The following is a 141,004-nucleotide window of genomic DNA, read 5'->3' as shown; positions in this document are numbered from 1 at the left end:
ACTAGCCTTTTATGTTAGAGTCAAAGTTATAAGTAGGCAACTATTATAAGAACAATATGGACGTTCAGGCTCCATCATGTGGCTCAAAGGTGCAGTGCAGATATAAACGCTCAATAAATGACGAGAGGAATTCTACTAATTTATTTACTAAATTAAATCTCCTTCGACCCACCTGTGGGTCCTGAACCACACTTTGGGAATGGGTAACCTATAGTATTAAAGCTTTTCCAGCAAACCAGTATTTCCCCTTGTATCTTAATTTCTCATGAATCCAGCAGTTATCGAGAATGTGATGATTACATCTTTGTGTTGGCTGTAATCACATTAAATGCAATGTTTTACTCATCAACAGGGTAGTTTCATACTGGCTTTATAGAGCTAAAAACCAAACTGGAGCACATTTTGTGACAGAATAAATATGAAACTACTTTGCTTCAAGCATTGGATCACAAACACACGGTATATCTCCAGGCCTTCCATTGGCCCTGCAGCAGGTGTGTTGAAGGGAGCTGGAGCTTTGTGTGTGAACCAGAATTCACACTCGTACTGTGGAGATGCCTGTGGACCTGTGACACATTCTGATGAGTGTCAGTGGGATGGCTGCAGCAAGCTCATCATCACCAAGGTCATCTAGACAACACGGCTGCTGTTGGTCTGAACCTGCACCCTCTGCATACGAAGCTGATACTGACTGACTGTCTCACTTCTACCACGAGAGGTCACTGTAGGATCACTTTTACTTCTACAAAATGGGTTTCAGTCATGCAGAAATGTTTAGATGCAGGCGTTTTATAAGCGTTTTGATTTTATAACATCTGTTTCTCCACCAATCATTGAGGCATAAAAAACAAAATAAAATGGACAATTATAAAATACATGTGTGCAAATGTTTTCAACACAACAACAATTGTGATTGACTTGCACAGTCGTAAGATGAATGACTCTTTTCATGTTTCCAATAATAAATTGTGATGACTTATATTATTCAGCTGCCATATTGTGTTAGGTGGAAGTATGTGTGGATGAAGACCAAGTAAGTACAATGCACTAATAAAGCATGCACTTAATGCATGCAGTGGTGGAATATGTATTCAGATCATCCACTTGAATAATAGAGTAAAAGGGACTTTTGTGCAAAATGGCCCTGGTCAGTGTTCTATAGTCATCATCATTGTCATTGAAGTATTTACTGCAGTACTGTATTGTAATATAATAATAGTCATCATCATTGTCATTGAAGTATTTACTGCAGTACTGTATTGTAATATTTGGTTTAGGCAGAGCTAACTTAGTTTAATCTATAACAATGCGCTATCATTTAAGAACTGATTTTATGCTTTGTGTGTAAAATCTTAATCTGCAAAGTGTTGATAGCTGTGCTATAAATGTAGAAGGAGTACAATGTGTAATCTGTCCCAATGAAAAGTGAAGGAGAGGGCAAGTACTTTAAGATGGTTCTCAATTACAGTACTTGAATGAATGTACTTTTTTTCTTTGGGCCGGCAGTCAAAATGTGTTTGTGTTTTTCATGCAGTAAATTGCAGATTTTAAAATATGTAGCAGATAAAATGACTGACACGTAATCACATTGCGCCTCTGCAAATACATATTTTGTATCACATGGTTTCAAGTTGTTTCCCACTTTTTCCAGTGTGAAACCTGATGAAAAATTAAAAAAACTGTCCCGGAACTACTCGGCAGCCTAAACCCTTGCAGAAAGGCCCTCAGTGGAACAGCCTCCTGGTAGCAGACCTCCTATGATCCAGCAGAGAGGATTGACGTGATCCCCCTATATACCACTCTGTTTATATAGTTTCCTTTGGCCCACATTCTGGGTTTTATGAGGGAAGCAGCATAGTATGAGCGGGAATGTCTCCAGACACAGCTGGTATTGTATAGGCAGAAGCCAGCAGACAACCATGAAAAACAGGAAGTAGATAGTGGGGGGAGGGCCAGCGACGGCAGCCCCTCCGATCCCTTGCATATGGCCTGCAATGGAAGTGATTCAGAGGGCCTCTTCTGCCACCCGAGCCACTGTGTCAGAGATCATCAGTCATATCTCATCATGCCTCCTCGTCTTTGTCTCGGGGCCTTTGACTTCTCGGCCATCCCATTGTTTCATTTCATTGTTTGCAAACACAGATTAGTTCCATTCAATTGCCACCTTACATGAGAGAAGAAGATATGACCCCACAATGCAGTCCTTTCTATACATAAAATGGACCTCCTTCAGAGCGAGCATCACTTGTCTTTGTGGGACTTGTTTTTGTTGTGTCAGTCGTTGGCTAATCAATGGTTAAAGCCGATGGAGGTTTATTGTTACTGAGCTTATTAGGCAGCGTTGCAACTGGGCAAGCCTCCGCCCTCTCTCATATGTAAATGCCTGTGTTCACAGCAGGTCATGGGCACTCCCCTCTTTACACTGCAACACTTTGTTGGCTGCTGGGTGGACAACTATATGACTCACATTATTTATTTATATTATTATCTATATATAGAGAGAGGGAGAGAGAAAGAGAGACACATCTCTGATCACATTTCCATTGCCACATAGTACTGAACATACAAGATTCAGAGCATTAATATGGCATCAAACAATTCATGCTTACGTAAATAATAATAATAATAATAATAATAATAATAATAATGTATCCTGTATTGATCCCTTTATTGGGGAAATTATTCTCTGCATTTGACCCATGCTTGGTTATTAAGGAGCAGTGGGCTTCAGTGTCTTGCTCAAGGACACTTCAACATGCAACCATAAACATATAGTGATGTCTACCTGAGCAGAGAATTAAGTCATGTCCCTCTTTATGTGTTGTAATCCGAATTTCTCTGAGCTTTGTTGACATAGCCTGGCCGCACGTGTCTTGAAGTGCATGTTTGTGCACGTGACCGTGCCCCACTGACTAGCCGCTGCTCTGCACTGCTCTCATACGGCGGTTACAGCTGATAATGGCGTGGTGGTAAACATTGTTAGCGCTTTTAGCTTTTTTGCAGTAGTTTGCACTGTTAGCGCGAGTCGCAAGCTCGTTGCCATGTTGAGAGCCGTTGAGAGGCAATCGAAATGCACCCGATCCTGTATATAGCCTGTTTACAAAAAGATCAATGCTGCACGTTTAGTAACTTCATATTATGAATGGTTACATTTCTAATTAATAACGACAAAATGATGGAGATCACTAATGTGCTACACTAAAGCGCCGAACTATAACGTGTGTCCGTCATGCTTGTGTTGGTTCCTGCTGTGAACTCTGGTGGTTCTGGAGCCCCTCTCACACATACGAGTGTAATCTGGCTTTACCCGCTGCTCCATATGGGAAGGCTGCATTTGCTGCATAGAAATCCACTTAGAGAGAGAGAGAGAGAGAGAGAGAGAGAGAGAGAGAGAGAGAGAGAGAGAGAGAGAGAGAGAGAGAGAGAGAGAGAGAGAGCGATAGAGAGAGAGAGAGAGAGAGTCAGATTCTCCTTACAACCAGCTGATCCACTCACGGTCATATCTGTGCTTACCTGCCTGCAGCACATGCTCCACTGTGACCAATGGCTGCCGAGTCCCACCTGTTCTTTGACCAGCAGCCACTGACCATTTGCAAATATGTGCGTGCGTGCATGTATGTATGCGTGCCTGCGTGCGTGAATGCATGCATGCGTGTATGTGTGCGGGCGTGTGTGTGTGTGTGTGTGTGTGTGTGTGTGTGTGTAAGAGAGAGAGTGAAGAAGATAAATGAAAAAGTTGCCCTCCTCGGTCAAAGAGGCTTTGGATGAGGTCACCCTCCCCTGAGGATTATGGCAACGTCTCGGTTCCAGTAAACCCTAAGACAACTCCATTTATTCTTTTATTAAACCAAACATGTGCATTATGAGTCAAAGGAAGCATTTTACAGTTGTCGCAGTCGTCTCCACAGGGTTCTTACGCTGTAAAGGAGGGAAAGGACAGCAACAGGCAGCAGCTGTGATGGAAGGGCTGCCCCGCACTCAACACTACACCAGTATTGTTATCTGAGACCTACCTAACTCCTCCCCCCGCCCCGCCCCTCCACCATGCATAGTGTCTTGACAGACTCCCGCAGAGTGCTGCAGGACATTCTTTTGCAACGTGTGATTTCCACGTTCTGCAAAGCCAGTTGTACGAGACAGAAAACTAGAGTCAAAGTACAGCGTTAGAGTTCAGTGGTGGAACGTTCACGATCAAATTATATGGACAGGTTTTAGCAAGTTTAAAGCAATAGATAACACACTTATCTTAGCAACCTTATTGTGCCCTGATACTCCATTTTGAATGTTGCCTGCCATAAAGAAAATCTGATTAGCTGTAAAGCCGACTCCATGTTGTTCTGTTGATAAATAGCATGCACTTCTACTTATGATGCAGATATTTTCTTCCCTAGTTTTTTTTTTACCAACGCGATGGGCTAACTCAGCTCCTTTTGTCTATTTACTTCTTTATTTTACCAAATTGAGAACATCTGTGTAAAGTACAAAATAAAGAAAATCTATTACTATAGTACAAGTCCTGCATTCAACATTGAAGTTGTGTAAAAACACAGAGGTGAGGTCCTGGGACAGGGATGTCGTATGTGTACAGATTGTAAAGCCCTCTGAGGCAAATTTGTAATTTGTGATATTGGGCTATACAAAATAAACTGAATTGATTTGAATTAGAGGTGATATCAGCAGAATGCACAGCATCACAAGTGACACAGTGTTATTATATTATCATATATATTATATTATTGTATCAGAATTACTGCTGCCTTCATGTGTATCAAGCATTGTTAATGCCGTAGTTGATGAAGGTAGAGATTATTTCAACAACTTTTACCATTTTTTAATCCATAGCATTGTAGCGTATCACAGGATTTATACATGCAATATTGCTGTATGAAGTAACTAATAAGTATAGCTGTTAAATTAATATAGTATAGTATAAAGCACAATATCGCCATCTCTAAAATTAAGTGGTGAAAATATAAGATAGAATCCCAAACTACGGTACTTAAAGGTGTTAAGTAAAACATATATATAATTAATATAGCAGCAAACAACTGTTCACACTGTAAAGGTGTAGAGGAGGAATGTTTACCTGAGCAGAGAATTAAGTCACTCCCTTTCTGTGTCGGATGTAATGCGAGCTTTTCCCGACTTTGTTTACGTACCCGGTTCCAGCTGATAATGCTATCCTGACAGACGGAGTCCTCGCAGAAGCGTAGTGGTTCCAACTAAGGTAAATATTTTTGCCGTTGATGTTGTTTGCACTCTAAGCGCTGTTCGCACTCTAAGCGCTGTTAGCACTCTAAGCGCTGTTAGCACTCTAAGCGCTGTTAGCACTCTAAGCGCTGTTAGCACCGTTGCTGTTGTTTTTACTGTTTGTTCTATTGATGTTGTTTGCACTGTTAGCGTGGTTGGTAATGTTGTTGTTTGGACAGTTAGCTATGTTAGCACCATTAGATTATAGCCGCTGGCTCAGCTGTCACCATGTTGACACCTGTGTAGAGGCAAAAGAAAGTCTCTGAAGTCTGTATTGAGCACCTTTAAGTTATAGTACTTAGTTACATTCCACAGCTGTACATCACATGTTCATTTCCTGCTCATGAGATGAAGGGAAAAAGCAAATCCAAAACAGAGATATTGAGGTTGGTTTTCCCCAGCGAGACTGCCATTTACTAGGCAGGATGTGTAACTATCATACAGAGTTTAGGGTGTTTAAGTTGGCTGTCTTGCATGTTGGAACTGCACACAGCTTACTTTAAACCATTGCGGTACTTGCACAAGGACGTATGATAACCTGTCTTTTCAATACATCGACTGTAAGATAATATTTATAACAGTGATGTATCATAAACCGGCCCTAAAAGACCCTTCATATTTACTTGTATGATTTACTTAAGTACTCAAAGACTATAAACAGCGAGCTGAACTGGTTGCTGTTATCAAGGGTTACATATCTACTACAGAGGATGCTTCTGCTGATGCTTCGCTAATGCTGGTTGCTTTGAATGCTAACAAGATATCCAGGTACGTAATTGATGCGTTACCCACTCTGGCCTTTTGTTTTGTCAAGTGGACCAGTGGGGTGAAGTAAACTCCCGGTGTCATTACCATGATAATACTGGCAGGCATCAGCATGTGATTGGCCTAATTGTTTACACCTCTCTGCCCATGGAGATCAGACTGAAACCTTTTATCTGGATAAAATGGGTGAATCTACACGGTGTTAAATGGGGGATGGGCTGCTTGTCTAAATAGGGTTGCCAATTTGCAACCCTATTTAAAAAGCTGAATGCATTTCTACATTACACCAAATGTACTCTGAAGTCTGTGACTATTGCATCTTAGGCTACATCCTGACAGTTTCCATTCCAAGACGCATATGTTTTTCCTAGTTTATACTGAGCGTCTACAGTAATCCGGAGGTTTAGGAGAAGTTTGAAAAAGCTCCAGAGGCCGGATAACTTTGAAAACTCCAGGGTGCCACTGGGATGAACATATTTTCATGTGGATCTCTGTTCTTCAGTCAGTGATTTGGCCCTCGTTGACATCAACAATGTCATTTTTGACTGCGTTCCATCCCTGAATTGCTTTTGACAGGTGGCTATCTCCAGTCTGCCCTCTAGCCCTTCCTATGGATGAAAGTATAGCTCCCTGTCCCTCCATTACGTAACCTCAAGCGTAACCTCATGAATTTGGAAACGATTACGTAGACATTTGCTATTTGATTGGGTTTTCGCCGTCCCGTTGTGTCCTTCCCTGATTCTTCAAACTACTATCACGTGAACCTTTTATAGAAGATAACAAACAGCCAGGTCTATCAGTGATTCATTCCAACGTGGATAACGGATTACAAGGGTCACTGGCCTTGTTGTCTCGTCTAGTGGCTGTTGTGCAGTTAAATTCTGTATTTTGTATTTCTACCGACTTGCAGAAGCAGCAGCTGTTATTGGAGCGATTAGCAAGCAGCGTGTCCAGCGGTGTCATCAGCCCTACAGAGCGGACCGCTAAAGTCCCAGGTTTGCAGCTTTGAGGAAGATTATGGGCACAAAAGGGAGAACTTCTCTTTTCTTTTTAATGCTCATTTTGTTCTGCACAACTATTGTGACGTCCACACAGAAACTGTAAATGAAGAAAAGCATAAATGCTCTCCAGGGACTTCAGCCACACCGCAGAGCTACGAGTGTGAACAAACAACAACGAAAATGTGAAACGTGTGTTGACCAAATGTATTGACCCATAATCTCTCTGCATTCTTGTAACTGGAAAGAAAACTGAAAACACTCTGTGTGAGTGTAAAGAGGAAGATTATAGAGGAAGATCTTACGTATCAAGCACTGCCTTTTATTATTAAAGAGTACTACAATACTATCGTATTTTCTGTAACTAAGCAAGTAAATCTACTTCCTGTTTACACCGGCACCCACATGCCCAGTGTACATGAATAGTCATGGGCTAATATGGCCAAAATCATTTTGTAAACGATGCTGAAACGCCCTTGTGGACGGAGATTGTTTTCATTTTAAAACCCGTTATTAAACATAAACGTATTAGTGTGGATGTAGCCTTACTCTTTTCCTCCTCACCCATATGAGAGTATTAGTTTACTTGCAATAACCCACCTTGTAGCGTTATCATTTTCATATCTCATTAAATGAAAAAGTAGGCTCCGGGTAGTTGAACTGTGTTTCTCTGGAAGTAAAGTAAATCTTGGCGATGTTATCAAAATTGCTATAAAATTTTATAAATCATCAGAACTTTTCCAAGCTCCCATTAAAAAAAGGCACTGAAAACTTTCAAACACGTCACTATTTCTTGTCAATAGATGCCTCCACGGTGGCCAGCAACGAAAGCCCAATAACAGCAGTTTTATTTTGACATTTGACTTAATGTATTTGAGTATTTGTTAGCAGTCAAATGTCTCAGGCAGGTGCAGCGTGGGTTGGATGGATACTCCAAACCAAAAAAAATATGAATTGGTGCGCTCACAAACTGCTGTTGAATGCCGCCCGGCAGGAAGCGTCAGTTTACTGTAAAAAAGTTTGTTTGATTGTGTTCATACCTGATTCAAAAGCAGCTCTAAGGTACCTCAAAGGGTACTTTATTAACCGCTCTTGAAGCAAATCAATTTTAAAAAATTGTGATATATAACTGAATGGAATTGATTTAAATAAATAGTATATAAACAATTATATGGCCCTGCTATATGAAAAGCAAATTGGAGTGTTTTTTCAGTTAAAAACCAAATCGTTGTGCACAATCACTGCCTTACTAAAAGACAGAAAAATAAATATGGCCTTGTGAAAATGAAAATGGAATAAGCATGTTCTGGCACAAAACAATAATAGTGGGCCGAATGCTTCATCAACCTGTAGTTGTTTTAACCTCATCCAGTCAGCAGGATACTGGGCCGAGTTTGCATTTAGAAAGAGTATGTGTCCTGGGTGGTTTAAGAGCACATCTTCCTTTCTTCTCGCCTGATTTGCAATGCAAGATGAATGTTAAACTTAAAGAAGCTGATTGTTGAGAGCATGTCACCTCATTAATGTGATGTATGCTAAAACAGGATGTCGGGCTGTCCAAGAGGCAGTATAGAAATACAAGATGTAAAAAAAAACAAGATGTAATAATTGTCCTTATGTCCAGCTAAATATAAAATTAGTATATATATGTATGTATATATATATATATATATATATATATATATATATACATATATATGTATATATATATATATAGAGAGAGAGAGAGAGAGAGAGAGAGAGAGAGAGAGAGAGTTATACCTCACCAACATGATAACGGACATTTGTAGAAGGGGAGTACATTTGTGTACAGTTTTTTTATGAGTAGCTTATAAAAGCAAAAAAATATTCATACAACATTGTCATACCAACTCGTCGGATGAAGTGTCTTTTTTTGAGCAGTGCGTTAACTGCAACCGTAACGAGCAGAGTGCCCGCTGTTGTTTTCTCGGGGGCTACAGGAGAAATAAGAGGGAGCACTAACAGGGTAATGTCGGTCTCATCCACTCGAGGGGGAAATGAATGCGCGTCTTCGTGCCGCCGAAATGTCTCAAATGACTTCTTCCAACACACTAACGCTGCAGCGCCGCCGCTGTTGTTTCCACTGGAGTCATTTTTGGACCCGCACACCCAGAATGCGGCGAGTGGACAGTTGACAACACTGCGAGAGGGTTGCACGAGAGCGTACATATGCTCGGTAGCTGTACCCTGTCGCCCCCCCCCCCAAGCTAAAATACAAAAGACTTGGTTGGGGGAGCTCACATCCCTCTCTCAATCTTCTGCTAATAGGCCCACAACTATCCAGTGTCGATGTCATCACTCGTGTTCAAATGGCACATGATGGGTTTGCTTTCAGCATCTATTAAAGACAGAACTCAGGCGGGTAAAAATGTCGAATTTTGGTGGGAAATACAAGCGATTTCTGAGCGAGGTGGGAGTCAAGATTTAATGACAATTTTTTTGCCTTGTTACAGCAGATGGCTGCACAGAAAGACAAATGGCTCGCCGCGTTTATTGATTGACGTGTGACCGACCCACACAGGTCGGAGCATATATTTGAAATCGCGTGGCTGACCACTGAGTCGTCCAATCGCCGGGGAGCAAAGGCGGGATGTAGCCCCGTCAATCACGCAGGAAGTATAACAGTATGAATAGGGAGGGAGGGAGGGGGAGAATCCAATCCGGTTTGAGCTAGTTCTTCTTCCAATGGAACATTACCGTCGCGCTGCGCTGTATTAGACTGTACTGGTACAGCTTTATCCAGAATATACCACTGTATTTTTCTCCTGTATTGAGCAACATTTAGCGCTCTTTTCTTAAAAAAAATAATATATTCACCCCACACAAACCAGCCATGCCTAAAAGGAGCAAAGTGAGTAGACCGACATCTTTCATGCATTCAGTAATACGGCGTTTATAACCCCCAACTGCAATTTGTAAAACGGGCTCGCTACAGCTAGCGAGTAGCGAGTTGTTAAAAAATGTTGCTACAAATGTTGCTTTTTCGTTTCCCGGTCAATGTGTACAATGTGGCGGCTTGCAGACAGGAGTTTAGTTAGCGTGGAGGGTCTGTTTTGATGGTCTAAAGTGGCCGATTCTCGGCGCTGTCGCTCTCGTGCAGTGATTATCTTTGTGCCAAGTGGTTTTTCCGTGTGCCGTGTGCTCTGTACTGCAGAATGTTGAGATGCACAGTCACAATTGTGTATAAAATACATTCGCTTGCAGTGTAGGACAAAGCGGGTCCGTTTTCTCTGTCGACGGGTTGCTTTTTCTGCAGAGAAAGTTGGCGGCATATTGATTGTTTCCTATGTGGGTAGTCACGCTGGCTATTAAAGTTTCGAAAACGTTTACTTGAATTAAGCGGCTGTTACTTGGCTCCATCGCTATTTGTTTTCTTGTGGGGGCCGAGGCTTTTTAAATGGTTTTTTTTCTGGACCAAATTATATATCTATACATTTTGTTACGATAATATGCTAATGTCTCTTCCCCAAACCTAACACGCATGTGTTTGTTTTTGTTAATGAATGGCCGTCCTTTTTTTCAACGGTGAAAAAAAATTGCATTTCTCGGAAGGCGTTCGTCGTGTCAGCTGAGTGTCTTTATGTGTGTTGTCGGATCAGGCCAGTCGTAGGGTTATGCAATGGCGAGCCTCCGTCAGCAAAGCGCCCGCTCTTGTTGCTGGGGGTTCTAGTAGATTCTGCTACCAGATCGACAGAGTCGCCGCTGAGCGTCTCGGAGTGACTCTTTTTTCAAATTCGTGGCGGGAACCGCTCGCTCCACCGCTCGGTTTCGCTCGCTACACTCCGGTTTATTACCAATGAATGGATGCGTTCACGGGGAGGCGGAGTCCTCCCTCCCTCCTCCACCAGAGTTTTACAGTACAGACAAATCTCTTCCAGGAGCCCAGGAGAGCACGGCCACAGGCCGCCGTTTAAATTGCATCTCTGTATATAAAAGCAGGTCAAAACGGCACTTCTTCTTCTCCTATTGTTGTGTGGATAGATGTACTTGAAAAGTTTTATTTTTAATCGATATAATGAATATCAACATGCTGAATAAGAAGTGAGTCTTGAGCTCTTCAGGGTTATGAGCTCTATTGTTCCAAGAATTAGAACATATCTCAGCCAATCACAGCGGTTGGTCTAACCTAAATCATGTATGAAGCTAGCTGCTCAGCCATAGGCTAATGCTCTGTCTGGAAACGCCCACTTTTGAGTTACATAACTAATACTTAAAGCCCATGACCCACTCCCCCCTCACCAACTCAACTCACCATAGGCACATTCAACTGCAGAACAATTCTATAACCTGATTTATCTTTTGTGTCTCTCACAGGCAGGAGGAGAACCAGCGGTGAGTACTAATTAAACTTTTTTTTTTACATATCTGATTTTTTCCCTTTGAAAAATAAAACAGTTTGTCTGTTCACCCACTAGGGGTCAGTACCACCCCATCAGTGAGCGCAATTGGTTGATGTGCACAAAGTAATCACCATGTCTTGTTTACTCTCCACAGGCCAAGAGGAGATCACTCAGGTTGAGTGAAGTAAGTACAAAGAAGCCCACACTGTCACTGACGATATGCACAACATTAACTATATACTTAATGCTGACAATTCTTTTCTTTTTTTGTCCACACAGAAACCTACACCTGCAAAGGCAGAGGCCAAACCAAAGCCAAAGGTGGGTCTTTGTTTGGATTCCCTCCGATTAGACTCAACTCAACTCATGACGGAGTGACTAATACGGTGAATATTTTTGTTTTGCAGAAGGTACTTGCTAAGCCTAAGAAAGCCAAGGAGGTGGAGAAGGCCAAGCCCGAAGAGAAAGCACCAGAGGCCCCCGCTGAGAACGGCGAAGCCAAAGCTGAGGAAGAGGTAAGGCTCGCAGCATCATATATAAACATGCAAAATCCAACTAATCTCAGTGGTTATTAAACTTAAACACTTCTAAAAAATGTGTTTTCCAGGCACCAGCTACAGAAGAAACTGATGAAAAAGACGATGCGGCAGAATAACATCCCTCAAACTACATCTTTCACCAGTGCTCCCTGTACCTCTTTTCTTGTACAATTCAGGGGAATATTTTTATCAACTATTTTCTAAATACAGGTTTTTTAGTAGTTTGATTGTAGAGAACACTTTTTTTTAATGAAAGAAGAAAAAAAGTCAATTTGGAGACGGGAATTTCGTCACATCCCACAATTTTGCATCGCCACAAAAAATCGCGGTCGTTGTTGTTACTGTCAGTGGATTTCATTTCAGTTTAAAATGTGAAGGAGGGGAGGGTGCAGGACAGGTTACCGCGTCGACGCGCAGGCATGCCGTTCACAGGAGCTGGGGCAACAACCGGAGGAGCTTGTCCGTGTGGATTACATTCCATATGCTTTATAAGGGACAGTGTATGTAATCTGTGCCAGGGTGGGATGGACAGTCACAGGGCAACTCATTGTTTTATTGTTTATAATGAAGAACAGTGTTTTAGAATGTTTGTAAGCTTTGTTCCTCCATGTTAACTCTTGTACTCATGCAGTTTTCTTAATGAATCTGATCAATAAAGCTAGAATCCCTAGTACTGGAGCTCTCCTTATCAGACTGCATCGCGTGTGTTGGTTGTGTCTGTTCTGTGATAGCATCGCAATAAATTTGTATAGCCGCTGTGAAAAAAAAAAGGTTTTCAATCTTTCTATATGCAGTGTATAATGGTACATAGTAAGGATGGTAAAAATGGAATTTGTTTTCTTAGCCATGATAATGAGGTGTGTAACCATAAAAAACATGTTGAGATTGGTGTCCTAAAGGCCAACAGACAAACTGTACAGTTATTTGAGATGTCAAATCTAAACCAGCAGTAGCAATATTCATGTGGGTTTTAGATATCTGTATCAAGTACAAGTGTGCAGTTTCTTTTTATTTGTTTATAGATGTACCTGTGTAATGATTGTTATCAAACCAATAAAACTTGGTTGGTAGTTGTTGCACTGTTTCATTCTGAGGGCTTGGTTGATGATAGAAGATGTAAAACATTGCAGTAACTGATCTAAAAGCCGAAGCTTAAGAAATTAATAAACAGAAATCTTGCTAATTTGGCTTTGTACAACATACTATGCTGACAAAAAGCATGCTTGACTTGCTGAACACTGGTAGTCATTTTATCAGTGGTATGTCACTAGTTTAGTGTGCACGTCATTTGGTAAAGGCACCTAAAGCACAACAAACTGGAGATTGTTATATCATTTTCTACATATACATAAAGCTGTATTCAATATTTGCCATTTGGTCATGGTACCAGCAAATGTGTCTTCAAGGTGAAGAGGAGGAGTCCAAGTTCACTGAGGACTGAAATAGCAATACAGCAGCATCATTAGCAGCAGAAACACGTGTGCAGTGTAACTCCTCCCTGTAAAACCTTTTTTTAATGTCGCCTATCAAGCCTCTCAGAGCACTGATTTTTACAAACGATCACAATAAAAACCGACGAAGAAGAGTTTCAGCACCACGGACAGCTCTTCCGGCTCCTTCAGGTTCATCAGTTCTTATTATTTCCCCCTCGGCATTTCTACTTTGACCAGTTTCGTGAGGCATTCACGTCCCCGTCACAAACATTATATTTACCCTCACAAGCCGATAACGTGCGCCATTACGTTTCTCTGATGCAGTAGCGGTAGGACGTCCACTTCCGGCTCTGCTGCGATTGGTCGGCGGAGAAGGTTACGAGGGATTCACCGTAGAGCCGTCAGATGGGTTGATGTTGTTTCTCCCCCGTCGTCACACAGGACACAAACTTCGTTTCGCTCCAGATTGTAAACCACGTGAAAAAAAACCGCCACCACGAAGAGATCCCTCCCTGATGCTTCCATTGATGGGGTGATCCAAATGCAGTCCTAGAAACATGCATTCTGAGGTTCAACTGAAGCGAATGTGAGGGTTCAGCAGTCTTCTGTAAATACAAATCTAACTTTGTTTCCCCTGCAGAGTGGAGAGAAACACCAAGACAAAACCTTCATAGGAAAAAAAAAAATGGAACTTTGGAAGATGCTCACATCTTTAGTGCCACTTCAATGGGATGTATTTATGCACATGACTAGGACTTGATTTGATCTCACATTGGAACTTTCACGAGGGATCCTTTCACAGCCGGAGGAACATGTTTAAAATGTCCACATGGGCATGCATATAATATCCTTGGGCTAGGGGGGCCAGACAGAGAGCAGCACTCAAAACACTACTGTGTTCAAGGAATAACCCCTCTCAATATCCAAAAGATACTACTTGCTCAAAAAGGCAAACCAACCTCCTTCATGGTTTTGTTTTATTGGTAAAATAGTCTAAAGCAATCTATACCAAAATATGCTTATTCTACATAAACCATAAAAAGCTTTAAATAAAACAAATTAAAACAAATTCTTCGGTATTTCTGTCATATACAGATTATGATGATAACGATGATCGCAGAGCATGCTGATATTGGCCAATGTCAAGGCTCTATTTGATCATGTGACAAACACACACGCCTTAGAAATGAAAGAGGAACGAAGGTGAGCGCTTGTGTGCTTCAAAACAAGTTTTCTTTCCAGAAAGCAGAGACAGACTCACAGGAAGGTGTGTGATACGTTCAACTACCACTAGTAAAATCAAACAAAGTAAACTTCCCATTTATTAGATGTCCAGGGTAAAATCACCAATAATTGGAGTTGTCAAAAGTCACAGATTATTTTTGGAGTTGAGAAAGTTAACGGTATACAATCTAGTGTTATAAGTGGCAGTAATAACACACCTGCCCATCTTTCACGACAGTGTTATTATGGATCTTGTGTATAAAAATAATCCTCTCCTATTACTTAATTTGGGTGAAATAATGAGCCTTTTACAGTTTTGACCATGAGGCGTGCTACGACCTTGGGCACAGTTAGACAAAGAAATGTCTAGAATAGACAGTAAAGATATGAGCAGCATTACACGTTCACTTTATCGCATTGGAATCAGCTCAAACATTCGCTCACTTTCACGTCCATGTTTTTTTTAGTATACAGCCGTCTTAAATGCTAAATGTCTCCACATGAAAGCTACCTCTCGTATTAAGTAAAAGCAATAAAAGGACCGATGTGCAGGATGTATTGGCAGAAATGTGACATAATAATTGTGTTATTAGTATGCAACCAACTGAAAACAATTGTTTGTTAGCTGAGAATGAGCCCTTTAAATCTTGTTGCGTTTCTACAGTAGCCCAGAACGGGTTTTTTCTCATTACCTAAAGGCCATCGTAATTCTCCGACACGCTCGGAAAGGGAGGAAGGAGTAAGCAGGGGAGTGTTCAGTTGGTTGCAATCTGCAACTTCACCACTAGGTGCCACTAAAAACCACACACTGCTCCTCTAAAAGGTTAGCTTGTGATGTGTCGTTACCGTCTAGCATCTTTGTGTTGTTAAATTAGGGATGCACCAATCAGTCCCGATACCAATACTGATACCTGGGCTTTGGGGGTCGGCCCATAGAGAACTGATCCCTTAGCCGTGTTTAATTAGGGAGCTGTGTGGAAGAGACTGGGATCTTATGTGCAAGGTAACACCAGGCTTGACTTGACTTGCAAGACAAAATGTTACAATTAAATATATAAATGTACTGAATTATTATTTTATATCATTATGAATTCTAATAATCATATCAGTTATCAGATGGTCCAATAGTGATAGATATCCAGCTATTTGAGTTAGTATCAGACCAATATCTGACATCGGTGCATCTAGGATTTACGTAAGGAACCGTCTGTCTGTCTGTGTGTGACAAAAGCAGCCGATTGTGAACCTAAAGTGATTTTTCCGAGATTCCGTGGTTTTGTTTGGTCTAATTGGCGTTGTTATATTAATGTGCAGTATTCTGTGTATAAAGAGCCATCAACGGTGCGGGACCGCTGCCCGTCAAGTCACATGACAGGATGTCGTCGGTCGGCTCATTTCAGGACGATACATTAGTCCGTTTTCTCTGCGATCCGTCCCATCTTGGTGCGCATGTTGCGTGCCAGGAAGAAGCCAACGGTGGCGACGGCCATTATCACCTCGGCAACCCAGAAGGCCATGTCCCAGCTGTGTTTCTTGGCGATGGTGCTGAAGGGAAGGCCTGCCATGAAAGCCCCAACTGTAACAAAAAGGAAAAGCTTGTTTGCTCACGCCAACGCGGGTGATACGGGTGTGTCAGCTGGTTAACGTGAATTTACCATTCGCCATCAGAGCGACGACGGCATGAGAGGTTCCACAAAAATTCGAAGGAGCACTTTCACTGGCTATCACCCCGAACAAGGCGATTGGGCCGTAGGAAGAAAATCCAAACATCGCACCGAGGAACAGGATCCAGATCTGTGTAAAGGAGTAAAAACAGTGTGCTTTCCAAAGCTTTCCTTAGATTCAGCAAAGCACATTTTGTTGAGAACATTTTTGAGTGTACCTCTTTCTCTGACACACCAACGAGAACGGAGACAGGATGAAGGGCTTGGACCCAAAGAGGAGCCTCCTGTGCCAACACAATAAGCTCCTATGATACATTTCAATCTGTTTAACACAATAAAAAAAGAAGAAATGAAGTCCCAATTACCTTCGGCATCTCAGATGTGATGGTGACCCTGAAGAGGTACATGGACACACACATACCGGCCATCATGACAAGGAGCAGGCTGTGGCGAGGGTTGCCGTGGGTGCCCAAGCCTCGCTGGAGGAAGTTCAAAGAGAGGATGGTATTGAACCTCGCTCAATAATCCCAGCCATGTTTTGCCTGATCAATCCCAACCCGTTACTCACCCGAGCTACGGCTCGATCAGAGAGGAACCCTGCCGCAAGGCTGCCCACGAAACCGCCCAGCTCTAAGGCACTCATGTAGGTACTCCCTGTGGGAAACAAAGCAGCCGATGTCAGCAACCTTCACCAGTCAGATGGAGTGAAAAACCAGTCAGACGGGATGGATCATTAAAGAAAAAGAAAATAAAAGAAATAAAAGAAGCATACCCATGAGAACAGTCTGGCCTTTTTCCTGCATGAGGAACAGCTGTCCCCAGTCAGTGGCAGCCGTCTTCACCCCGAACACCACCAAGTAGCCCAGAGACAGCACCCACAGGAAAGGGGAGAGGAGGAACTCACTCAGGGTGCTCTCACCGTTGCCTGGGGGGGGTATTTAAAATAACAATGACAATTCCAAAGCATACAGTATACCTTAAATGACACAAATGAATGAGAGACAATAGTTTGATTAAAAGAATAAACATTTATTTAAATGTTTATTCTTTTAATCAATTAATCAATCCCTAACGTGCAAATCCATCTGTTTGGACTGTAAATAGTGGTTCAGGCTTTGGTCAAATAGAAAGACATCGGCCCTTCAACACGTTGGACAACGTGAGCCTCTTGAAGTGAAGGAGCGAGCCCCAACGAGCAGAGATGTGGCATCTTCGGATGATTTAAAAGAATAATGTGAATTGGCAACCTTCGGTGCCCACATTACCTCCGCAGTTAAGACTTCACTTTTCGTTACAGCATCGGTTATCGACGCCTGCTTAGCGAGGCGTGCTGCTCGGCCCTCGCTGTGGTGAGATAGCCGGTGATGGAGGTTGCTGTAGCTTCGCTAACAGCAGCGCTCTGATGTCTGCTTCCTTTAGCATGGCTCGGTAATGCCGCCTCTCCCATGTTTGAAATGTCGAATGGTTTGCCATCTATTCAGGGATTCAGGCATACTCAGGGGTCCTCAAACAAAAGTCTAATATTCCCCTCCCTAATTCCCATTAAGACACAGGTCACGGAGGGATGGATTAGGTGACTTATATTTCACCGTGAACACAAAATTAGAGCGTGGTTGTTATTAATGAGGTACTAAGTGCTCTGCCTGCATGTGGGAGGACATTATTGATGCCAAAAGCACGACTGCCATTAATGACCTCCTGCCTGATCTGCATAGAGACAGGGGTTGAGGGGTTACAGCTGTGTATGACGTTGTAATCCATCACACTCAGGTGGTTAAGTAGCGATCACGGTCGTCATTTGGGAAACACACCCAAAGCCTAGTCTACTCCTGTGTAAATTAAGTTGCTGATTAATTCAACTGAACAATAGACAAACATTGTCAGCCATAATTAACGCTACGGCCTTTCATTATGTAGATTCTGGTGGTCCCTGTGGACATAAAAGGTTGCGTCCGTTAAGAAAACCTCTCATTTTAATATTAACGTCAGTTTTACTTGTGCCACGGCATTCACGCTTTAAAATATTTTTTTTAAGTGTTCATTTGTGAAGGTTTAAAAAAGAAGCTGTATTTAACACCCAGAGCATTAATATAGCAGCAAACCACTATTATTATCTGTGAAGATAGTGGGGTAATGTCTACCTGAGCAGAGTAGAAAGTCATTATTATTATACTCATTGCCGCCAATCTGCAGTGCGCTCATATGGTGATTACAGCTGATAACTCAGCCCCGCCCCCCTCTGGGTCCCCCTTAGGTAAACACCATAGTTTGCACCATTAGACAGATTTTCACAGCCAACTACTTTATGTTCAGTCGGCCAATCTGCGTTTCAAGATTACTTAAATTCATTGCTCCTTCTTATTTTTGTCACTTTGTCACTCTCTCTCTCTCTCTCTCTCTCTCTCTCTCTCTCTCTCTCTCTCTCTCTCTCTCTCTCTCTCTCTCTCTCTCTCTCTCTCTCTCTCTCTCTCTCTCTCTCTCTCTCTCTCTCTCTCTCTCTCTCTCTCTCTCTCTCTCTCTCTCTCTCTCTCTCTCTCTCTCTCTCTCTCTCTCTCTCTCTCTCTCTCTCTCTCTCTCTCTCTCTCTCTCTCTCTCTCTCTCTCTCTCTCTCCTCCCTTAGACCCCTTCTTGGCCGCTGCCTCAATGCTGGGCAGGCCCACGTCCTTCGGCTCGTTCTTTATGAACACCACACAAACAATCGAGAAGGAGGCGCAGAAGAGCCCCGACATGGTCAGGATGGTCCTCCAGTCGTAGTACTGCAGGAGCACCGTGGCCAGGATCGGACCCAGACTACCGGCCAGGTTCATACTGCAGGACAGCACAGACCACCATGTTCCAAACTGGGAGGGCTCAAACCACTGGTGGGAAAAGAGACGCAAGGAGAAAACAAAGCAGAGGATGGTCAACTTTCCCAAAATCCGTCTTATTAGAGCCTGAGCACTGACCATGTCCGGCCAGCGAAGGCCCTTATTATTCTTTCGTCTTCTGCCAATTCAACTGCCTTTTTGGGGGCTTTATCATATCCCGAAACTTAAATGTGTCATGCATATCAGGACTGGTGAACTTTTTTTTTTATTTTAGGAGTCTCGCATTTGGATATAAAGAAATGGCTCTATAGAGCCCCCTAGATTTGTTTTTCCGTTTGAAAGCCCACACTAATCAACCCCTATGACCGATTGACACATGTCCAGTTCCGTCTGCTCTACAAAAAAGTACATACAGGTCATGGTAAAACGCTGATCATTAATATCTCCGCCAGGAGAATCATGCAATCACTCTGGTGTATGAGTTTGAGAGTGAGTGTGTGTACGTCTGCGTCCGTCCACGGCAAATCTCCCGTTCTGCTGCAGCAAACTGAAACATATTTGGGGTGCCCTGTTATGGCTGCATGCTAAAAGACCTCTTGCGGTTGCGGGCGACTCAAGCTTTCTCAAAAGACCTTTTATTGCCTGTTCCATCACTCCTCGCTCACTACTCTTAACCGGCCAATTTTGGGCTGTAATCATTCAATCCAACACTACAGCAGAGGTCATTGCAGACACACTTGGCAGAGATCACCTTTGTATTTTAATTGTCTTTCACAGGCTGAAATAGCACACACAAAATAATTTGTTCGACCTAATAATCAACAAACGTTTGCATTTTCAGCACTTTCTTTTGCCAAGATTTTTTAATTATTTTATAAATTAACTGCTGGTGTACCAATGGCATCAAATGCACATGCCCACAAGATGTACCACAGCTGAAGGCAGCCATGAGCATTCCTCACGCAGCATACCCGACGGAGTAACCAGTAACTTGAGAATCCACTTGGCACATACTTAAGAACAGCCCTCGCTGAATCTACACCATGCCGATCCTCAGTGTGCCGATGTTAACTCGGCTCCGAGGAACCGGAGCTACAGAAGCCATGGCAAAACCAGGGAAGACTTGGAGCCATTATCAGCCGGTGAACTCTCTCGAGACAAGGGAAACACCTTTTGGTCAAAGTTGCTTTTCTTTCGGAAAGATCTGCTGAGGATCTTCTATAAATACTTTTCTCCTGTAATCTGATCCCCTTCGGCACGCTGACCACATGCCAAATCCTATTTATTCCCTCACCTTTCGAGCACTGCTAATTTTTAAAAAGGCAGCTTCTCAGGAGCCTCGGGTCGACCCTGAGCCCAGAACGAGTCGGGGTCTGCGTTTTCAGAATCCAGCTCCCCCTCTGCAATGCAAGCCATTCCCAGAACTTTATGATCCAAAAAGCGGTTTGTGCATGAGGTCTGCCATTATTTTTATTACACTCTCACTCTCTCTCTCTCTCTCACAGCGCAGGGAGAGAATACGGACAACATGTCAGTAGCAGGTGGTTTCCACACTCCGGGTTTGCACCCCTTTCACCAGCTGCTTGTCAGGCGGCGCGAGCGGGACCTGCTTTTGCTCGGAACCTTTTCGCTAAGTAATACCGTCCCTGTGTCGCACGTGGACACAGGGACGGTATTACCTTGCGGCGCGGTATTACCTTGCGCAGCACTTTCCCACACGGGGGCCAGCCGCAGCCTTGTCCCAGGCCGTTGACGAACCAGAGCAGGGAGAACATGGGGACGGTGGAGGACCAGGAGAAGGCCACGTTGATGCCGCCCACCAGAAAGAGGCCGATCGAGAAGAGCCAGCGGGCGCTGATCTGGTCTGACAGCACGCCGCTGATGAACTTACTGATGGCGTAGGCCATGGTCTGGCTGCTGGTGATCAGCCCTGCAGAAACACAATGAAGGTTGCTGGTAAAAAGCAATGTACAAAGAGAGAGACTGTTGCTTTGAACCCACGAAAAGCAACCAAAGATGGATGAGACTTCACTGCCAATGATATAAAACCAGTAGGCCTTAACAGACACTAAACATAGGTAGGGGTGACAATTCCAAAATATCAAAGAGCTAACGCCGTTGCACTGCGCATGGATAGTAAGCTAAATAAACCAGAAACAACGCAGACCCAACGATTGCTTGGGCAAAAACTATTTCACCGAACAAACAAAATCAAAATGCTGCCGTCTCACCCAAGTCGTCCTTGTCCAGTTCGATCTCCTCCATCACTGAGGGCATGACGAAGGAGAAGGTCTTCCTGTTAAAGAAATACAGCGAGTAGCCGAAGAACATGCAGAAGAAGATGGTTGCGCGATAATAGCCGTAGCCTGTGGCCCCCATGGTTGCACTTGGTTCCCGAAAGCACAGACGCACAACTTCTGGGTGAAAATAAAGACGAGAAGTATTTCCTTTGGGTCTTGTATTTGGGTCCAATCGAGCGGAGAGTGTTGCGTCGTGGGGACTGTTGCTGGTAGTAAGAAAAGAAAGTACACGCTATAGACTACTTGTTTGCACTGGGACGGTGCAGACAAAACGCAGCATTGGCGCGCTGATTAAATCTTCTCCATAAGGACACACGCTCTTTGACAAGCTCTCTTCTTGCAGGCTGGAAGCTCCGTCTGTCTCATCTGAGAGGCTGCTGCTTGTCGAGCTCGAGGACAGAGGTGGGAGGGCGGGGGTGGGGAACCTTACACCGGCCTGAAAATGAAAACACCAGAATAAATAACAGCAAATTATTACGACAGATATTTGTGTAAAAGGGCAGATATTTAGCACATGGACCCTTTACTTTGAAAACGTGGATAAAAGATAGTTGAATGATTGTATATTTGGACACAACATATGATGTATAATAAGAAGACACAAGTCTTCATGAATAAACTTCTTCTCATAGCAATGTGCCCCCCCCCCACCCCACACACACACACACACACACACACAGGTGTTGTGCTGCTGTGTGTAAGTCAGTTGACCCCCAGCAACTTCACAAAGTTGAACGCTCCTCGGGTGTCTGTATGTGGGGGCGGGCTCTCCAGTCAGCTACCCCGAAAATACCCGGTGCCCAACAGGGAACTCACGTGATCAGAGGTCGTTTGTAGCCTCTTATTTTTAAATATAAAACAGAAGTACGAGGACCTCAAATGGTCTGTAAGGTTATCCTTTCCAATCATAAATCAGCCACATTCAGCTCCGTGTTCAATTTGAGACGATACACCGTAGCGTTACGTGCACGACTTGACCTCTCTGACGGAGGCCCGACACAGACGACAACATGGCACACTTGCCAATGCACTGATAAACTCATTGAACAGGACCATTGTTGTGCTCCTGCCGCTGTTACACCCCCCCCCCCTCTCAGTTAGTCAACTAACGACCCTCGTGGCGGCGAACTAAACTGCGGAGCTGCGGTCCTGTTATTCGCGTGTCGTTCGGGGCTTTAACGTGACCAAATGCCGACATGAAGCGAGACGTATCGACATGCCGGTTACCGTCTCCCCTGACACGGTGAATGAGGGGCGGGGGGGGGGGGGGCGTGAGGCTGGTTACCTTTCATTCGCGACCCTCTCGCCGATCCCATCCATGCGACAAAAAAAAAAAAAAAAAAGGACGACGCGCGTTCATGAATCTGCAGCTCGTGAGCGCGTCACCGTGACCACGAACCAGCGCGCACTGCTGTCGTTTCAAACGTTGCACCGCGGAACGCCGCCAGGAGTACTCCGTGTAAAATGTGCGACTTTGACCGTGTAATTCCTCACGGCGCGGAGTGCTGCGGGATCTGCAGAATAAACTCCGGCATCGTCTACGTTCTTGTCTATGTAAAGATAGATCTATTATGAAAGCTCCGCATTTAGCTCACCACTGCCATCCTCTGGCGGTTTTGCTGGAGAAAGCAAAGATGATGTCTGACTGCTTGAACATTTTTTTTTGTGAAAGTCAAAGCAGGGGAGTCCGAGCCACTTTTGCCAGCTGGAACGATGCTGCATCAGGTCACCTTCAAAGCCCAAAGCGTGTAGCACTGCTGGAAGAAAAGGCCAACTTTAGTCTCGCGTGTGTTTGTAAGACCTCACAAGTGGGATGTCCTCGAACGCAACTTCTGGGGCCTGTCTGGCAAAGGAGGATTAATGAGGTTTTGAGAGGTAAATAGTGCTGAGAGGACAAACTTAAAGCTCTACCAGATATGCCACAAAATAAATTAAACATTTAACAATGACATTTTTTTAAACGGTTCCCAGGAGATCTGATCTGTGTGCAGCCCACGGTGGCAGCGAAAGAAGAATGCAGAGGAACTGTGAGAGTGTCTGTTGTTAATGTGTAACAGTCCTTTGAGAGGCCTATACACTAAAACAATGTTAATTATAAAGTGTGAGTCATGTGACGGGTAGCTTAGCTTAGCACAATGACAGCATGTGACCGACACTTTACATTCTGAGAGAACTGTACAGTGTATACATTTCACGCTCACACGGTGTCCTATATACAGACGACACACTTAATTCTCAGCTGGTTATATGCACAGGAAAAGTGACAAAAGTCCGTTTGAGTTTTAACCTTTGAAATTGAATTGGCAGTGAAGAGCATTAGAGTGTCTTGATGTCCTGGACACAAAATACAAAAACGCAGTAGCTACGTAGGTTAGTAGTATATAGTACAACGACTTCAGAGATTCACACAGAATGGGGAGGTAAAGTGCACCAACAGGGAGTTGTTTCAGACACAGGCCAGGACCCTGAAACAGCTGAATGGAATTCCACTTTCTTTTTTATTACTTTACACCTGTGCTTTTCCTACAGTGACCAGTGTCAAAATGTCTGTTCGGAATTTCGTTTGCTTCACGTTTTATTTGCCGCATTACTCTCTTAAGTGATAGCTGTTATACAGTATGTGGCTTTTAGAGTATCCTTTTTATGTTGATGTTGATGTAATTAGTGCTCTGGTGCTGTTAGTAAGCTGTTTTGTGAATCATGACTCACTGTCTAAAATATGTTTTTATCCATGATGGCATCCCACAAACTGGTCATCAAATACAATTCCTTAAGAAGTTCTTTCAGCCCAAAACATGTAAATTAGCTCCCGTAACTAATAAACTATATATAATGACCAATTCCTCATTGGCAGTCAGAAGGGCCCAACCACTGTCCACCTACACCCTCAGACCTATATCATAGTAGATGGAGATTAGTGGCCTAAGAAACAATAACTAAAACACCTGGTGCCGGTGCATTACCAATGTAGAGAGTAGGATTCAGATCTCGTCTTTGCATAAACTCTTCTCCAGCAGATGGAGCTAAAGGAACATGTGTTATTTGTGGTGGATGTATTAGGCCTTTACAGAAGGACATATTGATGTTTGAATATGTATTATGACAGAACAGGTGAATAATCTGGAAGAAAGTAGATGTACATTGCAGTCGGCTTTATGCAGATAAAATGACTGAATCATGCTTTTTTTGGTCTGTTGTCGTCCAGTGTCAAAGTTGTGCTTGTTAGTTTGAGTGTTCTGTGTTATTCACTGTGAATGTGATCAAGCTGACCAGACATCTCTTTCTCTCAAGGAGACAGCACCATTTTGAAGACACAAGGTGTTCCCCTTCCACTCGTCTCCGCTCTGTAACCCACAGAGGGGATGCATTGATCGTCTGTGAGTGACAGCCAGCCCTATCCACAGAGGGTTCACTTCCCGGCGTCAAATAACACATTGGTTGTTCTTTATAATACAAAATGTACACAATTTATGTGCTGGTGAACCTGGACGCAACAGTTTTTTTGGACACTATTGCAATGACACAACCTACATACATACCTCATCCTGGTTTTAAATTATTCAAGACACTGCCCCATGGCAGTGTTGTGTAATGAATTAAAGATTTACTCCCAAATGACAGAAAACTGCTTGGATTTAAAGGAAGAAGCATGAGAACATCAAAGCGAGCTCGGACAACATCCAAGACAGGATCTTAGGACTGATGAGGAGACCTCATGTAGTTACCTCAACTGCCTCGGCCATGGGGCTTTGAACATGCAAGTAGTTTTTGCCACGCTTCCATCTTGGGAAACCAGAAGACATCACAAGCGTCACACTTTTCTTAAAAAATGTGGCCTTCAGCTGTTGTGGCCGTGACTGGAGGAAAGGGAAGAAGATGGAAGCTCCAAAAGTCTTTGATATTTTTTTTTCCAGAGAGAGAGAGTGAGAGTGATCTGTGATTACTTTCCTGACTAATTTGGGTTTGGTAGTCACCTTTGTGTTAGATTAGATAGTGGAGTAACAACATGTAACAAGCCCCCGCCTAAATGAATTCATTTTGGGGAAAAAATGTAATTTGTAATTGTTTTAGTGTTCCGAAAAAGTCTACGAGCAATATGCATTTAATAATGGCTGGATCTGCGTTGTATTACTGTCGGGCTAAAGATGTAATGACGTATCTTTTGTTTCTTCTCCTCCTGCATTAACAGTCTGCTTCCTGCCATCCGTAAAAGAGAAATTGATCTCAGTGAGGCTACCCGGTTACAGGTGCTCAGTACAGAGCATATCTATGGCCTCCACGCAGCTCTCAACATAGCGCCGGCTACATCTAACAGTGCAAACATCGGCAGCGGTGCTTGCAGAGCTAACGGTGTTTGCGGAAGGGGGAACCAGAGGGTGCACTGTTGGTCGGGACAATGTTCGTTAATATATTGATGATCTCTGTTTACGTATGTCTGTCTAAATGCTCACTTGAATAACCAGTATAAGAGAAGTAATGAGTCTCGCATCATGGCACCTGTCCAGATGAACCACATAGGGAGGTGGGGGAGTTACTCCGCTCATTCAGTGGACTCCTACCAACAGCCATCAGGGTTTCCTAGTGAGAGGGACAGGCCACAGTGCAGGAATAAGCTCCGCATCCCAATTAATGTATCAAACTCAGCCCCTGCTGCTTGGGACTTGGCAGGGCCATTACAACTCCCCGTCCTTCCCTTTCTCTCTATCTCCTTGCTCTGGACGAGGATGCCCCCCCTGGGGTTACTCTTATTTCCCAAAGATCCAATTTCACCCGTGTGCAGCACTGCGTCAGCGACGCTGTCGAGAAAATGTCACGCGTTCTCACCTCTTTTCTCTTGCAATCAATTCATTTTCATCTCCATCGTGTTTTGGAGGAAATTGGTGCAGACTTCACAAGGTAGAATTCAAATATATATCGGCCAAGCGTGAGGGGGGAAATACACAATGCTCTCCTCTATGGAAATTGGAATACGAGGATGTATGTGTCCAGGGGTGGGTTATGCAAATGTTTTGTTGAGAGCACTTTTTAATGTATCAAATACAAAAAAAAAAAAAAAAAAAAATCTGTGTTCATGCAATATTTATGAAAAGTGAAGCGTCTTTCTCCTGCATCAAAGGCAGATGGACTCACTATGCAATCGATACCTCCCAAAGGCAGCGCCCACACCTCCACTTTGCCACCCAAAGCTGCGGGGCAGAGACCAATGGGAAGTGAGGGAGCATGATCACAGGTGCCGAGGCAAAAATAAATAAATAAAAATACACAAGTAGAGATGGAAATTTAATAAAAATGGAAATTTCTCTCAAGAGTTCGAAGAAGCAATTTGAGGATCTGCAGAGCAATGTTTAATTGGATGGTATAAGCGAGCTGATGGTCTGTGTTGATTGTTTATTGAATGGAGGCAGCAGGACTTGCTATAAGGTTCCTGAGCTATTAAACCCCGGTGTGCTCGTCCTGGACATTGGATTGCATACCAACCGATGACACGTCTAGAGAGGATTGTCGCGTTTCTCTCTACAGATATTGTAATCCACGATAAACAGGAAGCACAATCATGATTAGGCCGCCATTACTGCATAGTTGCACCATCATAAATTAGTTAACCATTGTTAAACTATGCAGAAGAAATCCAAAGGTTTGGCACAAGTATTATGTAGATTTGAACAGAATAAATTAACGCGTGGACCGGCGTGGGAGCGAAATGATAGTGCGGAATAATAATAGACACATCCGGACCCACTTTGTCACACACTCACGAAGCATAAGTCATAACCGTCTCTCATATCAACTCAGGCTTCGCGCTTTAGTTCCCCATTCATGAAGCAGTGAAATGTATACAGGAGGAACATTTCCTCGACACCAGTTCAGAAATCGTACATTTCCATTGTGGTATAATTACCATGTGAAGTCACAGCGTGTTCCCGTTACAATGATTGAACAAGGGGGGGTACTTTAAATGTCGGTGCAGAGTAGGGCCTCATCCTGTTGTACATGCAAGGGAGTATGTTAGCAGTGCTGCTGAGGATGAATGTCACACAAACTCCTTTTGTCACGTCCGGGCAGACACAGGACACAAATGCAGGGTCTTCCAGGAAACGTTGTCCTTATTTGTAAGACTGACTCTCCACAAGGTCAAAAAGGAAGATGCAGGACTATGAAAGATCATCAAAAGAAAACAAAGATCACTCCAATTTGAGGAAAACAAAAACGCTCCTTAAAAACTGGAGGCACTATGAAAGATTATCTAAACCAAAAATCACTCAGTACGGAGGAAACAAAGGACTATGAAAACTTTAACAATACACCTAAATCTAAGACACAAAAACTTACAAACTCAAAATCACTCTCTGGGAGGAATCCAATGAAAAACGGAAAAGATGGCTTGGTATTTCAAAACTCGGTGACGTGGCAAAGCTAGAGGGACCGCACGGACAGAAACAAACACACTGGCACAGAACAAGGGGAAACGCCGACTATAAGTACACATGAGGGAAGTGGAGACAGGTGGACACAATCAGAAATCAGGGAAGACAATCAGACAGGTGACACATGAGGAAGGGCAAGGAACCTGAAACGAGAGGAGAGTTACTACTTCAAAATAAAACAGGAAATGACAAGACAAGAAAACCCAACAAAATAAAACAAACCCAACAACTTCACCGCGGTGCGACACCTTTCTTGAACTAACACATTAAACCTGCTCTCCGTCCGTCAGTAGAGAGCTGACATTTGTGGAAGTGCTTCCTCTAAAAGGAACTAATTTCCCCCACCTACATTGTCACACTTTGAAAAAAATACATCTGAAAAGTAGAAAACATTTGAAAATGTGTATTTGAACCTAGCATGACGTCTCTCTGCTCTCTGAAGTCTACAACAGCCAGGCTAGGGGCTCAAGCTAGTCGTGTCCATTTAATTAAATAGCAACAGAAGACATGTTTTATGTAGAGCCGGTCTAGACCATACTGAAAGAGACACAACATTTACCCCCTGAGCAAGCTTTTGGGTGACTGCGGCAAGGAAAAGCTCTACTTAAAACATTAATAAAGAGCATCTTCCCTGATGGAGCTTTTTCATTTTATTCCATCACCCTCAGTCTTTCAAGTAAAATGTGTTTCCACTTATTTGAATACTATAACAAATAATGTAATGACAAACGTTAAATTAATCTCATTTAATAAAATAATCTCACAAAGTAAATTCTAATACTTAACCCATTGATTGCATTACATCCCAGCACATTAGTAAAAGCTCAAGGTCAAAAAACAGTGTGGAATTTAATATACTTAATAAAAAAAAAGAAAAATATTTACTCATTATTCACTTTACATTTTATCCTGATTGCGTCTTCTGATCAATTTAAAAGACTAACAAGGAAAGAGGCACAACGGGCACATTGTAAATGAAGGCAATCATTCCCCTGTCCTCATCACTATTTGTTAAAGGTCTTGTGCGGAGGGAGCGCTGGGACAACTGTTCACATGCCGTCTGGAAGTAAGAAACTCATGTCATCATGAAACATGAGTGATTGTAACAGTGAATAAAGACCCGTCTGGCTTCACAGGAACAGTGTTGTTCCTTAATTTCCTTTTCCTCCATCTCTGTGTTCTGTTGGCTTTAGCTACCATCTCTATCTTTTTAATCTGTTTTCACTGCTGAATCACTTTGACATCCTAGATAGACCCTCAGACTCTTCCGTCTGCTTCACTCTGAAATAGCTTAGTTAGTGACAGTGTGGGCTCCGATCGTAGCTTTGACAGCTTGACAGGGGCACAGCAGGGGCAGGGCTTAGTGAAGGGTCAGTTATGATATCAACTCTGCATCACAGAAAGAAGAAGGACACTTATGCAGCTAAATTAACACAACATGAGTCTCCATAAGAAAGAGCACCCTCGAGCCAAAAGGCAAAGAAATTCAAAGTTAATCACTCTGGTTTGAACTGATAGGATAGGATGTGCTCATCGAGGTTGGAGAGATCAGGCAGCGGACAAAAACAAGGAAGAAACAATGCCATGATTGAAAAAATAAACAACAACTAACAATCAGGAGGATAAATGCAAACTGGTACAAAACTGCCAACATAACTGACGATAACCCGACGAAGAACTAGAGACCTGGACTGGTAGAAATAGGGACTGAGTGATGGGGAAGTGGGAACAGGTGGGCAGGAGTCCGGGCAACTACTGGGCTAACGAGAGACTGGTGAAACTAATGAGGGCGGAGCTGTCAAATAAAGAGGATCGACACAAATACATTAAATTAATACAATAATAAGTACATTTATCAGTTCTTTCAGGGATACTTATGTCCCAATACATTGAGTTACAACTGATAAAGGTTACCGCAAAAGCGTAGCACCCAGCCTCCTCAGGTAAACAATGTTAGCTCTGTCAGCACCTGGCGGCTACCAGCGCTGTAAACAGTGTCTCTACGTCACTCCTCCACATATGGTAACACCGTAATCCAAGATGGCGACAGGGGGAAATTGTCAAACTCAAGGCTTCACAATGGCAGTGGGTGGGTGAAGTCAAGATGACTACATCCACTTCCTATATACAGTCTATGGTCAGCATCTTTGCCGTAGTGTGCACTGTTAGCGCTGTTAGCACTGTTAGCACCGTAAACTGCGAGCCGCCGGCTTAGCCGTCGACGTTGAGAAGCATTCGAATGCTCCCAAACTCGTAAAAAGCTTCTTTACTGTTGTCATTTTGGGGCTTGAAGAACTTGTAAATCAGACTGCAACTAATATAGGATAATGGCAGTGCAATGTGTTGTGCAGTAACTCATCGCTACTCCTGCAGGCCAGAGCCACACCTGCAGCTTCCACTTTGGCATCTTTCTGCTACTTCTTTCAGTTAAAAAAAAAGTGACTTTTGTTCTTCATGTAATTTATGAGACTTCAATTTAGGGAAGAACAATCCCAGACAAAAAAAAGCCAAAAGACTAAGAGTAAAAGTAGTGATAACATAAAAAAATACAAATATTAAAAAAGAACACAAACAAGACAAGAGGATATGCATTTGTTTGCAAACAGTGTGAAAAAGCACAGATTGTGCATGAATGACAGCACAGAAAGTGAAATAATATTAATCTTTAATCCTAAATTAATTCCTGCTCACCTGTCAGTGGCGAAAGCCTTTTGGTTAAAGCTTTCAAGAAGGTGCCTATTTTGTTGTCAAGAGCATTATTGAAGTAAAATGCCGCTTCCTGTATATTGGGTCTCCCTACTGTGTACCGTGATGGCGTCTTTGCATTAGCAGGAACAATTTCAGAAGCATCTAGTCCTGTTCGTATACAGTCATTGCCCTCTGGATCAATTCCGCTCCCATAAACAAACAGGAACTCATTAATTTCCCAATGCTGCGCTCTTTAAGGGAGTTGGAACCGTACCAACCATACTGTGTTACCTTTAGAAATGCAAAATGGCATTCAAACAAGAGGAGGTTTTGTGCACTATTCTTTATCTGAATAATGTATTGACATGTTGTGCAACCTATGTCGTTTTTGCCAGATCAGCTCCACAATAATACAGGCTCTTTTATAAAGTGTGTACGCACAGAGGGCTCATAATAGTCATAGCTTTTAAAATATTTTTTTAGAAGACACAAAAAAAAAACACCTCAGCGGGGAAACCAGAGAGGAACATTATTTCATAACATTACACAACTAACGTAGTCTCCTTTTCCTATTTCTACAAATAATATATGTCAGAACTATGTCCTCTTAGCAGGGAAAGACAGCAGAGATCCAAGGCATTTGTAGGTTTATAAGGTCTAGTGTGTAAGATTTGGTGATTGCAACCAACTCAAACCTCTCCTGTGTCCAAAGCATGGAGAACTATGGCCGACGCGAAAATGCAACAGGCCCCATCTAGACGTCTGACGATATAAACGGCTCTGTCTAAGGTAACAAAAAACAAGGCTTATTATTTTCTGGTGATTATATTTAAAGAAAACGTATTATATTCCATTGCTGCCAATAGATCCACCTAAATGTTCCATGCTGGCCCTTTAAATCCTCCTATTATGAGCAATAAAATAATTTTATTTTCGTCAGCATCACGATGGTGACTGACTCTGCTCCTTAAAATAATCACTACAAGTAAAAGTGCCTGGATGGCATGTGTGGGCACATAACGTGCACTTGCAAAGCGCACACATCATATTACAAGTCGTAACAGCATAACATGGTGCTATATTAGAGAGCTTCCACCTCGTCCAACATCTTCTTAATGGCCATTAAGAAGCTTTCTGTACACTATTTGAACGCCCAAGGCATGATTTCTACCACAGTCAGCACTCTGAGGAATCATTGTGACAGTGAGGCGGTATCGCTGCCATGTAGGAACGAGTGCCACACACCTGTCGCCGAACTACTTTGCGTTAAAAGATCTGTTTTCATGTTTCCTCAGAGCCCGTCGCTCTCCCAGTGTTATCCAAACGACAGTGTTATACATGAAGTGGGCATGGCCGACACTCAGGTGCAGAAGAACGGATCACACAGATACATGGAGATTCACGTTTTGTCTGACAGCAGTTCAGAAGGCTAACTTTGGCTTTCCTTGACCTCAACTGTATTCTAAAGAAGCTATTAGTATTTGTATTTATTAGTATTTGTAAGTTGATGCAGATACATGATACCTGCGGTCCAGGACTAGACAGTAGCATATTTTAGTTAACATTTTTTACTTTATTTATTTGCCTTTCTCTAATTGTTTGTATTCTATTTTCCAATAGCGTCAGTACTATTTATTTTAAACCCAAACGTTTTTATTCTATTGTTCATATATCTTTATATTTTGTATTCTTTTGTTTTTTGCTATTCTTCTTTTGTAATCTTTGAAGAAACTCTGGCACAAGAATTTCCTTCGTAATTAATACATTTCTATCTTTTCTTATCTTATTTTATATATTTAAAATTATCTGTTTTTGTTATTATTGTTATGGTTGTAATGTACCGTTCTTACATTATTATTTAAAGCAAAACCTAACCACAGAGCATTGTGCAAGAGTGATTCAAGGCTGATATGAAAGGTATCTATAAAACGTATTTTTGGTTCACAAATGAACAAATTCAATGTATCCTGTGACAATTTGGACGACTGTGTTGTTATATTTTGCCATTTTTAGTGCAAAGTGATAATTCTGTGGTTTTCATATTAAAAGAGGCCCATTGCATCATATGAGAGCTGAATGAAATGCCCGAACACGAGGGCTCATACAGAAAAATACTACGGGTTGAATCATGCTAATCGATGAGTCTGGGGATGTTATTGAAATGACAATTACAGTGCAACCTGTGAGGCTCAGCGGCATCAGCCGTTTCCAGGAAGCTCAATGAGAGGAAGCCGTGGCGATGATAATGCAAATTAGCGGATGCTGAACATGTTCCAGCAGAAAGCTGCATGCAGTAGGAGGGAAATGTCAAGTCGATTTCGGAACCCACTCTTACCATTGATGGTGGAGCCATTTGCAAAACAGCAGGGGCTGTTGGTCCTGTCAAAAGTAACCTGCGTCTCGACAGATGATTTCAAACCAACCTCAAGCTGCTCTTTCGTGAATTACTTCCACCAGAAGGCAAACATTAAGGGTGTGTATGTTTGGAGTCAAGAACTCAAGAGGGAGAAAATACATCCTCATAGTGCACTTGACAATAATGCATCCTCATACACGCCATGTCCACGGCCACATGAAGGCCAAAAGAGAAACAACTGCTTTTCCTCAGTGAAGGGCCGTGCAGCTGCCCAGAAGGACCCAGATGGAGGCGTCAACCTGGCCGAGCTGATATATGTGCTGTGGATAGTGGATGGGTGAGCTGTCAAACCACAATAAATACTTTTTTATGTTGGTATTTATAAATGATCGCAGCACACACGTGCGCTCCACGCTCCAGCAATAAAAGGAACGGTTATGTGCGAGGGACGATTTGTCTCCTTCCACGACTGCGTGATGATTGAAGCGACCGCAACGTGAAAATAATAATCCTTAAGAGCAGCGCCGTACTAGAGAGTGGCAGGGAAGTAAATTAAAACAGCGTCAAAGAAAATATTGACATTCAGTTCCAGCAGCGGTCCAGGGCTGCGTTGAGAGCATATAATACAGGCGCTGTTGTTGGTGAGCGGGCATGTCAGACTTGACAGCACTGTCAATTCAGGCAGAGGAGGAGATGGCTGGAATGGCTGTGGGGGTCCTCAGGAGGTCTCGCTGAGGAGTAACGCTCAGATAATTACTGCCATTATTTCCCCAGCCTCCACCCGAGATAAAGGTCCTCTCGCCCGGGCTCCCATTATTAAACACAAGGTTGTTTGTCTCCCTGCGTTGTGGGAGGACGTGGAAATAAAAGCAGAGGGTGCCATTTAATGTGGCTCTTCTTCATTCTGGGCATGTGCATAACTCAGGCAAGTTAAGGAGCACGAGGGTCGCGGCGTGTTTTTGTTGTTGTCTGGTAATAAAGGGGGACGGCAAGCAGGTGCACCGGCTTTTAAAAAAAGTTGCCGTGCAAGCAGTTTTGAACCGCTGCTGTCAGTTGAATTGGGATTCTTTGAGCCGAGTACTGTAACCAGAGGAGATGAAGACATCCGACGCTACTTCCTCCTACTGTCCCGGCCACCGCCTGCCCTTCTGGCAGATATAAAATGTGTATAGGCAGCGGTGGACAGTTTACATCTGTTATATTTATTGTAGATAAAATGTTTATGATGTATTGATGTTAGAAAGCAATAAACTACAGTGTCATCTTCAAACTTGCCTGTTCATGAATACAGTTTTATTATTTATCGACCTAGATCCTATGTTGTTTTTGTGTCGAAGTGACGAATGGGGACAACACTTTTTGGAAATTACTGCAACCAGCAGCCGTGAAACAAACTGGTGCCACGTTACGTCCACGAGGAGAGCTTGTTTTTGCCACTGATCAGATTAGCATTCTCCATAGTGTCTGAAAAACATGATGGAAGTGTCCCGACAGGGTATAAAACCTTTTTATTTACCTTTTGCTTTATCTGGTCCGTTTGTTATTGTGTCCGGGTCTTGCTTCAGGAGCTCAAGTCTCTTTGTGAGATCAACAGGTCGCCACAGGAACCCCACCAGTTTCCAGTCTCCTTTGCGGCCTTGCAGCAGCAGCATCTTCAATTTGCTCTTCATCCAATTACTCTGGCTCAAATAAAAATCCATCAAATTCAAAGACCTCACTCACGTTGTTGAAATCATCTTAATATTCAGCGTTAAATCAGGGTTAAAAACCAGCACATCTAGTTGACGTTATTGACGCTGCCCGATAGGATTACGTTGCAGCCTTGAGCGGCTGCTGTCTGCAGCTCTCTCGCTCAATACTGGACTAATTTCAGAAATTGTTGTCCTTATTAGTCGGTTAGACACATGAGAGGTGCAGGTTGAATACTCTAAGAGGGTGGCAATACACAAGCACGTTAAACACTACACTTTCCTTCAAGTACACACTTGAGTGAGTCATGCAACCTCCTAATGCTGTTGTCTCTTCTATGTGCTCCATTTGTTTTGTTTTGTTGCTCCCAATTTTTAGAACTTGGGTCTACAGATTCTTCTCATTGGTGCTTGCTGCATTTTCCCTGCAGTCTTTGTTCCTCTCCTAGTTTCTCCGGAGCTGCTTTCATTTCCACCTGCTGAAGACTGAATTATGAGGGAAAATGTTTCCTTAAGACACAGTAATAAATGTATCCATTCGCTATTTAAGGTGCTTAATCTTTATTTAAATGCTCTGCCCTGCCTCGTGTGATTACTATAATTCAATGCAGGGCCTTAGCTATGCAATTTCTTCACCTTTTATGTGGATGCCCAATCAGTATTGATGGGAAACGTAGTCGATTGAAGCAGATAAATTCCTCTGCTTGCTACAGAAAGATGAGTTCGCTGCTGCTAAATCTGTGGTTCTTCCTGCATCCGAGCGCCGTCATTTTCCCTGCAGTGACGTAGTCGGATGTGAGGAAGAACTACGAGCGGTTGTCTGAAGCTTTGCTCACAGTGCATCCTGGAACATGTGTTCACTGTTGCACGACTCGGTCAACATCGCACACGCTGAGGAATTTCTTTCTTCAATTGACTACATTCACAAACCACACTGATTAGACGTCCACATAACAGTGACACATTGTCTCTTGACCACTCTTTGCATATGAATATGCGTGGAATTTGGTTAACTTTGCACAAAACATGCTGTTTTACAGAAAGCTTAATCAAACTGCATGCTGACTGTTTTTAATGTTTAGTTTACTTAAACAATTTTATTTTCTGAGCCATGAAGTTGTGTGTAATTGTATCTCTCGTTGCTATATCCGTGATTTAATAGGCATCCACAGTAATCCCGCTATGGACACAGCATTACAGTCTGTTTGCTTGGAGGCTTTGTTTGCTCATGTATGAGATTATATTTCCTGATTCCAGCACAAAGAAAAGAACCATTACGATATGTTTTATTAATGAGTGTGTAAAAGTTAAATCCACACAAAGTTCCAGTGTCCACAGAAAAGGACAGGAAATGTGTGTTAACAGTGAATTTATATTACATTTGCAACCGCACACTAACTGACATAGTATCAGTGTGTGAACACTGCAGCATTTCGCTTTATGCAGATTAATTATTAAAAGGCAGATCCAGTATGTAGTTTGCTGGGTCAGTTCTCTTTCAGGACAGTATAATCCAATTCAGAGTTACACCGCAATAACAGTAGCAGCTTTAGAACTCAAACATCCATCATCCATCATCATTTCCCAGGCATACAGAAATGCTGCTTATGTTGATTTTACCTCTGCATTTGGCTGAAACGGCAAATAATCACAGTTGATAGGTTGATATAATTGTTCTGTTAAAGTGTGACCAACAGCTGGGATGTTAAGGAGAAGATACCGAAGCGACACTGAAGAAGGCTGCGGAACATCAACTATTTATGACAGCCGCGCAAAGCAGTGACAACATTTCTATTGAATATTATTTATATTTAGACCCTGTCCACTTTGCATCAATTATTGAACATGTGTTTGTGTATAATTTACATGAGGTATGTTTGAATTCTACAAAAATGTAAGTTATGTGAGAACAGAAAAAAAATGAATAAGTTTAATAAACATTGTTTATTATATAAAAGGTCAAATGATAAATGCACCTATTGATTGGAAACATTTACTCAGTATGGTAATCTTCAGTCTTCAGTTAATGAGAGAATATTTGTGAATAACAAGATCTCTTAAAAAATAGCTTATATTGTAGAAAAGTGAAAAGGAGATAACTTCAAAGAACACAGAAATGACAGATGAAAACCATGAAAACATCTTGCTGATCCAACAAGATGTTTTCATGGAAGAGTCTATCAATTAACCATAATGATTATAAATATAAATACAAATTTGACTAAATCTCAACTCCTATCTTCCACTGAAAAATGTTACTTCATCAAACATACACAAAGCGCATGATGAGTGAATGGTTTTAATTTGGAAACAAATCTCAAACCAGGATAATAAACAGAACCCAACAAGTGAAGAAATGCCAAGCGCTCCACTGTGGTCCAGCGTGACTTATCCCAACAGTCACTGGAGGATTACCGTACCATTTTGTACAGAGACGGTACCCGTAGGATGAATCTTACTGTCATTGGTGATCCCCTGACCTTTTGTGTCTCAACAACTATTGGATGGATTGTCCAGACATTCATGTTGCTTTCAGGATGAACTGTAACAACTTTGGTGACCATTTACTCAAATTCTTCCTGTTGTGTCATCAACAACCTAATGTAACAACATCATGAAACAACCGTAACTAGCGTAAATAAAGAAACAACCCCCCGAAGCTGACTTTGTTATGTAACATTATGTAAGATGCGTGACAATTTTGTCAGCATAAAGTCAGCATTTATTTTACTATGCAAGTAAAAATGACAAATACAAGAAGTAGGAAAAATGCAAAACAGCAAAACCATGAAATCAGAAAAATGTTTACTTCAATAAAATATGAATTGTCCCTGGTGAGGGCTCTACTGGATTCGTACAGGACCCTAAAACCATGACACATCAACATGAACAAGACAGTTGTCTTACACCATTTGTTATTGAATAATGAAGCAAATCTATTTAGTTTATTCATAATTCATACTATGATGTAAAATAACTTTGCTCAAAGGATAAAAGTTCATTGTTTATAGCTCTACTTTAAAGGAAGAACATAAAGAACACAGAGGTCTAGTCTTACTTCCAACAAACCTTAACGTATGAGTTGACTTCAGGTAGCCTAATAACCAAAAAGGCTAACTTAAGGCTCCTGAGTGTGTCTGCCAATGCAAATATAGTCTTTTTGCTCATTCAGATGCAATCATTACTGATGCATCAGCGCTCACTATTAGCTTGCAGGTGCAAAAGCTGCAAACAAAGTGGTCCAGGACAGGAGTTGACTTTTTAAATATGGTGGAAACTGCAACTATTGAATAAAACACGGTCATAGTCTAACCCAGTTGAATAATAGTGCTTAAATATTTGATGCAATATAGTTTCAAAACCAGACTAAACTAAAATTAGGCTTTAGTTCTGTGCTAATTGCATTGTAATCAATGTGTTTAATCAAGTTACCATACAGTACACCTGGGGTCAGACAGCATCAAGCAAAGCTCCACCATGGTTGCTGCACCACAACAGAAGATTAAACTATTAGAGTGATGGAGAGAGATGTTGTTCATAGGCTAAACTATTAGAGAGATGGTTTACTGTTATAATTATTTCCTGTAACCAGTGAAGCATCAAAGCAAGGTGGAATTAGCAATCTAACTAGCGGACGGCTGGCTCCTTAGCTAGCTTGCTAATTCAGCCAAAGCTTTTATGCAACACTGGTTACAGAAAATAGTCAAAATAAAGTTATCGCTTATCTGGTAATACCAATGTACCTACACTATGTCAAGAATGTGTGGATAAAACATTACGTTGTCAAACTTGACTTGTTTAGCTGCTGGCTATCAAGCTAACGTTGCACTGGTTCCAGAAAATGCAGCGAGCTGCTGTGTCTACGATCTCTGCACCTCATGCGCTGCTAGGAGACTACTTCGCTGGCAGGGAGGTGGCGGGAGCTCCGGAGACCAGCTAACTAGTCACCTTTGGAGATAGACAAGCTCGCTAGTTAACTAGCCAGCCATCTTCTCCGTAGCTCCCGTCTGCTCTCTTCCCTGCAAAGTAAGTTAGTCTGCAAGTGGCGTGGGGCTAATCTGGTCCCGTTGGTTAATTAAGTTTCTCAAGTAACACTCGCGGAGTGAGTTACTGTACATGTGAGAACCATTCTAATAAAACAAGCCAACAATGTGTTCAGAGAATTATTCTTCCTCCACCTACAAGCTGCACACAAGGAAGAAAACACACTCCTGTGTGTGTGCATGAAGAGTAGCTTCAGTCAAAGTCACCTCTGAGTAAGTGAACCTCACCTACAACTTGAATGTGTTTGTTATTCAACGCTGTTCATTTCACAACACAAAGCCTCCACAGAATCGGCCACAGAATACCAAGTGAGCTGGGGAAGTGATTTGTTTGCTGGTTTGGGAAAGTCTCGCTTCAAGGCTCTTTGTGAAGGATGAATTAACATACATTGTAGGCTGCCCATTGAGACACCCAGAGACAAAATACCCAGTCCATTCAGCTTGGTTTTTTTTCGCAACTTCCTTTGCCTTGTTCTCTATCTCAGCCCCTTTTACCACCATTGCTACAGTTTGTGCAAGCTGCTGTCTTGAAACAGTGGCAGTGACGAGGGTGATGATGCAATAACTCCACTGTACTTTAAATAACCTATGAGCCAAACTAGGCATTTTGGAAGCAATCATCTCACCTACAATATTACACCTGACTACCTGAATCATGGATCCCCTACCTTTATTATATTTACAAACATCTCTTTAATATTTTTCATATTCCTGTTGCACCAGCTGCAGGAAGGAGAATACTGTGCAGGGCTCTGCCCTAAATATTGCCGTCGCCCCTCCGGAGACCAACTTCCAGGAGATCTGGAAGTCTGTCAAAATGCTGAAAGGGTCCCGGGGCGCTTTGGCCTACTTGTTCCTCAAACTGTGGAGATGTACAGAAACACAAAATTGTTCACAACCATAGAGCATCCCGTCATTACCGCCGGCATTCACTACCAAAATCGGTGAAAAACTGAGTTCACTAAAATCAAGGCCACGCATTAGTGTACAACAAGCTTCCCATTCTGCCTCGTTCATTTTTAAGAGTGAGATAAACATAAATGTTAATTTAGATTTATACTAACACCAAGATAAAGGATCTGCAAATTCTGATCAGATAAGGCTTTGCTGCTGTTGTTTATTTTCGCCAATTTCTGACATTTGGGGAAATCGACACTCATCATAACGCATAAAATACTTGACACATCAAAAATAGATGAGACGCTTGTTGATGTTTGAGCTGGGACACGATGCATTCGAGGCACTCCGCTATACAGCTCCATAACGAGGAAAAACACAATAATGACTGCAGTATCAAGTTTTTTCCTTGCAACACTTTGAGGAAAATAAGCAAAGCGCCGAGCATCCAGCCTAAATCGGTGTGATTGGGGAAAAAATTGTAAAGGTCAAATTTTAAAACTTTGAAAGGTCACAGCTGCTGCACCCTGAGGACTCATTGTGATGGAGCTTGGAGGGATGATGTGTTACAGACTGCCTCGAGAAACATAATCACACATTTATTTACATAAAAACTCTGCCTGTATATAAAGTAGAGGAATATAAGGACCCTTAGCTATTGATCTTTCCAGTGCATTAGCAAGATTGTGGAAATAAAGCAATTGTAGTTTGCTGCAGTACATATAATTATACAGAACAATCACTAAGGCACTTAAAGGTAGGGAAGGCCGTTTTCTTTAAAAAAGCAATAAAAAACGGCAATTTAAAAATACAGCCCTCATCCTGTGTCTCTCTCCTCTTTCGCCTACCTGTCTTAAGCCCCTCCCACCAGATGAGCACAAGTACATGCACACACTGCATATGTATAAGATAAAATAAAATTTACAGGATTATATCAGCATAGGGTGAAGTGCAAACAAGTAACATAGTAAAAAAACTAAAAAACAAGATCAAAACAAGTATTATAAATAAACAATAAAAACAGTAAATACTCCACAATAACTGACATATTATAAACACAGACAGAATAACTATTATTGCACAATGAATTTATATTGCACAGGTTTTAAGTGTTTTTGTGGTTTACTGTATTCTTCAGTAGACAAGATAAAATAAAATAATCCTAGTCCCGCAAAGGGGGAATTTACAGGATTAAATCAGCAAAGGGTATAGTGAAAACAAGAGACATAGTAAAAAAAGAAAAGAAACAAGCTCAAAACAAGTATTATAAATAACCAGATAAGCAATAACTGAACTATTATATATACAGACAGAAAAACTATTATTGTGTATTTATATTTCACAGATTTTAAGTGTGTTTGTGGTCTACTGTCAGCACATGAGTACTAGTCATTCATTTCATACATCATATAGTAACATTTATTAGTAGTGATTCTTATCATACATCATCCTTCATACAGTAACATGTATTAGTAGTCATGCATTTCATACATCCTTCATACAGTAACATGTATTAGTACTCGTCATTAATTTCATACTTAATTTATACAGTAACATGTATTAGTACTAGTCATTCATTTCATACATCCTTCATACAGTAACATGTATTAGTACTAGTCATTCATTTCATACATCCTTTATACAGTAACATGTATTAGTAAGTCATTCATTTCAAACGTCTTTCATACAGTAACATGTATTAGTACTAGGCTCGAGCTAGCTGAATTAGCCGCAGTCTTTAGCTATGGTAAGCAGAAGGTATTAGCAACATTTTCTCTCCATCTCTAAAACCCTTTGACGATATTGACACTTTTATTGTCTGAATCTCTTTTTATTCAGTACGTCTTCCTTTATGTTGGGTTGCTTTGCAGTGAAGGCAGTGGTTGTCAATGTCGGAAGAGACACTTTTCCTACAGGATTTTCCCACAGTTGAATCAGACTTTCACCATCTAAAGGGAGCTGCATTGGTATTTGTAGAACAGCCAATAGGAACGCCCCCTTTCTCTCTGAAATGAGCTGTGATTGGCCAAAATCTCCCTTAACGGGCTAGATTTTCTAAAGCCTGAAGACAGAGCCAAGAGAGGGTGCAGAAGTCTAGATTTCTCTCAGACCTTGTGAATGGCAATACACTGAAAGGTTATTATGGAATTTTCTCCATGTGACGTTGAATAAAAAACTGCCTCCAGCTGCTTTAAAGAGAAGGTATAAATAGGCTTCCAGCCAGTGGTGGATAACTCAGCTCTGTCACGGTGCTGGCGAGGAAAGATATGATTGATGGCTTCAGAGGGCGTTATTTCACTTCATCACTTTCTTGGCTGAGGCGCACGTCTTACTTGACACAACACTGTGTTCATGACATGAATCACAGTGCATTACAGAGTCTATACTAATGCGCACGCCACCGAGGCTTCACAACTCTCTGAGGATTTTTGAGATTGTTGTTTTTCAATTACAGAGGTGTCACATGGTGCGGAGCCACAAACCATTATTTAGTAAAGGTTAGGCTCAAATTTGGTGGATTACCCCCCTCAGTAGCTTAGCATTTTCTTGGAAATGTCACACCTTTCAAAAGAGGAAAAGTAGCACTTAATGGCTCCTCTGGGCTGGGGAGGGGTGATCTTTCAATGTCAAAAATGTTTTATTGCGTCCCACGCGTTTTGAAGGTGCTCGTTTTAATCAGTGGCTATGAGAATCTCTATCTCTGTTCACTATCTCCTCTTATCCCCCCACTACACACACACACACACACATACACACACACACACACACACACACACACACACACACACACACACACACACACACACACACACAAAGAGCACACATCTGATTAAATGACGCCGCCTCTCCTTCTCATCCTCTTGTGCTCGTTCAGGCTGTCGACCCCTCTCTGGTACATGCCTATATAGCTGCTTGTTTCAGAGAGGATGGGCACTCTCTCAATCCCATAAAAATACACTCACTCACACGTCACAGATGTATTTCACACCTTCAGGAATCAGACAGTTACTAGCATTAATACCAACAAAAAAAGAAGAAAAAAACCAGGAAGCATCATTTGATGCAAATGGTGTGGGAGGAGGGGGGGGGGGGGGGGGGGGGGGGGGGGGGGGGGACTGGGAGCTAAACGGGGGCATCAAAAAAGGTAAAGTGGAATAAAGGAGAGGAAGAGCGACGGGGAGGAGGACAGAACAGAGGGAGGGAGGGTTGAGTGCCAAATAAGACGCCCTCTCTTCTCCCATCATCTCAGTCTGTGCAGCACCGGAGCGCATTCCCGACATGTGCACCTGCACGCGCCGTTCATTCATCCAGGGACGCTTCACGGCAGCGAAGGAGCGTGTTGATTTGTATCCGTCCCGATGAAATCGAATGAGCTTGGAGGCAGAGGAGGCGGCGGCGGAGGAGGAGAAGGCGACGCGCAGGGAAGTGGATGCTGAGTCTACCGTTAAGGTCTGGACCTCCCCCCTTCTTCTGATCTGTCAGCCCTTTTGAAATGTGCGTGGCACGGAGACTATACACGCTGTTTCCGGAGGCTTTTCTCCTGCTTTGCCGGGTCTACTATGTTGAGCAAGTGTATGTTGGACAAGAGATGAGGTCGTCAACCCCACCGGCCATCTATCTCGCTGAATTACAGAGAACTTTCACGTGGGTAAAAAGTCATTTGAAGAACATGTGTGGATGCATGTGTTTAGGATCTGAGCTTATTTCTTGGTTCTTTTGCAGTTTTCACAGCAGCAAATATCATCTAACTGGTGAAACACTCACAACAATAACATCATTTGTGTTTTGTACAGCCAACTTGAGTTTTCTGAGAGTGTGTGTTATTGCTGGCTCGGCCCAGCGTCACTGAGATGTACATTTATTTGATTAGCCTTTGGATGATCTTCAAGAGGTCCTTTTGGCACGTTGCTTCCAAATTGTCTGGAGTGAAGTGCACAAACAATTCTTTCTCAAAATGATAACACAACAACACACATAAAACATGTTCATCCATTACGTCACGTATCGCCAATAAGTTGTTTCTTTGATACAAAAGCACTAGCAGGATATTTGTCTTTGTCTCACTATTTTAAAACTATTTGTTTATTAATCATCAGCAACACCAATACCTACGCAAAAGCTGAGACAATTTAATGAGATCTTCCAGCATTGGGATATTCTAGTGATGTTGCTTAACAGCACACACTGTCAATCAGAGTGTTATTGATTAACACTCACAAGTGAGTTGCAAATAAAATTGCTAGCAGGGATACTACTGACATAGCAGCTTTACAAAACGGGCCCAGAGAGACACACTTTGCAGACACTGACTTTTGCATCCTTGATTCAGACATTAACAGCAGCATGAAATGTGTTGTTTTAAGGTAACTGCTTCTTTGCCTTGCAAAGCTGACTGCCGTGTAAAGCTTTGTCGTTCTAAATGATCAGCACAAAAGATGAACTTTTTACTCCTCTTTAAATACCCCTCGAACACGAGAGTTCTTTTTTTCATCTCAAAATGTGTTAATTGCAAGTGTTTTTCACACTTCACAAAACTACAAAGACTTCAGAAAGTGAGAGAATTCCCGCAAATCTTTTTTTTTGTAAAACAAACTCTCCCCTGTTCCCGGCGTAAAACGTGAACCTGTGCTGCATGTGGCTGCATATTCCACAACTGCACCAGCCTTGGATCATTGCCATATTATCTTTATGGACATTTGGTATAGGAAGTCTATGGATTTAACAGGTTTTTAGACTGGCTCCCCACTTATTGGTCCGCTCATTAACAAATTGATAACAAATGGTGCTTGTTGAAATGGTTTGATCTGAAATTAAAAGCTGCTGCTTGGCAATTCATCAGAGGGCATTGGAGCATTTGAAATCCTTCTCAACAATTTTGATTCACCATCGTTCCTGTGTAATCTAGATCGAATGTGTCTCAGCAGAATTGAGAGTGCCTCAGAAGGCTATTCAAGAGAAAATCATTACGCTTTGAGCTCTGCAGGCGTGCTGTTTTGTCCCTCTTTTTTTATCATCTACATACTCCGCTGTGTTCTTGATGTACATAAACAATTTTTTAAAAACGCCTTTGAGTCAGATTGTTTGAGGTTGTTTTTGCCCACTTGAAAGCTGGTTCAGATCAGCGGCAAATTCTGGCTTCAAGAGGAGGCAATGCTGCATGAGCAGATCAATATCAGAGCGGCTCCTGGCAAAACCAACATCCTACGGAGCAGGATGCTGACTCCTCTGAAGTTACACACTGTAGTCAAACAGGAACAGTATCATTCATGCTCATCATGGGAGTTTGTGATTAATGACGGATAGTTAGATTGACCAATTATTTTAAGTATCGAGTCCACTGGCACGCACGATCACCTGGCTGCCAATGCAGTGTAATTAAGTGTTTTCACTTTCCCATCCTTGCAACATGTCAGCTAAATTTATGAAACAAAAAAATTGTAAATCAGGGATCATGAATGCACTTTGTATATCAGTATCATATTTCTAATTAGTCTAATTATACTGTAATGTGTGCTGCATCATCCACCTGCATGGAAACAAATGTGTCCAGAAACGCTGTGATTCAAGCTACACCAAATGACAAGGGCAAGGAGATACAGCATGTCCCACTGCAGATTCTTGATGCGCTAATGAGCTTCACACTTCATCGGACCTCTGCGCAAATGTGAGTGGCTGTTGTGTCGACGGCAAGTAGCTATGTTTTTTTTAACACACTTTGAGGCAGGAGCTTGCAAACAGTAGGTTGGTGCAGACAAAGACATTGTCTACTAGGCTAGGCTGTGGTCCACTATGGTATAACAATTTAAATATTTAAACACTGCGCCGACCAAATGTGGTACGTGGCATTTCCACCTGCAAAACACGCTATCTGTTATTCAGTCTCTTGTTCTCACATCCAGCGGTGGACATCTTGGGCCACCACTGGATGTCCACCTGGTGCACTCCTGACATTCATGTAGAATTATACATGAAACTTAAATTGAGCCTTGCACGACTCAATTTATCGTTATTATCAGGCTGCTCTAATAAGTCTCTTAAGTCCCTCCAGTTGATCCAGAATGCTGCAGCTCGTGTACTCACAAAAACTAAGAAAAGAGATCACATGACTCCTGTATTAGCTGCTCTGCACTGGCTCCCTGTAAAATCAAGAATCACATTTAAAATTCTTCTCCTCACCTACAAAGCCTTGATTGGTGATGCACCATTATATCTTAAGGAGCTTGTAGTACCATATTGCCCCACTAGAGAGCTGCGCTCACTAAATGCGGGGCTACTTGTGGTTCCTAGAGTCCTAAAAAGTAGGATGGGAACAAGAGCCTTCAGTTATCAAGCTCCTCTTTTATGGAACCAGCTTCCACTTTCAGTCTGGGAGGCAGACACAGTCACCTCATTTAAGAATAGACTTAAAACGTTCCTATTTGATAGTGCTTATAGTTAGGGCTGAATCAGGTTTGCCCTGGTCGAGCCCCTTGATATGCTGATATAGGCTTATAGGCTGCTGGGGGATGTTTTAGGATACACTGAGCACCGATCTCCTCTTCTCTCTCTCCTTATGGATGAATTTACATCTCTCCATTGCACCTTATTAACTCTGCTTCCTCTCCGGAGTCGTTGTTACTTCACGTCTCATAGGGTCCATTGGACCTGGAGGTGTCTGATGCCTGGTGAACTGGCCTCCCGCGTTGGCCCTGCTGATGCGCCCCACCCCCCCTCCTCTCTACCTCCTTCTGTTTCATGGATTGGAGTTTCATTCATACATTGTCATATTCATGTAATGTGTTTATGTAACTTTGTAAATGCTGTTCATTCTGTACACATGACATCTATTGCTTCTGTCCATCCGGGGAGAGGGATCCTCCTCTGTTGCTCTCCTGAAGGTTTCTTCCCTTTTTTCCCTGTGAAAGGTTATTTTTGGGGAGTTTATCCTGATCCGATGTGAGGTCCTGGGACAGGGATGTCCTATGTGTACAGATTGTAAAGCCCTCTGAGGCAAATTTGTAATTTGTGATATTGGGCTATACAAAATAAACTGAATTGAAAAATTAAATCAATTTAACTTTCAGTTGGTCTATCAGTGGACTGGAGCCTCAGATTGTTGAAGGAAAGAAAGAAAGAGCAGCAGTGTATGATTCTTCAACTAAATGAGCCACATTTTCAACAACTGAAAAACTAGTAAGCAAGTTAATGTGTGTGTGTGTTTTGGATGAGTGTGTGTTTGTAATCAGGGTGGGGGGATTGCAGTATAATATGGTTGTATATAATGGGAGCTGCTCTGCGTGTGTGTATTGTATTTTAATTGAGGCCATGCATTCATTCACATGATATACTGATTGTGCTTGCTGATTCTATATGGGGCTGTGATTGTCTTTATGTATTTTTACTTGTACAATACTTTCAATCAGTGAAATGTGATTGAATGCAGATTTACTCAAATTTACCAAGGAGAGTGTACGTCGACCCAGGGGAAAGGTGTGGGCCTTGTTTCATAAATTAACCACATTGAGAAACAATTGGTTAGGTTTAGGTACCTAAACTACTTGGATAGGCAACATAACAACATAACATAACAGTAACAGCGTAACGCAACAGCGTAACTCAACAGCGTAACAACGTAGCGTAACAACGTAGCGTAACAACGTAGCGTAACAACGTAGCGTAACAACGTAGCGTAACAACGTAGCGTAACAACGTAGCGTAACAACGTAGCGTAACAACGTAGCGTAACAACGTAGCGTAACGAACGCAACATACCAACCTTAAAGTAACAAATGTAACAACCATAACACAGCAACAGTAAGGTAACATTGACAACGTAACAACACAACAACAATAACGTAACAACTAGTGTACATAAATAACAATCACCCTAAGCTGACTTTCCTATGTAATGTTACGTAACAAGCATGAAAACATTACGCAACAACCGTAAACTCAACATCTACTTTTGCTTTCACATGACATAAGAACAGCAATCGCATACAAACACAGTAAAATCCTGTGTTTGTATATGCCTACAATGCCAACATTTTCCTGGGGACCGGGTGTACGCACATGAATATACATTTTGCCTAATGTTTCACTTCAAATTCTGCATTTAAATCTGAGCTTTATGTTGCTCACACCACTATGTTTTGTAGGTTAATACAAGGTCTCTCAAACATAAACCACATGCCTTGAGCAATATAAAGACACTTTTGTTAATTACCCAGAAACGTATTTGGTATTATTACCACATTTCTTTCAAATGTAGAGACGGGAACATTCTGGTCACTTTAAGTCAAAATGAGATGCTGCTCCATTAACTGTGACAACTTGCACAGAATTGTTGTTTCTCGCTTTGATCATGAGAATAATTGGATTAAGCTAATTACATGCCCAGCAGAATAGTACACTTGTCCTCAGTAACGTGTACACACTGTGATTTTTGATGGAGCTTATTGTCATTTGCCTGTAGCTGCATATTTGAATTATATTGCAAGAATACAGCAATTACGACATGTTAATGTAGGCATCTTAGAATAATAATTACTTTGATTATGGTCATATTTAGTAAATTGATATTGTGATAAGGCTTGTATTTTGATGAATGCTGATTGCCTCAAGGGAAACAAGCACATAATGATTCACTCCATCAACAAATGCTGTATGCAAAATAGCAAAAACAACTCAAACTCTAAAGTACATGCAGTAATTAAATTATTGTGTGCCCATAACTAAGATATAGTGAATTATTGGGTACATATCAACAGTAATAACAAGTTGTCAATATATTATGTAATATGTATTTGACACAAAGTTCAAAACTTTTAAATTGAATTAGTCTCCAGTGGAGCAGCGTTTAAGAGAGTGATACAATATGATTCTCACCTGAGAGCACAATATGGAAATTTGCGAAACGACCAACAACTGTGATATCACTTTGACAATGAAAGTGGATTTTATTTTTGAAAGATGGGACTCCGGATGCATGACGAGAGTCGGGGCAGTTCATCTGCTTATTATCAATGTCAACGAGCTGAATTTGATTTGGTCCCGTGATTTTACTGGCCAGCACAACAGCTTCCTCCAAGCGGACCACAATCTAAAAACACATTTTATTCAAATTACTGCAATAAATCACAAGAGGATATTATATTTTATTAAGACTGTATTTCAAGGCCGCCGCATTGTGCGAAGACTGGAGAATATGATATGTAAAGGTGTTGCACTGTCGCCAATATTTTTGCTGTGTCTCTCTCCTCTTCAAGTCGAAGTTGTAATATGCAAAACTGCCTTGCTTGTGTTGGAATATATCCGCACATTACTGGTTCAATGAATTGTACTATCTGTATTCAATCCTTTGAATGTCAGCTAAATTAATACAATGATTTTGTGGCATATTCGTGGACAAACCTTTGAGTACTTGAGCTGATGTAAGTGAAATAAGACCTTGAGTGTATTTGGCTTTATTGTTCCAAATGTTTGCCAAATGGATTTAGACTTTTTATTAATTAAAATGCTTGAAAGGCTTGCAAAGAAATAGACACTGCTGCTATTTCTCATCTTCATTGAGCTCGTTTTTGTGTGTGTTCTGTTATGTTTACAGTGGCCACTACAACAATTAAAGGACCATTGTGTAGGATTTAGTGCTGAATGGCTAAACTGCCATTTATCATTTAGGTAGAAATGCAAAGCTATTGTAACAGTAGTGCAAGTAGAGAAGAGTCATTAAGTCGGCAAACTGGCCCAGTAATGTCTGTTATAGAGCATTATTTCCCTAAATATTACTTTAGCTAATGGTCATACAAGACCAAGTAAGGCGGTAGCAGTAACACTTCTACATTTATCGGTTTTAACAGTGGTGTGTTTTATTGCTTAGGAATTTAAAGTTTCATAACACTAGATTAGGAGCATTTTAAGCCGGCGGCTTGTAGCTAACGGTGCTAACAGTGCTAACGGTACAAACTAAGAACACGTGCCGACAGAGCTAAAAGTGTTTATCTGGGGGCATACACGCTCTGCTCAGGTAGACATTACTCCACTATATCTTTACAGAGACAATACTTTGCTGCTATATTCATGCTTTGGATGTCGTTTATTGCACATTTATAACCTTTTAATTTGTAAAATGCATAATGTGTTGTTTGAAAAGTGTCGTAGTCTTGCTTTAGGTTATTGTTTTTTCACTATTCCCAAAGAAATAATAATGTGGCCAACTTTCAGATTTTTGTTGAGTGATGTTCCTCAGGTGCATTATATAATATATGGTACGAGAGTTGTTGCGGGTGTTGTTGCTGTTTTTTTTATTCGAGCCCATGTATACACAAGACGATTCTCATTGCAAACTGTACTGTAAGTGGGAAGATTTCCCCGACTGAGCTGTGAAATGCATTGCTGGCACAGGGCTATGCGGTACGCATTAACACTTTCACTGAAATGTCAGACTTCGCACCGATCATACTTGCAACCACTCACAGTAAAAAGCTGTAATTGCCTACACACACATATCAAATTACATACACATCTCTCCCTCACTAAACTTTTTTTTAATAACTCCATTTCTAAAGAAGGCATTAATCAATTTTAGGGCAATTGCTGTGAGGGGATGAGATCGAGACTCAGGATCACAAAACAAATCCCATTAAATATATATCATTTCATTTCATTTAGCTGACGCTTTTATCCAAAGCGACTTACACGCGAATCATACACCGTAAAAACAGCTACGGGGAGAAATTCAGGGTTAAGTGTCTTGCTCAAGGACACATCGACTAGGGCCGTGAGCCGGGATCCAACCACCGATTGAAAGACGGACCTGCAAACCATTGACCCACACTTTGTAGTAGTTAGTAGTAGTTGTAGCAGTTACTTTTTTAAACAGAGTTTGACTTTGCTCTACCCATGTTTTATCTATAAGTGTAAGTGAGCGACTGTGGCTCAGAAGGTAGAGCAGGGCAAGACACAACCCCAAATTGCTCCCGAAGGCTGTGCGACGCTGCATCAGATCAGGTAAAGGCAGCTTGTGTATGATTTCTAAACATCATGATGCTTGACATCACTTTCATCAGTGTTACATTGGCAGCCCTGTCATCAATGCTTCCTTGTTGTCCCCTCACCATAACGTCATCTTTCCTTATAGAAAACAGTGTTACAATGTGTTACTACATGGGGAGGTTTTCAAGTATGAACTCCTCCCCCTCTTTGAGCATTTCATATTCGACAAGTTTATTTAATATATATATATATATAATATTTATCTAGACATGAAATGACGACTTGCCGACAGTGAGAGGAATATTCTGTTTTGGAAGCCAGATGAGAATATCAAACATCACAGGAAGCAGTATTTACCGTCAACACTGAGTATCCATCTACCACTTAAAATCTACCACTTAGTATCCATCTACCACTCAGTGTGGACCACAGATAATATGTTGTACATACATTCATGGTCCCCAGAGGATGAACCCTGCTGAATCTGGTGATTGTCTAACTTGTTGACCACTGACAAAGGTGATTTACCATGAAATGTTGTATACACATGTTCATGTTCCCCTCAGAATGAATTGTATTCACTTTGGTGATCATCTGACTTCTTGTGTAACGCCACCATATGGTCATAATTTGAATTTGTCCAATCTTTGTTTTATGGCCAAATACCTGCACAACTAATGTCATTCCTATCAGCCGTTGCTGTTGGTGACTTTGGCTAACATTAGCCACCGTAAGCTAGCGAGGCTGTAGCAGCAAAAAAAAAAAAAACAGTGTATTGAATTGAGCAAGGGTGTGATTGTATGCATTTAAATTATACTTCTCAATTATTAGAGGACGAATGTGTTGATTCTTCACATATTCTCTTTTTACAGTGTTAAACTGAAGAATGTTTTTTGGGTATGCGTAGTTGATTGACATTGTGACAGGAATGTGCCCCCTCTTTAGAAGGGTCATCTTATGGGCGTGTTGTGGTTGCCTGATTCTGTTAGAAAAAAAGATTGAAGCTTCTGAATGCGACCTAGAAAGCTAAAACTAATGAGGCACGCACGATCTGAGTTGCCCCCTTGTTGCCCTTCCAACCTCCAGAATAACATTGAAGCCAGGTTCTAAAAAGCAGCACTCATTGTGCCATGTCGTGTCATATTCTGCAGGATGTGAGAAATGACACAAGCAGAGATAGAGCTGTCGCAGTAAAAAGCCACTAATTATCACCCAGATGATTTTCAAAGGACCCACCGCACTGGAAAATACAGGAGTTACGCTTCACAGTGTTTCCATCACATACACATCAATATTACCAGTTTAAGCAGCTATTAATTAAGTTTGAATTTGAATGATTTGCATTTTAATAGCACACCTACACCTCTTTCTGTATGTGACACCGTTGGAAGTGCACCGCCGTCTCATTAATTGCCCATCTGTCAAAAACATTGCATGGCATTCCTCTGAGCCTCAGCACATAAACAGATGCAGACAGAATATTGATTGATGAAAGTGATTAAATAAGAGAAGAGTGAGAGCGCAAAGGGGAACCATCAGTGGATCCTTTTGAGTCCAAACTTCTGGTTAATCTCACTTATCAAGCAAATGTTTTGCCGTATTTATCGGTATAGTGTCATTTCTAAACAAAGTTGTTTAGAAATGTCCGAAAGGCATTAGGTTTCTGCTGGATACAAAGACACCAGTCAGGGAAGAGGTGTCGAGCTGAGACTAGTTATTCTTTTACAATTAATCTGTTTAAGTGCATGCGTTACTATAATATCGCCGCAGACCACAATGCAGCTCACATGCTTGGTCATGAAAGGCTGCTTTTGAGCTTGCCGTCTTATTTGGCTCCTTAATAACATATGCATGAATAAACAGCATATTTCCTTGACTCAAGCTATTAAAAAAACACACAGAGGTGATCAGATGCATACATATTTAAATAGCCTTTTTAATATGTAAGAAATATGATGACTGATTTGAATCACTGGCATAATGAAAACACATCATGGTGTTTGTGCTCAACGAAATGGAATGGGGAAATTGAGGGTTCATACGTCGGAGGAAGTGGGAATGGATAAGTAAATTGAGAAGGAAGAGGTTGAAATTTAAGTACAAATACTGATTCCATGTCTGTCAGTCTATTGCCTCACACCTTTAGAAAGATGCAGAATTTCAGTCCATTTGCGATACGAGGTCAGATATTTATAGAATATGTGATAATCCATTGTGTTGATGATACTGGTGTTTTTTATAAGACTGCAGACATACTGTGTACTGACCAGTCATGGACATTTGTGGTGAAACAGAAAGCAACAGAACCTACCAAGGTTCTATCAGCGACCTTTTAAAAGGTTCTCGATACGATATTCAGAGCATTAATATGGCATCAAACAACTAGTTGCTATGTTACTGGAGTGATATCTACCCGAGCAGAGAATCAAGTCACAATCAAGCTTTCTCTGCTTTGTTTACATAGTGGGCCGACCACATGCGCCTTCAAGTGCATGTGAGCATTCCCTACTAGCTAGCTAATCCCCGACGATCTGCACTGCGCTCATACGGCACTTACAGCTGGAAGAAAATCCCGATCATTGTTGTGTTAGCGTAGTCACCCACCTTCCGGTTCCCACTCAGATAAACGCTGTTAGCTCTATCAGCACTGTTAGGGCCATGTACACTGTTAATGCTGTTAGCGCTGTTGGCTCCTAGCCTCTGGCTCAGCCTTCGAAATAAGCACCTTTAATTACCCTATTGTTCACACCAAATTTTAGCGGTTGCGTTACTTGCGTGAGTTTACTCGCTGGACTATTTGTGGTTATTCATATCTTTATGGAATAAGTTATCATTTCCACCATTCACAATGGAATAAATTACCACTATTTCTGCTTTGTACATGTTGTGGAAGTTCCACAAACGTCGGAACATCAGACGCCCTCGTGTGCGGTTCATAACATTATCCGTAGCTGCACACAGCTTGGTGAATTTCACCGAATAGTCCAGGAACTGTGTCTGGATGACTGCCGCTTCCAGCGCTACTTGAGGAGGCTGACCAGTAGCCAGTTAGATTTAACAACGGTAGGATGTCACTGATGACAGGCGGAGCATCTCAACGCTGATAGGCTTTCACATCTGTCACCCGAGTTGAAACATTTTAACTCGCACGAATGAGGTGAATTTTCCACTTTGCGCCAATCGCGTCACTCGCGTCTTTGCATTGACTTTCTCCGGAAAAATCGCTTTGCGTTTGGTGTGAGCGCATCATTATTATTAGGCACATATTTTCACCAGGTTTGCTTTTTCCCTTGTTTCCAGTCTTTGTGCTATGGTCCTTTTAAATGAACTTAAATTATTTTATGAGTGTTAATATTGGATTTTATTTCGATATAACTGTCAGCAATGATGCTTTTGCAGCTGTTCTTTTCACCAAGCTGAAGATATCATCGCTGTCAGAATTCCAATATATTTCTGAATCGGAATTACTAGTCGGACTCTGACATGAATGGTTTCCCCTCTTCGGCAGCTCGTATATGAATAACATGATGTGAGCGTGTAATTTTTCTGCAATGATAAGTCATCTCCTGACATTTATTTGCTACCCTCATAACTCCTTCATGCTGGTGAACAAATGAGCATTTCTCTGACTTTGATGCACTAGGTGTGATTCATAGTCACTTATCTAAACCACCCGGCTATAAGAAGCATCATTTACAGCGACTGCACTTTGTCACATGCCAGTATATAACCATCCTCTTTAATTACTGATATAAGCTGTACTGCCTTTCACACAGCTGCCTCCTCTCCATCTGTAGAGTTATTTTACAGCCATATTTATAAATATTTTACTCTAAGCCATTATTAACATTTTAAGCATAGGAGCCCATTCAGAATGCACTCTTTTCATATGCCTTGTCAGGAAATGAAAGCAAAATGAATAGACAGGCCCATACTGTCTGTCTAGTGAACCATGTGACTATAGCTGTTTATGCCTTGGATAAACAACACCCACGTTATGCATGGCTCCCTCAATTTCTCCAATCCCGCTTCATCCCCAAATAAGAGTTCCATTTGTGCGGCTGTGACATTTTTCATGTGATTTATTCTATTGTCCCAAGTCCTCCGGCCATGGCTGCCCCTCCGCCCCGTCCCCTTGCCATCAGCTTTCACAATCCCAGCCTTTGTTTTTCGCAATGAGAAGCAGCATTCTTCCAGAGGGATGACCTCCTCTGTCTCTACAGGGGCTGGCACTGAGGACGCGACCCTACTCGGGGATTGGATAGGACCCCACCGGATGCTGCCAACCAAATCCGCAAGTTGTCACCCCGACTCTGGTGCTCATATGTGCACCAAACACACTCTCCTTCCCCTGGAAGACAACTTGATGGATCCCTCTGTTCACCACAGCTGACACATCAAGGCCCGGCACCATTATCAGTACCTTAAGCATTAGCACAGCACAACAGGATTAGACTCTGTGACTAAAAGTGGATCACCGCTCATTTCTGTAAGTATACATTTCTTTCACTTATATTTCTTATTTTTATGATTGGAATTACTTTGCATTGTAGTTCATTCAATTGAAGAGTCAGTTATATCGTTACTGTTAAACAACAGTGAAATTCAACACCTTTTCTCACAAATGTTGAGCAGCACCGGGAAGAGAGAAGCTGAGACGAAAGGTACTGAAGTGAAAAACTATTTCAGAGAGACTCAGCCCTAAAATCCCACCGCACCTGAACATTAGAATTTCAAACCAGCCGCGCACCGAGGCACCGGGCTCAACTTTTACAACTCCAACCAGTTGAAAGGGATAGCGCAAGCATCAGGACATCAAACACCAGGAACAGGAATACATCAGATTACCTGCAGCTCTCTATCGAATACAGACACATGATGCCGTCACCGTTAGGGTTGAAGGGTTTAATAACAGTTGGCTGGATTCAAATGGCAGCAATCAGGACTAAATGAAAGGAAATCACATTCCCATGACAATTGGATCTTTTTTTCTTTTACTGTTTGTGACTCAGTCTGGCACCTGCTTGGAGGAACAGCAATGCTGTAATGAGGGTTCACCCTGGATACAGATGGCGGTGTCAAAGCCAGGGCTGATAAATTGGAGGATGAACACAGTGCGTGGTCCTTAGTGTTGTTGCTCAGCATCTTTGAAGCCATCTAACTGGATCCCGTAGTCTCCAGTTCCATGCAGCACTCTCCAGGCTTGTCACCCTTTAAATCGAGAATGTCTCAGCCTTTAATTCGTATCTGCCTCATAGGCCGCGGCCATTTGACTGTCATTAGCATAGACAACAATAATATAGATTTCCCCCGCTGGGACAGGAACTATAAGACGCATCTCTGAGATGTTTGATATCTTGAGAGACCTATTTATAGCTTTTGTGCGGCTGAGCCATACATTTTAAACACACAGTGAAGCTTTCGATATTTTGAAGTGAGGCTGGCACCATCTTCCACTCATCCTCCTTCAACTTTGATCCAGTCGAGATTCATTATTAGCGAGCATTAGGCTTGAAGCATTAGGTCTGTGATGTAGGCCAGAGTCGGGCAGGTCCATATGTGTACCAGCGCTGGTTATTTAGGGCTGTTTGGGCATTTCTTATTAAGCCATTAAAAAAGCCACGAGGACAGAATGACACCCTTTGTAATAAAGAGAGCAGCGTTGAAGAGCACAATCAAAGGATTGTGCACAAACGGACACAAGTTGACTGTGCAAAGTAAATGTGTACAGGTCTGTTTTGTGTCATATAAAGGGGTAGTGTGTCAGATGTGGGCACATGCTCCAAACAAATAGGGGCCAGCATTTTATCTCTACTGGATCTCTACAATCTAAATATACAGTCATCATAAAATAAGATAGCTAATAACAAAGCTAATGACGTACTAACAGCAGGGAAAGAATACGCAAAACTCGACCAAACTGCTCAAATTCTGAGAGCCCGTCAAAATCACACGGTTTGATAGTTTGTTTATTGGATTACATCTAAAGTGACAGAATTGAGATAAGGACTCGAGATAAGGAGATCGGGGGCAGCTCCAGGAGTTTCAGCTTTAGTTCAGTGCGAGTCGTTATTCCACCCTCTAGACTCAGAGGTTGTCGGTCTGTGTTTTGACAGGCAGCACTTGAATTGGCTTCATGGCTCAGTGCTCGCACAAAGTAAAATTGCCATGTTCACCGACGAGTTTCCACAGCGTACAAAACTGCTTTATTTTGCAGCTGCATTAAAAGGATTCAATGATGATCAAATATAAGATGTATGGAATCGGGAAAAATAATTAACAGTTGGTTTTTGGTGTTCTGACTCATCTACTTTCAATATGTGCATTCAGCTATGTGGATACAAACCAAACTTTACAAGAAGTGCTAGTGCTGAACTGCTTCAAGTGCTCCATTTGGAAACAATAAGAGAAAGAGTTGTTGTTATGGGCCATGGTGCAGTCTGAACTGATGAGTTTTCAGGCTGCAATGGAAGAGACAGTTTTTTGTTGTTGTACTGTGGAGAGGAAATCAGTTTTTTGTTGTACTGTGGAGAGGAAATCAGTTTTTTGTTGTACTGTGGAGAGGAAATCTGTTTTTTGTTGTTGTACTGTGGAGAGGAAATCTGTTTTTGTTGTACTGTGCAGAGGAAATCTGTTTTTTTATAAATGTATTAATGAATGAACTTTGAGCAGGTTGTGTGGGTTGAAATCCTCAAAAGTTTGGATGTGGACACTGGGTGGCTGATTGCGAGGCTGACTTTAAGTAAAGACGAAGGTGAATCAAAGATATACAATATTGTAATCTAATCTAAACTTTTGTCTTGGTTATAAGGTTGTGTCACACTAGTGTCTGGGTGGCATTGCTGTGCCACCAGATATCCAGACAGCTGCTGCTGTCTTTTCTATTTGTTTGTCTGTTGGCTGAGGAAAATCTCAAAAACTACTTAGCACATTGATACCGCTTCTTAGGTGACATCTTTTGGAAAGAAAGCACTGATTAGTTTCTGATGCGGAAAGAATTTTAAATTTTTGCTCATAACTCGTTTGGTTTTCCCTGGATTCCTTGATTCAACTCTAAATATCTTCATAGGCCACGCACATACAGGTGAGATAGCTGAGCATGAATCCACACATTACTTGTGGCGTGTATGCAGAGAAGAAGAAATTCTGAAATTTGTTTTATTAGCGGACAGCACTAATATTGTTTTTGTTCTGGGGAGAATTGACAGCAGTGTTTGATCACATTCATGGATGGATTACTGAATGGGCCTATTGTGCACAGGTCAAGGGGCCCAACATGTCAGGCCGATCCTCCAGCTACAAAATATCATTCAAAGAGACTCAAGATGACCACAAACAAACATACAACGACTACAAAAAGACACATAAAGACGGCAAAGTAACCAAAACAATAATCCACCATGGATATGAGTAGATTAAAACAGTGGCTTGACATATCAAAATGATCATTACATTTGAACAAAACCAAGCTTTTACTTTTTGAAAAAGAAAATTGTTAGATAAACACTGACGTACAAGTTAAGAAAGACAATGTTAATATAGAAAGAGTATTATGGAAATAAACTTCTTGGTGTGATTTTAGAACACAAAATCTGCTAGAAATTGTATTAAAGATATGTGCGAGTGCGAATGGTTCAAATGAAGAAAATAAAGAAAATGTATAAAAGAGAGGTACAGGGACGAGGAGGGGGCCTTGTCTCTCTCAGGACTGTAATGCTCCCTGTTGTCGTTTTTTTAAATTGTTTTCTTACATTAAGATGATTATTAATGTGTATAAACATTCAGTCAATTATTAAAGTTATTTCAGTTCCTCATACTCCTTTTCCAACATTCCATTATCCGTACCGCTTTTCAGGGTCGCTGGAGCCGATCCCAGCTGACATTGGGCGAAGGCGGGGTTCACCCTGGACAGGTCGCCAGTCCATCTCAGGGCACATATAGACAGACAACCACTCACACTCACAGGCATTTTAGAGTCTAATTAACCTGCATGTCTTTGGACTGTGGGAGGAAGCCGGAGAACCCGGAGTGAAGCCGCATTGACACAGGGAGAACATGCAAACTCCACACAGAAATGCCCAGACCGCGAACCGAACCCGGGCCCCTCTTGCTGTGAGGCGACAGTGCTAGCCACAACACCACCGCGCAGCCCCCTTTTCCAATATATAATATTTATTTAGTTCATAGAATTTGTTCTAGGTGTTCACTTTTCATTTCATTGCTTATTCTTATTTTGTAATCTTATTGTTTGTTAATTGTTCAAAATATATATCAACTAAATCTAAACATTTCAACATAGTTAGATTTTTTCAACAATTAATTAACATTTCCATCCAATTTTCACCAAATTGGCTCCACTACATATTTGGATGAGCCCAAAAGAAGTTGTTTAATTTATTTTATTCACTGGTTGTTAAATTATTGCTAGCACGGCTTATTTACATATGTCATACATTTCCATGACTCATTGTACATACCGAACCAAATTTAGGTAACCGCTGCACATATCGACAAAAATGAATGTAATTTTGCTTGTAGCTCATCCATGTACTGTACTTTTACGGACATTCACAGGATGTAAGTGTTACCCAAAACATCTGTGTAAATGTGTATTTAGATGCAGGTGCAAGGAGCAACATTCTAAATGTTAAGCAAAATACAGATTTATACACATTTAGATTGTTGTTTGACCTGAATCGGTGTATAATGTAGAGGAGAGCACATCATTCCAAACTGTCGGGGTTGCTCTCAGCAGTGACATAATTAACCTTAAAATGGGTGTGCAAACTGATGAGGAAGTGGCGAGCGAGTCATCTCTTTTCAACATGATGCGAGAAGATAATTAGCTTGTCTGAAGCAATAACACGCTGTTCATACATGACCCCGTTAAACCTATCCCGATGTGTTAATTAGCTAGCACAACCTTTGATCTCAGACTGGGGTTGATCCTTTTTTAATCGAGGATTAGTTACGTCTAAAGCTTTGTGATTAACTGGCGGAGGATCCGTCTCATGAAGCGACTCCTGCAGAGAAGGGAAACAAAAGAGCGCAGAGTGACTGGAGCCTGCGTTATTGTGATCTCATATTGTAGATTGAAGGGATGCTCTTCTCTAATATTTTCTCTTCATTTTATGTTAATTACTCCAGATGCACCAAACATTCTTAAACATCTAAATCTGCTCTTCCCCAGGTGTGCTGAATGATAAATCCCTCTTGATCATAAATTGGAGGCGTGTGGCCAAATGTGCATTACAGCTATATAAGCTACGGCTGTAGCTTATGGGGGATAGTGGTTGTCCTGTAACCAGGTTCGATCCCCGCTCTCCCCATAGTTGCATGTTGTGTCCTTGAGCAAGACACTGAACCCCAGTTGCTCCCTGGGTGCTTCACTGCAGCCCTCTGCTCCTTAATAAATAAGGATGGGTTAAATCCAGAGAAGAATTTCCCCACAGGGATCAATAAAAATGTAAATGTATTTCTTTTTTTCTTTTATTAGCATATACTGTAGGTGACGCCCCCTGAACACTATATAAGGCAGGTGTTGTGCTGTGTGCAAATACTCAATTACAATTGGAGAGATGCCACCAAATAAAAAAAGGCAAAGAACTTCAGCAGTAATGATATCGAGGTTCTTAAAAAAAGATTTTCTAGAGTTTCAGTTCTAGTGTTACAGGAAAATCAAAAAGCATCATACATATGTAAGCCTTTCAGAAGCTGAACGCACACAATGTCATCCAAGGTTTTTATAGTCTGAAATGGGATCACTGGACCAATAGCAATTTTTTATAATCCGGTATAAATAGTCTAAAACATACACTAATCTAAATGAGCTTTTATGATATTAATGCTGTTTTTTTAATGTTCCTCAAATTTAAAACAACCTTGCTTTGGACAAACAATTTGCAGAAAACAAGATGTTTTTTCTTATCTTGGTAGGAGTGCTCTCGTAAAAGAGCAACAATAATAAAACAGTAGTGAATCCAAAATCAATAATTGGAACAAAAATAAAAGGACATTTGTTCTCATGTCGCTTTTTGCATGAGACCCAATGTGTGTAATCTCTACAATCGGCATTTCTTTTTCCGACCTTCATCCACACAAAAGCCTGTACGACCCAAACAGATATCAACTGAACCATGTATAGACGGCCTGGCTGAAAACTGCCTGAAAAGCACTGCAACACTAATGACCTTTGGTAATGAATCATACCAAAAGCACAGATAAACAGCTGAATATGAAACATTTGCCCCGCATATTCGGTCTAGAAGTACCCGATCATAGACTCGTCATTGTTTACATTGTACCCTCCGGGCAGGTCACATGACCACGAGAACAAATTCAACAGAGACAGAAACATCTCCAGAAACCTTGTGTTGCTTTTCCCCGAGTTAAATGACAAACAGATTCTCATCCTACGTATGTTTTCTCTCTGTAGGGATCGTCGGCTGAACTGGACAACACACCTCTTCTCCGGGCCTCTTCATACAGAGCCTCAGTCCTTGAACTGACCATGTGTGCTGGCTATAAACATAGGTATGATAAAGTGGATCGTAATTTATATCCAGAGTTAACTCCAGTAACAAAGCAGCGCCCGAACCATCAGGTGAAAGGTGGGGTTCAGTGTCTCGCTAAAGAACTCGTGGACATGAAGAGGAGCCGAGGATGGAGTTTGCGTCAACTGGGGAAGGGCACAATGGAAATAAAGGCATGTCTGTAATACAAGCCCAGATAAAGGCCTGGCTATATGTTTCTATTTGCGAATTTACAGTATAAAAAAAATATATACCGTAGTTGTATCAAGCGTTAACGGAACCTACAGAAGAGTGAATCCACAACTCTATCCACCCATTTACAGACAGAAAAGGGCCAAACTGAAGACCTCTTCAAATTACGAGCGCAAACGTTCTCTGTAATACAGAAGTAGGCTTTCAAATGGGACAACAAAAAAATGAAAGCTCTAAGCATTTTCTGACCTATTTTCTGTCGTGCGGCAGCTCCAGCAGACTGAGACTGCTTTCTACCACAATGCCTTTCCTTGTAGTTTGTGCCCTGCAGCCGCAGTGTGTTGACGCTCAATAGACAACCACCATATGTGGACTTCCAAATGCAATTCAGATATTGCGATATGCCTCTAGATTGGGAAACTCAGTCAACCAGCTCATGCCTCATTCAAGGGCTAAAGACAGCAGGCTAAATATAACTCTAAAAGCAGTGAATGTTTCCTTAAAAAGAAAGGAATGACTGAATGGATTCGGGAGAAAGACACTTTTCACATAATTTCTCCAACCATACATGTCTGTCTGTCTGACAGCATGAAAACTATGTATTTAAAACATATTATACATTATATTATACAGCATTCTGAAATAATGACACATGTATAATAAATCACAGTTAATAACAAAAATGTTATCAACTGAATTTAAGAAATTCCAAAAAATTATGATAAAATATATAAAACTATAACAGTAATTGGATATGATATCATAGAAGCGTCTTTTGGAAATCAAATGTTATAGTTATATAACTATAACATTTGATTTCCAAAAGACGCTTGTTTCGTTAGCTTGTCATTTCTCAGCTCTCCGGTTCTTGTGATTGTGGGTGACTGTGGGTCAGGGATCGAACCACCGATCCTCTTATTGAAAGACGGACCTGCTAACGGTTAGCAGGTTCGTCTTTCAATCAGAGGATCGGTGGTTCGATCCCTGGCTAGCCCTAGTCGATGTTTCTTTGAGCAAGACACTTAACCCCAAATTGCTCCCCTGTAGCTGTGTCGCTTTGGATAAAAGCGTCAGCTAAATGTAACGTAATAATTGTGCACCACATCTTGTGTTATGTGCCTCGCAGGTAGAGGCATGACTCAGGTCTGACGCTGGAGATGCCGAAGAGACGAGACATCGTCGCCATTGTGTTGATCGTGTTGCCTTGGACACTGCTCATTACTGTTTGGCACCAGAGCGCCATCACTCCCCTACTCGCTACACGGAAGGGTAAGAAGAACGAAGGTGTGGAGGATTGTTTTTTTCCCCAACTGTGAAGACCCACCCATACCTCTGATTGGCACTGACCCTGAAAAAAGTGTGTGTGTGTGTGTGAGCCAATGCCACCCTGATAAAATCACTGCCCAATTTTAAATTAAGAGCAGAATTGATAGAAAAATGCTGCAGCCCTGAAATGCCCAATCCAGACCCAACATCATCGGTGGCAGTTACGGCTCCACCACGGCTCACTGGTAAAATGCCTGATCCTCCTGACCTAGTATCTTCAATGAAGTTCAAATTTGGGTGCACCTAAATTATGTGATGGTGTACCCAAATTAAGAAGTTAGGTGCACAAAATATCGGTTGGTCTGGAGCCCTGATGACAAATGTCACATTTTGATAAAATGCCATTTTGCCTGAGTGTAATACACAGAGGATTACCTATATGATAAGTGTTTAGCATCAAATTATCTACGGATTAAAGGGAATCCACACTATCTTGTGTCGGAAATATATCTGAATATGTCTTCAGTGGTTGTCAGCACACAGAGGCTCACTGTTATCGTTTCCCCTCCTGGCTAGATGACAGACGGGACGGTCGTTCCAACTCTCGGAATACTTTTGCCCTCAAGGAGTCCTGCTCACTACAGAACAGGGACATCGTGGATGTGGTGCGCACTGAGTACGTCTACAGCAGGCCCCCGCCGTGGTCTGACGTCCTGCCCACCATCCACGTCATCACTCCCACCTACAGCCGGCCGGTGCAGAAGGCAGAGCTGACACGTCTGACCAACACCTTGCTGCACGTGCCCAACCTGCACTGGCTCCTGGTGGAGGACTCCCAGAGGAGGACCACGCTGGTCGGCCGTCTCCTCCAGGAGACGGGACTCAACTACACCCACCTGAACGTGGAGACGCCCAGGAACTATAAGGTACGCGGGGACACTCGGGACCCGCGAATACCTCGGGGGACCATACAGAGGAACCTGGCCCTGCGGTGGCTCCGGGAGACTTTCGGCGTAAACAGCAGCCAGACTGGGATTGTCTACTTTGCAGACGATGACAACACGTACAGTCTGGAGCTGTTTGAGGAGGTAAGGATGTATGTTGCAAAGCAAAACATGATGCAGAGCATAATTTCTCTCTAACAATGCAATGTCTCCCCACCTCATCTTTTCACCGACATCTTACTTTACATTTCGGGATTCAGGAAATAAAAAAATGCATCAAATGAGTGATCCCTGTCTCTGTTTTCAAATACCAGATGCGTTCCACCAAAAAGGTGTCGGTGTGGCCCGTGGCCTTTGTGGGTGGCCTACGCTACGAGTCCCCTAAGGTAAACACCTTGGGCAAGGTGTACGGCTGGAAGACTGTGTTCGACCCACACCGGCCCTTCGCCATCGACATGGCTGGGTTTGCTGTGAACCTGCGCCTCATTCTGTCCAAGCCTCAGGCTTATTTCAAGTTACGGGGAGTGAAGGGAGGTTATCAGGAGACCAGTTTGTTAAGGGAGCTGGTCACTCTCAGCGATTTGGAGCCGAAAGCTGCTAACTGCACTAAGGTAGGAAAACTAGGCTCTCTGCATGTTGTGCAACCCCTGAACATTGGCAATAAAACAAGCTGCTTGTGTAAATGTTGGTGGTGTAAGAGAACATGCATTGAGATCCCTAGCTATCATAACAACTTGTTTTTAAAGTCAATAAACTGTCAGCTTACAGCCAACTCTTATATGCTTACAGCCCTGTTCAAATGTGCTTCATTCTGCCTCTAGACATTGTGTAGCAAGTATGATATAGTGTATTACAACTGCACAGCACTGTGAACCAAAATGTAAGTTGTAATGTTTTATCATACTGGCTGTGTTTCTGCCTGTCTCCATCTATTTATTTTTTACCCGCAGGTATTAGTATGGCACACACGGACAGAGAAGCCTGTGCTCGTAAATGAGGGCAAGAAGGGATTTACAGACTCTAATGTGGAGATATGACATACTTCATCTGACACAGGTAATGGCAGAGATTTAGAAATGCAAATTGCTGCATTTCCACACTGATTATTCTGGGATATATGCCAAAGGAGAGCATCTTTACTCATATGTGCACGATGAGATATGGGCCTTTACTTGAAATAGATGTCCGACCTTTACAGATTTTTTTTCAAGGATTGTTTCCTGCAGATTTGGCTATGATTGGTTATCACAAGCAAGTTTAACCACACTAGCGGCGTGGCTCTAAAGGTGGCAATGTTGCTCTGTGAGTCAGTCCACCACTTTGGCCCAAACTAATATTGGATGGAATCCTGTGAACGCTTGTTCAGATGTTCACTGTCCCCAGAGGATGAATCCTACAGACTTTTGTGACCCACTGACCCTTTCATAAAGCAGCACCATGAGGTTGACATTTGAATTTTTGTGTGAAATATCTCATTGTCCACTCGACGGATTTAATATTTTGTACAAACGTTCATGGTCCCCAGAGAATAAATTCAAATGACTTTGGTGATCTTCTGACTTTTCCTCTAGCAACGTCATCAGTTAAACAATTTGAATTTGTCCAATACTTGTGACCAATTACCTGCCAAACTAATGGCATTTCCATCAGCCTCAACTGTACTTCGTATTTAGTGCTAAATAGCAAACATTTCATGCTAGCATGCTAATTTACCAGGATGGTGAACGTGGTGAACAAACCTGCATCATCACATTACAGTTATTTAAAAATTGTGAGCATGTTAGCGTGCTGTAGTTAGCATTTAGCTCACAGCGTGGCTGTACGCTCTTGGTTGATTTGTTCATAAAAAGTACTAACATGTGTCTTGTTTGCATGTCCGTTCCTTTAGGGGCACTTCTCCATTGGATTCTACGTGGATTCAAACCAACCTCAGAGCTCCTTCCAGTAATATCCAGGGGTCCAAAATATCATCACATCACAGTACAGTAGCCGTACTTCACCAATGGAGGCACACCTGTCCGCCCCAGGAGGCAGCACAATGGTGCTTGGACAGACCACGGAGCATCAAAGCACAACTGCACATAGAACATGCTGCTCAGAGCACTGGTTGATGCGAGTCACCGGTAGGAGTTGCCAAACGGAGCTTGCCCACTGAGGTCTCCTCGGAGAGCCGAGACAAAGGATGTTACGTGATTTGAACTGCAGGAAGAGATAGCACGGCAAGCAATAAAGAGCCCTCTGAGCGCAGACAACACCAGCCAACCATCCAATCAGCATTAAATAGGGCCCCTTTGTTCTTAGGTGAGCTGGCTGTTGGGCACAGGGCTGCATGGAGGAACAAAAGGGGCCCTTGTCTTAAGTGAGTCAGCACTGACTGACAGACTGCACAGAGGGGATCTGAGCCCCCCGCCCTCCACTTGTACTGTACAACACTGAGCTATTTAGATAGCACCCTGAACCCAGCACTAATTAAAAGTACTGATACTCCTCAAGACACATTCACACATGCTCAGCTGTCACACTGCACACAGTGAGCACACAGACACACATGCACTGAATAGGACGGAGCAATGATTTATTACGGTATAACAGCGACGTCTTCTCTTACAGTCATTTACTCCAAATTCTTGGTTATTCCTGACATGCTGTAACACTACTGAGGTTTACTCATATTTAAAAAGAATATTCAGTATCCCTTGCTACCTGTTCACCTCACAGTCATCTGCATATAAGCTAATTAAGATCCTACTGAATGAACTGATGGTTTCTCAGTTGAATTATTTATTGTTTCGGTGTAACTGGTACCATTCACTTGTTAGTCGTGAGCTATGCATGTGCGAGTCAATGGGATACGAATCCATTACTCTAAAAATTGGTTGTGCATCCTTTCAAATAGTTGTATTACACAATCTAATTATCCCCTCCATGGATGGCTGCCTTGCAAGTGATGATTTCATACCCCATTGACTTGCAGTGGCACTCCTTACAAATGCTAATGTTCTCAGACTCTGTAGCTGTGAGGAGTTTGGTGAGTTGCCGATGTTTCAGGCATTCGAAACTTTCACTCAAAGATTAGGGTCTGATGTTGCTACAATGCTGCTTGTGTTTCATTTGAAAGCTGTTCACGTTCACTCCTGCCTCAGCTCAGATTGTCCAATAAACCATTTTTTGTTTTTTGCACAGAAGATTTCATCAACTGCACTCTGCAGTATATTCACACAAGCAATACAAATCTAACAGAAATATCAAATACAAATGTATTACCCTATAAGTGGAAATCCACAGGTAAGCAAATATACTTGGTAATGTTGCTCTATGTGTGAAGAGTCACCGTCTCTGAAAGTACTGTATGTATATAGCTATAAACTGCTCCCATACAAACATGCCTCTCTCTGTTTTTAATATTTGTCTAAGTAAATGCAGATTTTAAGGTATCATATCAGACAAGGGCCATGATATGAATAATATTGATATCCCTGAGTTTGAAGGTTTGACCTGATGTAAGAAGCAATTTGTCAAAAGTCACATTTTTACACAAAAAAAACAATGCCCATACAGGCAGGGATGACAATCATTGAATGTCTGCTGTCATGCCAAGATCAGGCGTGTCCTCAAAGTGGATCTTGTAGTCACCCTCCTGCTCTTCAAACACAATGACCTTATTCATTCCAACAGAAAAAAAGTGAAAGACAAAGAAGAAGAGAGTTACAGCTTTGAGACTTGACTTTTGTTGCATTTTCACACACAAGTTATATGTAAAAATGTGTATTTCAAGTCCTTCATAATGCCAAAAGTGAGTTAAGAAGATTGATACCACTCTCATGTCTGTACGCTAACAATGAAGCTAAAGCCAGCAGCCAGTTAGGTTAGCTTAGCTTACTTTGCACAACGACTGCATACGAGGGGAAATAGCTAGTCAACTCTAAAGCTCTCTTATTACCATGGTATATATCTTTGTTTAATCCGTATAAAAACCTCAATGTAATGTTTTTTTAACAGACTATTTCTTAGCCGGACGCAGTGGCTACGGATGTGACAAACTACACAGAGTGTTTTAATTAAGGAGCTTTAGAGGGGCTTTGAGGAAGTTTGTATACCAGACAGAGCCAGGCTAGCTGTTTGCCCCTGTTTGTAGTCTTCATGCTAAGCTAATTGAGTGCATACATGAGAGTGGTATTAATCTTCTCATCTAACTCTCAGCAAAAAGTGTATTTTAAAAAATGGTGCTGGTTTGTGCTCAGCTGTACCTGGTTGATTCCACTGTTGAGAAATGGACCAGGGAGGTAGAGAGCCTGCTGGGGCCCAATTGACCAGTAGCGGCCCAGATTCAGCCCATTGATAAACACAACACCTTTCTCCCAGCCCTGTGGACCCAAAGACAATTTCATGGTTTCACAATGTATACGTGAAGTATTTTTCACGACGTGCACAAAAATGTATAGCACAAAAACTATACATTTAATTTCACTTACAGGCAGCTTCACAAACGTGTCACTCGGATACCCGTAGGCAAACAGCCTCCCCATGAAAAATCCAGGGAAGCTGGGAGTGTCGGGGAGAGATCTCCAAGGTGCCTGATAAAGACTGAAATAAGGCAACCACTTCAAACACACTCTTACAACATAATGAAAGTGATATGCAATGCTTTAGATTAAATAAAGCGTACAAACCTATCAATAAAGCTGGGTTTCATATCCAGGCTGTACATTGTAAAGTCTCGCAAAGGGGTATTGTTTAATAAAATGTCTCCCACAAGGCCTGGAAGAACACAAATCAAAATGGTATTGTACGCTACCCACTGAGTGCTTGAGTGATTTAACAGCAGGCATAGCAATGCACTTCATATTCTCTGTCAATCACCTTTATGTTGTTTGTCAAGGTCCCTTCCCTGGTGAACTCGTCCACAGTTTTCCACCAATAAACTCAAGGTACGTCGTCCCTGTAGGGATTCATTGCTTTTATGTATTTTGCAGATCTTAACAGCCAACACTTCAGCATCCATCATTCCTCATAACTGTGAATTAAGTTTATTGGACATTGTCCATTTCGATGCCATACCTTACCATCAGGAACTGCCAGCTCCAGATTGTGCCGCTTGAAAAGACCAATGTAGCTTCTATCTACAAACACCTAGTAGGACAAATATCGCTGTCAAATCGATAATATTGTCGTACATAACACATAATATCTGCTTCACTTGAATTAAATATCTCAAAGGTGGCTTTAGGTTTGCCAGCTATGACCACATTAATCACCCAAACACAACTTCCATGTGCTGTACGTCCTGAAATGTGTACTGTGGTATACCAACAACAACATGGTTACCACTGATAGCCCTGTCTGATATTAAAGGATGATTCAAAATGTTTGGAAATGCATCTATTCTCTTTGAGAATAAGAAGATTGTTACCACTTCCGTATCTAACCAGCAGTTGGAACCAAGGGGCTTGCCTGATTCTGTCCGATGGTAAAAAAAACCCAGCCTACAAGCACTTCTAATTGTTACTAATAATCACATTATATCTTATATCTGAAGTCCTCGCTGATTGCTAACTTCAGAAAGTCACTGCACCTGGTCTAGAAATAGTTTGGCACATAATCTCCTGTAAAACCACCAACTGGTTTCACAGAGGGCAATCACATCATCAATCACATACCGACGCTTTGCTGTGGCTACCAGCGACTGATACCAACGCACAAGGCACCCATAAGCATCTATATTAGATGCACTGGGCATTCAAGTCACTACAATGCAAACCCATCCGCTTAGAAAAAATTATATGGGAATATGATGACGGAAATATAAAGATGGAAAAACTGCACAGGGTGGGTGGGAGGAGTCAACCCGTCACAGGATATTGAACCAGGAGACCGATTCGAGACCGATGTTCATTTTCCAAAGTGTTGCTGAATTATTTTGAAGTTAGAGATGTTTGTGATGTGCTTTCCATACTTATGTTGCATTTTGCTTTTTGTACGTACTAATCTTAGGCCCAACCATGATGTTTTTTCTTCACCTTAACTAAGTGGTTCTGATGCCTAAACCTAAGCAAAATTGTCTCCCCGGTGTGTTAGAAAATGACGGCAAGGGGTCGGACAAGACGTCAGTGTGTGGCGAGTTGGAATGAGAACGTGTTGGAATGAGATCATGCCATCATGTATCATGAGGACTCACCAGGGCACGGTCTCGGACATTGTCTCCAGACTTCAGTAATCCTCCACTGGTGATGGTAGCCTCATACAGCGTGTATCCATAGGACTGGCCGTTCCTGTTGTTCACAGGTAGATTCTCCATGCTTACTGGCTTGGGTGACTTAAATGGCTGTAGGAAACAAAATAAAATATATTGATCTGCTGAAAGCTAAATTGTCTTTGTTTTTCATACACATATAGGCAACAAATAATCTTATATAAAACGTACTCCCTCAGTGAAGCTCAAAGCATCCCATAATGACAGGTGCTGGTACATGATAGCAGGTTCATAAGACTCCCTGTAATGCAGGGCTGGCATGTCAGGGAAACTGCCTCCTGCACAGAAAGGTCAAAGACAGCATCAGGCGTAGTCACAGCATGTAATCACATACTTCATTCTCATTCCAATTTAGTGTTAACTTACTGTTGTATAGAGAAAGTAAATCCCTGAGGAGGTGGTACTTTGGAGTGTACTCCCCCGCCTCAGACAAGGGAGCATCATAGTCTGAAAAACATCACAGTGTAATAGATTTACTATAATCTGCTGCCACCTGTTGGGCCTTAAGGTCAGTGCTGTTCTGTAGACACTAGGGAGCATATTCTCCATATCTGACATAGCAGTGCTTCATCATTATCAGAACAAAATACAAAGAACATTTGCATTAAAGACAGTTTGTTTGTGACAGAACCAACCGTAGCTGGGGATCAGAGCTTTGTAGGAAGGATCGGCGCGTGCTCCGCTCATGAAGCCAAAACTGGAGCCTCCGTGGAACATGTACAGGTTGACAGACATGCCCCGCCTCAGAATTTCTCTCACAGTGGACATCATATCTGACAAAATATTCAACACGTTCACACTGTTCAACACATTTTCTCCTTGAAAACATAAAGGTCCCTGCAAAAGGGAAATCATAATAAAGTATTTACATCAAGTCACGGACATCTTTTTTGTCCCTCTGCTGAGCTCACGTTGCATTTGCATTGTTGGCAAATAGCTTATGCAAAAAGAAAAGCGGTAGGAAAATTCATTTATTGCAAACTAGGCAGTGAGCTAGAAAGCATTTGTTTACAAAGTAACTTGACGTCATTATTTCATGAAAGGAGTCAGTGGCCGTGTTAAAGGACTCGTCTGTTTTCGTGGGTGTGAGAAGCCACAGTTGGCGTTCAGACTGAAAGCAGCCTTTCGTTAAGTGGTTCTGTTTTGGTGAAGAATTGGGTTTTACTGTTATGTGTTATGTTTTTCGAGGCTTTCAAAAGGCCACAAACAACATTTTGACCGAGACAAAATATTTTGGAACCAGAATAATTGTGAAATGTGCTTGGCCACCAACACAACAGAAAGAAATATTGGGATATGCGAAAACCTCGATATGAAGAAGTAATATTGATGAATTTATGAATGAAACATTTCATTGTAGTTCTTCAGGCAGTTTTCAAATAGCCGTGCATTCAAATGTTCACCTTTATTACATAGTTAATGGTGAAGAAACAGGAAACGTGGGAAGAGAAAAAGGAGTATGTCATGCAGCAAAGGCTGCAACATCTAGCCCAAGATTTAGCTTTATCTTGGGCTGAAGTACAAACAATTGAGCCAACAATCAGACCAAGGATGACCCATGCAGGCTAATTAGGAATAAGAGGTATGGGGAGACTGAAAGGTGACAAGGAGAAACCTTTCTTACCCTCCGGAGGAAGCACATGGTGGAGGTCCCCCCACACATCATACCAGCCGGTCCAGTAGTCCATCACCATGGTGGGGCTGTTGGGCTGACAGACATACCATCAGCTCACACAGCCAACCGTCCAGTGTTTCATTACCTGTCTATGTGACGTTGTTCAGTGCCAGACGTGAAACGGTGATGAGAGCTAAGATACACACCTGGATAGCGTTCAGATCCTGGAGCTCCATCTGATTCAGCTTCTGCAATTTCAATGATCTGATAGCTACAAGATGGGAGATCACAAGGTAAGCTGTACGTGTGTGTGTGTGTGTGTGTGTGTGTGTGTGTATGTGTGTGTGTGCACTAATAAAAGACTGTACCTCCATCCACACCCCCAGACTTTAATGTGTTGTGGTAATCTGATGTGAGCAGGAGCTCGCTGATCCCTTTGGACTGTAAGGCCTTTCAAAATAAAACAGAATGTCAGATCCAATTGAGTTATTGTATCAATATCAATCTGTTTTTATTCATATGTGTTTTCATTGAAGTTTAAGGTGGCCTTTTAATCAAGCAAGCCTATCGCATCACCTCTTTAATGAAAAGCATGTAACTTTCATCCTTCGCAAAGGATCCATACTCGTTTTCAACCTGCACTGCAATGATGGGTCCTCCTTTCTTGAACTAAAAACCACATAAAGAAAACATATAGTTCAAGTATTTTTAAGTTAAACGACCTGGAGCCGAAACAGACTTGTTGTCAGCTTTGGTGACCTGCAGAGGAACCACTCTTGGTATGAGTTTGTCAAAAAAAGTATTGACAGCCTGAGTAAAGCCCGGATGAGTCGTCCTGAGCCTCATGCTGCCATCACGGAGGAGCCAGCTGCACGAGACAGAAAAAAACACAAGAGGTCACAGAGCTGCAAGTACAACAGGGGCACAGTACGTCTAAAATACCGGACAGAGATGCACACACAGGGTGAGTCTTCCCTTCCAGCAACATGTGACTTTTTTTAAACTCAACAAAAAGTGGCACTTTGTAGCTCACATTAAGTTACGTTTGTGCTGTCGAGTTAAAGTCCCGTACAGAGGTAATTTCATTCATTCAGGGACAAACTAGTTGAACAAAGAGTTTAAATCTGCATCTGATTGCAATATATACACATCAAATCTGGGTTTCTATATGCAATAATGTTAACATTTCTACTCCAATAATTATAAGAATACTACCGTTACCTTGGCAGTCCTCCTAGGTCCAGCTCAGAGGAAATGTAGGGCCCTGGACGCAAAATCACCCACAATCCCAATTCAGCAGCGAGGTTGATATAAGCTCTGAAACCCACACAAAGGAGACAATGAAAATGCATTTTTGTTCTCTATCTGCAAACACAAAGTTCAGACCCCCAAGCGAGACCCCGTATCTCGTTGTTTGAGGAGCATGAGACGTGCTGGGCAACAACGGCGGCAGGCCGAGGCGTCACATCCCATCCACACTTATCACCGGCTGTGTGGTTAGTTGCTTGATAAGCTGCTGTTGTTGGGGAGATGCTGCCGTTGTCAGGTGGGACCTCTTTGCCTCCAGCTTCTCCCCGGAGCACCAGGGCTTAGATAATGAGAGGGAGAGGAGAGTATTCCCCACGCACCCTTAGAGCAGGTAGTATTGCTAGAACAGCGACGGTGGCGCAAAGGTGTTTTCATTCTTATTATGGATGTGTGCCGGTTGCATTTTTTGGTTTAATGCGAAGAATAATCATGAGCACTACTCCTTACACTAAATCCAGCTGTGTGTAGAAGTTGAAAACCCCTCTCTCCGGCTGGTGCAGACTCCACGGCACGTACCTGCGAAGACGCAGGATGTTAAACATTCGAGCCAAGAGAGACAAAACACATCCACAGTAGTTGTTCCCATACGTGGTGAGGGTGTTGATGCCACAGGCCTTCATCTTCATCAGGCGGTCCCTCCAGTAGGCCCTGGGCACGCGGAAATAGTGGACGGAGCCCCCGAGGACGCGGAAGGGCTCTCCCTCCAGGGTGAACTGGGACGCGTTGGCACTCAGGCCCACCTTCCTGCTCATCCTCTGTCCCCCCGATGGCATGCTTGGAAGTGGAGTTCAATTGTATCACACACTCACGTAATATTGTAGCACACAGGCTATTGTGCCTGAATAAACCACATGACATCAATTTGCCGGAGTTTTTCGTTGGCAAACGAAGCAGGAACATATTTGAGTTTAGAGGCTGAATGCAAAACAGATTTTGTTTATCAATGTTACATTTCATATAAGTACAGGTCCGTTTTTTGCTATAGCATCTTTTATGATATAGTTAGAGCAGCTCTACATTTGTTTTCCCCTAGAGAAACACATTCTATGAACGATAATCATACTGCATTGTGAGGACAGCCCAGTCAAATTGTTTCACTTCAGAGTAGCTTTACTTAATATCATCACACCAAAATAATAAAACAATATAATACTTTATCGTGTCCGTGCACTGAAACTTGCAGCATTTCTATCTTAATTTAGAAATTCATTAAGGCACTGCATTAGTTGCAGTCTCAGAGTTGCTCTAATTGAATAGATATAACATTGACAACTTTACTTACCCGACATATTTGTACACAATGAAACCAACAATACACAGGCAGATAAGTGCATATTTCCTTTTGTGAGCGTTTCTTATCCTCAAGACAACCATCGGTGCAAGGAGCAGCTCTTCTCCTGTGACATGGGGAGCAGTGATGGGAGGTTTACAGCTGCATCTGAACACAGACCAGCATGATGCTGACTTGAGTTGCGCACCGCCTAGTGGGAGTGCCCCTTGTGAGAAGCCTTGGCAGTCTGTGCGCATGTGTTACTTTTCGGGTCGTAAAAGGTACAGGTGAGGATGACGAAATAGTTTATCCACTATAATTAATTTCTTGGCAGAAATATAGGTGAAAATGAAAAAAGCTGTATAGGTTCAAAAATAGGGTATATTATGTTGATTATATCGGGCCATCGAAGTATACTAGTATACTTTACTATTTGAAAACATGTATCAGATATCAACATATCTTAAGTTTACAATAGTGGGGTTTTAGCATCAGACATGGCAACTAGATGAATGGTGGAGCATAAGAAATGCAGTATAACCAAAGCCTTAATTATATATGATACTCTCAACTGAATGCATATTGAATAATGTTAGAAATAATACACACATAGGGCGAAACATTTCCAATCATTGACAATCAGCCTCCAACGACGAAGACTACATTTCCCATGTTCCTTAGTAGTCGGAGTTTGCGCAATATGTTTTGCACGGCCCTGGCTGCTCGGTAGTGTCTGTTTGGTTGTTGTTGTTGTTGTTGTCACGTTAAGGGGGCAAAAGAAAGAATTGACGAAGTTAACGTAAACCCGGGCCTGTCGCATGAGGTAAGGAGGAACCCGCGGGGAGCCGTGTTGTCTGCGGACTTCACGCGCTTGTTGTGGGGGGGGGGAAACCCTCAGTTAAATGAGTTGTTGAGCGGTAACAGTCAGCTAGCGACAAAGACAGACAAGCTAGCAGAGCACTAAACACACCAAGGAAAGTCAAACAATAGTGGGAGTGGAGACACCGTGCTAACCACACGAGCTGCTCAACGAGGGGCTTCGCTTGTAACGCGACAGTTGTTCACACTTTAGTTGTGTCGAGCCGGAGCGAGCTAACGTCGGCTGCTCGCCTCTCTTGAGCTAACGCCGACCCACTGAGCCAGCTTGCTCTCTTAACGTTGTTAACGTTTTCCCTTTGAGCTCGTTATAAAACCTGTATAATCGACCGAGAGCCAGTCCTTTGGAGAATAAAAGAGGTGACGTTGTTGTTTAATAACGTCACCAAGCAGACACTGATGGGTGCGTTAAACAAGGACAATAACAGCATATATTAAGCACATATTAGTTATGCATTTCTCATTTCAGTATTAGATAGGACACAACACATTATTTATGAAGTTGTAACGTAGTTTGTTTTCGTTTTTTCCTTGTCAAAGTAAAAAAACTCAAAGGACCCCAACACTAGTTTGGTGTGATAGCATAGTGTCCAAGACAAAGAAAATACTTAGCTGTTATTAAAGCTAAGTGTCACGACCAGAAGGATTTGTGTCATTGTTCTTTGAAGTAAAATAATAACTATGTAATACTAAAAAAATACGTTTATGTATGCATTCAAAAAAACTACATTTAGAAATGCCAAGATAGCTACGCTCAAAGGACAGGTGATTATTGTTCATGCTTGTACTGAATTCTACAAATGATATTGGATAAAGCTGACATGGGTGGAGCAATTAAGTGAACAAAAAAACCTTTTATCATAGTGCAAGCAAAACAATGTGGCTCTAGCAAGTCCCAGCACACCACCGCGAGTTGTTCTGGCTAGATCTGCATCTTAGAGGCTATTGTTAATTTCTAGAAAGAGTTCTCCGCCCACTAGCTCTTGCCTTCACTTTAATCTCTGTGTTCTGGCTTGTGGCAGGTTACTGGGTGAGCCCCTCCCTGCCATGAGCGCTGACCACCAAGTCGCCAGCCCCCCCTCCTTCTGCAGTTGATGGATCTGCAGCTGGTCCAGAGATGACAGACAGCGTCAGGGCCTTCTTCCGCAATGTTGCGACGGTCAGCAGACCCACACACACACGCACAGACTACTCACACATGATCCATGACACAACGCACAAATGTGTAGTTCATTGACAGTGAAACAGATCTAGGTTTCTAGAATTCAACGTTATTTTTGAAATAGCAGAGGCATACACTCAATGGCCACTTAATTATTAAACTTAAATCAAAAGGTGGTTATAATATTTTGCTACTTTCATGCATGTGAATGGGGATAAACATCACATGTCTGACAGTGTCTACAACTGAAAATGTGTGAGCTTCATAAAAGTATAAGTTATACAGATATGTTCTATTGAGTTGCATTAGACTTTACAGGTATACCTAATAAAGTAAGTAATGAGTGTAGTCTGTTTGTAGAACATGTATCCACTGACAAATGTAATGTAATACACAAATATATGTATTATGTGCTTTTTAATATAATGTTCTAAAAACATTTAATCCCCATGCAGTCCAACAAAAAAAGTGGCATATGTCCACATTTAGGGGGTGAACACAACTAAAGCAACATCTTCATGTTATAAATCCCTTATATACAATAACCCTGATACTGTAATATCATATATTTGCTGTGACATCATTCTCTGACTGACGTATGTGTGGGGAATGAAGGGCACATGGGGACGGTGGACCTTCATGTTCTATGTACACCATGAACTTTACCATTGTGTACCATCACCTTGAATGTGAGCAAGAGTCCAAAGACAATGTTTGTCCTCCAGATATCTCTTTTGTTTTTACATTAATGTGTCTCTCTGCTACCTGCATATAGCAGAATAGACTTTGTGGAGCATCCTATGTGGTGTTCAATATCACATAAATAAAAAGGCGTAATGAACTGCTGCTGCTTAAACCGTCATTTCACTTGGGTGCCAAATAGGAAACCAAGCTCACAAATACACCTGCCAGTTAGTCTTCTGTCTTAGTTTCTGTCTCTGTGCGCAATGTTTACAGCAGCAGCCTCTCGTTGGTTGATTCAGAACAACTTTAGCATTGTTGATGCTTTAGCTAACAGGAGCTAAAGTGGCTAAACGGGTAGCAGTTGGTGAACTTGATGCTTAGGAGTCCAGGGATTGGCTGAAAGATGAGAGGGCGGTGACAACACCACGGTCATGAAAAGTTTGACTGTGAGATAGTGTTATTGGGGAAAATTCGATGATGAAATAAAAACAGCATTTTGTCCTATTAAAGCATAAATAACATTTCAGAATAATAAAAAGAGTTGAGTCTCAATAATCCCTTCAATTTTTTTACGAGTTAGAAACATTCACTGTATGTGTATTTTATCTCGCTCTGGGTTCTCTAGGGGATCAAGGACTCCATATTGGGGATTGGAACAATCTCCAAGCTGGATGCCCGCATCCAGCAGAAGAGGGAAGAGCAGCGGAGGCGAAGGGCCAGCGGGGCCCTGGCACAGAGACGGGCACAGAGTGAGGAGCGCAAACCAGACAAGTAGGCCAAAGAAGAAGCTGCATATTCGGGTTGCACTGCTACTGATTTTCTTACTCAGCCAGAGTCAGATATGCTCATCGATGTTTGTGTCTGCAAACACTATTGCTGTTTGTGGGATTTAATAGCAGCTCCTCCTGACAAGATAATCTCAGGAGAACTTCCTGCGCACCTCACATGCTGTGCACCATTTCCCACAAGCTCCACCAGTCAAATGGCTGTTGAGACAAGTTTTTTTTTCTGGCATTCCTGTTACACGGCTTGAAAGTAAAGCGCCAAAGAAGAAGGGGTTGGAATTTTCTCCGTATGCTCATATCGGTGTCAATACTGAAAATGACTAGAATTGTGTCAATTCAACATGTTTTTTAATTGAAGCATTGTAAGCAGTTACAATATCCTCCTCATTCTCAATCTGAGAACATACGTGTTATTAAAATGTTCCCAAAATGTCAGTCTGCAAACGTAGACGTGTTTACAGCGTCCATCGGACTGTCTGACTCTAGTTAAGGGAGAAGAGTCAAGTTTACGTAAAACCAAATTACACTTGTACAACAATGATGCACATTAATTTTATTTTCTTTTTCTCTTTCAGTGACCCCAAAGTCGCCAGCAGGATCTTTCAATGCTGTGCCTGGAATGGAGGAGTGTTCTGGGTGAGATCTTTAATTTACTGTTACAGTACATCCCCATCACGCACTGCTGAAAACTTAACAACGTGCAACATGTTGTCCCCAACTTACCTTTTATCTTCTGTAAGCGTAGAACTAAAGTCCTTCTGCTAAATGTCAGCGTTTGGGTGTCCCTGCAGCCCCCCCCCCCCCCCCCAAAACAATCTTAAAATGCCAACTCTGTTGTATGGGGAAAGCCTGAGTTGAAGACTAACTGTGTGTCATTTCTCTCTCCAGCTCAGTCTGTTTCTCTTCTACCGGGTGTTTATCCCACTCCTGCAGACTCTCACTGCAAAAATCATAGGTATGTATGGCTGCTAGTGGGGCGGGCTCTTTGGCTCGTGGTAGGGACCAGTCAGTCAACAGCTGTTTTTGCTCCAGGTGACCCCTCCCTCCATGGCAGCGTGTGGTCCTGGTTAGAGTTCTTCCTGACCTCCGTCTTCAGTGCTCTCTGGGTTCTCCCTCTGTTCGTCCTCAGCAAGATAGTCAACGCCATCTGGTTCCAGGTCAGGCCCTGCTGCTTTGCCAGGCTGTAATGATGTGATGTCAGAGCAAGTGGTCTTTTTTAAAGCTACGCATAGATCCCATCACATAGTTTGACATGCCGTTTGCATCCTCTCCAACGGTCCTAAACATGCTAGTATTATCACTGCATTGTGAATTTTTGAAATAAAGCAAAGTGGAGGTTTCTGCCACAACTTCACCTACTTCCAAGGTGCATGGACAAGGGAAGAAGCCTGAGGAGTTTATACTGTACTGTCATGTTATATTGCCATCACAAAGCAAAAGGCTGCGTCCCAAAGCTTAATGTTAATAATGTGGTTGTTTCTTCATATGCTTTGCTGACACAGGTGTAGATATCAGGGTGTTGTTCTCTGTTGCAGGATATAGCCGACTTAGCATTTGAAGTGTCTGGATGTAAAGCGCAGCCGTTCCCCAGTGTCAGTAAGATCATCGCAGACATGCTCTTCAACCTTCTTCTCCAGGCACTCTTCCTCATTCAGGTACATTCTATGTAGACCGATGCCTTGGTTTTTTTTTCCTTTTGAAAAATATCGCCCATACATGCATACATGTATACCAAGAACCTCTGCATCTGATGCTCTTGAGTGTTTGAGTTGAAACGGTTACAGTAAATGTAACCTGTGCTGTCGCTGGAGGCTCAGACTCGCCAAATGTGAGCGACAAAGTCACGCTGCTCCTCAACCAGAGCCCTCCAACATGTCAGGCCAACAATTAGGTTCCAGACTCTCACTTCAAAGAATTTTCTAGGAAAAAAAAGTGTTCTGGTGTCGTTGTTTTGTTCTGAAGTCAATAATTTTTTTCGTACCACAACTGATCTGGATACATTTTTAACAAATAGTACAACAATCTAAATCTCTACTCTCTGAGCTAAAACATTAACATGAATATCACTGTGTTGTGTATTCTCGTGGTCCTCTAGGGCATGATTGTTAGCCTCTTCCCCATCGATGCCATCGGACAGATGGTTAGCCTCCTCCACATGTCGCTGCTCTACTCCCTGTACTGCTTTGAGTATCGCTGGTTCAACCACGGTGAGATACTCGCATTCCATTCTACACCCACATCATCTGGATTGATTGGAGAACCCAAACAAAACTGAGGCTGTTAATGTTTGTTCAAGGCATTGAGATGCACCAACGGCTGTCCAACATCGAGAGGAACTGGCCCTATTACTTCGGCTTTGGTCTGCCCATGGCTCTGCTGACCGCCATGCCCTCCTCATACATCATCAGGTAAGACTGCTTTCCCTTCATACAGTCTGTTCCTTCGGAGACTATGCATTTACTATTTTGATACCCCTAAAAAGTTCCCTAAAAAAAATTACAGTGTAAAGCTAATTTCTTTTGATGAAATGTGAAATGATGATATTGTTTTGTTGATTGTTTGTTTTTTTTCAAATCTTTTTGGTGCGGTTCTATTGTCATGTCATCATAGTGTTAGGTTTGTTGGGTGCATTATTTTTGCCTGTATTACATTTTTGAAAGAAAAATGTTAATTGATGATGAAAATAATAATTAGGTGTAGCCTTGCTTTTTACATTTTCTTTAATTAAAGCGTGATTGTGTATGTTGGGTTCATTTTCCAGCTGTCCTCCAGATGTTTGTTTTACACATTATCATCATAGAAACAGTTATCATATTACTTTGTGCTATACTTTTTTTACTTTTAAACTCTGAAATATGTTAAACATAATTCATCAAGATGTGCACATGAATATTTCGATAGACCTACAAATTGCTTAATCTTTCTTGTGTATTTCTTTTTTGTTAAAATTCATATGCAGTTTTTATGCCTGTGCCTTCAGAATCAATTCCTAATTTGGAAGTTCATTCTTGAATTTGGAAGTTCATTCTTGAACATTGGGAACAGAACAACACAATAATCTCAGCTCAAATATTCACAGAACTTCATGAGTAGCATATCTGGAGAATCCAAAACGTTTTTCAAATGTCAATCATGAAATATATTAAAATAATGATCATAGAGTTGTTATAGGGTTTTGAGTAAACATGCTGTTTTATTTTTTACAAAATACCACATAACACAGCGGAATTATTAAAAGAGCAGGAGTGCACTCGGGGAAAACGGACCTCATGTTCTCATTGGGCTCAGTTATCCTTTACTGCATTTACCGTATGCAATGTTGTTCTTCCTTCTCTACCTAGTGGCTGCTTGTTCTCCATCCTCTTCCCTCTATTCATCATCAGCGCTAATGAGGCCAAGACGCCATCAAAGCTGTAGTGAGTGGGAAATAAAGATTTTCCTTTGAAGTAAAAATAGTTTATTGTCACGCATGAGCTACTGATCATGCTTGTGTTTCCCCCCCACTCTTTCAGCCACTTCCAGCTGCGTCTCTTCTCCCTGGTCGTTCTGATCAGCAACAAGTTTTTCCACAAGACGGTGCACCTGCAGTCCTCCCTGACGTCGTCCACCTCCTCGGAGAGGCTGTCGTCACCCCACACCTCCCCGACCCGCCAGAGACCTCTCCCCACCCAGTGATGGAGCCGCTTGAAGGAGATAGGAAAAGCCCTTTGTGTGGAAAAAATGATTCTTCCAGGCGGATTTCCTTAATTGAAGATGTGACATGTGGTGTAGGACAAAGGGTTTACATCCATCTAATCTCTCTCCCTTTGGTTATTCGTTTGCAGAGCCCACCAGACACATTTTCAGTGTAACACAAAACAATCGACTGCCCCGTGCCTCACTCTTAAAACACATTATATACTCAGCTCTTGACTTGTTTTCTCTTCTCATTTTTCTGTCATTGTTTTCTTTTTTTGTATAATGTGCCATTTTAGTGACTCTCCTTTTAGTAAATTACAGCACAAGAAATCATTTATTTTGAATATGTTTAAGCGAACGTGTGACGAAAGGATTTTTTTAAACTGAAGGGGCTTGTTTGTATTCAGAAGCAAAGCACAGTCTTGTTGTACCCACAGTACATGGGTGCGTCTCGTTGCAAGTCACATTCCTTCCTCGCAGATTGAATGTTTTGTTGCACATGGATGTGTTTTTATGTCAAATCATGGTGTCCTATCAGTTCTAGAAATAACCTTGTATAGTTAAAGAAAAAGGGAGGCTTTTTTAATCCTGTAAGAGCTTTGTTTTTAGTAGAATATACAAACCAGCTCAGGAGCTGCTAAAAAAAAAATAATCAAGGATTGGTGTCCTTAGTAATGGAAACCAAGTCACAAAGTCACTCTTGTCGTGTGTTGAATGAAGTTTAGCTTTTTGTCTCATCCCAAATTGAATCTCACTCCACCGTCCGATGAGATGCGCATGGTGACGCCAGCGAAGGAAAAGCTGCCAGAGCGTTTTCAGCCTGTGTGAATGGAGTAGGTGACAGGAGAGATGACACTGCCAAACTGTTTGCTTCTATGTTCCGTTTCTTTCACTTCAACCACTACAAAGCTCACTCTGTAATACAGGAAGGAGGTCGCATAGTTAACATCTTTTATCTTAACGAAAGGGTGATCAGCCTTGACCCGCTTGCTCTTGTTCCTCACCCCCCCCCCCCCCCACCCCCCCCCCCCCCCCCCGAAGAGAGCTGAAGTGAATATACAGTAACTGGTCTTCAGGCTGTTCGATTTCTGTGCTGTACATAATGTTAATACACCCCGAATGTTCAACCAGAAGCCCACCACCACACAGCCACCCAGTCACCAACCTTTCTCTCACTCATCAGAGCGGGGCCGTGATATTTCTTTTTTGAAAAACAATGTGCAATTATTGTAAGAAGAGCATAGTGTTTGTGCAGACTGATGTATGTGAGTGAGGTTTTGTAAAAGTAATACGTCTAATTTCAAATAAAATTGGTCAGTATTCAATACTTTGATCACTGTGTTCTGGGCTTTTGATACCGTGGTGAGGACTCGACAGGACATTCAATCTCGATAGTGAAAAGACGAGATGGAAAGTTGGACAGGTAGAGTCACAACGATAGTGGTCACACTGAGAAGCTATTAAAACACAACACATGGAAATACTGTAAAGTTTTAACTTCAGAGGAAAGTGGATTTAATTTCAATTAAATGTGTGACAATCATAATAATGGAGCTTGGTTAAAATAAAGATATTGTGAGTTTGCAGTAAGTCTGCATCATTGAGAAATACATTTATTGTCACAGCTTGTTAAATTATGGTTTTGAACTGTTTAAACCAATTGTTAATGGTACGTTGCCGTACAGTTAACAATTTATATTAACTATCTATTTTTTTATTTATCTTAGGTTGCACCATTGATATTACCAGTGTCCAGAGTTGTTTTACCAGTAGGGGGTGACACGTTGCTCTACTCACTAAGGACACGTCACTATAGGACAGCGGCAAGATAGGAAACTACATTTGAATGACAGCCGGAGGACCAATCAAATTAACGTGGCATTACTGTTGAGTGACGCTCAACCAATAAACACGCAATACAGCGTTGTGGGGGCAGGATTAGTGCGTGGTGAAGGTTGTGTGAGAATAGTGTATGAGTAACAGGAGCGCAGCGGGTGAGTCTTGCTGTACATTAAACGTTAAATCTGTAAACTCCTTTAGGTGCACCAACTTTTATTTTAGGCTCTTGTCCTGCTGCAATATGTGAAGGTGGCGCCGATACCATCAAAAAAAGCCAGAGAAGAGGCGCGTGGCTGGGCTGGTCATTACACGGCAGCTAGCAGGTTAGCTTCGCTAGCTGCTCCCACTTTAAACAGGATGGGAGCAGCGTCAACATTAGCCGGCCTGATGCTGAGTGACTATAAGATGCTTTCTGGGCTAAAACAAGGCGTCCGTTCATTGTGAACGTGCTCAGAATGCATGCCGATAAGTAACGCAGTGAACAAATATGACCTGCTGTTCATTTCGTTCCTTTGGGATTTTGTAACCGTTGCCAGTAATAATTTAAAAAGGAGAAGCTAGCTCTCAAAGTTCGCATTAAATGGAGCTCTGTTGAGCTTGATAGTTTTTGTGTCAGCTTTGCAAAAGCTTAGACGATCTGAAGAAAACAGGCAGAAACCCCTGCAAGTTTTCTAGTGCGGGTGCTTCCTGGTTCCTGACGCCACATCGGAGTGCGTGGCCTTATCTGGTTGGGCTGCAGATGGAAGTTGACTCTGCAGTTGTGAAGACTTTGATTTCACGAGTAACAGTTATCTGACTTGCTTGAAACCTGTCATTTAACGTGTGTTTTTATTTACCTGCATTCCCCTGTGCTGTGTGTACCTGTTGGTCTGACAGTGCGTGTCTTCCTCCCACCAGGTAGTAAGGTGAGCTGTGCCTAACCTCGCCAAAATGACCAAGATGGGCTTCCTCCGTTTGTCCTATGAGAAACAGGACACGCTGCTGAAGCTGCTCATCCTGTCTATGGCGGCTATACTCTGTGAGTCCTCTACTTATCTCACACATGAGCGTGATCTCGCCAATACGGACAGCAATCCCATTGATCCATGTGCATTTCTCTCCCCTCAGCATTCTCCACCAGACTCTTTTCCGTCTTGAGGTTTGAAAGTGTCATCCATGAGTTTGATCCGTAAGTTCTAATTCTGTTGTGTGTGTTTTTTTTTTACAAGGATTGTTACTAGTTCTGACCTCCCTTTTTTAAAGTAACGTCTCACCTACACCATCATCTCACCTCCAGGTACTTTAACTACCGTACCACCCGCTTCCTGACAGAAGAAGGATTTTATAAGTTTCACAACTGGTTTGACGACAGGGCATGGTATCCTCTGGGGAGGATCATTGGTGGGACCATTTATCCAGGTAGGAATCGGAAATACATACATTTACAATATGAATGTAAACTTATTAACTTATTCTGTATTGTTTGATGTCAAAAGTAGAGCAGTACAAGTGTTTTTTAAGGGTCAGAAGAGCGATTATTGGCACAAACGCAAAGCTGACACCTTGTCTCTTCTCTCTCACCAGGGCTGATGATCACCTCTGCCCTCCTGTACCATGTCCTACATTTTTTCCACATCACCATTGACATCCGTAATGTCTGTGTCTTCCTGGCTCCCTTGTTCTCCTCCTTCACCACCATAGTCACCTACCACTTCACCAAGGAGCTGAAGGTAGAAAACAGCATTACAAGATACACCACAATACACATGGTTATACATTCTTAATAAAATGCAATGCTGTGTTTCTTTAAAGGGGAACTCCAGAGATTTACCGTTTTTAAATAAAATCAAGAGACTCATAAGAGTCAGATTTAAATAAAAAGAAAAGTGGTCAAAATCAAAGCCGTTAATAGTATGGCTTAACTCCAAATAAAATCCTACAATTCCCATAATGCAACTCTATAGTGTCCTGGTTAGGCTCTCATTGCCTGGTAACTGCCTACGTCTTTTGAACTCCTTACCACCACATGGTAACACAGGCTTTTGGTTACATATTCAGTTTCTTAAGCTCAAAATGTATTCATAAGAGTTATTTGCTCAGACATAAGAATGTTCCTTTCAAAGCTGCAGAAGACATTGAACTGATTTTATGGGTTGCTGCCTAGTATTCTTCAGGATAGTAAATACGCCAATCTTGTGAAATGGAGTGCCTCTTTAGAATCATATTAGTAATACTAGAACTAATAATACACTTCATACAAGTAATACACGTAATAAGGTTTGAATGTACTTTACTGAACCCCGGCAGATGAAGACAAAAATACAAAACAAGGTCACTATGTTTGTATTGATATATGGATGCACAACCTGTTGCCACTAAATAGCCTGTTGTCTCTGTAGGATGCCGGTGCTGGACTGCTGGCTGCCGCCATGATTGCAGTGGTGCCTGGTTATATCTCTCGTTCTGTCGCTGGCTCCTATGATAATGAAGGTATGCATGTGATGAACACATTATGTCAATAAAACTTGACAGAAATATTCTTAAATAACTCCCTCTGTGCTATCCTCCTCAGGTATTGCCATCTTCTGCATGCTGTTGACCTATTACATGTGGATCAAGGCGGTCAACACAGGGTCAGTGTACTGGTCGTCCGTGTGCGCACTGGCCTACTTCTACATGGTGAGGAAAGCTAAAGATACACGTGTTTTATTTAACTAATTCAGAGTTTACAGAGGTCCTGATAAGGTTTCCGTGTGTATCCAGGTCTCCTCCTGGGGAGGCTACGTGTTCCTGATCAACCTGATCCCCCTCCACGTCCTGGTTCTGATGCTCACAGGCCGATTCTCTCACCGAATCTACGTGGCTTACTGCACAGTCTACTGCCTGGGCACCATCCTCTCCATGCAGATCTCTTTCGTTGGTTTCCAGGTATGTTACACAAGCTACTCTGATGCTTAGCAATGCCTCAACAGTACAAAGTCATTGGGCCTCATTCACTAATATGTGGATAGAAATGTTTTTACTTTGCGCAGAAACAAGCATGCACCCTTCATGGCACAAGAAATTGGTGGGAGTAGCCGATCCTTATAGGCCGAGTCAATAATTAATTATGACTAGGGATTAAGAAAGAGCATCAATTCTATAGTTATTTAAATATTTTCTATTCTATTTGGTAGGGACAGTGCACATAAATATAACATTCCTGTAAATGCGCCAGTATAAATTAAAGTAACCCTAAAACAGAATATAACAGTTACAAAGCTATGCATTATTTACCCCTTCCCTTCTCTCTCGTAAACCAGCCGGTGCAGTCATCGGAGCACATGGCAGCCTTCGGTGTGTTCGGCTTGTGCCAGATTCACGCCTTCGTGGACTACCTGCGCAGCAAACTCAATACCCTGCAATTTGAGGTGCTGTTCAAGAGCGTCATCTCCCTGGTGGGCTTCATGCTGCTGTCTGTGGGCACTGTTCTCATGCTGACTGGTAAGAGGGTTGACTTGGTCCACCATTTGATATGGTAGCAAAAAATGTCTCCTTCTCCTTTCCTTCTGTGAGAAACTGATCACTTTCTGCTTTGGACCATGTCATCAGGTAAGATCTCTCCGTGGACGGGTCGTTTCTACTCTCTGCTGGATCCCTCTTATGCCAAGAACAACATTCCCATCATCGCCTCCGTCTCCGAGCATCAGCCCACAACCTGGTCCTCGTACTACTTTGACCTCCAGCTGCTGGTCTTCATGTTCCCAGGTAAGTGCGCTCTCGGCAGAAACACACGTCGTAACGAGGGGTTTTCATGCGAATGGAACGCCCAGCTTGGCGTGTTGTTTGGGTCTTGACTGACGGTTACCTTCTCTTCCCACACAGTTGGTCTGTATTACTGTTTCAAACAACCTGTCGGACGCCAGGATCTTCATCATCATGTATGGAGTCACCAGCATGTACTTCTCAGCTGTCATGGTATGTCCTGTACAGAGCCACACATGCGTCTCAAAGGACTCTCCAGAGAGCAGTCCATTTGTTTGCTTTTGTGACATTTTCAACCAGAAGGTGGCGCATTTTGTGTCATAAACCCAAATTACATTTAACACAGTAAATGGAAAAAACCTGTGTTTAGGAAAGTGATTTGGTTAATTACAAGTACTGCTTGATGCCTCCTCAGGTGCGTCTGATGTTGGTTCTGGCTCCCGTCATGTGCATCCTGTCGGGGATCGGCGTGTCCCAGGTGCTAACCACATACATGAAGAATTTGGATGTCAGCCGGCCAGACAAGAAGAACAAAAAGCAGCAGGACGCCACCTACCCAATCAAAAATGAGGTAGGAGGCCATGGATGACTTGTTGGAGGGAGGTGTCATGCACACGTTTGGACATGCTCCATTACATTTATGTGACATTTATGAGTTACTGGCAGCTTTTCAGATTAGATTACATCATAAATGCAAAAGATTAACTAGTGCTCCCCAGACTTCTTTTTTACCCCATTTACTTTTTAAAAATTGTTTGGTTAAGTGATTACTAAAAATACATGAACAACATTTTACCTCATTGATTATGTCACAGCCCCTCGGCCTTCTCTGGTGGCCTTCTCAGGTCAAGGACCACAGGACTAAGCTACCTAACTGTATATAAATAAGTTAAAAGTTACTTCACCTCAACCAGCTACAACTTTAAGATACTACTAACAATCCTATGATGTCATATTTGGAGGAATATAAATCACTGGAGATATTTTTCTGTACATTTTGTTGAGAGTACTTCTGTACTTTTACTTGGGTACATTTTTAAATACATGACTTGTACTGCAGTTTCTTCTTATATTGTGGTATTGGTACTTTTGTCAAAGTTTACAGTCTCTCTTGGTCAGCTGTGTTCTTTCTTACTGATAAATGACACTTGCCAGCCACCATCTTTGGTTTCAGTAGTCAGGAATAAAAGCATGTCGCTGGTCCCACGGACAGAAAGGTTAAGTCTGCATATTCCTACCAGGTTGCCAGTGGGATGATTCTGGTCATGGCCTTCTTCCTCATTACATACACCTTCCACTCTACCTGGGTGACCAGCGAAGCCTACTCCTCCCCCTCAATTGTCCTGTCGGCCCGCGGAAGGTGACGGCAGCCGCATCATCTTCGATGACTTCAGAGAGGCCTACTACTGGCTCCGCCACAACACCCCTGAGGTCAGTCATACCTAAGGAAATGAAGATTAAGTAAATCGATATTTATTTCTTAACTAGGATTTTGAATAGTCTGAATATTATTATGCACCATCATCTCAATTTGATTTAAGGGCCTCCACTCAATGATTTGAGTAACTTTGTGTTTCCAGGATGCCAAGTCATGTCCTGGTGGGATTATGGCTACCAGATAACCGCCATGGCAAATCGAACCATTCTAGGGACAACAACACGTGGAACAACACGCACATCTCCAGAGTTGGACAGGTGAGCCGGGTAACCTTCAGGGGGGGTAGGGGTCCTGTGTTTTTTAAAGCGCTGCTAAACTGACTGTTTGTTCTGTAGGCCATGGCATCCACAGAGGAGAGGGCCTATGAGATATGAGGGAGCTGGATGTCAGTTATGTCCCTGGTCATCTTCGGAGGACTGACGGGCTATTCCTCAGATGGTACGTGCCCATCATCAGTAGCTCAGAGTCGGTACAACACTGTGTGGACATAACATGCCTACACATACATTCTCACTATAGATAGAAGTGTGACAGAGATTTAATAGGCTTGGGTTTAAAAGTCTGTTTGCAATGGTTATGCTGTGCTATTAATGTTACCAGTTGGAATGACATTTGTTTAAATAACAGGTTTAAATGTCCACTCTTGCATTGTGCTATTTTGGGTTTTTAGATTGTGATTTTCATGTCTCTTTTTAAATGAGACCTAGATGCAAGAAAATTCTCCTTTTTCTACTAAGCAGTGGTTCTACTGCTTAGTATCCCTCCCACTCTTTCTTAAGTTCACTGTGCAATAAACTGCAAAACCGGTGTTTTTTTAAAGTTATTTTTCAGGGACTTTCTGGACAAGATAATATTTAGCTTGCACATTCTTTGCATAAAGTAACGACTTTGATCTTTCGTCGAATGAGTCGGTCATTGAATGAATGTCGCAGAAAAGGCGGGGCAAAAATATAAGGCCTAACATTCTTCTCAATTTCATCCATCCGCCCGCCTCAGACATCAACAAGTTCCTGTGGATGGTCCGTATCGGGGGGAGCACGGACACAGGCAAACACATCAAGGAGCACGACTACTACACTCCCACCGGAGAGTTCCGGGTGGACCGCGAGGGCTCGCCCGTCCTGCTCAACTGTCTCATGTACAAGATGTGCTACTACCGCTTTTGGCCAGGTCTACACAGTAGGCCAGTGAGTAACTCCACAGCAACTCATGGAGCAATAATGTGGACGAAACAGCCAGTGGAGAAGACTTTGTCAAAGCCGCAGCCTTTTGTCCTGTGATTCTGATGATCTCACTTGTTCTCCGCAGAGCGACCACCTGGTTATGACAGAGTGAGGAACGCTGAGATCGGCAAACAAAGACTTCGAACTGGATGTGTTGGAGGAGGCCTACACAACAGAGCACTGGCTGGTTTAGGATATACAAGTAAAGATGGCCGACTCTTTCTCCCTCTACTCTAGTCATTAGGAATCTGTCTGTAAGGGCGGTTTGAAACCCCAAAAATTGGTTTGCTGGTCAAGCTCAGATGTTCTGAAACAATGTAGGAAATCACAGATTGAGGGGAAAACTGGAACAACATAAGTGTAAATGTCTTTACAACTTAAACTTTGAATTTAGAGTTGCAACAATTAGTCAATTCATTAATGTCAGTTGTCAGAAAGCTAATCAACAACTATTTGGATTATTGTTTTCTATCATGTAACATGGTGGCATGTGAGAATCTGCTACTTTTCTTGGACTTACGATATATAGTTTAATTAAATTCAATAGAACAGTCTTTCTGAGGGTGGCTTATGTTTGTGTCTTTTTTCCATATTTTAGGTCAAAGATCTGGACAATCGGGGTCTTTCAAGGACATAAAACGTCGGTGAAAACAGCCTTTTAGCGCACAGCACTGAACACCTTCCCCTGTGGTCTGCAGATGAGTGGCAAAAGAGTACTTTTTATACTTTTTGTTTTGGGGGAAGAAAATTGCATCAAAGAGATTTCTTTTTTGGTTTTGTGAATTATTTTCTTTTTTTAATTTTGTTATAATGAATCGCTCATCTGAGATCAGAGGGAGCTGGTGTCGAAACGTCCAGTCTGATGTCAGGAAGCATAAATCGTTGTGAACCGGTCAAAAGAAAGTTCCTTAAGAGTGCTTTGGGTTTTTACAATGTGGTCTATTAAAGTGGGATTAAACTTAAAATAGTTTGTCTTTTTTTGTCTGCACAGAACACATTGAGACAATTAATTAGATCTCAAATGAAGTTAACCCTCTGGTTACTTTCAAATATATATATATATATATATATATATATATATATATATATATATATATATATATATATTAAATATCTTTTACCCTTGGGGTCAATTTGATCCAGGCAATTTAAACCTCCATAAAATGATTAGAATTAATATAGTTTCCCATGTTTGTGTAAGGTACTGTATGTTTGTTTGTTGACTACCACCCCCACCCCCACCCACCACCTTGATACACCCAGAATACCTGTGTCAAAATCAGATCACCATTAAAATCTCACTGATTGACCTAAAATTGGAAAGGGATATATTTTTGGTGTTTTAATGGCTTTATATTATTTATTGGGTACATATTTTTTTCCTCTAACATTTGGAAAGAAAAACAATTTCTGTTATCTAGCATGGTAATATGTACAGGAAAAACAAACAATTTCAAAATGTTTGAAGGATTTAATAAGTAATGCCTCATAATCAACACTGATGGTCTCATTCTCACCAGAGGATGCCTCATAATCAGGGACCTCCTCCTGTCTGACACGTTCTCCTCTCTGCCACTTTCATGGTCAAAGAGATGTGACACCTCATTGTCAGAAAACCTTAGTCATTTTCAGTTGAGAGCAGAATGAGTGAGGGCGCAGAGCACCAAGAGAAATGGTTTCCAAGGCTGCTGTGCAAACTTATGTTTGCTCCATCCCCTATATGTTGTGTGGACTATCAATATCTTCACGGAAACCATATTTCCCCTCCCCATGTCATGTGAACTATCGGTGGTTCTCGCACTATTTCAGATGGTTAAGTTAGGGCCATAAAGCTTTTTGAAGATTATAAAATTGCATGTTAGTGACTTCAATATCATCCAAAATAACCACATGTAGAATTATTTTTTGGGTCCAATTGACCCTGATGATCACCGATGCTTACAGCATGTGTACAGGACATTGAAAACATGTTAATTTTCTTTACCCAGTTGTCCCCATTAATTAGAAAGTTATGAAATATGACGCTAAACATTGAACCCCAAAGATAAGGGTTAAACTATCAGTTTCTGGATGAGACCCAGATGGGGACAAAGTTGCTGAAAGGATAACTTGCTACTTATTAAATTTGGGAATTCATCAGTTAAATCAACGCTGTAAAAAGCCAACGCATACAGAAACAGAATCCCGAGTTTCTGATTTCATTACTGAGGAATGAAATACTTAATTCTGCCAACAGTATTAACACTTCAGTGTGATCTCAGTATTGCGATGTATACAGCATCTAGGATAAAGCTGACCGATAGATTTCTAGAGTTATTCAAACAAAGCATTACCATTTAGGATAAAGACAATATTCTTTTATTGCAGTGCATTTGGCAATACATGGCAACTTATATTAAAATGAACAATAGTGTCATACATTCAAAAGACAGAACAATGAGGAATAAGGTCCCCCTCCCAATATAACAATTATTTTTGATGAATAAAAGAACCATTTAAAAACATCAGTATAAAGTGTCCATTAGCTCCAGTCCCATACATTTAAATCATTTCTTTTTCTATTGCACATCACACATTTACAGAGCCCCTCCCAATCTGGTCTGACAGACCGTCTGGAAGTGCATGGTTTTTTCTGTAGATGTAGGCGTGATCGTCGTCCAGCTCGGCCAGCGTCGACACGCAGGGATCCGGATCAACCAGCATCGGCGGCAGGCGGGAGGCTTTTCGCTCGATGCGGCAAGAACGACGAACCGGTGTGAGGAACTTCAGATCTTTGATGTTGCTCTTTCTCCTGGACCCACTTGTGCTGGCCTCCTCGTCAATCGTCTTCTTGACACTAAGCAAAGGATGTTTGAAGGAAAGAAGTCAGACGTCAAGAGAAATAACTTGCTATTGTTTGTATGAACAGCTAATTGCAGAGGAAAAGTGGATGGACTCACCGCTGCAGGTACGGAGTGGTCTTCACACTGTACTTTATTACTGAAGCATCCTCCATCTGTGGCACGGTCTCCGTCACGCACTCAACGTCACTTTCTCCTTCCTCATCCTCACTTTCTTCTACTTCGTCCTTCACTTGCTCGACATCCTCCTTCACTTGCTCGACATCCTCCTTCACTTGCTCGACATCCTCCTTCACTTGCTCGACATCCTCAGACATCTCCTTCCGCTCCCCTTCATATTCATACTGTGGTTTGCAGTCATCCATTACGACATCCGTCACCTGTGAGAGCTCTAATGGACAAAAGGTGTTTGTGTACATATTATTCATCAAGTGCCCCGAGTGGATGAATGAACCTCATACCACCATTAACATCAACACAAATCATAGTGAACAGTCACTAGTGGCCTTACCATCAGATCTAGAGGGCGTCGCCATGGCTTCCAAAGCGTCACACAGGTTTACAACAATCTGTAAGAATGAAACGAACGTGATGCAACATTAATATATTTTAATCCAGATCAAATGGAGACAGAAAAGCAGCGCGTCTCCTTACATCATCCACGTTGTCCTGCGGGTCATCATCAGAGGTTTCGAGCAGGTCTAGAGTGGTGTTCATGACCGCCGGAGTTCGGCTGTGTGTCTTGAACACTGCTCCCTCGGAGTCTGGCTCGCAGGCTCCCAGTCTGGGTTGAGGCTGTGGCTTTAGCTCTACAGCAGGTTTTGCAGAGACTCTGGCTTTAGCGGGTTCCGTCATGGCTGGTCTCTTGAAGGTCTTGCCCTTGGAGGCCAGCCACTCGGCCAGTTTCGCCCTGCAGGAGGGAACACAAAACCACTTTGAGCATTTCTGATGCAGTGGCACCGAGGACTGTGTGTGTGTGTGTGTGTGTGTGCGTGCGTGCATGTTACCTTTTCTCCTCTGCTGTCTCCATGGTGACTCTGTACTGACTGAGGGCACTTGCAACAGCAGGTTTGTTGACCTGCTTGTTAGTCACTAGAATCTTTGAGCTCTGAATCCCACTTCCCCTGGCGGGGGCCACTCTGGTGTTTCTGGAGCTGGCACTGGCTAGCGTTGTCGGGACGGTCCTGGCAGGAGGGCGAGCGGAGTGGAATCCAGCAGCACGGCTGACGACAGCAGGCTTGGTCACCTGAGGGGGTCTATCCATCACTGACTTGGACCTGGTCTGCACAGGTTTGTATGCACCACGTCCAGGCATGTCAGCAAGAGAATTGGACCTGCTTTTTATTACATTTACGGCCTTTTGACCCCCTGTTTTGGGTGCTGATGGTTTGGGGTCTTCCCCGCCCACGGTGGCAGTTGACTTCCAAATGGATCCAATTTTTGACTGGACAATCTTGCCTTTGTACATGCCCAGAGCGGATTTAGATGACGGCTGAGCGGCCGGGAGCTTTGGAGCCTCTGCAACCATTTTCTGATGTTTCACAATCTGCTCGCTGAGGAAGGCCCGGCTGTGCGTTTGACGTGGTTTGACATCAGAAGCAGCAGCAGCTCCTTTCTGCACAGTCTTGACCTTTTTCAGAGGCTCGACAGATGTTGACCGCGGGTACGCCTTGGCTTTAGGAGGACCGTTTCTTGCCAGGGTGTCCTTTGTATTGTTTGTCAGTTGGAAGGGTTTAGCGGACAGTTTGTCTGTTCGGATCACGGACTTGCCTTCATATGCAGGCTGAGCGTTCTCCTTGTTTAACTAATAACAAAAATATAACATGGGTTAAAAAAAACAGCATGTAGTAATATTTCATACGATATTCATTGACGTAACAATCTTACTTTCTTATCGGTGTTTCGTCTAGAAACTGCGACGTTGTCCATTGTGAAGCCTCGAGCAGGTTAAGTCAATGGAGACGTCTGAAAGGGGAACAAAGCAATATATCATGTTCCCACAGTTAGAGTCTCGTGCACTCGCTGTATCCATACTTATATTTATGTAAAGTTAGAAACGATAACGTACCTTGTTGTCATCTATGTTGTAAATTAGAGTACGAGCGGACAGTCCATTCACAGCAGCGCTAAATACGTATCTTGCTACCCCGCAGGAAAAGAAACATTCGATTTAAGTTGGGGTTGCTGCGCTCCAATTGGTCACACTAGTATCGCGAGATAAGAGAGTTGACCAATAGCGTGTCTGGAACTCAGAACGAGAACGGGAGCAGACTGCGGTCTTTCAGCCACCTCCCCTCGGTTTGAAAGTTTGAACCCAAATAGGATTCCACGAATACTGGCTCCACGCGCGTGCCAAAAAGTGATTGCCGCTCTCGGGAGCGCGCCGCTCCCCGTTAACGCTGTAGTCCACAACAGCTGCTTTTTACTGGACCTGGATCTAATTATCATCACGTGCAAATACAAAGCATATCCCATATGCCGGTGGTCAGAGCAGAGATACATCTTTGTGATACTTTCTTGTGAACGAATAACTACAACCAGTGTTTGCAGTTCAGTAACCAACATTACATTTACATGATATAGAGACTATACTACAATAAGGGTGGTTTGTAGAAAATTCTCCTTTGAAATGAATATGTAGGACGAGCATTAAAGATATAATTGACACTGGAGACTGGGGGACTGAGAACAACAGGACTGTTTACAAGGCTGTAATAAGCAGCAGTGGACAATCCAATCCAATAGGAGACAATAATGCAACGTAAATGACACTAACTGCCGGAAAACCAGTTTCTTAATATTAGATCAATCAGAGACTCGATGGCTAACCAACAAACAAACAAACATTAACAGTGGTCGCTGCGTGCAACCCCATACACATTTCTAGCTTTGGCCGTCATCCAGTTTTTGTTTATTGCATGGAGAGAAAACAGAAATAATGTATAGATTTAAGGCCACAATCTGCTCATTTGTGCGCAGGAGATATAATTTGTGGCCTCCGTTTATTTCTTCCCTTCCCATGTTTTGACGTAACAGTACATCGCGGCCTCAAGTTCATTAAAACGCTTCCAGGTTTTGTTGATCGTGTGCAGGAGATGAGTGGAGCTCAGCGCAGCAAGTCTAACTGGAGTGTCGGCGCCCACCAGAGGGCGCTACAAGACACGATAGGCTTTTCTATACATCAGACACAATATGCCAACGTCTACTTCATACAGATTGCTCTTCTCTATAAACATATTGCGTTATATTGTCTTTGTGTCTGATGCTGCTTGGTGAGGCACAGCAGACCGTGGCTGTGGTCAAAAAGTCAAAAAATTACAAATGAGTGGGGCCTGATGGCCAGGGCCCCTATAAGCATCTGATTGGTTGATTTTAATGGCACTATAGCTAAAGAGGATATTGTACTTAGTGATGGCTCGTATTATTTTACTAGAGTATAATTTACAACTTTACCTCTTGAGCAAAAAACGGAAATAAAACGTTTTGGAATCGTTTTGGACAGATATAATCATATCTCAAGAAGGAATATATATATATATATATATATAAATAAAAGATTCAACCATGAGTGGTTCAACAGAGAAACTTGCTAACAAGGCCACAGAAAGTAAAATGTGACAAATAAAAATGCCCCCAAAACTGCTTTGGGTTCAGAGTGTGAAGCTTTGTTATGGACTTCTTGAAATAAGATGCGTTTTGTAATATATATGGACATTCAGGCATCATTCAGTGGGATTTACACTTCGCGAGAATATCATCTCTTAAATCCATATCTTCAGAATATACATTTAAGGAGCTCCTTTGTCTTCTTTTTGGTTCGGAAACATACAAGGTGTTCGGAGAGGAGCATCAGACTGGATGGAGACGAGGACATCAAGTTGATGGGATGCATGTTTTTATTCATTGTTGATTTGTACCTTATTATTTGTTACCAAAGTAATGGACAGATAGTGATGGTCTCCATATATTTATTGGGACTCACCTTTAACTCCTTGTCATCATTACACAATGCACATTAGGATTATATGATCAGATTATCAATTTATAACCCAGTCTACCTCCCTGAGTTTTGTGTTGTAGAAGGTTAAAGTCATAGTATAGTACTTAGAAAGAAGTTATTGTATGTCAAAAAATATCATGAAAAGGTCATAGTATAGTACATCAAGAAATGTAATTGTTTAGTGCGTCATGAAAAGTCATAGTATAGTACACCAAAAAAATAAAAATATATAGTCAATCATATTACGTATGTCAAAATAAGAAAATCTGTTTCTAGACCAAAAAAGCCTGTGTGACAGAGAATTCATGTTCTACTGAACTGTTTATTTTTTGACATTACAGTCGCTTATAACAAATAATACAACAATTATTTCTGTAGCTGCTTGTCTTAAAATGTTAATGAATTCAGTACTGCAAATCTCTGATACAGTGCATGGCCTAAGTGCCCACTTAAAATAGTATGATGTTATCTCCAGTAAATAAGTGCCAGTAAAAACTAAAAGGATGAAACCTCCGAGTATTAATTACAGTGAATATTAAGATGTGAATGTGTAAGTCTGAGACATTACACACATGTATAAAGTTAACAACATATTTACAGGTGTCTTTATCACGTTGCCAAACCGGCTTTGGGAAATAGACAATCTATTTGCTGCTTTGAGACACGAACTTCTCCCTCACTCTCTTGTCAATGATCCACAGATGGGTCCAATACCTCCAGGTCCAAGAATTCCACTCCCATCCTCTCGTTGTTGGCTTCCTCTGAAGCTCCCCTACACAAGTCACGTAGAAGTGGAAAAACAAAACACACAAACCTACCTTTAGACTTAGCCTAACCTGAACCTTTACCAATGACCCAAATATCAGCTTTGGCCCCCAATGAACTGGTCTTTAATCTGCAATGTGCCCCCAAAGTTAGTAACCACGTTTGGCCCATGTCCCATGGCCATTCCAGATGTGTTGGCTTTATTTTAGGGGAACTCTCTCGTCGTCCATCTTTTTATATACAATAAAAAGATAACTTGATGTATGCAGGGCCTGTATGCTCCCATGGACGTTGTTCAGTGGCTCAATGATATTAATAAGTGAAATACTGTAATTTACTATGATTCAAAATTCACAAAACGCGTATATGATGTGAATTTGGAAACGAGCCATTGCAGAGACGGTTCTGAAACGTTGCATGATTTCATCCTTCGGGTTTTGAAAAGACTGCTGAGCATTGTGGGAAAGAAGCGCAGCGCGCCATTTGGTGCACGTTGTTAAGCCATCAAGCCTCACAAACTTGTTTTGGACAAGGAAGCGCCTTCAAAGTAAAATAACATTTAAAATCACATACACGTATGCAGTAGATTATGTATATTTGACCTCTCAGATTAATTGTAGGCTCCTTTAAAAAAAAAAGGACAAAACGAAAATATAGATTATCTGGATTTATTAGGTAGAGCATAACTATAACTTTTGTTTTTGCCGCATGACTAGACAGCCGAACATAGCCTAGTTGTAATAGGGATATTTTAGGGGGGTTATGACAAACGTCTTACCGTAGAATATTTTGCAAAAAAAAGAAAGATATGTTTTTTTTATATTAGGAAGTTCTATATTTATTGACCACGTACTTTACTTTGAAAGAACAACAAATCGGATATTGCTTATCGTCGTTTCAAGCTTGACAGCTAACTAGCGTTAGCAGCATAGTAGGGTACCCTGAACATAATTGTACCGCTAAATAGACCGAGTTTATTCTCACGCGCATGATGCAGAATCACTGCGCTGTTCCGAACTGCACGAGTGGAAAGTCAGACCCTCAGCCACTCTTCAGGTTCCCGCATGACCCAGAAAGGTAACTATTGCTAAAGATGCTAAAGCAAACAGGAAGCTCTCAGCTCCGCGTTTGTTTGTAACCAGACGTTAAATACGACACGGCATGCATTTTAAGCCGCGGGGGGACTTTGCTTGAGTTGACGAAATTTAGTTTTTGGCGACATTTAATGCATTTGACCCAGTTGCGCATCATTTATACACGTTACAACATATACAGATATCCCCATTTACCTTTTACCACGCGGACGTTCAGCAGGCTCACGTGCCCTCACGTAGGAGGCACATCAGAAGAAGTGTGGCAGTTTGGAAAAGCCGGCGTTAAGAAATACTACTTATTCTACACTAAAACAAACACTACAGTTGCATGAAGTTACACTCAAATTACAACAACTGCCACAAACCCAATATCCCGAACGGGCATGTCCATAACATTTGAAAAGCACAGGTGTAATTAATAGCATTAGATCCAGGGAGGTGGGCTGGTTCCCAGGTCGTTGTCAAAATGTCTGCCCAGAAAAAATGTCTTAAATTCTTAGTATGAACACTGCAAAACTACTAGTGTATGATTTTATTAATCTCCACTTGGATGCTTGAGTGGCTTTTCTTATCGGTGCATTTCACTATATTATACGTATCCATCTATACATTAAGTTACATATTAGTTGTATCCTCAGGAACATGCATTTGTAAATCAAACAAGTCCTTTATTGTTTGTGTAACAATCAACAGGTGGTGTGGTTTATAGTAGCTCATGCTATCCTCAGTTAAATAAACATCATTCCCTACTAACCAGAGATGAGTGTCCAGCTTTTAGTTTTTGAAAAAGCAAGTTTAAAGCTCAATTAAATGTTTTAGCTTTAACTTCTCCTTTCAGGTCCAAGAAGTGGGTTGAAAAATGCCAGAAGCAAGACCTCATCGACAAGTCACCTGGCCAGTTGTACAGATACTACAGACTTTGTGGAAAACATTTTGAAACATCTTTGGTCGATAGCGTAAGTTGTGTTTGCATACATATGTTTTTTTTGATCGCATTGCAGAGGACAATGTGACCCCATACGTTGCAGGACTTTTAATGGAGAAAATCAAATGTAAAAAGGGCTTAATCCGGCCTTGCATATTATTTCACAAATTATGCAATCAATACATAATGTTATGTTACATAGGTTTTAACACAGGTTCAACACAAGTTATATTTCTTATAAGTGATGTAAAAATGACTCTTTGTTTTCAGAACGCTCAGAGTACCGTGTTGAAGGATGACGCCATACCAACTATCTTTGATGTACCAAGCCAACCTCAGAATGGACCGGTAAAGCGCAGTAAAGAGACAGTGGGTCAAATAAATACATCTTAATAGGGGGAAATAATTAGATTTTTTTATAGTTTCTATGACATCACATTTAATTTTGATTTGACTATTTTTTTATTCCAGACCAAAGACGATGAACAGGACAGCAACGGGAGAAAAAGTAAGTCGAAATATCAAAACATACACGTTTATTGCTCGACGGTGAAAAAAATCCCTTCAACACCCATATTGTTCACATGATTAATAATTGATTTGGTTTCCATCTTGTAACCGTTTCTCTTTCCCTTTTTAGAAATCAAACCGTCTGAAGCAGACACCGATCAGACACATGTCCAGACACTCACAGAGGAAGAGGAATACAAAGAGTATCTCAAGTCATTATTTGAAGTTCTCGTGCTGTTGGGGGAGCAAAGCATTCCTCCGACGGGGCCTGGTGATGACAAACAGGATGGCCTTGGGTCAAGCAACTTTCAGGCATTGTTGGAATATCGCTTGACTTGTGGAGATGAAGTCCTCAAGAAGAGGCACGACGTGAACAAGGAGTGCTGCTCCCCGGCTCTGCTGAACCAGTTGATTGAGGTGAGCGAGAAATGCATCCGCAGTAAGCTGGTGGAGGAGGTTCAACAAAATGGCTATTTCTCATTACTTACCGACGACTTGGTGAAGATCTTGGGAGAATGGTACCTCCCCGTCTTTCTCCGTTACGTGGACCAGTCTAACTGCCCGCGAGAGAGGTTTCTTGGCTTCTTGTCCTTTGAAGGAGACGGAGATGCCTTAGCAGAGACACTGCTGTCTGAAATTACTGAAAAATGGGGCTTGGATATGGAGCAGTGTCGAGCCCAAGCCCACTCCTGCACTGGGACACATTTTGGTAAAATTAAAACCGTTGCTGCCAAACTGACAGAGAGGTTTCCAATGGCAGTGCTTACACAAAGATCTACTCGTACATTGAACCTGTCGCTGGCAAATGGTATGGCTTTGTCAGGGGTTCAGCTGGTCTTGTCCACCTTTAAGAAGATTGAGTCTTTCTTCAGTCAGTCCCCTTTACTGGTGTCGGAGTTGGAGCACGCCATTTCGATTTTCTACCCGGACAAAGAGGAGAAGGCCAAGGAACTGAAGGAGATCTGTGGAGCCAGCTGGACCAGACGGAATGATGCGTTTGAGGTGACGGTGGAAATCCTGGAGGCGTTACTACTCTGCGTGGACAGCGTTCACGACAATGAGGACATGAGGTGGAACGATCAAATCACACACAACGCCTTAGAGATTTCAAAAGCCCTCGCTGATTTTGAATTTGTCATGGCGCTGATCGTGCTAAAAAATACCCTGACACTGACGCACGCCTTTGGGAAGAACGTGCAAGGGCAAACAGCGGATGCCCACTTTGCTACAACCAGTTTAAAAGCTGTTTTGCACACCCTGAAGGAAGTGTCTGACAACATTGACGTGTATCACGAGTTCTGGACCGATGAAGCCGTCAACTTAGCCACTGCAATGGAGATCCCAGTTAAGGTTCCTCGGTCGTTCCTGAGAAAGCACCAGTTAGAATCTGGAGCGATGCGGCCAGATAGTCACTACAAAGAGCACCTGTCCGTTCCCGTGGTGGAGCACATCATCAGAGAAATGACGGAAATCTTCTGCGAGGACCACCTGAAGGTTCTGAGATGTCTGTCACTGGTCCCCACGCTCATAGAGCAGAACAAGTCTACGAAACCCGAGGAGGAGAGTGTGCAAGTGTTCAAAAATGACATCCCTAATGCAGGGACCCTCTCCGCCGAGCTGCACTGCTGGTGGGTTAAATGGAGCAAAAAGGGCAAAGGCGAGACCTTTCCATCCACTCTGAATGAGACGCTGCAGCTGTCCGATGTGAAGTTCTTCCCAAACATGCTGGCGGTTCTGAGGCTGATCGGTATCCTGCCTACCTTGGCTCTGGAAGACGGCTGCGATGTGGCATACAAGCGCTTCCAGTTGTACATGGAGAACACGCCTGACAAATTCAAATCAAAAAGTCTCGCTCTTTTGAACATGAACTATGATGTTGGGTTAGACCTGGACTTAATGGTTGAGGTCTACATGAAGACGTACCCCGACAGGGAGGATGTTTCTTAGTCAGTAGTGATATGGTAGTTAAACCGCCACACAGGTTATCCGCAGCTATGCTAATGTACTATCTAACTCTCATATTAAATTAGCATAGTTTATAGGCTGTTTTGTGATAACAATTCAGAAGGTAAATTAAAGAATTGCTCGCAGAGTGGCATTATTGAGTGATGAATACCAAACATCTTTGAATTTTATTTTTTCTATGTTTGCGTTTCGGGGAGTGTTGAGTTCATGGTGAATTGGAGATCAGGACAACGTAGTGCGAGGATTAAAGTCTCCTGTGAATAAGGCCCACAATGCTCAGCTACACCCGTGCTTTATCACTTTCCATCTTGCTCGTCTGCAAATGGAGTGTATGTTTGTGACTAAACAGCTGAGTCCCCATCTGCTCTGAGACTCAAATTTCCACCATAGTGGTTGGCGTTAATGATATCTGATATGATTGAAGACTAAAACCATTTGGACTACTTGCACTGTTTGCTGCAGTGGACAAATAACAATAAAATGCTCTTTCAGACAGGTGCAAAATTACATTTTGGGGTTGATTTTTTTTCTTGTTGCACTCCCTTTTCTTTAGGAGGCAGTTCTCCGATGGAGGCTGTTATCTTATCTGGTTTTCTTTCCCATTCAATGAAATGTGGCGTCATGACAACCAATCATCTGCAGCTGAATACTTGTATGAATTACACTTTATGTTCATACTACTGTAAGGGTTTAGAAAATAACTTTCTATAATTTGAACAGAATTTTTCTTTTGCATAATAAAGCCATAACTGACTCATCTCTTGCTTGTTTTAGACAAAGCACTGCTGTGACTGATAATAGCTGCATATCATTATGCGTTCCAATTCCTGGGACCTGAGCAAGATTGCTTTATGGCTCAGTTCTGTGTGTTTTTCACTAGTCAATGAAAGAAGGAAAGTCAAACATATTCCATATTTATTGAAGACATTTCTTCCACCAAGGACACTTAAAGAAACAAGTAGACTGTTGCCAGTTATTTTATTTTAATAAATACAGCCAAAACTTGCTATACTGTAGGTCCCAGTCAGTGTACACATTGTTCTTTTCTGCCAAGACACATGGGAAGAAAAATAATATAATGGATGATGCAGAACCTAATGCAGACTATTACAATAATTTGAAATGACAGATGCTCGGTTGGATTTAAGATACATGGTCATACAAATTGAAATAGTCTATTGAAGAATAAATGTGTATCCAGGGTCTATGGAGGGCAACATATCTACTTCAAAGTGTAAAGAAGAGGTAGATGCAATCTAAATCAGAGAGAATCAAGTAAAACCAAGAGCAGTGCTGCATTTCAAGATTTTGATGTAACTCAGAAGCATATATAGTTTTAATGTTAATCAAACGTTTCTGCTTTTTGCTTGTGTAATGTCAGGTATGATACAATTAATGAATACCTAACTATAGTAGCCATCAAGAGCATGAATTCATGGTCGGATAAACCTACGAGGAGCTCCTGTTGATACTCTGCTTTGGTTGCGCAAAATACGAAATTTCCAAAAAGTCTAGCAAAACCATTTGAGAAAGCTTTCGAGGCCCCTGGATTTCAGAGTCGCACGCTTTGCTCGGTTAGAATGAAACAGGGTGTGTACCATCTTGACGATCAAACTCTTTGGATAGGCCATACTGTGACATTCTGCCCTCTGCTGGTTAACATTTTCTACTGCACGGTTTAGTTCCTGGTTGATGGGATAACACGCTTTCGGCGACTGTTTGCTCACCACGCAACATCAACTTTTAAAAGCATGGAATAAGTAGGTTCTTAGTTTACCAAAGAGACATTTCAGCGAAAACTAACGTTGAAATTCAACTGTGTCAGTTGCAGGTCTTGCCCAAGGCATGACTCTGTAGACTCTCCAGCAGGTTTGCTCACTGTAGGCTTGCCAGCTTGCAACCGCCAGCGAAGCTAGCTAAGTCGCTAGCTAGCAACATTGCAGTCCAAAATGACTGACTGCTGCGCCGCAGCGAACTGTGATTATCAGCAAGAGGGATCCGAAAACTCTCCTCCGCTTTTCAGCTTCCCCCTGGATCCAGAGCGGTAAGATGTGTGCTTATTTCTCTGCGACGTGGGTTAAAAACGAGCCTCCGAGCATGCAAAATGAATGTGTTAGCTACCCACGGTTAGCACTGGCGCTAGCTTAACATCATGTTGGCTAACAGTGACACAACTCTGTCGAAAATGGCGCAGACTAACGTTACTCTTGGAAGAAAAGTCCGTGTGAAAGAGACTCCGGGCCCGGAGACCGAAGCCAAAGTGTGATATTGGCTTATATATGTCCATATTTGAGCTCAGTTATTTCACAAACGGAGATAAAACATAGTTTAAAACTTTTTCGTGTTGAAATGTAAATTGCCATCGGCACACGACACCGACCACCTCGGCGGTGCGGTAACGTTACTGGAGGCGCTGACGTTAGCTTAGCACAATTAAAATACTTTCCATTGATGACGCTATTTGGCGTGATTGTGGCTTCCAAACGGCATACATTACATTTAATTTGAATGTGCAGTTCACCGAACAATACCAAGTGAAACTTCCATTTCCGTGGTTTTAACAGGTGATACCCCAATGAATAAGTAGCAGTCTAGCGCCCCCTTTTATCCCGCTGTTACCTCCTCAACGAGATGTTGTTTTTTTGCACTCTGTGATTGCGGTAGTATTGTGCAATATGATTCTTATGTTAAATAAAAATCAAAACAATTAATTGAAGGGCTGTTATTGAATGACGACTGCATTTCAGCTGGCTGTATTACAGTAGTGTGCCCGTGGACAGGACACGTAACCTCCACGCCACAAGAACAACTAATAGGTCACGGGGTCTGAAATGGTTTCAGGTCCAGCCCTGCAGTGGGTTTATTTTTACATTTTTTTTGTCTCTCCTCCTTCTGCTCTTCTGTACTCGTTTTTTAAGCTTGAACCCGCCACCCACCCAATATTGTGTTAAATTGAGAGACGTAAATCTAATTTCCTTGTGGGCAAATCCACCCACCTTTTTTTCCTGTGCATATTCAATGAAATCAGTTGAAAGAAAGAAAGAAAGACTTGTCGTGAAAGTTGAAATAATCATATATATATATCACCGCCAACACTGAGACAGGGTGTTGTTAAAAAGGCATTTAACTAAAGCAGACTTGTATCAATCAAGTGTCCAGGTGGGTGTACCTAATCCATGTAATTGTAGCAGTCATGACCGTCTGAAGCATAACCACAGCGTGCATGTGCAATAAGCATCCAAATCGTCTCTCGCAGAGTCGTGTATGGATGTTATGTCTGTCTAAAAGAATGTATTTAAACTTGTATTTGCACAGTAATCTAGCCACAGGAAATGGCAGTTTTTAGTTCAAACTGGCCGATACGGTGGTTTGGACCAATGTAGTAATAGTGTCAATTATTATTTAATATGTTGTTGCTGTTTGTTCGCTGCAGTTCTTCTGCCTTTTTAATGTGTCATAGCATTACAAACTAGAACAAGAAAAGTAGCCAAGCTCAAGCAGTCATGTTGATTATCTATAGCAGGGGTCTTCAACGTTTTTCAGGTCAAGGACCCCCAAATTGATAGAGATGGAGCAGAGACCCCATACTATATATATTTGTATAAAATTGTGTTTTATATTAAACTGTGTCTCGTGCCATGTATAAACATACCTTGTTATTGTGCATTCAATACTAAGCTATTCAAATAATACACAAGTTCATATATTCATGTTTTTATTTTAAACATGTGCAAGGTACAGTGAGTAGGGTGGCCGTGTCACTGCCATTTATAAACATACCTTGTTAACTGCCAATATCAACATTGTCTGTCAATTGCATGATAATCATGCATACAAGCTTTTCAATTATTTGAAGTTTTTTAAAATTTATATATATATATATATATATATATATATATATATATTTATTTGAAATGACTGAAATGATATCTTCTGCCTCCATATATCCATTTGCTACAATATGTTGGTTTATGTTAATGTATATTTAAAGACATTTAAATTTGGGAGCGATAACATGAAAATTTGTCAAATCAACAAAAGATTTCACGACCCCCTTACAGAGCCCCTGCTGAAGACCTGATCTATAGAATTTCATTTCAAACTACTACTAGGGGAACATTTCAGTGGTGGCCTTTGGTAGTGCAAAGAGTCATCATGCTCACACATGTTCATCTCAATGAACAGTTCTTAAATGTAAGCACATTTCTTTCACAAAGAGCTTGTGTCTGTTTGTTGAGTCATTATTTATTATAAGAGTGCAGACAATTAATGCACACACATATTATGTTTGTGGCCCTAACAGTTTATGTCTTTCCCCACTGTATTTTTCAGATGCAATCAATGGTTGAACAACTGTCAGCGCCAAGATCTGGCATCAGAACCTCCTGAGCAGCTGCATAAGCTGTACAGACTTTGTGCAAAGCACTTTGACCCCTCTGTGATCTCTCATCAGGTAAGAATCAAATATATTGCCCATTACCCTTTGTGTATTTATAATCCTAATAGTTATTTTGCTCCATTTTGTTGTTATTATAGTACCACTTCTGCTGTTCCTAGTGAGCAAATACTATATATATATGTCCATAACTATATACGGATAACCTGTATTACCAGTTTATTAGGGTTCAACAGCCAAGTAATGATGCCTATCTTTGTGAAGCTTATAATGTGAAAACAGGTGTTTCTAATGTTAATTGTGTAGATGCACATGGTGGTAATATTGTTAGAAACACATCTATGCAATCAATCCATGTAATGCAATCACATCACGTGCAACTCAATGTATAACACAAGTTGGAGGTTTTTATTGCTATATATTGCGGATGTGGTTGGGTTTTAAATGACACCAACCTTTGAAACACTTTGATTTCTTAGAGGGTTGGTTTATAAAAAGATGTGGGTCTGTAAAAGTCAAATTTTTATTAAACAGCTGTTCAAATCAATATTAGTGATGCCAAGTGCTACTGTATGTGTAGTTAGATTTCTTTAACTCCAAATCGATTGGAAATCCCTGTTTCACATAGAATATTGCAGATGAGCTTAAAAGTGGGCTCTCTTCTTTTTGTCTTTCAGAGCTCCTCCAGTTGTGTCTTAAGGGAAGATGCTGTTCCAACAATATTTGACTCAACAATGCCTGTAAATAATCAATCAACCTGCAACAGGAAGCGAGCTAGGGATACTGTAAGTGTTTTATTTAATCTTTAAAAAGTCTCTTCTGAATATTTTTTTATCAGCCAATACGACTCTAAAAATGCAAATGTGTAATCATCCTTTCCATCTACATAGTCTGAAGAGGATCCTACATCTGTGAAGAAAACAAAAGGTACAGTAACCCATTCACTTAATTCAGCCCCTTGAGTTAGAATATAATGGCCCCTGTTGTAAATATTTAATTAGCTTTTATTTATAATCATCTCAGCTTTTCATTCAGGTTTTCTCTTTCCCATCAGAAAACACAGCAACAACAGAGGTGACTGAAGAGAAGAGAGAAGTACCTGGTGCAGCATCTGAACTGCAACACGAGAACCAAACCCAAGAGGATGGAGCCAGCTCTAAAGCTAAAGAGACTCTGAAAGTCTATTTCAAGGAAATCCTGGCACTTACTGGCTTCAGCATAAATGGTGCAAACATCAGCAGTGATGAGTCGATCGGAGGTACGAGAGGACAGCAGTCTTTCAATCGAATCTGCGTGGAGAAAATTGACAAGAAAGAAATCCTCCAGTTCAGCGAAGATCTCATGCGGGACGAGATCCAAAACAGCCTCAGGCTGGCCCGATTCTTCTCCATTCTGCTTCAGGATGTGACGAGTATAGAGGGCAAGGAGCAGATCCCAGTTTTCCATCAGGTCTGTCACAGTAGAGGGGTTCCCACAAAAGCACCTCATTGGGGTTCTTACCATGCGACATGGATACAGAGAATCTGTTTTACATGCTTCTGTCAGAGTTGCGAAACAAGTGGGGGCTGAGGATGGAGCACTGCAGGGGGTTTGACTTATCTGGTTACAGGCAGCATGTGTCAGAAAATGCGAGACCTTACCATCCAGGATCCTGCTGGAGGTTCCCACAAGTAGTTCTGTCACCAAGCGCCCATATGCCTTCAACATATGGATCATTCGCTGCATGATGCCTGTGCCCTCCATTCAAAGCGTTGCTAACACTGTAGAGGAGGTGGCCTCATTACTCAGGAGAACACCGGAGCTGTGCAAACGATTGGAAGGAAAGATCCAGATGACGTATGGGCATATGAAAGGGAAGTGGACAGGATCAAGACAGCCGTCGGTGAGAATTGGGAATATGGCACCGATGCCTTCCAGACCATGTTGGACATTCTGGAGCCGTTCCTGAACTGCATCAACGAGATGATTTCAAAGGTAGACGAAGATTCTGCCGAGCAGATGCCAAGCTCAAGCCATTCTGAAGATTTCAATTTCATCATCACACTTGTTGTTCTGAAGAACACCCTCTGTTGTGTGAGCATACTCAACTCGAGTCTCAGGGGAATAATTAGCATCAGCAGTACATTGCAGTACACCATTTCCAATGCCTTAAAGCTGGTAAGCAAATACCAACAGGAGCTTGCAATATTCCACAGGAAATGGTTTTCAGATGCAATTGGCAGAGCAAAGAAGCTGGGAGTGGAGGTCACCAAACCAGAGGTGGACCAAGCAGACACAGACGAAACACCGCTGGAGGACCTTTTCAGAGAAACTCTAAGCCGGCCAATCTTGCAGTATCTCGTTGCAGAGGTGAAGAGAGTGTTCAGCACAGAGATGGTGAGAATTCTCCGATGGCTCTCGTTAGTGCCATCTTACATGGCTGACCACAATTTCAGCATTCGCAGGGATAAAGTAGCAGACGCCAACTTGAACAACCTCGCGAGACCCGACACATTCTACGAAGAGCTCGGTTGTTGGGAGGTGAAGTGGAGGCATGCTAGCAAGCGTAGAATCCTACCGACCACGGTGGTTTTGCAAACACTCAAGATTCCAGATATTGGGTTCTACCCGAACGTGCAGAGCCTGCTGCGGGTGTTGGGCACTGTTCCATGTGTAAATGCAGAGGCAGATGTGTATGGGCAGTACCATATGGTACTTGAGCGGTGCCACTCCTACCTGAGGGGCACATCACAGGACCAAAGACAATGCAGCATGGCATACGTCTACGTGAACCAAGATGTCCACTTCAATGTCGAACAAAATGGTAGAGTCATATGCCCAAAAGCATCCAGACATCCTGCAATTGCTGCAAACGGTTAGTAGATTTTATGAGCAGAGTGCTGTTGAAATTTCACTGCCTCTTTAGTGATAAAACAGCCGTTCCACCTGAAATTACATTGTACTTTGTGTGTTTTACAGGATGATGACACAAAGGAGAAGCCTACCCAAGGTTAGATGGCGTTGAAATTATTTCTTGAACATTTCAGCGTGCAACAATTTTGGTTCATTTCACAGCTATTCTCACATAATATACCAATTAAGGGAAACGGTCCCAAAATAGAGCTGCAGACATATTGGCTACATTTAAAAATGTGTTTTTGATCTAAATGACCATTGGACCAAGTTTTTATTAACTACAATCTTAAATATGCCCACTTAGTTATTTGCTTATTTACTAATGTGTTCAACTGTAATGTCAGTTCACAATAACATTGTTTTGTTTTACTTCTCATTTCAGTGGCATCCCATGGAAACCATGCTGAAAAGGACACTGAAGAAGAATTACAGTTCCTGAACCTAGAGATGGACGCTGAAGGCTTGTGGAGTTGAGGTGCGCAGAAACTGATAGAGATTCTCTTAATCTGCTTTGCAAGCTGCAGTGACGGCTGCATACAGCAGCCAAAGCAGGCAACATGGCGACACTTCTGCTCAGGAGGGGAGAAGTCGAGTATGTGACCAAGTCCGAAATGAAAGAAGTTCTCACTGTGTGCGAGAAGGCCGTCAGGGAGGGAATCCTCTTGGAAGTGGGGACGTCCTTTTTTTCCTTGTTCATCGACTGTGTTGTGAAGTTTGGGGGAGAAAGACAATCTTCCACTCTCCTGAGGTTTGTGGACAGTTTTGATGTCATGCGATTGGAGTTGATGGGATTCCTTGAGGCGGATCTGGATTGTGATGCCATGGGGCAGCGTCTGCTGGAAATAGTAAACCGTTGAGTGGAGGCTTGATTTGAATAACTGCAGAGGTCAAGCGTACTTGGGGCTCTGGGGATGTTTCCTACAAGCTGAAAGCCTTTGCCTGCAAAGTCCAGGAGACTCATCCTCTTGCTATAAGCACACACTGCTCTACCTACTCCTTCAACACATGGTGGTCAAAATCCATCCCAGTGCCTGCTATTAAGAGAGCCCTGGATACATTCGAAGAGGTTTTGATGTTTTTTTGGCAGCAGCGCTACTCTACAAAAACAGCTCGACCATGTGATAGCGTTTGGTCTTAGAGAGAGCTATGAAAAGGTCCAAGAGCTACAAGGGAAGTTCTGTGCCCTTTGGCAGGAGAAGCATGATTCTTATGAGGTGTTTTGTGCAGATGCTGGGAGCCCCTGGTTGAATGTCTGGAGAAAATCAAAAATAAACCACAGAGATGGAAAGCCTTTGTGTCCGACCAAGCTGGGGCACTCCTCCGCAAGGTAATGGAGTTTGATTTCATCATTGCCATGGTGGTCTTGAAGAATACATCCTCTTTCACAAGAGAGCTGAGTGCAGGTCTCCAGAAGGACCACTTCAGTGCTGCATCCAACTTTGCCAAATCAGCGGAATTGGTGGCCACTCTGAACCGCGTGAAAACGAATATGAAGGTGTTTCACACCAAAACTGGTTTGACGAGGCCTGTGCGATGGCACAGAGTCTACCGAGTGCAGATTGAAGTGCCTGAAAATGCCTTGCAGACGGCAAAGAGACAGCATGATGAAACCAGCCGGTTTTTACAAAGATGGCTTGAGTGTACCCCTAGTAGATAACCTCATCAATGCTGTAAAGGATCATTTTTCAGAGGACCACAAGAAGCTCTGAACTTCCTCTCCCTAGTTCCATGCTACCGTCACAGTGAGTTACATGTTTGAGAGCCTGAAGTCGAAGCCTCCGCTCTAACAGCGGCGATCTTCCTGATTCTGACAACTTCTTCACAGAGCTGTGCTGTTGGAGAGTAACATGGAAGACCAAAGTTGCGTCTGTGACCGTCCAGGCTCAATATTTCACACCCTGCGCCTGCCACTCATGCAGTACTTCGGCAACATCAATGCACTGCTGAGGATCATGTCTGTGCTACCCAGCACCGCGCTGGAGGACTGCGGTGTCATAATGCGCCACAAGAAAGTTCCAAGAGTACCTGAGAAACACAAATCCCAAAGACCGGTCCCCATGCTTGGCTATGCTGCAGGTGGGCACAGACTTCAGCAGAGACCTGGACCGCATGGTGACCCAGTGTTTGAAGGTTACTCCGCAAGCCTTGGAGGGTATATGTCTGGTACGTGCTTGTATTATTTCATAGAAATGGCAGTGTGTTAAAATTTCTAGTTTTATTTATTTTACTCTGTTATTAATGATGAATGAGGGACTCATTTGTATTTGCCTGGCTGTATTCACAGGACAAGGAATCCAAAAAGTTTCAACAGAAACTCTGAAAACAATATGGAAGGTATGAATGTTTACATGTTTCTTTTATTATATTTAGTACAATGTCTATACTAAGTTATTGATTTGAATGTGTAATAACCACTGTTACGTTTTCTCCCCCAATATATTTAGTTGATTGTGTCAAGGAGGAAACCGAAGAGCCTAAAATCCATCAATCTCCTGACAAAGTTGAGGACCAGGACATGAAACCAACAGATGAGAACGGGCACTCATGGAGATAATCGTCAAAGTCTGGCGACGGTGTTCAAACTGGCCACAACTACTGGGCAAAAAGAATATCGCCTCTCTGACCTCTCAGAGGAGGACCGAGAGCTTTTCATCCAGGAGCTCAGCATGTGCCACTGGTTTGGAAATGAGGGCAAATGCGTGCCCTCTATAGGTGACGATGAAATGGTGAACCTCCTCATCAACGGCATCAGAGATGTCATACTGAAGAAGATACAGGAATCGCCGTTCTTCTCAATTATCACGGACAAACCGGTTAAGATTGATCACAAGACCCACCTGCCAGTTTTTGTCAGGTTTGTTGGAGAATCGGCTCCAAAAGTAGAGCTCATGGGTTTCTTACCATTTGATGAAAGCTGCCATGTTGATACACAAGCGAATAACCTTGCAAAGATTCTGACCGAAGACTGGGGCTTACCGATGTCTCAGTGTCGCGGACAAGCATTCATGCACTTGGGCTCAGGTTATCAGAGCCTGAAGAAAATGTCTTTAGATTTCCTCATGAGCTATCCTCTCTCCGTTGTAACGCCCAGCGAGTCTTGCGGCCTTGCCCATTGGCTGGCAGGTAGTGTGCCTTGCCCTTCAGTAGCAAAAATGTTGGATATCACAGAAGACCTGCTGCTGTTCTTTGATGAGTCTCCTAGTCTGGAGGGACAGCTGGCGCAAGCTGTTGACGGGCTCTTGAATTGGCCAAGAGAGGCGCTGGAGGAAATGCCAGAAACATGTTGCTCAAGGTGGAAAAAGAGAGAGGACTTCTTCGACATACTCACCGACACATTAGAGGGAATCCTCAGCTGCCTCGACGCTGTCAGCGCGAGTGCCATCGGTGCCAAGTCGATGCATGCACAAGTTCTCTCCACCGCTCTGAGAAATCTGGATTTCATTGTCACCCTCGTGATTCTGAAGAATGCTTGTGCTCCTCTTCGTAACTGTAGCACCGTCTTCCGCTGTGGAAACCCAGCTGATATTCTCTGTGAAGTGGAAAAAATCCCCTCGATCATAGAGACTCTTAACAAAATGTTAGAAAATGTGAGCACTCTGCACTCCACTTGGTTTGAGCAGGCATTCCAGCTAGCAACCAAGGTAGCGCCTGAACAAGTGTGCTTCTCGGAGGAAGCCAACAGCTATGAATCTCCTGAGATCTATTACAGAGAGAATCTGAGCGCCCCTCTCCTCAGGAGTCTCGTTGATGAAATGAAGTACAGCTTCTCAGACAGCCACTTGAAGGCCCTGTCGGTTCTGTCCTTACTGCCCTCCTGCAATCCACAGCCCATTCTGCCGGAGACCACAGACAAGCCATTCAGCCTCTACCTTGCAGATCTCTCTGAGCCGGAAGCAGCCGAGCAAGAAATCAACGCATGGGCCACCGTCTGGGAGGAGAAATACCAGGATGCTGCTCCTCCATCATCCATCGCTGAAACGCTAGTCCACCCTGAGTCGAAAAGCCACCCAACTGTTGCCTCACTGCTTAGGCTAGTAGCGGTCCTGCCCAGTGTCAGTATGGAGTGGGACCTGATGAAGACCACTCTGAATTCCATGAGGGATCTGTTAAAAAACACTGTATGCAAAGGCAGCAGAAAGGACCATGTGGTGCTCCTCTCTCACTGCACCACTCTGCAGAGACTGCCCGAGGTCATTGAGAAGTGTATGGAGGTTGATCCAGAGAGCAGTCCATGTCTATCCCAGGTACGTTTCAAATGGTTTTAACACTGTTCTTTGTTAATTGACCATGTTGCAGAAAACTAAGTTAAAACATGTTTACAGCCATTCTAATCATCACCACATTTATATATTTTTAGGTGATGGGAACTTTGCAAAGACTGAAGTTGGACAGCGGTAAGTCCATTCACAGCAACTTGATTATCACGAATCCAAGTATCTTTGATTGTAATTAGGAGATGACAAAACATACTTAACATTTATTTTCTTTTTTTTAAATCAGGAGGCATTAAAGCGGCACCAACAGAATTGCATTCCTCCATTGAAGCAGAGAAACCTGCTGACGGAGAGGTGAAATCAGCTGATAGTGAAGTGGTGCTGGAGGTCGCACAGGGACCAAGGACAGCAGTGTCTTTCTATGAGCCACAACTGCGTGAACAAATCCTCAAGGAACTCTGGGACTCTCAGTTCTTTACAGTTATAACTGAGCGAGCTGTCGACATTGACGGCGAGCTTTATGTCCCGCTGTGCATTAGGTACTTAAACAAAGAGGACATCCAGTGTGAGGAAACACTGGCTTTCATCCCTTTTAGCGAAGACCCAGTTGTCTTCGCCGATGCTATTGAGACCGCCCTGTCTGAGAAGTGGGGGCTCAACATGGAGTACTGTAGAGGGCAGGCCTTGCTGAGTGTTGGTAAAGTCGGAGCTCAGATGAGGGTTGTGAGTTTAGCCATAGCTAAGAAATACCCTCAGGCTGTAAGAACAGTCAGCTCAGCGCTGTCTCTTAATGTTTGGCTGGCTAGATCGTCCCCCGCTGAAGAAGCAGCAGACGGAGCACTTCTCATAGGGAGAATATTACATTGGTTAACAGAGGATGCAGAACGCCAGAACAAACTGGAAGACATGATCATTCACGTGTTCCAGCAGGATGAGGTAAAGGGCAACGAGCTGAGGGACAAGCTCATCAAAAACTGGGATAAGAGTCACGTCATGCACGAGGTGATGGTGGAGGTTTTAGAGGCCGTCATGCTCTGTTTGAACGAGCTGAAAGGGGAGGGAAGTGCTTCTAACCGGCAGCAAGCGTCACAATTGTTCGAAGCGATCCGAAACTTCGAGTTCATCCTGTCAACCGTGGTGCAGAAGAACATCTTGAGTGTTACTAAAAAGCTGAGCCAGTCTCTGCAGGGCAAACCCTTAGACATGTTGCTTGCTGTGAATAATTTGCCTGAGCTCAACGCATCCCTCAGTAAACTGAAGAGTGATATTGACACCCATCACAAGGCCTGGTTCGAGGAGGCCACCGCGCTGGCCTCCAAACTCCATGTAACAACGATGCACTCGGTGCTTCTAGAGCCACTGAGTGAGTTTTACAAGGAATCCGTGAGCATGAAGGTCATCGAGCACTCGTTAGCAGAAATCGACGACCTCTTCACAGAAAAGGTATTGGATACCTTGAGGTGTCTGGAGATTGTGCCTTACGCAATGTCCAAAGTAGAAACCAGCATTCTTAGTGGTCTTGTGTTCCGCCTGTACAAGGAGGACTTGCCCGATCAGGTCTCGCTTCACACTGAGATGAAGTCGTGGAAGGAGAAGTGGTTGGATCCCCTGGCGGGCTATCTGCCGACCACCGTGCTCGATACGCTCAAGACTTCGCAGATAAGAAGTTTCAGTAACATTGAAACTCTCCTCCGACTCCAGGTCATCTTGCCGTTTTCAAGGAGGGAGAGCAACTTCAGGCAGGGAAAAAGAAGCTTACAGGAGTTCATGCAGCAGGACAAGCGCTCCCTCGCGGAGCTGCATCCTCTGTAAGAGATGCGGGGCTTCATCACTCGCTAGCAGATTTGAGCGCCAACCATACCTAAGAACTAATGTGTCTCAGCCCTAATTGAGGTCCCATGTTCTGAACTCGATACTTCTGTGTACATTATTGATCTGAGTTCTTTGAGATTTCCTTTAGTTGTTATCCTGCAAACTAAGCCCTATGTTAATTTTTTTTATCCTGTAGTTTGTACAGTTGTACTGCCCAATGGGACCAATGTCTTGGCAAAAAAAAAAAAAGAAGAGCAATGCTTGTGTGCCTTGATGCGAAACGAATAATTCACCCCATGTAATCATGATAATTCAGATGTTGAAAAATGTCCCATTGGCGTTGACTGACTTCTGTATCGCTGTCATGACTTTATTATAATGATTTAATTGCACCCATAACCTTTCCTGGGCACAAATAGAAATGGTTAGTTCCATCATGTCTTCTGATGATTTCTCATGTTTCCTGTCTCTTTACAGGAATAAATTTGCTGTAAACGTATCTTTTGAAAGAATGTTTCCTCAATAGGAAAACCTTCATATATATTTGTCAAAAAAGTAATAAAATTCTCCAAAAATATGTTTTGGCTTCTGTTTCTTTCTTTTTTTAGATGCACTACCGGTCAAAAGTTTGGACACACCTGCCACAAAAGCATGTATTTGTCATGCCTTTAGGTTATAGAAAGTCCTCTGCACAAATATTTTGTACGAATGGGTTTGTAAAAAATGTTTTGTACATGGAGAACAAAACGCTGTCCAGCGGTTCAGACTGACAGTTGAAAGGGCAGAAAGAGAAAAAGAATAGACGGAATCACCAGTCGTTGGTCAGATTAATTGGAAGCTTGGCATCAAAAAGCATTAAGTTCCTGTTTCAAGTGCACACGCATGCCTGTAAAAAGATGGAATATTAACAGCTATTCTTAAAACATCACAATAGAAATATAAGGTTAGTTTAGGGTTAGCAGTATTGGAAATGGATCAATGAATATCAGATGGACAAAAAATCACAAATTATTAAATCGACTGCAGAGGGCCCAAAATATTTAGAGCCCAAATGCACCGTTAGTGAAATAATTCTTCTTTGGGGGCCACAACAATTACAAATGTAAATAATAAATGTAGTGTCTGAATCAAACTATTTTTGTGTCTCAAATGGTAATTGAAGGGAAAAAAAAAACATCAACATACCAGGTGCGTCCAAACTTTTGACTGGTACTGTAGATGTACAAAATGTGTTGTCATGTCTAAGTCACCACAAGATGGCGCCGTGGGCCTGGAACTAGCCCGAAGAGGAAATGATTGAATTTGGTCAGAAGTGCCACTCTAAAGACATGAATATGCCTGCCAGTTATCACTAAATGTAATTTGTACATGTTGAATCATAATACTTGTGGGAATGGTTTTATAGTAATTTAATTTTTTTGTTGATCTAAGAAGGTCACATTGAGATTCCAGATCTCTTCTGCCAGGGAGTCTTGGTAATGAAGTCCACATGCAGTTATTATTATTATTTAATATTACTATTTTGGTAGCACAACTGCAAACCGCCTGTATGAGTTTTAGTTTTTTTGAAAAGGTAAATGAAGAGATATTTGCTGTGATAAGCTTCGGGTCATTTCAATTGTGTTCAATACCGTCTGCCGGTGTTAATGATTGCTTACTGAAAATAGGCAGTTCACCCTCTAGGATATAGATTAAATATTAAATAAAAAACAAAACTCTTGCATGATTCACTTACTGATCAACAAGGATGTGGGTTTAGAGAGAGGGTTGTTAAGGTCATGTAACCACTACATTATCTCAAGATACCTGGTAAATATTTATTGTGCCATTACCTTTTGTCCTCAAATAAAGTGGAAGGCCTCTGCGATGCTGGGTATGCGAGAGAGACCGGTTCCACTCGTATTTTCCAGTAATGCAAATCGAGGCTTCGGGGCTCCATTGTGGCTCTGTTAATATGTAATTTTAAGAACAAGTGTATTCTGTGAGTGCTGTGGCACAATGTCTGGCTTTCTTGTCAATTATTTGCTATGAATTCCAATCGGTGTATAAGCCTTTATGAGAGGAATTTCAATAACACACAGCTACTGAACTGACAATTTGAAAGGCTCTGTTAGATGTTATGGTGTATGGCTTGGTTTAAGCAATAACTTCTCTTTTATATAACTGTTGGCCAATGGCAATGTCTGCCCAAACGTTATACTGCAATTAAAGGTGACGAAAAATAGCTTTTCTAATTTGTCTTCTTCACTAGAACAGCTGGTTATAAGCCAAACTTATTAACTGACTGAGGCTACACTGACACAATACCCCAGGGCTTATTTAAGTCACTTTAGATTCAAGGTAGATATGATCCAGAGGACTATATTGAATACCCCCCACCCTCTTTCATGAAGAGAAAGACAAACCCTTCCATATCCATACTCTCTGTTTGTTGACGTGAAGCTGCCTTATCTTTTAACACCGATAACCCCACCGAGTGCACTTAAAAAAAAGAAAGAACCATGTATTCTTCCTGTGAGCTGTAACAGCAGATGCCTCCCTGACAAAGCCCTGATTGTCGGTGCTCAGCTCAGTGTGAAAAGGAGCATCTCCGTGTCCCCCGCTCAGCTGCTGAGCCGACGGACCTGCCTCCGCTAAGCACGGGGGCCTCGTAGCGGCCATGTGCAGCACACAGGCATCGTCCCTGTAACCCCATCCTCCTCCGAGCCGTGTTTTATTTATTTACACGTCGGATGCCGAGGTGGACTTTGTTACGCTTCCAAACCTCTGGTGCAGCCGGTGTGTTTGGGCATGAAGAACACATCCTCCATCTTTAAGCAAAACAAGGCATTGCCATAATTGACCCGTGCACCAGGTTTCCTGCTGGAAGTCAAGGTTCTGCACTGATGTAAGACCCGTGGTACTCCGTAATCATGTCCATGCACAGCCAGGATTTAACTACACTCTGGAGGGGAAGACACAGGGCTTAAGTGGATTTTATTTCAAGGTTCCCTTTCAGGGAAAATTGGCAGCACAGGCCGGGATTCAGATCCTCCCCATATTACGAGCAAAACCTTTGGTTTGAATTATTCAGATGTCAGCTTGTTGATTGTTCTCTTTAAGAACACATCATTTTTACTTGCCATTGTAAAGCTGCAGGGTTTTGAACTGGAAGTGAAATGTGAACGGCTGCCTTTGGCGAGTGTGTTTAACCGATACCGAGGTGTATAAGGGATTATCCGATCACCACGTAGTAAAGGCAATTTAAATGGATTGCTGACAAGCTTCACTTGAGGGCTCAGCAGAAGCATGCATTTCTTTGGGCCTGAAACTTGCAGCTTGGCATTTCAAATGCTTTCGCAATCCTCAAAGACGTATGCTTTAGTCATTTCTAAGGATGATCTGGTACTCTCACGCCTCCGTCAACCGCAATCTGAAGGGCCAAATTCATGAGAACCAGATGCATCGATAGCAGCGTGGAGGCCTGCTGGTGCCTGTCCTCGTGATTCCTCCGACGCTCCTCTTCTTTCCGTTTATGCAGGACGTGCGTCCCCAGACTCTGCTGAAGCCATCACCCCACCCACATGCTGCACCTCGACCCCCTCCGCCCTCAACACCTCCGGCTCCTCTTCAGCAACACCTCCTCAGACGCAGCGATGCAGCTTTGTGCGGCCTGATAGAGGACCTGTGCGAGACAGCACTTGACGCTGGAAGCGATGTCTCTCTTTATGGGGAACGTACACCCCGAAATATAATTTACATGTGTTCGTTTTGCCGGGACGTATGGCTCGGTTTTATAATTCTTGGACCAGATGAACGGCAGAGACAGTGACGATGTCACGAGACAAATTGTGCTGCTGCTCCATAGACAGTGAATAATAAGACAAGATACTAATGTGATATAATTATCCCAAGATATTTCAGTGGATTATAGGCTTATGGTAAGCGCTGCTCTACATTCAAATATAACTTAATGGAGGACTATATCCACTGATTCTGTGTCAAAACAAATCCAAATAACGTCACCTGACGACATCATCAACAACGGTCTTGATCTTCTCAAATGACTTCATCACTAGAGTCAACAAATGCAATAAATGCTCTATTTTAGGGGGAATATTCCCTTTAAAGCGTGTTTGGTTCTCATGTTACTGATGTTACTGATGTACTTGTATTAATGGAATCCACTCCCTTTTGGCTGTTTCACCCACAACGCAGGCATCTTTTGTAACCCCTTTTGGGGGTTCGGGAACGAGTGTCCGGTGCCGGTGAACTCCTGGGCTTCAGGAGGCCTCCTGTAGGACCACATGACGTGTTCAAAGGTGCCACCCATCTGTCACTTGAAAGGGCTCCGTCCTCAAAGCACAGTAGAGACAGAGGTTGTAAACAAATGGCGTACGAAAGATGTGGGTCCAGTCCGGCAGATTGGACGCGGCTTGTTGTTTCTGAGGCGATCCCCACTGTGAGCTTTCACGGGAGGGACAGCGGAGGCCGGTTGGATTTTCACGTGGCTGGTCCCAAAGCCGGATTGGACCCTCTAGGAATGCCGTTGGTAATCCATAACGTTCTTGTTCATTGTCAATAATCTGCTGCCCGTTTACCGTGTGGTCGGGGATGAGAGGCTGGAGGAAAACTAACCGTTACGGATGTGGTTTCCATTTGAAAATCCCCTTTTAAGTTCCGGCTTCATCGTATTTACGTTGAGGCTGTTAATCAAACTCCTGGCTTTGATTTTTATCAGAAATGTATCTACGGTCAAATGGGTTTAGTTGGTAATCGAGAACAGGCAGAAAGGAACGTACCTCATCAGAAATAAACCTTTATTAGTTTATCATTGTGGTCATTTGATAAAAAATTGACAAAATAAAAAGGGACGAGATTTAAAAATAAAAACATGTCAGTGTGCTTGTGATGACTTTTTTTCCAATGTGGGTTTGGCAATAAAACTAAACTAAAGTTTACACAATTATATCTACTTCATTGTCTTTCATCTCCCTTTTAAATCATGAAACATGTATAGCAGCAAAGAAAATAGATTTAAAACATTCAACATTTTTATTTGAGAATATTAGCAGCGATCAATGGAGCCCAGTTTGGGTTTAAATGTATCCCGATGGATTTTCCATGGGCATAATAATAACCCTGCACCCATTCAGGCTATGATCCCCCCCCCCACCCACCCCACCCTCTTTACTCCGAGCCTCCAGATTTGTGATATTGGCTCAGCGCGTGAGCCATCGTGCTCATTCCTCCCCAACATTATGCCAGAGCTGGGCAAACTCCATTCTTCATTCGGGCAATAATTAAATATTTTTAAAAACTGCATATTTTTTCCTAAACATGTAAATCATGACGTTTTTTCAACACGAGAATTGTGATATGTACTTTTGCACATTCAGTGTTTTACTAAAAGGCGAATAAAGTACCATTTCTATTGATGTGCATTTACAGTTTGGGTTCTTGAAATTGGAGTTGGGATATCCCATAATTTAAAGGGATTCATCTATTTTACTGATTGAAACCCATTTGAAAATAAACGTCCAGCTCAGGCTCACCACATCAACCACATCGGGTTTATTCCATGGTGCCTCGAGGAAAAAGAAAGGAAAGTAGAAATAGAACTAGAAAGTATGTTTTGGCAAGATGGAAATGTTTTTACTCTATACATAATACATAGGACAACTTTTCATACACATTGTAGTTTTTCCTCCAGTAATCCAACCATGTCGAAAGCAGATTATAGTGAACAATGTAACATTATCTCCGTATAGACGAGATGCATCCTAAACGCTGCTCTGATTCTGCCCTTATGTGACATGAATTATTTCAATTTCATGGACTCTTCACACACCACACACACACACACACACACACACACACACACACACACACACACACACACACACACACACACACACACACACACACACACACACACCTTCCTTCCGTCTCCCCCAGAAGGTGTTCTCCCCCACCGCGTTGCTTGGAAGGTGAGACGTAAAGATCAAGGGGCTGCATGTTGATCCTAGCTCAGGAATGGAGAGGCTGAGTGTAAAAAGGACGAGCCCGGTCCTGCTGGAAGCTCTCACACACTCACTCACACACACACACACACACACACAGTTGACTGCCATGTAAAACACATCGACCCACAGCCCCACTGTAAACACGGGGCTCTCGTACCGGGTGTAAAGCGGAGCAGTGGAGCCTGTTTGGCCAACATATTCCGACACACGATCCGGGTGTTCCCCAGAGGACGGGGTCTTGTCGTGGTCTGCGAACGTGACACCACCTGATCTGCTGCTTCCCCGGGCGGAGCGGCTAGCGGCGCACGAGGGCCAGCCGTGTTAGCGACACCAGCCACGAGGTCAAGGTCTGGACAACAGCTCACTCTGGCCTTTGTCTGCCGCTGGAGGTGCAGCCGATTCTCTGGGAAACTTTCCCCCCAGCTGGCTGTGCAGCGTATCACTTACAGTTCATATTTAAGGAAATCAGCCGGTGCGGGAAAACCCGATGTGACTTTAAGAAGGTTTTTTATTTTGGAAAGAATGTAAAGAACACATGTTGGATAGCATTAGTGAGCCATGTGTGCACTTAGAATACCGCAATATCGTGTCACAATGCATTACTATAGCTTTTAACTATTATGTGGAATACACTCAAGGGAATAAAAAGGAGTGAGTGTCGTTCACATTTTAAATTGGAAATTATTCCCTTATCGAAAAGAAATTCATAATATTTCAGTGTGGATAAAAGGGTGTGTCTGAGAGCGTGACATTACTCTTTAGAAACATCTACTGTGAAGGCAAAGTGCAGAGTCACGGCACATACCTGAAGAGATGTGGATGAAACACACGAGACATGAACATTTTCAGTAATAAAATTATTCTATTGTTTCATATTTCCCCATATGGCTGTACGTTTGAAATCAACGGATACAGTTGAGTAGTCCACATGTCTTGTGTCATTTCATTCTTTTTTAAATTTATTTTTTACAAGTGTAACTTTGCCCTCCATTATGCCAACACCATATCTGGCAAACTTTTTTTTATCTTAAGAATTAAATGTGAAATAAAGTGTAATACCTGAATGTTGGCCTCTTAACACTCCTATTCTAATTATATCAATTGTTGTGGTGCTAAAATGTATATTGGACATTTTATTACTATTTCAGTGCACCGTGGAGAAAGAAAGTGAAACTATTTATAAAGAAGATTGAAAATGATACAGAACTGGGATGTTTTTGGGATAGGAAATACTTTTTTCCAGAGACACTTATTAGGTTATATATTCCCACTCCAGCGTATAACCCTAAAACGTTACAGCCGTTAATACCCTGGTGTCATGAAAATATTGGCTACTATTAGGCATGATGATAAGGTCACCACAAAGTGTCCTTTAAGAATCTCTAATGGCTTTTTATGGGAGTATAATTCCAGAGCAGCTATACAAATATAATAAAATAAGCTGAGCGTTTGGACTATTCATCATCACTCCACCTCCCTTGTGGGAGCATTTCGGGTCTATTGTGTTTGAACTCGAGGTTTCACTCCAACTGAAAAACGGTGTTTCTGCGCGTAAGTGTCGGAGGAGCTGGACCCGTGCGCTCTTCCGCTGATCTGACATCAGCAGTGAGATCAAAGCAGGGCAGTGGGCCTGCCCCCCTCCCCCTCCCCCATGCCACCCCTCCACTCAGACTCACTCCCTCAGCCCTGTCCGTCCCGTCGCACTCACCAACCCGCTCTGCTGCGCACCATGCGGACCTGTCCGGAGCTCCTCCACCACCCCGCGCTGGATTGTACTCGTGCGTCGGGCTGACACCGACAGACGGCTCACTCCGAGAGGATATTCGGACTTTTTTATTATTATTATTAATATTCTTTTTGAAAAGCAGAGCGCGTCGCAAAGGTGAGGAGAGACTCCTCTGGCCGTTATGTTCGGCTGCTATTAATATAAATTCATATATATTTAAATATATATATTTGTTTTGTCGCAGAGGTTATCCGTTGATAACAATTAAAAACAAGTGTGGGAAGTTTTGTTAAGTTAAGGCTCGGATAAATAACTGCCTTTATATTACCATTATGTATTCATTGAATCATGCAACAGATGGGCCGTGAACAACTTCCACAACCTGCTTCTTCTTTTAGGGACTTTCTTTTCTCTCGTTCTCACATCTGGACTAACAACATTATTATGAAGGTTATTATAAAAAAATATACATCAGGTAATCTCCACTAATTTACTATGATGAATGGTCCACTTGGTGAGCCCGGTGCCTGCCCGGCTTATCTGGGCTCGGTGAGAGACACGCATCGGATGGTGTGTGTGCGTGTGTGTGTGTGTGCGTGTGTGTGTGTGTGTGTGTGAGGCTATCAGCCTTTATCTTTCAGTGGGAAACAGGAGCAGCCATTCATTAAATGTAAACAGTCGAACCAACAGCCCATAAAGATGCTCACTGCCCGGAGAAGGTCGTATTTATAGCCGCATGGAGGCTCCCGAGTTCAGGGTCCGGCCGACAGGTCCGGGTGCGAAGCGGTCGGGCGAGTGAGACCAGTTTCACCGCGGCTCATTTAAATAATTAATATCGCGCAGTTTCAGCGGAACTCGCGCTTCAGAGAAAGAGAGAGAAAGTTATCAGCCGCGTGAACGAGCCCCAGTTGAAGCTGTTCAAAGAGATCCTTATCAGAGAATGCTGCTGATGCTCGCTCCTCCTGACCCGAGGGGGTGAGGGGGCCACCACGACGGACTTACCACTGAATGCACTTAACACGCAGGGGAATGAAACCAATCCAATAAAAGCTTGTTAAGAAGTACAACAACACAAAGTAGCAGGAAGCCATTTGCCATTCAGAGTTGTGCCGACGGACACACAGCGTCACCAGATAGGCCTTCAGCTCTAATGGGAATGGAAGAGATGTCTTTGTCTTGGAGGGTTCATTGCAACTACTTGTTCCTTCTGGGTATTGTCTGGGTATTGCATCATGGGGGCTTCTCGACATCTGTGTTCGTAAACTGAAAAGCATTACAAAGTTTGCTAACGTACCTTTTCTCTTTTTTCCTTTCTTCTCTCAAACACAGTTCTATATTTAATGTCTTTGAGATTGTTTAAGTAAAACAAAAATAATTTTCCACCATCTGAGATTTCCTGTCGTCAGATCCCGATTCGTTTCTAAAAAGCTTCCGCGGCACATCCGGCTCGACGCTTCAAAAGAATCCGCATTGCCAAGCCATTGACGTTATTTATGTTATTAATTGCAGGGTTTAGAAGAGGAGGCTGTGCCATGAGAGCGGACTTTCCAGTCTGAGCCGAGAAGCCCGACCGGCCCCCCTTTGTGTTCGTGTCCTGTGTGTGAACTGGAGCCACCGTCCCACCATGAGGAGCAGCGCTCGTGTCCTGCCTCTTGGTGTGCTCGCGGCTCTGCTGCTGTCTCAGGTCTGCTCTGGCATCAAATGGCTGTAAGTATTCTCAGGAGGGGCGCCGTCTCGGTCAGGCGAGCGACGTCACCAAGATATGAAGATATTGTGCGTGTGTCCACAGGCTTCCGTGTTTTATGGAGAGCGCAGGGGCCCGTGGCAGCTTTGAAACGGGCCCCAGCATTCCCCGAGTTGCTCCTGATCAAGGGAGCGGCGATTGCGTTCTGTACATGTGTATCTGATGAAGGGGACAGTAGATTAGCTGGAGGTTTCCTTCAAGGGAAAACCCTTCAGTAAAAGTAGCTCCAAGATCTCAGATCAAATGTGTCCTTCTGCTGTATAATAACAAGAAGATAAGAATAAAGAATAAGAAGAAGGTGACAGGGCGTCACGGTGGTGCAGTGTTTGTAGTCTAGTTAGGCCTCAATCAGAGTAAAAATAGTGTTGGCCGCAGAGGGATGCTGTAAATGTTGACACAAATGTTGATTGCCTTTACCAAGCACCGCGCTGGTTGTATGGTAAAGTAAAAGTAAACAATCATTTTGGAAAGTCTGTAAAATTCCCAAGTTGCTATTTTTCCGAATTTGCTTACGTTTCAATCGAATGTTTTGCATGGTTTTGGTTGGTTTTCTCATAAATGCTTTGGTTATTTATTTTTATACCGGAGCACAAAAGCAAAACCCTCTGCGTGGGCTTCATGGCCTCTTATCAGAGAGCGGGCAGACCGAAGCAGATGTGCCCGTGGGAGCTGGGATGGCATGTGCTCAATCTGAGCCCTCTTACAGTCCTGATGCACGGCGACGCAACGCAAAACAGATGCGGCTGTAAACACCTGCGAGTGCCGGGTTACCACCAGCCCAGCCGAGTCACAGCTTATCATTGGGCACCGAGCGGCGGCCCCCTCGGCCCCCCTAATGCAAAACAGGCCGAGGTGCAGGCGGCGCCGCCCGGTTCTCACGAGCACTCTGCAGACACGGGGAGCAGAGATCAGAGCTAACCTGCTCCGCCTGCGGTTTCTCCATTAAGTTAATACTCAATAACTTTCTAACGCTTAAATCAAAAAGCGCACTCTCTAATAGTCCGTAAACGGATGGTTTATGACAAACTGGGGCCACAGGGGACGGCGCTTTCTGTGGCGGCAAATGCGGCAGATCTATGTAGACTGTGGATCTGAATATTCCATATCTTGAGGCCTCTTCTGTGCTTTAAAAAAAAAAGAGCGCCGTGCCAGGAACACGTCGCGTGCTTTATGAATCCTCGGCTTGATTTTCACTGCGATAAGACGGTTCTTCTCTGCAAACACGTGCCAAAATAGTCCCCACTCAGGAGCATTATCCGTTTGTTCCTGATGCGTCTCAGAGGCTTGGACTGTGTGTACGCAACAACCTCAAGCGGCCAACGCAGCTCTGGAACTCTTTGAGACCCGTAAACGAAGAAAGATAAAGCGATGACATCACCACTGCTTGAGTACTGTAACTTATTGTTAAACCTTCCTTGTGTTCATCCCGTCCCCTACAGGTCGATATCACACGCCCCTGCGTCCTTACACATCAACCAGACCCAACACTGTAAGCTGCTGCCCGGCCTGGTGTCCTCCCAAGCTCAGCTGTGCCGCAGCAACCTGGAGCTCATGCAGACCATCATCACGGCCGCCCGCGAAGTCAAGAAAACGTGTCAGAAGACCTTTGCTGACATGCGCTGGAACTGCTCCTCCATCGACATCCCCGCCGACGCTCAGAAGTATCGTCCGGATCTCGACCGAGGTACGGCCATTGTTGTCAACGGCTTGGAATGACGGCGCGGATGCTTTGGTTTGCAAAGAGCCGATCCGAGTTGTTTTTTTTAAACCAGCGTCACAATTGACATTCAATGGATAAGTTCTGCATTTATTGCCGTTCAGTAAGTGGTGAAATGATCAGACCATAAATACCCGTTTACGAACATGACTGCCATCGAAAAGAACAATGTCCTTTTCAAAAATGATTGCCTCATCTTTCCACTTTTGCTGCCAGACAAATTATTTCTTCATTTATACGCGAGGAGCCTTCACCAGAAGAAAAGACCACCACAGACAACAATGTGTTCATTTTGTATATGAAAAAAAAAAAAGAATCCACATTATCTGTTTGCTTTGCAGTCAGTCTTAGCTCTGTCTAATGCCCAAAAGGACCTTGAGTCAGCCAGAGGCAGTTAGTGTGTGTGTGTGTGTGTGGGGGCGTGGGGGGACATGGCTGCCATTTGCCAAATGAACAGTCTGCACTGAACAGGAAATGGCTCATCTCTGTCCGGGGATGGCTTTGATCTAACCAGCCCACGGTCATACGTGATTTCTTCCCTTACTTCCAAATTGCTCCCCGGCCTTTAACATATGTGCTTTCCTGTGTGCACGCATCACCCCCACTTGCATCAGCGCTCACTCTGCGTTACCGCGGGAGCAGTGATGGACTATGTTTGATCGTTTCGTTTTGTGCACTCACTTTCATTTTTTTTTTTTCTTCTTCACTGAGAGGGTAGAGCTCTTAGAGGGAAACAGTAAAGATGGATTGCAGAGAAGTCGATTACACAGCGGTATTGGTTTGAGAACGTTGGAACCGACCAGAACCGTCAAAAATACTAATTAATCTCACAAAACCGAAACTAAGATGAGACCAAATATACTGGTTGCTCCCTATATTGCATACTTAATGTATTACATTTCTGAATCTACTACTATGCTACTATTTGGAGCTGAAATGATTATTACATTAATTAATCAAAACATTCTGCAAGTATTGTAATAATAAAAAATGTGTGAGGATTTGCTAAGATTTGGACCCCATTTGTTGGACAAAAAAAAAGATGACGTCACCGAGGGCTGTGGACAGGAAACGTCACTGATATTTAACAGACCAAAGAATTAGTTGCAGCCCTAATAACAGCTACCAACTGCTCACGGTGATTTTTGCCTAAAAGTTAGCATTGAAGTCAAGAGAAAATTACATTTGAATGGCTCTGATGTCAGTTTGCAGGACCAGGTCTTCCCTTTTTTTTAACCATCATTTTGGTTTCTTCTTTTGTCGACAGGAACCAGAGAGTCTGCGTTCGTCTACGCCTTGTCCGCAGCGACCATCAGCCACACCATCGCACGGGCGTGCACCTCCGGAGATCTGCGGCTGTGCTCATGTGGCCCTATTCCTGCGGAGATCCCGGAGCCGGGCTATCGCTGGGGCGGCTGCGCTGACAACCTGCACTACGGTTTGATCATGGGCTCCAAGTTCTCCGACGCGCCCATGAAGATGAAGCGCCCGGGCTCACACGCCAACAAACTGATGCACTTACACAACAGTGAAGTCGGAAGACAGGTATGAGATATGGACGTACTTTTGCTTGTCTTAAAAAATGTGCAGAAATGCAAAGACGTTTCTCAAAAAGTCTTGAAGGTTGTTTTTTATTATTGTAAATGTATTTGTATGATGTTAGTATCGGTATAGTTTTTCCAATACCGATACTAGTATCTGAAATACCTTCAATACAGCCTAAATGCTGGACCTAGAAATAGCGAGTATGGGAATCCAATTCACAGGAACAAAACCAACACGTCACTCGCTACCTGATCCGTACATCCTGCACTAGTACTACACACCTGTGGTTAAACTCTCTCGTGCACTATATCTTCCTGATAATGCTACATTGTGAACAACAAATCTGTGTTGAATTCAGCAGGAGAGCTAGTTAATGTCAGCTGGCTAAATAACACGGATGTGGCATTGATTTACATTATTCAAGCTCTACTCAGTAAAAATTGGAATTGGTTGAAGGTAAATTCTAACGTTATCATGATGTGTTCAAATGTAACCTTTTAAAGTGTAGTTTTTGGCGAGAAACTTGAATTAATACAGTTGTTTGATCTTGAATATTTAAATAAAATATGTATATGTTTTTATGCTGTCTATATTAACACATCGGTCGATACGCAAGTTCAGGTAGCAGAACACTTTTGCCTGATATGCACTCCATCTATGTCGTCATGTCTAGGCATTGAAAGAGGCGCTGGTGATGAAGTGTAAATGTCATGGTGTGTCCGGCTCCTGCTCCATAAGGACCTGCTGGAGAGGCCTGCAAGACCTCAGGGAGATCGCCATGGATCTGAAGATCAAGTACCTTTCGGCCACCAAAGTGGTTCACAGGCCCACAGGGACGCGCAAGCAGCTGGTGCCCAAAGACATTGACATCCGGCCGGTGAGGGAAAACGAGCTGGTCTACCTGCAGAGCTCCCCGGACTTCTGTGCTAAGAACGACAAGCAGGGCTCCATTGGCACCCAGGACAGGTGAGGCTGCCTCGTCAAGAACTTGAGTTTGACTGTGAGCGTGCATGAGGAAGAGGGGCATATTTGGCAGCGGGGACGTTGTTTGGTGGTAGATTTGTTAGCACAAGTCACTCGGCTGACAAAGTGGAAATGACCGTTCCTGGGTGGCTGCTCGTCCAGGATGTTGACTCTAGCCAAGTGCCGTCCTGCCTGGTGGCCCTGTTTCAGATGCGGGCTGGCTGATAACAACCAGCGGCCCCTAAGAGTGCTCCATCTGTGGCTTGTCTGAGCATGTGTCACGGAAAAGGCCGCTGCGACTGGAGTCGTCATCTCGCTATCTCATGACTAATGCCGTTATTCTTAGGACTGAGTGGACTCGAGCTGATATCGGCTGAAGAGGGCCACACAAATGGGGAAACAGTCCGGCAAAGATAAAGGTTTATTTGCGCCGCTGGGCTGCGGTGTTTTAGTTGGGACAGTGCTGCTGCTTTGTGCTCCGTGGGAAGTTGTTAGGCAGCGAGGAGCCCATTTGTCTGAGGGCTTGACTCAGATCGGTCTAAACAGTATCAGAGAATTAGGGCGCAAATATGCAGCGCTTCTTGCGAGCTCGTTGCATTTCTCAATTTTCCATAACTGAGTTGCAGAAAACGACAGCTTGTTTCTCAGGCTTTTCTCATGTCATTTCCCAATCACGCCACTGATCATCTCTTCAACCAGACTTTATCAGTCAACAGCCAGTTGAGTAAGCCCCTAATGGTTTAACAAGCTCCACCAATTGGCACATGATGTATATTTTAAATGTCATCCATCATATCATGTGTCTCTCAGCCATTGGGCCACTCTCCAGATAACCAGAAGACATGCGTCATGTCAAGGACACTCGCTGCTCCCGATGCGTCCCCCGTCGGCAGCCTGATAACGAAGCAGACTCGCACAGTCTGCGACATCGGTGCTTTTTCAAAATCACGAGGCGCCCGCTTTGCTGCCACGTGACGTTAATGTTTGTGTTTGAGTAAGTGTGAGGGAATTGATTGTTCCCATATGTCTAGACGGGGCAACCGTAGCTATAGGTGCCACCATTGGTACGCTGCGGCTAAATCAACGGCACACGTTTGAAACGGCACACGTAGTTTTTTGGAAAAGTTTAAGTGCCTTGTGCACTTGTGTGGCCTTACACGTATGGTAGTTTGATTGATTTTTTCCTATACTTGCATTCCGCTAAGACCCGCCCTTCTCTGAACCTTTTTGTATATTGCCCTAATAAATAATCAAAATGTCCCGATGATGGAGAACATTTCTTTGCTACGCATATTGTCTTTCTGGATGGAATGAAATTACAGATCCTTTGGAGATTTAAATGTTGATGCGGTGTCATAATTAAAGTGAATATGAATCTTAATGTTGATAAGGCACACTGATTAAAAAGAGAATTCAAAACTGGCACTCACACGCTCACGATATCATCTCACTGCTTACTTCTCGCTCACTGGTGGCCACTTGAGGGGAGGCTTTTTTATTGACCCTGCTCCGGTCTACATTGTTAGCCCATTTACAAGGCCTGACAGCTGTGGATAGAAGGAGAGAATCTGGGACAGCCAAAGTTAACTTTAGCAGAAGTTCCTGATGGCTAAAATGTGATTACTGATATGGAAAAAGTGTCACGTCATTGGGAAGAGACGCGCTATTGAAGCTTGTGCTTTAGTCTTAAATTACATTACTGTGCCTCTGCGTTAACCAGCAGATGTGAACGGCACAACGCACAGTGCTGTCCTCTTTCTCCACTTACAGCACACCGGTGATGTAACGAAATAATATCGCTCCTTCTGCATACTTCCCGGCTCCCACCGATGTAATAAACCTGTCTTCCTCCTTCTCCTTCGCTCCCGCAGCCGCCTCAGTGTGTCCCTCAACGCGCTGGTCATTAACACCCCGCCATCATAAAACAATGCAATTATGTGGAGAAGACAAGCTAAAGAAAGGGAGGGCAGCCCTGTGTATTCAGTGTGATTTACGGTGGGGCTATTCTCTGCTCATTCAAGATGCTTCTGAAACGCTCAAAAGGTTGAGGCACACAGGACGGTGAAAGCGCTTTTACAAGGTCTATTGTGTGCTTCGTACAAAATATTTTTGAATGAAGCTGTAAACGTTAATTTTTTAAGGCAGGAAACCACACTGAATATCTTAACCGGTTGTTCAGTCAAAAATGTTTCTCCATTTTCTTTATCTTGTTGAAGCCAAAAGGTATAGTTGTAGAAAACACAAATAAATTTGTCTAATGTTTTCCCTTTTTTTTGGTCTAATTTCAGGCAGTGCAACAAAACCTCCCTCGGCAGCGACAGCTGCGACCTGATGTGCTGCGGCCGTGGCTACAACCCGTACACGGAGAAGCTGGTGGAGCGCTGCCACTGCAAGTACCACTGGTGCTGCTACGTCACCTGCAAGAAGTGTGAGCGCATCGTGGAGAGATACGTCTGCAAATGATCGTGTGCCAGCGGCCGGTGCCCACCAGCAGCCCTGAGGCTACAGATTAACCAAAGCACTACAATACGGAGAAGGCTTACTTTTGTCTTAAGCTTTTAGCATGTTTTATCTCAACGAGACCTGGTCTATTCTCGGGTCAGTATCATTTTTTTGTATCGAATCTCCAAACTGCCGAATGGGTTTCTGAGCTTTTTTTTCTCCGATTCCCGAAACCTGGACGTGGAGAGCGTGGCGACCGTGCCAGTTAGCGTGAAGACCGCCGTCCTCCTGGGTATTTCCTTTTTCTTGTTAATGATTATAAATCCCCTAACAGGGATGTTGAAAGTCTATTTTATTATATCGCTAATAAAAAGAAATAATATAGGATTTTATGCTGAAGGAGAGAGATTTTTGACTTTCCCCCTCACTAGACAGAGACTTGTGTTTGGCTTCATTCCACAGAAATCGAAAGGTTCTGATGGATCTGCATGGTACTTTTTTAAAAAGGTACTATTACATTTTCTTTTCCTCTGCAGCAATGGACAATATGGGGGGAGGGGGGGGAACACAAAAGGGAACTTCAAAGTACTTTTCAATCATGGAACATTTTTGTGGTTGATGGACTCTCGCCATGTGTCCTGTGCGGATCTAGACGGGCCTGCATCCCTGTGGACTGAGAGACGACTATTAAGGACTTTGTGAAATGGTGCATTATCTCCTTCATGTCTGACATGCAGTTCAAAATATATTCTATTTTTCAGAGCGTATCAGCTGAACTCATGGATTTTGTAAACCACTATTGTGTGGGTGTACATACTGTTATTTTGTATACTGAAATAAAGAAAGAAGTATTTATAAAATAATTAAATGGCATGGAACTTGAACGTTTTTTCTCTTTATATGCGACCTTAAGGATGTACCTTGTTTCTCGTGTTACAGAATGTTGGCAAAGACAAATCCATAATCTCCAAACCTTTATTCCTAAATTGAGCAACATTAACTGTAATCCACTGCGAACCCAAGTGTTATGAAATTGGAGTTTGCCACAACTTATAGCACACCGTGAATGTAACTCACAGTCAGTAATGAGCTGCAGGGTTCAACCTGACAGCCTGTTGGGAATCGCTCTCTGAATCACCCAAACCCTGGGAAAGTGTTTGTTTGGACATTCCACCTCCTCACAAAGGCCATTGCAAAGGGATTTGTGTCACTCCTATCACACTCAAACACCCATCTGCCTGGCGCCAGGCCTCTAATGAACAAACATCAAATAAAAAACAAATAAAAAACAAAAAGGCAGAAATCTAATTTCTTTGGAGCATATAGCCAGACTGTCAGCCTGTCGGACAGAGCAGACTTAGCACTGCGTATAGCCGAGATATTACCCTCTGGCCAGCCGTGTGTTGGTTAAATTGGTTCTCATGATTCTACACTGACAGAAATAGCTGTGGAGGATGTCGGGCCCCATGCTGTGAGCTCACATGACACATCGCAGCACCGGCCTGCACGAGCTGCACACTCACTGGAGTTGGAACACCCCCTGACCCCTACCTAGCCTGTGGACACCGCCAAAACAAGCCTGCGTGATCTGGATCAACAACGCTGAGGGGATTACTATCACCAGTCATTTTGATTTTAGTGGCTAGTTACATGATGCTGGACTTTAATTTACATTTTGGATGCAAAGAAAGGTTAAGAGGAGTTGATCAGGCACGTCTATTTAAGGTTATGCATGACAATACATGGTAGCAGTTTGGCTGAAGGGAGTAATTGAACCATGAACTCTAAAGTCTAAAAAGTGCAGTCTAAAAGCAGAAAACAGGCAGTGAGGGCGGACTCAATGGACTGGCGTCTTCCTATTTTGGGGGCCGGGAGGGTCGGCTACGTGCCGGTGAACGGGGATCTGCTCTGCCTGCACACAGGCCTGTCCGTCGACAGCCTCAAGGACTCCTCAGTCACTGGCATTCCTCAGCCTGGCAGTTGAAGAGCATAGGGGTCTGTGTGTGTGTGTGTGTGTGTGTGTGTGTGTGTGTGTGTGTGTGTGTGTGTGTTTGAGGACCTGCACGCTGCCCTCAGATACAGGTGGCTCATCCAGAGACGCAGGACTAGCCACGTCATGTTGGTGTCGCCGAGTATGCAAGATGGTACTTTTCAATCTTAAGCATGTCAAATACTCTCTGGACTGTTTAAAACACTTTCTTTTAAATAAGTGCTGACCATGAGCCAATCAGCTCAACTCTTGACTCCGCCTAGAACAGTCTCACAAAGTTAGGTTATTTATCTAATCAACAAATGTGCTAAATTACGAAATTAGCATGTGTGATTTCACGGACGTAAACTAAACATGACATTCGAGCGGCTTCAGATCAGATAGTCTGACCTGCGTCTGTCTGGAAATGCCAACTGACCCTGAGCAACCATTGCCATCATGGGGCCGTGTGACTATTCAGCCGACCTCAGTCTAACCCTTCTGAAATATCTCACTGGGGTGAAGTCTGCACTATAAAACCCGTCAGGTGAGGCCTGCATGTGCGAACAATACGAACCGGCCATAAACATCAATTCGGTCCACATTCTTACGTATTTCTGCCGCAGCGGGGCGGAAGAGTGGCCGAGTAGAAAATGGGTCATGAATGGGCTGGCCGGTTTTGCGAGGATGAGGTTAAAAATACGCTTAAGAGCGGCCCTCATATGGGCTGCTGAGGGCCTTTGTGTCCGAAGCGACGACAAGACAAAAGTAAAGGCGACCAAAAGAGAAAAAAACGGAACTAATCGCCGCTGCAGTTTATGTTTCTTTTCTTTCTTTCCGTCTTTGTCAGAAAGTATCGAAGTATCTCTCCGTGGTTGGAGTGACCCCCTCTCGCTCTGTGGGAATTGCCTGGTAATTGAGAAGGAAAAGGGGACTTTAATGGAGAGCAGTGAAAATATCAGGGGTTAATGTCAGCCTGGACAATATAATGCCAATTGCCTTTGTGAAGCCTGCGGCCCGGATAGCTAGCTGTGAATGAGGGAGACAAAGAATTTGGCTGAAGTGGTAAAGGCTTTCAGATGAACTGACCCGTACTGTAAATTGACTTTTGTGGACCCCACCCCCACCCTACAGCCTCTAAATAGGAACCCAGCAGTAAGGCCTTTTTTTTTTTTTTTGCAGAGTGTGTGTGAGTGAGTGTGTGTTGTGTGTCCTTGGGCATGTTGCTGGGAGATAGCAGATCACGCAAAGCATGCACCTTTTTTCTAGCGGAGGGCTGAGGAGCAGACAGCGACACCACCGGGAGTTTACTTTGAAACTTATTTGGTCAAAGTGAATACAAACAAAGATTTGAGATTTCACTGTGGAAAACATGTTAACTTTTAATGTCACCCTTGAATTTTATGCACAACATCTTGTTTGTGTTTTATGTTATTTATAGCCTCTTGTATTTCATTTCATTATTTATTTTGCCCAGGCCACAGTGTCCTTTGTTTCTCTTTCTGTTGTTGTTTATGAAGATGTGGACACATGAGTTGTGTGTAAACCAAGCTTTGCCTTCATGTTATTACTCTTTTAAATGACAGAACACTGAAACCTAATCCTGGAAGTCGTGTATAGTACAAAAAAATCATCTATCTTGAATATATTGCAAAAAGAGATACAAAAAGTATAATAAACATAAAACCTATGCCAACACACAATTAATATATTACAGTTTAAACGGGATTTCATTTGGTAAACTTTCGTTGTTCCCCATTAAAATATAATCACTGTTATTTTTACAACCACTATGCTCCCTCAATTCAAACAGGAGCTGAACTTCAGCGTCACAGTGAGTCTCTCAAGTTAATCGCAATAAGCCTACAATTTAATACAGCACACAAATCAAGAGCGTATGTGTGACTAACAGAATAGCTGAATGGCTTGCCATACATACGCACATGTATCACACTGAAGGTGAACTCCAACAGCAAAGCCAGAATTATCCTTGATAAATCCTACGATTTACAAATCTAGTTAAACATCTCGTCATATTCTTTCTGTGGTCTTTGAAAACTCTGTGAAACTAAATCAAAGTAAATTGTCAAAAAAGAAAAGGCACTTCAGTTTCAATTCAATAGTTTATTTTGTATAGCCCAATATCACAAATTACAAATTTGCCTCAGAGGGCTTTACAATCTGTACACATACGACATCCCTGTCCCAGGACCTCACATCGGATCAGGAAAAACTCCCCAAAAATAACCTTTGACGGAAAAAAGGGAAGAAACCTTCAGGAGAGCAACAGAGGAGGATCCCTCTCCCCGGATGGACAGATGTAATAGATGTCATGTGTACAGAATGAACAGCATTACAAAGTTACATAAACACATTACATGAATATGACAATGTATGTTTATGTAACTTTGTAATGCTGTTAGTTTATATTAGCTAAAAGAAATGGCCGCATTGTTTGGGATAAAAACTCATTTGTTCGTCTTCAGACTAAACTCGACTTTAAACCGCTGCAACAGATAAACGTATGCATCCATAATCTCAACATGCAGTGAATAAAGTGCGTATCTGGATGGCGGACCCTCGGCATAAGCTATCAAGGGAACGGACAGATGAAAAGAGCCACTGAGAAAGAGCAGGACTGAATTAATATGAATAAAAGAAGCAGCGGGCTAAGCACGCTGGGAAAAGTAAACACCGGGCCGTAATCGCAGTAAATCTGTCCGGGGGGGGCAACGGAGCAGGCTGCGCCCTCAGTCGAGGAGTCAACAAACCCGGAGGGAGAAGAAAAAACATCGAGCTAACCACCATTACTGAGAGGGGTTAAAGAGGGGAGCGGCACGGCTTTATTCACGGGAAGATCACTGAAACACCGCCATGTTTACCCAGTTGTCTAGCGGCCGTACACAATGCAAACAGGGAATTCAGGGCCGCACATGTAAAGACGACTTCACAGTCACAGTGTCAGAGGGTTTTCAACTAGTGTGTGTGTGTGTGTGTGTGTGTATGTGTGTGTGTTGGGAGAATATGGCGGAGACAGTTTCTGACGCGGTTCAAGGGCCGCGAAAACGTTCGGCAGCATTAAGATCAGCCACGATGATAAATGCGGTGGGGCCAGCCTCCCACGCTGACCACAGATCAGTCAAGGCGTCAGGCCAATTGGCTTCATCTAACAGTCAGATGTCACGCGCTGCCAAGTGGACCGATGTCATGCAAAACACATCAAAGAAATCCGGTTAATGGCAGATATGAAAAGATAAATTATTGAGGAAATCATGAGAACAAAGATTTTAGGCAAGAAAAATACTTAGTCTTCTCCATCTGTTGATGCAGAGGAAGCCGCGAGTGTCTGCCAGATTTACACTCACTTTTTATGTGTGACGGATGTTTATTGTCAAATCATTTATTATAGTTTGAATATTTTGGTAAATGAGACAAAACGTAGAACCGTTTGGAATAAACAAAGTGTCCCGCTTCATCCTTTTGTTTCAGTGTCCAGCTCTGGAAAATTAATGTGCAAGTGGATATCATTGGGGAAAGGGCTTTGTTTGTCACATATATTGATAGATTGAGAACAGATGTGGGCCCTGTTTATTTCTAATAAATATCCCACTCTTGTCGTGACGGTGGCCCAAAGGTTAACTGCGAGAATAATTCTTCTTCGGGGGTTTTCGCACCGCGTCAGTCAACTCCGTGGTGCTGCTGCTGATTGCTGTTCGACTGGGCTGCAGTATTCTGTTAACCCAGACAGTTCAGTCCTAAGTGCTAAAAGTGCTCCTCCGCTTCCTTCGACAGTCCCGTGTGGTTGAGTGGCTGAAACGTACACACTGCCCCTCCCCGAGGCAGATGGACCGCATGAGCTCAGTGTGCGGCTCCAATGCCGGCCCACCCCAACCTGCTTCACCGCCGCCGCTCTCTCAAGTCGCCTAAATGAATGGCCGGGACACAACACTAAGACATCTCTTCTCTTGCTGCAGCTCGGGCGTATCGTAGTGAATGATTCCTTTGCCCTCGCAAATCTTTCAACTTGAGCTTGGGTTTAAAAAGAGCCTTTTTTATTGCATATATATATTTACGCATATTTGTTTTGATCTCCCCTTCATATAAAGGCGATGTTGCCAGTTCCCCCCCCTCTCCTTAATTGCTCCCACATTTCTCAGCTTGAATGAGGTAATACCATTTATTTGGCAAAAGAGTGGGTGGGAAGGGCAGTCAGCGAAGCCATTATGTGTGATTAGCACTATTTGCAGCACTGATTTGATTTGTGAATTGTGTGATATATACATATATATATATATATATATATATATATATATATATATATATATATATATACACACACACACGGCCTGTGGGAAAAGAGGTTTCTTTCTTTTGTTCCAATACCCAACTGGAAACTATGTGCCACCATCCATCACCAATAACCTGCTACTGAAAGTGAAACAGGTGCTAAAATATTTAAGGCTCCACCGGTTTTGAAAGGCCAAATCAGCAAACTTACATCTCGGCTGATATGTTTGTGCTGATGTTGAGCAGCTTCTATGTTCTTGTCAAACACTTTTTAAATATCCGTCATTTCCCACCCTAGAATTGTATCACTTTAAGATAGAAACATAAGTGATGTTATATTTAAACCTTGTTATGCTTAAAAATGAAAGAAAAAGGTTGCTGTATTAAAATAAAATTCTAATTCCAGTTTAGTACAACTTTGGTCTTGCTTTTGTGTTTCCTTGTATTTGTTGTCCCAATAAAAGTCTTTCTTAGAAATTAAAGAAAACGTATAACCCACAGTTACTTTATAGTCTTTACTTTATATCTACTTTTGCTTTTAAGGTACTCTTATTAACTTTACTTAAATGTGTGCATTTACTTAATTGTGTCAAGTTGTTACAAGATATAGAAATGGCTAATTTGTAAAAACTGTATCTGTTATGATAACATCCTCACTAGGTTAACTGTTGAGATCCAGGTCCAACTAAATGATAAGATGATCACACAGGTCGTCAACTGGGTGACTTCTTTGTCTTCATAACCAACAGAAATGAGACCCAAGATGCAAACAAACAGAAATATAATACTTCACCCCAAAATGACCACTTGCGTATTAGTTACTCGCCGTGTGTTGCCTTGAGTTCTTAAAGAAAAAGTCATGCGTTTACAAACTCTCACACAACTGGTGCAATCTAACCCAAGTCTCATTCATCCACTCGTCTGCTCACCAATAACACAACTCGTGCATCTTCGCCAAAACCGTACAATTTAAAACACTTTTGCGTAAACTGTCACGCTCGCTCATGGCGCGCTACTCGTCCGCGTGACTCACACGGTGTTGAACGGTAACGTTTCAGAGAAGATGCAAGTGTTGGGGCACACAACTGTATAAATAAGACTTGGATTACACTGCACCAGTTAGTAAACGTGGCCCCCATTCACTTCAATTCATCAAAGATTCATCTGTTCTTTTATTCTCTGTTCAACGTGGAAGCATCTCTTCAAGATTTCAAGGTAACACGGGGTGAGTAGCATTAACAACATTGAAAACAAATTCTATTTACTTGTATACTTATATATTTCCAAATTACTTTAGTTACTCTAGTAAGGACCTGTACTTTACTAATCCCCAGGGGAAATGTTTCCTTTTCACTGGAGGGGAGTGGCTTCTTTGACAAGCGATTGGGGGCGGAGCCCTGAGGAGCGAAGCTGTCGTCTGACACCATCTTCGCCGTGCTGCCTCTGACCCCGAGACCTCAACCACAGGTCCACTATATTATACCTGCAGCCTGACGCCAGCCTGATTTACTGGCCTCCATTAGAGCTGGAATGGACTCAACCCTCGGCTGGGCTGTTAAATCTACACGCTGATGTAGCCAAGAGTAGTCACCGTTGCTGCACTCGGCCTCACCTCCTCCGCTCTCCACGCACACACACACACACACACACACACACACACACACACACACACAGTGCTTCTCCTTACTAACCTGCTCCATCCACTTTCCCGACACGCTCTCACAACACAAACACTCCTGGAAATGCGCTCTCTAGATACAAATAGCTCCACCGCTGTTTGGGTGGGCCTGTCCAGGTCTGGCTCGGGTCCTCCAAATGAAAAGAGTGCAGTTAAAAATACGGTCGCGAACACATACAGGGCGCACTGAGAATCCGATCCCACGGAGCACATTCGGGGGGGTCACGGACACGTACGACTGCATTGTTGGTGTGATGTGAATGAATAGTGTACTTCCTGGCCACGTTCGAGACACACGCGTCATCTGCGTGAGGAGAAGCATACTGACCAAAGACACAGAGGCAACAGAATGCGGCGAATGCAAGAGAAGGAGCAACGGTGGAACTTCCCCTTCAGGAAGAAGTCCATAATGCAACTCAATTACAACAAGACAACATGGATTTCAGTTAATCGTTTTAAAACGCGAATGTATGTATTGATTAGTGGGAATAAGTGGCTCAGAAGCAGACACAGGATCTTGAGTTAACCGCGTGCAAGCCAGCTCAGACACAATACAAATAAAACATGGTCTCAACATGGGCTCTCTTTCATGATATGTACTTAATAGCAGTATTATTATTGTTCCTTGACATTCTCTACTTCTCACTTACAGTTTTTCTCGATTGCTAAGACACAATTCCTGGAACAACTCACCATTTTTTCAAATCTTCACACACAATTTTAAAAACTCACACCCGACAGTCCAAACATCTAACTTCTGGGTCCCAATCAGTCTTTACCCTCAGACAATACACACAAGCTGTCAAAACACAGACTACTTTAGTGTTTGTTACACACAGGAGGGATTAATTCAACACACTGCCACCAAAATGTCAATAATAGGGTTTATTCACAGCACTTCCAGATTGAGCACATATACAGGTTCATCAGCATCGGCATCAATATCAGCATGATCTTGTCTCAGGTCAGGGTCAGGCCATAGTATTTTATCTGAAATGACTTGTCTTTGCTGTCCTCTGCCTCTTCCTCTCCCTCTCCATCTCCATCTCCATCTCCCTCTGCCTCTTCCTCTCTCTTGTCTCTCAACCTCTGCATGGTTGGGATCCATTGTTCCAAAGGACATGAGCATGCCTCTAAGCTCTATTTATTGACCCCCAATTCTGATTGGTGTGTTAAAAATTTTCAGGCTGAGTGTTTTCACCTAGAGAAGGGTGTGGTCTCTGAGTTTATGTTATGATAACTTGAGTTAATTATATTGAGAGCATGTGTTTGCTGAATGAACACGTAGTGTAAAGAATGATTTATTTGGTCACTTTTGTGTTTGTTTTGCAGAAAGTGTTTTGAATATTGAGACATGTGTGGACACAGGTGAATTGTGTTTTTGGTTATGGGAAATGTGTGTGTGCTTCTGGGAATGACGAAAAGGTTTGAGTGTTTGTGCTACAGGAACCAGGTTTTATGTTTTAGCAATCGAGAAAAACTGTAATGAGTTTATGGTCTCAACCTCTAGTTTCAAGGCTTCTTCAATACAGCATGATGTTCATTTAATAAATTATAGTTCATTTAGAGTCAAATAGACTATACAGCAGCGTATGCTTTAGGGGTGGGGGCGGGCTAGAATGTGATTGACAGCCGTAACAGCATCTCTATGTCACTAATCCGCCCGGTATCTTCTGTTTATTGGTTGCGAAAAAAACAACATGGCGACGACCATAATCCAAGATGCAAGAACTCCAGGCTTCAAAACGGCAGGCCACAACCCAATGGGTGGCGTCACGATGACTACATCCACTTGGAGCCGACCCGTGTTACTGTTCTCAGAGTTCCCAATCACACCCTTAATAAAATCAAACAAATGTAGTAGCCTGTGTGTGTGTGTGTGTTTGTTGGCGAGTGGAGATTAATCTGTATTTAAAGAGGAATGGCTGGAGGTGCTGCTACAAGGAGCGAGCACGGTGTGAAGGGGTTAAAGCAATTAGCGCACGTCTCGGTCACATCCTGCCAGGAGCAGCTTTTCCGATGCCCTGCCAGTGGTTTCTCCCGCTGCCCTTCTCATGGCCCTGCTGCGGGGCTTCACATTTCCAGCTCTTTTCTAAATAGTGAAGTCCTAATATTTACTTCTGGCTTTCAAAGCCCAGGCATAGCGGTGGCTGGGCGCAGTCAGTCGGTGCAGGGGAGAGCGGAGGTGGCAGGGAACTGATGCCCTCATTATTTCTGCCGAGAGAAACAAACATGTGTCCCTTTCAGGGCCTTGTGTGACTTTGTGGCTGTGCACTGATGGGAGCGGTCTTGTTTGTCGGGTTTGTGTGTGTGTG

At 42.6% G+C, this 141,004-nt stretch overlaps 11 protein-coding genes across 13 annotated transcripts; 8 read left to right on the top strand and 3 right to left on the bottom strand.

The window, feature by feature from the left end:
- Positions 1-9,689: 9,689 nt before the first annotated feature.
- si:ch73-1a9.3 (non-histone chromosomal protein HMG-14) lies at positions 9,690-12,609 on the top strand. The gene is made up of 6 exons (XM_034550912.1): positions 9,690-9,885; positions 11,349-11,366; positions 11,529-11,558; positions 11,654-11,695; positions 11,782-11,889; positions 11,982-12,609. Exons 1-6 carry the CDS (start codon positions 9,868-9,870, stop codon positions 12,027-12,029), a joined length of 264 nt encoding a protein of 87 aa, XP_034406803.1. The 5' UTR covers positions 9,690-9,867; the 3' UTR covers positions 12,030-12,609.
- Positions 12,610-14,328: 1,719 nt separating this feature from the next.
- Positions 14,329-22,897, bottom strand: slc37a4b (solute carrier family 37 member 4b). Its single transcript, XM_034550179.1, has 10 exons — positions 22,627-22,897; positions 21,273-21,777; positions 20,739-20,971; positions 18,846-19,092; positions 17,007-17,159; positions 16,803-16,888; positions 16,600-16,713; positions 16,453-16,518; positions 16,226-16,364; positions 14,329-16,146 (listed from the first exon to the last, which is right to left on the bottom strand). Exons 2-10 carry the CDS (start codon positions 21,418-21,420, stop codon positions 15,980-15,982), a joined length of 1,353 nt encoding a protein of 450 aa, XP_034406070.1. The 5' UTR covers positions 21,421-21,777; positions 22,627-22,897; the 3' UTR covers positions 14,329-15,979.
- Positions 22,898-62,293: 39,396 nt separating this feature from the next.
- LOC117742758 (galactosylgalactosylxylosylprotein 3-beta-glucuronosyltransferase 1) lies at positions 62,294-64,383 on the top strand. Its single transcript, XM_034550377.1, has 4 exons — positions 62,294-62,405; positions 62,979-63,490; positions 63,661-63,957; positions 64,297-64,383. The coding sequence occupies exons 1-4, from the start codon at positions 62,294-62,296 to the stop codon at positions 64,381-64,383; spliced, it is 1,008 nt and encodes a 335-aa protein (XP_034406268.1).
- A 2,504-nt stretch (positions 64,384-66,887) lies between these two features.
- On the bottom strand, positions 66,888-73,893 carry LOC117742879 (beta-galactosidase-1-like protein 2). Its single transcript, XM_034550527.1, has 19 exons — positions 73,802-73,893; positions 73,108-73,293; positions 72,967-73,035; positions 72,433-72,528; positions 71,971-72,079; positions 71,788-71,880; positions 71,580-71,661; positions 71,418-71,482; positions 71,221-71,305; positions 70,232-70,369; positions 69,963-70,043; positions 69,768-69,874; positions 69,522-69,668; positions 68,405-68,476; positions 68,207-68,285; positions 68,017-68,104; positions 67,819-67,930; positions 67,594-67,710; positions 66,888-67,004 (listed from the first exon to the last, which is right to left on the bottom strand). The coding sequence occupies exons 1-19, from the start codon at positions 73,891-73,893 to the stop codon at positions 66,918-66,920; spliced, it is 1,905 nt and encodes a 634-aa protein (XP_034406418.1). The 3' UTR covers positions 66,888-66,917.
- Positions 73,894-74,475: 582 nt separating this feature from the next.
- Positions 74,476-81,760, top strand: ei24 (EI24 autophagy associated transmembrane protein). The gene is made up of 11 exons (XM_034550648.1): positions 74,476-74,612; positions 75,688-75,824; positions 77,137-77,282; positions 77,872-77,932; positions 78,185-78,251; positions 78,329-78,453; positions 78,832-78,951; positions 79,392-79,503; positions 79,593-79,704; positions 80,638-80,712; positions 80,809-81,760. Exons 2-11 carry the CDS (start codon positions 75,783-75,785, stop codon positions 80,969-80,971), a joined length of 1,023 nt encoding a protein of 340 aa, XP_034406539.1. The 5' UTR covers positions 74,476-74,612; positions 75,688-75,782; the 3' UTR covers positions 80,972-81,760.
- A 1,100-nt stretch (positions 81,761-82,860) lies between these two features.
- Positions 82,861-89,390, top strand: stt3a (STT3 oligosaccharyltransferase complex catalytic subunit A). Its single transcript, XM_034550588.1, is given in 21 exon segments — positions 82,861-82,968; positions 83,711-83,831; positions 83,921-83,981; positions 84,090-84,211; positions 84,377-84,522; positions 85,192-85,282; positions 85,365-85,471; positions 85,556-85,720; positions 86,095-86,275; positions 86,384-86,539; positions 86,657-86,676; positions 86,678-86,749; positions 86,952-87,107; positions 87,778-87,894; positions 87,896-87,971; positions 88,117-88,182; positions 88,185-88,231; positions 88,310-88,412; positions 88,971-89,165; positions 89,283-89,326; positions 89,328-89,390. Coding segments are annotated over 20 exon segments (2,076 nt in total). The 5' UTR covers positions 82,861-82,968; positions 83,711-83,743.
- Positions 89,391-91,532: 2,142 nt separating this feature from the next.
- si:ch211-266i6.3 (cytoskeleton-associated protein 2) lies at positions 91,533-94,339 on the bottom strand. The gene is made up of 7 exons (XM_034550961.1): positions 94,106-94,339; positions 93,925-94,002; positions 93,045-93,841; positions 92,692-92,947; positions 92,549-92,606; positions 92,137-92,428; positions 91,533-92,033 (listed from the first exon to the last, which is right to left on the bottom strand). The coding sequence occupies exons 2-7, from the start codon at positions 93,964-93,966 to the stop codon at positions 91,766-91,768; spliced, it is 1,713 nt and encodes a 570-aa protein (XP_034406852.1). The 5' UTR covers positions 93,967-94,002; positions 94,106-94,339; the 3' UTR covers positions 91,533-91,765.
- A 3,327-nt stretch (positions 94,340-97,666) lies between these two features.
- LOC117743157 (52 kDa repressor of the inhibitor of the protein kinase-like) lies at positions 97,667-102,053 on the top strand. 2 transcript variants are annotated; one of them, XM_034550959.1, is made up of 5 exons: positions 97,667-97,879; positions 98,735-98,852; positions 99,092-99,190; positions 99,293-99,329; positions 99,462-102,053. In XM_034550959.1, the coding sequence occupies exons 1-5, from the start codon at positions 97,791-97,793 to the stop codon at positions 101,276-101,278; spliced, it is 2,160 nt and encodes a 719-aa protein (XP_034406850.1). In that variant the 5' UTR covers positions 97,667-97,790; the 3' UTR covers positions 101,279-102,053. The 2 variants fall into 2 exon arrangements, with proteins under 2 accessions (XP_034406850.1, XP_034406851.1); XM_034550960.1 differs by having other exon boundaries at positions 97,668-97,879; positions 99,092-99,169.
- A 921-nt stretch (positions 102,054-102,974) lies between these two features.
- LOC117743156 (52 kDa repressor of the inhibitor of the protein kinase-like) lies at positions 102,975-107,992 on the top strand. The gene is made up of 6 exons (XM_034550958.1): positions 102,975-103,340; positions 105,629-105,749; positions 106,370-106,477; positions 106,583-106,619; positions 106,747-107,666; positions 107,888-107,992. Exons 1-5 carry the CDS (start codon positions 103,246-103,248, stop codon positions 107,259-107,261), a joined length of 876 nt encoding a protein of 291 aa, XP_034406849.1. The 5' UTR covers positions 102,975-103,245; the 3' UTR covers positions 107,262-107,666; positions 107,888-107,992.
- A 655-nt stretch (positions 107,993-108,647) lies between these two features.
- LOC117743155 lies at positions 108,648-115,190 on the top strand. 2 transcript variants are annotated; one of them, XM_034550957.1, is made up of 7 exons: positions 108,648-108,681; positions 108,970-110,329; positions 110,413-110,750; positions 110,872-110,921; positions 111,032-112,831; positions 112,945-112,981; positions 113,088-114,862. In XM_034550957.1, exons 5-7 carry the CDS (start codon positions 111,116-111,118, stop codon positions 114,611-114,613), a joined length of 3,279 nt encoding a protein of 1,092 aa, XP_034406848.1. In that variant the 5' UTR covers positions 108,648-108,681; positions 108,970-110,329; positions 110,413-110,750; positions 110,872-110,921; positions 111,032-111,115; the 3' UTR covers positions 114,614-114,862. The 2 variants fall into 2 exon arrangements, with proteins under 2 accessions (XP_034406848.1, XP_034406847.1); XM_034550956.1 differs by having other exon boundaries at positions 108,970-110,750; positions 113,088-115,190.
- A 7,148-nt stretch (positions 115,191-122,338) lies between these two features.
- wnt11 (wingless-type MMTV integration site family, member 11) lies at positions 122,339-131,313 on the top strand. Its single transcript, XM_034550954.1, has 6 exons — positions 122,339-122,500; positions 123,854-124,051; positions 125,528-125,772; positions 127,073-127,350; positions 128,024-128,316; positions 130,602-131,313. The coding sequence occupies exons 2-6, from the start codon at positions 123,969-123,971 to the stop codon at positions 130,774-130,776; spliced, it is 1,074 nt and encodes a 357-aa protein (XP_034406845.1). The 5' UTR covers positions 122,339-122,500; positions 123,854-123,968; the 3' UTR covers positions 130,777-131,313.
- Positions 131,314-141,004: the final 9,691 nt, after the last annotated feature.

The sequence above is a fragment of the Cyclopterus lumpus genome, chromosome 14 (genome assembly GCF_009769545.1).
Source record: "Cyclopterus lumpus isolate fCycLum1 chromosome 14, fCycLum1.pri, whole genome shotgun sequence".
In the NCBI taxonomy this organism is placed as follows: Eukaryota; Metazoa; Chordata; class Actinopteri; order Perciformes; family Cyclopteridae; genus Cyclopterus; species Cyclopterus lumpus.
This window is presented reverse-complemented; position numbering and strand designations above follow the sequence as displayed.

What these genes read in the sequence shown, in the direction of transcription:
- ei24 (XM_034550648.1), top strand. Translation starts at nt 75,783, where the DNA reads ATGACAGACAGCGTCAGGGCCTTCTTCCGCAATGTTGCGACG. An exon ending in TCTTCCGCAATGTTGCGACG is followed by an intron (nt 75,825 to 77,136) that starts GTCAGCAGACCC and finishes TGGGTTCTCTAG; the next exon opens with GGGATCAAGGACTCCATATT. An exon ending in AGGCACTCTTCCTCATTCAG is followed by an intron (nt 78,952 to 79,391) that starts GTACATTCTATG and finishes GTGGTCCTCTAG; the next exon opens with GGCATGATTGTTAGCCTCTT.
- LOC117743155 (XM_034550956.1), top strand. Translation starts at nt 111,116, where the DNA reads ATGAGAACGGGCACTCATGGAGATAATCGTCAAAGTCTGGCGACGGTG. An exon ending in GCAGTCCATGTCTATCCCAG is followed by an intron (nt 112,832 to 112,944) that starts GTACGTTTCAAA and finishes ATATATTTTTAG; the next exon opens with GTGATGGGAACTTTGCAAAG. An exon ending in AAGACTGAAGTTGGACAGCG is followed by an intron (nt 112,982 to 113,087) that starts GTAAGTCCATTC and finishes TTTTTAAATCAG; the next exon opens with GAGGCATTAAAGCGGCACCA.
- LOC117743157 (XM_034550959.1), top strand. Translation starts at nt 97,791, where the DNA reads ATGATGCAGAATCACTGCGCTGTTCCGAACTGCACGAGTGGAAAGTCA. An exon ending in AAACATCTTTGGTCGATAGC is followed by an intron (nt 98,853 to 99,091) that starts GTAAGTTGTGTT and finishes CTTTGTTTTCAG; the next exon opens with AACGCTCAGAGTACCGTGTT. An exon ending in GGACAGCAACGGGAGAAAAA is followed by an intron (nt 99,330 to 99,461) that starts GTAAGTCGAAAT and finishes TTCCCTTTTTAG; the next exon opens with AAATCAAACCGTCTGAAGCA.
- si:ch211-266i6.3 (XM_034550961.1), bottom strand. Translation starts at nt 93,966, where the DNA reads ATGGACAACGTCGCAGTTTCTAGACGAAACACCGATAAGAAA. An exon ending in GACGAAACACCGATAAGAAA is followed by an intron (nt 93,842 to 93,924) that starts GTAAGATTGTTA and finishes TTTTGTTATTAG; the next exon opens with TTAAACAAGGAGAACGCTCA. An exon ending in CGCAGGACAACGTGGATGAT is followed by an intron (nt 92,607 to 92,691) that starts GTAAGGAGACGC and finishes TCATTCTTACAG; the next exon opens with ATTGTTGTAAACCTGTGTGA.
- si:ch73-1a9.3 (XM_034550912.1), top strand. An exon ending in AGGCCAAACCAAAGCCAAAG is followed by an intron (nt 11,696 to 11,781) that starts GTGGGTCTTTGT and finishes TTTGTTTTGCAG; the next exon opens with AAGGTACTTGCTAAGCCTAA. An exon ending in AAGCCAAAGCTGAGGAAGAG is followed by an intron (nt 11,890 to 11,981) that starts GTAAGGCTCGCA and finishes TGTGTTTTCCAG; the next exon opens with GCACCAGCTACAGAAGAAAC.
- wnt11 (XM_034550954.1), top strand. Translation starts at nt 123,969, where the DNA reads ATGAGGAGCAGCGCTCGTGTCCTGCCTCTTGGTGTGCTCGCGGCTCTG. An exon ending in TCGTCCGGATCTCGACCGAG is followed by an intron (nt 125,773 to 127,072) that starts GTACGGCCATTG and finishes TTTTGTCGACAG; the next exon opens with GAACCAGAGAGTCTGCGTTC. An exon ending in TCCATTGGCACCCAGGACAG is followed by an intron (nt 128,317 to 130,601) that starts GTGAGGCTGCCT and finishes GTCTAATTTCAG; the next exon opens with GCAGTGCAACAAAACCTCCC.
- LOC117742879 (XM_034550527.1), bottom strand. Translation starts at nt 73,893, where the DNA reads ATGGTTGTCTTGAGGATAAGAAACGCTCACAAAAGGAAATATGCACTT. An exon ending in GTCTGGGGGTGTGGATGGAG is followed by an intron (nt 71,483 to 71,579) that starts GTACAGTCTTTT and finishes CCCATCTTGTAG; the next exon opens with CTATCAGATCATTGAAATTG. An exon ending in AGCTCTGATCCCCAGCTACG is followed by an intron (nt 70,044 to 70,231) that starts GTTGGTTCTGTC and finishes GATGTTTTTCAG; the next exon opens with ACTATGATGCTCCCTTGTCT.
- slc37a4b (XM_034550179.1), bottom strand. Translation starts at nt 21,420, where the DNA reads ATGGGGGCCACAGGCTACGGCTATTATCGCGCAACCATCTTCTTCTGC. An exon ending in CAAGAAGGGGTCTAAGGGAG is followed by an intron (nt 17,160 to 18,845) that starts GAGAGAGAGAGA and finishes TACCCCCCCCAG; the next exon opens with GCAACGGTGAGAGCACCCTG. An exon ending in CGTCGCTCTGATGGCGAATG is followed by an intron (nt 16,147 to 16,225) that starts GTAAATTCACGT and finishes TTTTTGTTACAG; the next exon opens with TTGGGGCTTTCATGGCAGGC.
- LOC117743156 (XM_034550958.1), top strand. Translation starts at nt 103,246, where the DNA reads ATGACTGACTGCTGCGCCGCAGCGAACTGTGATTATCAGCAAGAGGGA. An exon ending in GGAAGCGAGCTAGGGATACT is followed by an intron (nt 106,478 to 106,582) that starts GTAAGTGTTTTA and finishes CCATCTACATAG; the next exon opens with TCTGAAGAGGATCCTACATC. An exon ending in ATCTGTGAAGAAAACAAAAG is followed by an intron (nt 106,620 to 106,746) that starts GTACAGTAACCC and finishes CTTTCCCATCAG; the next exon opens with AAAACACAGCAACAACAGAG.
- LOC117742758 (XM_034550377.1), top strand. Translation starts at nt 62,294, where the DNA reads ATGCCGAAGAGACGAGACATCGTCGCCATTGTGTTGATCGTGTTGCCT. An exon ending in CCTACTCGCTACACGGAAGG is followed by an intron (nt 62,406 to 62,978) that starts GTAAGAAGAACG and finishes CCTCCTGGCTAG; the next exon opens with ATGACAGACGGGACGGTCGT. An exon ending in GTCTGGAGCTGTTTGAGGAG is followed by an intron (nt 63,491 to 63,660) that starts GTAAGGATGTAT and finishes TTCAAATACCAG; the next exon opens with ATGCGTTCCACCAAAAAGGT.